General features: G+C 39.5%; 3 protein-coding genes across 10 annotated transcripts; 2 read left to right on the forward strand and 1 right to left on the reverse strand.

Moving 5' to 3' along the window:
• Positions 1 to 3900: 3900 nt before the first annotated feature.
• LOC135717512 (modifier of mdg4-like) lies at positions 3901 to 8949 on the forward strand. 3 transcript variants are annotated; one of them, XM_065239627.1, is made up of 5 exons: positions 3901 to 4447; positions 4514 to 4687; positions 4858 to 5086; positions 5151 to 5300; positions 5362 to 8949. In XM_065239627.1, exons 1-5 carry the CDS (start codon positions 4232 to 4234, stop codon positions 6015 to 6017), a joined length of 1425 nt encoding a protein of 474 aa, XP_065095699.1. In that variant the 5' UTR covers positions 3901 to 4231; the 3' UTR covers positions 6018 to 8949. The 3 variants fall into 3 exon arrangements, with proteins under 3 accessions (XP_065095699.1, XP_065095700.1, XP_065095702.1); XM_065239628.1 differs by having other exon boundaries at positions 5163 to 5300; XM_065239630.1 differs by having other exon boundaries at positions 4876 to 5086.
• An 11806-nt stretch (positions 8950 to 20755) lies between these two features.
• LOC135717513 (uncharacterized) lies at positions 20756 to 120528 on the forward strand. Of its 6 annotated transcripts, none has more exons than XM_065239632.1 (7): positions 20756 to 21152; positions 21293 to 21384; positions 23823 to 24206; positions 25781 to 26201; positions 26342 to 26433; positions 28010 to 28101; positions 41574 to 48919. In XM_065239632.1, the coding sequence occupies exon 7, from the start codon at positions 41582 to 41584 to the stop codon at positions 45467 to 45469; it is 3888 nt and encodes a 1295-aa protein (XP_065095704.1). In that variant the 5' UTR covers positions 20756 to 21152; positions 21293 to 21384; positions 23823 to 24206; positions 25781 to 26201; positions 26342 to 26433; positions 28010 to 28101; positions 41574 to 41581; the 3' UTR covers positions 45470 to 48919. The 6 variants fall into 6 exon arrangements, 4 of the variants coding, with proteins under 4 accessions (XP_065095704.1, XP_065095705.1, XP_065095703.1 ...); XM_065239633.1 differs by lacking the exons at positions 20756 to 21152; positions 21293 to 21384 and adding exons at positions 21407 to 21688; positions 23262 to 23682; XM_065239631.1 differs by lacking the exons at positions 20756 to 21152; positions 21293 to 21384 and adding an exon at positions 22733 to 23682.
• Positions 61925 to 63109, reverse strand: LOC135717521 (uncharacterized). Its single transcript, XM_065239652.1, has one exon. It carries the CDS (start codon positions 62639 to 62641, stop codon positions 61925 to 61927), a length of 717 nt encoding a protein of 238 aa, XP_065095724.1. The 5' UTR covers positions 62642 to 63109.
• Positions 120529 to 122564: the final 2036 nt, after the last annotated feature.

A 122564-nucleotide genomic window follows, 5' to 3' on the forward strand; every position in this document is an offset into this window, starting at 1 on the left:
ACGTGGTGTTAGCATCTCCTGATTTTCTCAATAAATTTTCCACTTTCAACCAATTTGGCGCTAGTATCGATAAATTTTCTGTTGAAAATTGCCACTTGGCGCTACTAGCACTTAGTGTCTAGTGTAATTTGTGCAACGCCAGCGCCATCATGTTTTCAAAGAGGGTTTTTAAGTGGGGAAGTCGCCGTTAGTGGCGCTTAAGTCGAATAGGAATCTTTACACAAGTTTTTAGAGAAATTTTGTTCGAGCCTCCATGTCTGTTCTCTGTGGTAGTATCTTGCAAAGAGCCTAGCTAGGCCAGGCATATACTAGTTTAAATTACCCGGAGAAACGAGTAGCTGCGCTTCAAAATTCAAAAGGGAAACCCGCAGCCACGTGACGTCACACGTCGATCTTTCAGATGACGACAATTCGAAAGCAATGGTGTGAATCGAAGAGGAAAGGAAGCAGTGTAGTAATCGAAAGGTGGCTTCGGCAGGACATATACCGTGCAACTCACCACAACAAGAACAATAGCAATCTCAATTAAACTACCAACGGTGACTATAGCAAACAGCCACATCCAAAATGATCGACGAAACCAATACTCGAAAACGTAAGCCAAAACGGTAATCAGGGCTCAGCGATTAGAGAGGTAAAACGAAGTGGGTTGATTCCAAATTAAAATTGTGTAATTCCATACGCCTAGCTTCGGTAGTACACTAATATAAATTTACCTTGACAGTAATGTGTGTTGCTTCCACTCTGCGTCGAAAGTGTGCCGACGGATGTTAACTGTCCTTAAGTCCTTAAGTTTTCTACTAACATAGCATCAACCAGATTTAAATAAAATGCTCCATTTGCAAAATAAAAGCATTTTAAGATTGCACTCGTATACCTCACCGTGTAAAATTTTGAAACCATCATCACTCTCATAGTTTTTCTATTCTCCACGAGTGCCAACTTTGATTTGCCAATTGCCACTTGTAATTAATTTTAGTTGGTGTATTAATCAGCAGATTAAATCGTTTTCCGTTTGATGATACACCGAGCAATCGGCCTATTTAATAGTTTTTCGTCGATGGATTTAGTCGGCCGACTTCATCTTCTGTTTAATCGGTAGATGATTTCAAACCGTAACATGTTTTCTGTAATTTATAAGTCTTATAGTAGCATTTTATTTAGGGACAATGCATTACAAAATAGTTTTATGCATTTTGTACAAGATTATTCCATTCTAAATAGAAATTTGCATGAAATTACATTGAAATTAATCAATTTTGAAAAAAATCTATGAAATTATCAAGGGCTGTCACAAACTTATCACCGTCGGTTAGTGCTTATTCCTGCCACCTGGCGCGCAGGAGTTTAAGTTGGATTTCTCAATAACAGCACAGAGAACAGACGTTCAAGTTCGGTCAGAAACTTGTGTAAAATAAGTGGGAACGTCGCCGTTACGTGGTGCTAGCATCTCCTGATTTTCTCTCTAAATTTTCCACTTTCAACCAATTTGGCGCTAGTATCGATAAATTTTCTATTGAAAATTGCCACTTGGCGCTACTAGCACTTAGTGTCTAGTGTAATTTATGCAACGCCAGCGCCATCATGTTGTCAAAAAGAGTTTTTAAGTGGGGAAGTCGCCGTTAGTGGCGCTTAAGTCGAATAGGAATCTTTACACAAGTTTTTAGAGAAACTTTGTTCCAGCCTCCATGTCTGTTCTCTGTGGAGTAAGTGAGAGAAAATTGTGACGTTGAGGTTATTTTAACCCAGCTGCTCGACTGAACGACAAGTAGCCTTTACTCATTGCTTAGAATATTATTATTCTCACTCTTGAGTGCGTTTAACTTATAGACCTAACCTATATTGGTGCAATGGGATGGATTTATTTGGAATTCCTTAAGGTAGTAACAAATTAGAAAGAGATTTGTGTTTTTTTTTTAATTAAAATTTAAACGAAATTCAATCTGCGATAGTTTGTAGTTTTCTGCTTGCGGCGGCTGCATTAAACAGAACTTCAGCAGGTGGGGGACCATGTAGCGTATTTCTTCGGTTGTTGTCACTTCGGATTCGGATCGGTGACCACTTAGTAGCTTTGCCACCGAAGCGGGGTCTACTTTGGCCGTAATATTCTCCATCTGTAATCTCTATCGTAAAAAGTGTATCGCTAAAACTCTCAAACTTGCCAAACTTTCAATAAACAACAAAAATTCTTTTCCTTTGAACTGATGGCTAACTCGCAATGCAAACTATTTTTGCAATCTTCTGACAGCTTAGAAAACGAGAATAATACGATTCTAAACATTAGTGAAATGTACTCAGTTTTGTGTATGTCTGGTTTACTCACGAGGTGAGCCAGAATAACCAGGCCAGTGACAAGGCCTATACCAACAGCAGCGTTTGACAGTAGGCAGCATGTCCCGGGCTCAAATCATTTATTTTGCTGTGCTGGGCCCGCTGTCACTGTATAACATGTTGCCTATGCGCCTGCCACTGGGCTGAGAATAACTCATCACGACGTGGAAATCCACAATTTTCCTCATCGTATTAACAACTGAGTACAAAAAACTCTCTCACTGAGTTACTGTTATTGGCCGTGTACACACGCTAAGATGCACATACCTCAAGAGTCGGTAAATAATACCCTCGTTGGCGTTTCACACCAAATTGGACTAATTAGCGCGTTTTCACTTATTAAATAGTGTGATAAAACTGCAAGTTTACGTCTAATCACAGAGAACAGACGTTCAAGCTCGGTCAGAAACTTGTGTAAAATAAGTGGGAACGTCGCCGTTACGTGGTGTTAGCATCTCCTGATTTTCTCAATAAATTTTCCACTTTCAACCAATTTGGCGCTAGTATCGATAAATTTTCTGTTGAAAATTGCCACTTGGCGCTACTAGCACTTAGTGTCTAGTGTAATTTGTGCAACGCCAGCGCCATCATGTTTTCAAAGAGGGTTTTTAAGTGGGGAAGTCGCCGTTAGTGGCACTTAAGTCGAATAGGAATCTTTACACAAGTTTTTAGAGAAATTTTGTTCGAGCCTCCATGTCTGTTCTCTGTGATTAATCTATAAGCTGCATACAGGTAGAGCTCCAATCACCCATAATTGCTAATTGTACCATTCTCCATTGGCCACTAGCGCCAAATTGGTCGAAAGTGGAAAATTTATAGAGAAAATCAGGAGATGCTAATACCACAGAGAACAGACATGGAGGCTCGAACAAAATTTCTCTGAAAACTTGTGTAAAGATTCCTATTCGACTTAAGCACCACTAAAGGCGACTTCCCCACTTAAAAACCCTCTTTGACAACATGATGGCGCTGGCGTTGCACAAATTACACTAGACACTAAGTGCTAGTAGCGCCAAGTGGCAATTTTCAACAGAAAATTTATCGATACTAGCGCCAAATTGGTCGAAAGTGGAAAATTTAGAGAGAAAATCAGGAGATGCTAACACCACGTAACGGCGACGTTCCCACTTATTTTACACAAGTTTCTGACCGAGCTTGAACGTCTGTTCTCTGTGCTAATACCACGTAACGGCGACGTTCCCACTTATTTTACACAAGTTTCTGATCGAACTTGGACGTCTGTTCTCTGTGCTTTACACAAGTTTCTGATCGAACTTGGACGTCTGTTCTCTGTGGTAGTGGTGAGATCAAAGCTGACAGCATACAGTGAGCTATTTTGTGCAAATTAAACATTTTTCGATTTTCTGCATTCAAAATAAATCACTGTACCTTTTTTCATGGCTAGCGACATCTGTTGCCAAAATCAACCATGCTGGAAAAATACATTACAAAATCAGACAAAACCATCGATTATCCCCTTGGAATCGGTTTGAACGCACTCGTTTCGACTCCCGCAAGCGCACCCCGCATTGAACGCACAGTTAATGACAGCTGTCATTAACAGTGCGTTCAATGATTGCTCCCTCGTCCCGAAAAGCTGCTGGCCATAATAGTTATTGTCATTTTTTACTGTGAAAAATATATAATTACCACTTTTAATGGTTTGCCATCTTTCGGAGCGAAAATGTTGGTTTTACTAGTAGCAGTAGCATAATTTCTGTGCCCGAAAATCGATCGTCGTCTATTGTGTGTGAAAATCTCGTGAGAAGGACATTTTGCGGTAGTGTAACATTTTGATCTCGGTGGTTTGTGTAAATCTTCGTCGTCGTAGTCGTCAAAACAGGCTTCGCTCGCTCGGGGTGGGAACAATCCGAGGTGCTGAACTGGCATCAGCAGCAAAATGTCGACGGGACTGGTGGACAAATCGTTCGCAAGTAACGATGAACTGTTCTACCTAAAGTGGAACAACTTCCAGAAGAATGTGAGTACCCAGTTCGAGAAGCTCCGGGAGGAGGACGATCTGGTGGACATTACGTTTGCCTGCGAGGGCAAGAAGCTGACCGCACACAAGCTGGTGCTGTTTGCTTGCAGTCCGTTTTTCAAGGAACTGCTAAAGGTAAGCATTTGCTGAGAGGATTTATTGTGAGACACGGGAATGATGATTGATGTTCGTATTTTGCAGAAAAACCCATCTCCGCATCCGGTATTCTTTATGAATGATGTGAAGTACGATGTGCTGAAGGCTATTCTGGAGTACATGTACCTGGGCGAGGTGCACATTACCAATGAAAATTTGAAGGATTTCATCAAAACTGCTGAGGGATTGCAGATTCGGGGTTTGAGCAAGGAGAATAATGTGAGTGGCATTCTTGGGTTCCTATGAAGTCAGATTTAATGGTAACAATTAGAATTAGGGCATCTTAATATATGTTTGAAGTGAAGCAAGGAAGGTGGTGACTAATCCCGGTTAAGTTAATATTAGTTGTCGTTGAAACCTTACCATATTCCATTCTCAACCAACATCAGGCCTTATCAAATACACAGGGTGACGTTGTGATGCCTCCCTCGAATCAGGTTCCCATGCGCAAGGAAGAGAAGGATCAATCAGTAGTGGAGAACGTCCATCTGCTGGACGAATTCTGTCGCAAGCGTCCGGAGTCGACCGGCGAGCTGGTTCAGACCACCGTAGGGTTGAACATCAAGCGGGTGAAAACCGTCGATACCCAGATTCCCTCGGTCAGCGGACAGGACAGTGGTAAGATGATCCCAACGTTCTATTGGCTGGGGGAGAACCAATTGAATTCAATATTAATTTTCAGTATCTAATGTAGAACCGAAAGTGGAAATGGTGGAGTATTTGGAAACGGAAGGCACCGATCACCAATCGCCGACCTACTGCAGCATGGATAATTTCACGGAAAAGAGCAATTCGCGGAATAACATTGCGCATATGAATCAGTTGAATGCCTGTAAGATCGAGGAATCTTGCCCTAGTTTCGATCCACTTTTTAAAACTTTGATCAATTTCAGCTGGCTTCACCCAGACCCAAACGCAACCGAGCAGTTCCGGACACCAGCAACAGCAACAGCAGCAGCAGCAACAACAACAACAACAGCACGTTCAACACGAGTACAAATCCGAAGAGGACAGCAGCTGGATGGACAAATCACTGGACAACATTTCCGTCAACTCCGAACAACCATCGGGCAAGTATAAAGGCAAATCCGGTGGCAGCCGTTCGAACCGTTCCTCCGAGGACAAAACAAATTGCTTGACGCCTCGCTGCTGTCCCGTTTGTTCCCGCCTATATTCGAATGTATCCAACCTGCGGCAGCACATGCGATTGATTCACAACCCAACCGCGGTCTGCTGTCCCATCTGCCAGAAGCACTTCAATTCGGAACTCTACCTAAAGCGACACTACTCGTCGATCCACTCGATCAACACCGGCAATCAATCCGACGGGGAACTGGCCGATCAGAAACCACCGACGTCGCAGCTGACCGGACAGCAAACGCAAACTCCTCAACAACAGCAGCAACAGACTACCCAGCAGCAGCAGCAACAGCAGCAAGCTCAGCAACAGCAACAAACCCAACAAGCACCGGCACCGGCTGCGACCAACACCTGGAATCCATATCACCATCACGATACGACGCAACTGGTGAATCCGTTCATCAAATAATCACTATTAGTCGGCGCTAGTGGTAAGTCACACGTGCAGGTACAACAACAACAACAGCAGCAGCAGCATAATAATCAGCAGCAACAGCAATGTCTTTCTCAGTTGGTCACAATCTGTTCGTTGGGCCAGTTTGCTGCCCAAAGCCAAAGTAGCGGTCCCAAGCAGTGAGTCGAAGAACATATTCAATAGGCAATCCGATGTCTATGTGCGGTTTAGTGTGTCCTTGTGGAGCTGCTAGAATCTGTCCAAGGTAGCAATATTTGTAGCTTGTGTAACGTGTCGGTCATTACATTGTTCGTTTGGAATTTCTTAACCGTTATGTGCGTCACGTCACATAACGGGTAATAATTTTATTTTTTGGGATTGTTCATGAGCTGTTCTGTGGATTTTTTTTAAAGGAAAATTTGCCTGTCTGGTGCAGGGCTGATACGTAGTGGTTAACCGATTTGAAATTATCCGGAGGTCCTTGCAGAAGGCCTTCAATATTTTCGTGTTATTTTCCTCTGAGAGTCCAGTCAAATACAATCAGAAATTCGCGCGTTCAAGTGAAAGTTTTCCTACCCACCTACCTAAGTGGCATCCACTGCTCGTTTTCGACTTCTGTCGACATGCTTGATTGAAGGTGAGTCGCCATGTGCCCTTGGGTATGCTTCTGCTGAGATGCCCCTGTCAGATTCCAATTCAACGTTTGCTTGCAGATTTCGTTTCCGCCCCATTCGTAGTGTTGCAGTGTTGCAACCACCTGGAATTATCAGGGAAGTTCAGTCGAGTGTCTGAATCTGTCTCAATTTTTTTAGTTTTTGCTGAATGATTCTATGTTTAAGACTCTTAAAGTTAACGGAGATGCGCAGAAGGACACTTTGACTATTTGGAGGAATATTTTCATAGCCCATAGCATATTTGGAAGCCCTTGTCACCGATTTTGAACACAGGAACGGGACGACTCAGATGGCGGCAGCGACAATCTGGATTACAGGGAAAACGGCGAAGCTCGACTGTGACGAGTGGATTATCACTCCGAGCACGATGCCTCTGGTAACATGTGTAACGGCAAACTTACAATGTTTGAAAAATCATAGCTTACCCATTTAGTGACGAGTTTCAAATCTATGGCACCATTTGCAACTACATACTTAGAAGATTTCTTTGGTATCAATAGATTTAAAATCGATCGATTAATTGCTGAGCATTGATTTTTCAAACATTGCCAATTTACCGTTGCATCCCTAATTACAAATGTGCGTTCCGTTGGTGGCGATGGACTATAAACGTGAGCAGGAAGGAAGGAAGACGTTTATCTCGGACGTCAGGTAAGTTTCAGTGAAGAAGTCAACAAGCTCTATGTCATTGCTCTTGAGCAAGCAAGCAGTCCAGTTGACTATTTTTATCACTGCATACATGGCCACTGATAATAACGCAGCGAGAGAGTAACTTTTTATCAGAGGTATGTAGTTAGTTCTAAAAACTGCAGTTTTTAGATTTTTCTCATGCAACTGAGTAGATGTGACTCTCTCTCTCTCTCTCTCTGAGTTATTCTCAGTGGCCGTGTTGGCCATATTCAATGACAAAATGTCATCGGCGAAGCCAAGAAGCTGAACGGACTTCCTGAAAATCGTACCACTCGTGTCTATCCCAGATCTTCGGATTACACCTTCCAAATCGATATTGAACAGCGGACATGACAGCCCATAACCTTGCCGTAGCCCTCTTCGCGATCTGTGCACCTTCCTCTCTTTAAACACCCCTATTCCGTATTCCGTTCGACACAGATATCCCATACATTTTTTTTTTAAAATTAGTTATCCGTTTCGAACGGAATGCAGCATTACGGGTGCACATTTTACTAACAACAACATCTGTGACATACTGACTTGAGTAAGCTATATGATGTTCCTGTTGTTGAATCGATCATCATCGATTGATTTAAATTGAGTCCAACTAACCGCAGCATTTTTGCCCCATATACATTGCTAAGCCAGTTAAAAGCGGATAGGTCCTACCACAAAAGCGTTTAAATGAAAGTTTTAACAATTGTTGAGTTCTCTACAGCAATCATCTTACTGCATATGAAATTTTTTGTACAAATAAAAGTAAAACGAACACGAAACTATGTTAAAACAAGAAACACACAAGGCAGAGCCAACACGATCGTATAAAATAAACTATAACAACACAACCGGACTCAAATTAAACTGAAACCCCAATATCGCAAGTTTTACTCGAAATCCAAATTCAAAAAAAAAAAAAAACCCTACCTAGATAATAAACCATGATTAAAGATATGAAACACAAAATGTATAATTGTACTTAGAGAAAAAGGATAAAGTTAATTCTTGTTCTCGTATCTAGGCCAAGAAGCGAATGGAGACGAACGGAAAACAAAACAAAAAAGTGTACAAAAGAAGAGAATTCGTGAAGAAAAGAGCCTACCGTTTTTTTTTTTAAACTTTAGTTAATAACTTCGTGGTGTGCCTGTTTCGTTTTGAAGAGTTATCGTTGTATACCCTAATTTAACCCCTAACAACCTTGGCGGAACGAGGAATCAAGGAAATGTTTACTTTCATTTAGGTAATTCTAAACGCATGTTTTGTGACAAATTAGCATTAAGGATCATTGAGAAAAATCTTCACTGTGCGTAGAGGTAAGGTAATTTGCTGATAAGCAGAGAAATAAACCGGTTAGGTAAATAGTGTTTAGGGAAAGATTCTCTGGAAGAAAGAGCAGTTAGTGTTTAAGAAATACATAAACAAAAAGATACCCTACGGTAGAAGATTCCCTCATCCTCAAGTAGGGAGAGCGAGAGAGAGAGAGAGAGAGAGAGAGAGGGTGGTGTGTAGTAGCATTATGGGCATCATGTCGTGCATGTAAATACAAGTTATATTGGACAAATTGATTGGAGAAGAAATAAAATAAAATAATGATTAAAATTAAACTTTGTGTGCCTTTTGTATTTTTTTAAGAATCTGATTTTTTTGAAAATAATTCTAGATAGAGCTGGAATAAGGGCCAATGTCGCAATGGGCTTGAACTGAGAAAAATGAATCTGAAATTTTGAACAAGAATAATGCTCAACTTTTTGGCTCAGCTCTGGTACTCTCTTCGGTCCCAAGCTAATCGATTCACCCCTCGAAACATAGGAAAATCCACTAACCCCTCATTTTATCTGTCATACTTTCATAGCGAATCAAAACAAAAATAGTGTAGTACTAGAATTTTGACTAGAATGGGGTACGTAATCGATTTGCTTGGGACCAATAGGCTAGTCAAGTAGTGAGCCAATTTAAAATCGTTAGTTTCGTATTGATTGTTGGTAATACGCCCGTTTGCTTTGACAAAAGCCATTTCGCCCCTATGTTTTCGCCCGCTCGTTTTTGATATGCACGGAAACAACTCAAAATTAAGTATTTTTCACTCATCTTGACACCTAAGTGCAACCAGTCAAAATTGAGTTATCTGCGAAGTATCCAATGTCAAGTATTTTGCGAAGACACCCTTTTGAGTAAAATGTAACTGTTTCAATAATACCAACAATCAATATGAAACTAACGATTTGAAATTGGCTCACTACTTGACTAGCCTATTGGTCCCAAACAAACGATTAACGTATCCCATTCTAGTTGGAATTCTAGTACTACACAATGTTTGTTTTGATTCTCTATAAAAGTTTGACAGATAAAATGAGGGGTTAGTGGATTTTCCTAAGTTTCGAGGGGTGAATCGATTAGCTTGGGACCGAAGATAGTACCAGAGCTGAGCCAAAAAGTTGAGCTCATTTCATCGGGACCTTCTGGTCTAGAGTTACCTTTATCGAAGACAACAAATCAAGAAGACTGGCAACTTTGCCAGAAGCCAAGCGACAAGTACAGCAACGCTGCGCTTGAGTGAAGGTGGAAGCAACGCATAGAAAAATGAGCAAATACACAAACCCTTCGTCTGAGGATGTAATCTTTGCTATCAAATTCGTTCTAAGCATTTCCCTTTGAGCGGCAGATGACGCGATTGTACCTGTCTCATAGCGTTCGTATGAGAAAATGGAAGAGATGCCAGTCTTCTTGATTTGTTGTCTTCGCCTCTATGATAATACCAACAATCAATACGAAACTAACGATTTTAAATTGGCTCACCACTTTAGTAGCCTATTGGTCCCAAGCAAACGATTAACGTACCCTATTCTAGTTGAAATTCTATTACTACACTATGTTTGTTTTGATTCGCTATGAAAGTTTGACAGATAACATCAGGGGTGTGTGGATTCATGCAGAACATGCAGGGGTGAGTGAAATAGCTTGGGACTGCTTGGGACCGTTGTTCTGGTACTGAGTGAGCCAAAAATAATAATGATTTTCTTCAGGACCCAGTGGTCTTAGAGTTACCTCTATGATTGCACCCTGCAGGGAAAGACGAAACAACTCAAAATCGACATTGAAAGTATTTAAAAATAAGTACTCCGCCAACACTACTGTTCTGGGTGAAATTTTGTTCTCATTGATGAGTACTTTTAACTTAAACTTGAAGTATAACCAGAACACTTACTTTTCGTTAATTTTACTCAAACAGTCTTGAGAGAGTTCTTATTTTTGAGGACTTCTTATCTCGATTTTTTGTTTTTTTGTTTTCCGCGCTACGAAAGTATCCAAAATCAAGTGTTGCGTTTGCACTTCATTTTGGATGAAAAATCGTAACGTGCGCCATGTTTATTTCTGCTTGTTCGTCGCTTGCTCCGCCAATTGATGATTCCGTCACAGACAAACAGACATAACACATTGAATATTTCTCACTGTAAAACATAGTCGCTAAAACATTACCACCATCTGTTAAGTATACTGTGGTGGGTAGTACTAACAATCAATACGAAACTAACGATTTTAAATTGGCTCACCACTTTAGTAGCCTATTGGTCCCAAGCAAACGATTAACGTACCCTATTCTAGTTGAAATTCTATTACTACACTATGTTTGTTTTGATTCGCTATGAAAGTTTGACAGATAACATCAGGGGTGTGTCATTCCTAGTTGAACACTCAGTCGGTTAACAACGTCCCGGTCTCAGTCGCGCGGCATCTAGTTTTTTTCGGTGTTTTTTTCCGCCCGAGCGGTTTTTTCACCCCCCCATTGGGTGCCCCAAGTGACCAGTGTGCAACAGAGGAAGTGGAATTCCATGGGCCGAGCCCCTTGGAGTTGCCATCCAGCTTTAATCCACCCCGGTAATCCATCCGGTCGTCAAGCCATTTTTTCATCATCGTGCCGACCCACCAACACCAATCATCACTATAGTCGCTATATTCATAGTCTGGCGGATAGAATCTCGGGAACCAATTGAGCTGTCAAATAACGGAACCAATCGAGCAAATCACAACCAATAACAGAAAAAGAGCACATCAGCTATTGCGAACAAAAATTCGGAAACTCTTTTCTCGTGACTCAAGACTCGCCTACGCAAACTAACACCATCTTTGGGTTGAGGAAAGTTTCCCCTATCCGATGATGCCGGTAATTTGTAATCGATTGGCGAGGAAGCATAATCAACGTTTTGTTTATTAAAGTGGATAGTACCTTTTCAATTGTTGGTCTAAAATATATTGAATTGGTTCCGCTTTTTGATTGCTCGAAATTCTATCCACCAGACTATGAATATAGCGACTATAATCATCACCACCAGCAGCAGCAAACGGACCATCTAGCTGCAACGGCTGATAGGTTGTTTACAACCGGCATAAGTATTAGACAATACATTTTGCAAGTCCATTGCCTCCCTATTGTAGTTTAATTTTGCCTCGTGGCGCGTGACTCTGTCTCTCACCCCTGGTAGGGGAGTATGGGTCATAGTGAGACAACTTTTTGCAAGTAGATATAAGTTTTTTTTTTTTTTGCTTCGATTTTTTTTTTTCTTTTTGATTTGTTCGTACGTCGGGCAAAAAATTTAATTACTAGTAATTAAAATTAATTAATTAGTGAAGGTTTTATTTTTTTTCCTTCTTAAGTGGTTGCGCACCGCTTTTGCGCAACACTTATGGCATCTTCCGATGCCTACGTTACGCGAACCAGATACTATGAACCGTCTTCGAAAGGACCATGGGTTGTCTTTTTTCGGCCCAAAAATAAACCTTTGAAAACTCTCGACATAACGAGAGATTTGCTGCGTAAGTATCCGGGAATCTTGGTACACAAAGAAAGATTCAACAAACTGCGTGTAGAAGCACCGACTTATGATGTGGCAAATAAAATTGCTGATCACGAGTTGTTTAGTGTTGAGTACAACATCTACATCCCTTCTCGAGATGTGGAGATAGAAGGCGTGGTCTCCGACGCGAGTCTGACTGTCGAGGACTTGAAACATGCCTCGGGAACTTTTAAAAACTCGACATTCGCTACCGCGCTAGTGAAGATACTGGATGTTAGGCAACTGCATTCAGCATCTTTGCTAGACGGTAAAAAAGTTTATAAACATTCAGACTCGTTCCGGGTGACTTTCGCAGGTTCAGTTCTCCCAAACTTTGTTAAAATTGATGGTGCTTTTTTTCCGGTGCGACTGTTTGTACAGAGGGTATATAATTGTACCAACTGCAAAAGGCTGGGACACTCGGCCAGCCATTGCGGCAACAAAACTCGTTGTGGCAAATGTGGTTAAAACCACAAAGAGGATTCTTGCCACAAAGAATCAGTAAAATGCGCTTACTGTGGCGAGAATCCTCACCCCTTGCAGGAGTGCCCGATGTACAAACAGCACTCCGATAAAGTGCAGCGTTCAATCTCTGGACGCTCCAAGCAGACATATGCTCAAATGTTGAAGGCTGCATCAGCCGTCCAAGATGCAAACCAATTTTCGGTTTTGTCAGTTGAAGAATCGGACTCTGACTCATCCGATGAAGGTGATTCTACGGTGGTACACGCACCTTCAAAAATTGACGGTTCCTCAAAAAGAAAATGCCCCTCCCCGAAAGTGCGCCGTAAGAAAACTAAAGTCACCTCCAGACGATTGCCAAATTCCCAGGGTAATGGGGATGAAAAAACAAAACCGAAGGCTCCTGCTGATCCAATCCCTGGATGCAGCAAGAATTCTCCGCCATTGCCCAACAAAGATAAAAAAAAATAAAAAAGCTGCTCCTCAAACTTCTCAAAAGAAATCCAAGTCCGAACGAGGTTTGCTAGCTTTTTCGGACATTGTGGAATTCATATTAAACATGTTCAACATACAAGACCCTCTAAGAAGCTTAGTTTCTGCCTTGCTTCCTACGTTAGAATCATATCTTAAGCAATTGACTGTTTCATGGCCCCTCCTTGCATCAATCATATCTTTCGATGGATAATTCGTCGAACGAGGTTGAAGATATGATCACGGTGCTACAGTGGAACTGCCGTAGTCTAGTGCCCAAACTAGACTCGTTCAAATTTTTACTTCACAATTCTGATTGTGATATATTTGCTCTCTGTGAAACATGGCTTTCTTCCGATAAAGAACTCAACTTCCACGATTTTAACATTATACGCCTGGATAGAGACGATTCTTATGGAGGAGTACTTTTAGGGATCAAAAAGTGCTACCCTTTCTACAAAATTTCCCTTCCTGCTCTATCAGGCGTCGAAATCGTTGCTTGCCAAATAAATGTGAAGAACAAAGATCTTTGCATAGCTTCAGTATACGTTCCACCAAGAACCTCCATTAGCCGTAGTCAACTCTGGAATCTAGTTTCGATTCTTCCATCCCCAGTATTAATTCTGGGTGATATGAACTCCCATGGTACTGGGTGGGGCGATCTATATGACGACAATAGAGCGGCTATTTTTTACGATTTATGTGACGATTTCAATTTGACTATTTTGAACACTGGTGAAGCGACACGTATAGCAAATCCTCCGGCTCGAGAAAGCCGACTCGACCTATCTTTGTGTTCAAGATCGCTATCATTGGATTGTCAGTGGAAGGTTATCAATGATCCCCATGGTAGCGATCATTTGCCAATCATCATTTCAATAAAGTGTGGCCCTCACTCTGCAGAACCATCTCGGGTTCCATTTGATCTTACAAGGAACATCGACTGGCAGAAATATGCAACGGCGGTGACAATCGGTGTCGAATCAATAGATGCGCTTCCACCATTGGAAGAATATCGATTCCTAGCCGATTTGATTTACAAAAGCTCACTGGAAGCACAAAAAAGAAAAGTTCCAAGTGCACCCTTTAAAAGGAGACCAGCCACACCTGGTTGGGACGAAGAATGCACAAAATTGTATGTAGAAAAATCTGATGCTTTCAAAGCTTTTCGTAGACACAAAACCTCCACTTACTTCGAGGAATATTCAAAGCTTGAGACAAAGCTGAAACAATTAATCAAAGCAAAAAAACGCGGTTATTGGCGCAATTTCGTCGAGGGACTCTCACGAGAAACCTCAATGAACACCTTGTGGAGGGTGGCTCGCAACATGCGTAACCGCTCATCTTTCAATGAGAGTGAAGAATACTCCAACCGATGGATATTCGATTTCGCTAAAAAGGTCTGTCCGGACTCAGTTCCAGCACAAAATATTCTTCGAGAAGCGTCTCCTAGTGGCGGCTCTCTGGATCAGGCATACCAAAAGTACCGCCTCATGACAGTATTCCAACGGCTGTCGCTTTCTTTTTCCTACGACAGCCTTGAGATTGAGCTATAAGCGACAGCCCACAGTGAGGCTGTTATACGACATGCAACGTTGCCGTCTTGTGCAGTATACGACAGCTCGTTCTTAGTCATGTATTTTGTTCGTTCGGCTATGACAGCCTCGGATGGTCATTCGTAACGTTCCTCGTACATACAACAAGCAGTCCGTCAAACTGCCGATTCGTTGCTGCTGTCTTTGAAATTTTGTTTGTATGTCGTAAGACTGCTACTACACTACCAGTGTGGCGCCGGAGCTCGTTCGGTTGCTATCACGTTCGTGCTGCCCATTGCAAAATTTTCATCCGATATTTTTTTAAAAACGCACGGTCTCCGGCGAAAAATATAGCCTACCCGACACCAACCTGACTTCCACCAAACCCCAACCCGATGTTGGCCCGACATTGACCCGACATAAACACATAATTGACCCGACATCGACCCGACATTTGGCCGACGTCGACCGTAAATTGACCTTACATTGATCCGACATCGGGCCGACATATCTGTTCGGGATCATTCTTCTGGGTATCTTCCATACTCTACTGCCGTATATCAATTGTATATAATGTCTCGTGACAGCCTTTTCGTGACAGCCACTTGGGTAAGCTGAGGGATGTCGTCGGTTTGTGAAGGCTGTTATGACGACAGAAACATTGAGAACCTGGTCATAAAGAAATGTATAAATACAGCCCATTCGGTTCACTACGTTCCAAGCACGATGATTTTAGCAAAGCGGGTATAGATGCGACTGTTCTTAATACAGCTTTCATTCGTTGGTGCGTGCGCTGTTGCCAATACACTTCGAATTCAGATATGAACGTACGGTAGCAAGCGGCAGTAAAGCACACAAAGCAACAGTCAATTCAGGTATAAACCAACTGTCGCGAGGAGGCTGTATTTTTTGGAAGCCTGCTCTGGATAGACCATTCTCAATGCTGGATTTCTCTATGGCTCTTCTTTCATCGAACAACTCCTCACCGGGAAGCGATATGATTAAATTCAATCTTCTGAAAAATCTCCCAGATATCGCTAAAAGACGCTTGCTAGATTTATTCAATTCCTTGCTAGAAAACAACATTGTACCGCCTGAATGGAGACAGGTCAAAGTAATAGCCATTAAAAAACCTGGCAAATCAGCGTCTGACCATAACTCATACCGTCCGATTGCTATGCTTTCGTGCATTAGGAAATTGTTGGAGAAAATGATCCTTCGGAGACTCGATCACTGGGTCGAATCAAATAACTTGCTATCAAATACACAGTTTGGGTTCCGCAAGAGCAAAGGAACAAACGATTGTCTAGCGCTGCTTTCCACAGATATTCAACTGGCCTTTGCACACAAGGAGCAATTGGCTTCAGTATTCTTGGACATTAAGGGGGCTTTTGATTCAGTTTCCATTGAAATTCTGTCAGACAATCTGCACAGATGTGGACTTTCTGGAATTTTAAATAATTTCTTGTACAATTTGTTGTCAGAAAAGCAAATGAACTTTTCTCTTGGACAACTGACAACTTCCAGAATTAGTTACATGGGCCTGCCCCAAGGCTCATGTCTCAGCCCTCTTCTTTATAACTTTTATGTCAAAGATATCGACAACTGTTTGGCAGAACAATGCACGCTAAGACAACTTGCAGATGACGGTGTGGTTTCCGTAAGAGGTCCACATGCCGTGGACTTGCAAGGACCATTGCAAAATTCCTTAGATAACTTGTCTTCTTGGGCTATGAATCTAGGGATCGAATTCTCGCCGCAGAAAACTGAACTGGTAGTGTTTACTCGAAAGCGGTACCCAGCCCAAATGCATCTTAATCTTTTGGACAGAAACATTACTCAATCATTGTCTTTCAAGTACCTTGGGGTCTGGTTTGATTCAAAGTGCACTTGGAATGCCCATATTACGTATTTGAAGCAAAAATTTCAGCAGAGGATCAACTTTCTCCGTTCAATTTGCGGCACATGGTGGGGTGCTCATCCGGGAGACCTCATAACGCTTTATAAAACAAGTATTCTCTCTGTTCTAGAGTACGGCTCTTTCTGCTTTCTCTCGGCAAGAAAAAGTCACCTAATAAAATTGGAACGAATTCAATATCGTTGTCTGCGTATTGCTCTAGGCTGTATGCACTCAACGCATAACATGAGTCTCGAGGTTCTGGCAGGAGTAACACCCCTCCAGAACCGTTTCTGGGAGCTCTCTCTCAGAATACTAATCAAATGCGGAGTGACGAACACACTTATAATTGCTAATTTTGAAGAAATTCTTGGGCTGAACACACAATCTCGATTTATGAGAATCTACCACCACTACATATCATCAGATATGTGTCTTCCTTGTTATACTCCAGACCGTGTTCACTTCACCAATCGCAGTTCCTCAATTGAATATGATCTGACCATGAAACAAGCAACTCATGGGATTCCCGATCAACTTCGACCTATTATTATCCCACGTATTTTTACTGAAAAGTACCAACAAGTCAATTGCATGAAAAGATATTTTACAGACGGGTCCCGTCTCAATGGATCCACTGGCTTCGGTGTCTTCAATGAAAACTCTAGCGCCTTCCGCAAACTTCAGGAACCTTGTTCCGTTTTTGTTGCTGAGCTGGCAGCAATCAACTTCGCATTGGGGATGATTTCCAACATGCCCGCAGACCATTACTTCATCTTCTCGGATAGTCTCAGTACGATTGAGGCTATTCGGTCGATGAAACAAGGTAGGCACTCATCTTATTTCCTTTCAAAGGTAAGGGAGCAGATGTGTGTGCTGGTCGAAAGATCATATATGATTACCTTTGTATGGGTCCCCTCACATTGCTCAATCCCAGGCAATGAGAAGGCGGACTCTCTCGCAAAGGTGGGCGCGCAGGAAGGCGAATTGTATGACAGGCAAATTTCACACGATGAATTTTACCATTTAGTGCGTCAGAGTACCTTTTCGAGTTGGCAAACCGATTGGGACACTGGAAATCTTGGACGGTGGTTACATTCAATTATTCCTAATGTTTCTTCGAGAGCGTGGTTTAAAGGCTTGGGCTTAAGTCGTGACTTCATTCGCGTGATGAGTAGACTTATGTCCAACCACTACTCGCTAGATGCTCATCTCAATAGAATAAACCTCGTGGACAGCAACATCTGTCGGTGTGGAAACGGTTACGATGACATCGAACACGCAGTTTGGCAATGTACGGATAATGAGGCCGCCAGAGAGCGACTTTTGAATACCCTCGAGGCCCAAGGAAGACAACCCTATGTTCCTATCAGAGACGTGTTGGCAACCCGTGATCTCTGCTATATGCAGTCCGTTTATGTTTTTCTTCAAATGTCTAGTATAAGAATTTAATTCCTTTTGTCTTTTGTCTCTCTTTATTAGTTTTTGTTTGTCTTGTCCCCCCGTCTCGATGAGTCTCATCGTCGCCCACTGGTCACCCACCATAGCCGGTCGAACTCCGGACGAAGCTAGAACAGCACTACCGTTCATACTGGCGACAACGCTCTGATGAGACAACGAAACCCTACCCCAAGCTCCTCCCCTGATCCTATCCTTCGAAAATGTACCCTTCTAACCTCGAGTAAGCCGCGAGTAATCGGCCCAACTCCTACTAGACATAGAATTAAGTGAATTTTGTTACACACAGTGAACAATGAATTATCGGCTCCGTAAAGCTAACGCGATTGAGCCTTCCAAATAAACGAACTAGATAAAAAAAAAAAAATCAGGGGTGTGTGGATTCATGCAGAACATGCAGGGGTAAGTGAAATAGCTTGGGACTGCTTGGGACCGTTGTTCTGGTACTGAGTGAGCCAAAAATAATAATGATTTTCTTCGGGACCCAGTGGTCTTAGAGTTATCTCTATGAGTTGAGCACGTTATTTCGGGACCTTCTAGTCTTAGAGTTACCTCTATGATACCACAGAGAACAGACGTTCAAGCTCGGTCAGAAACTTGTGTAAAATAAGTGGGAACGTCGCCGTTACGTGGTGTTAGCATCTCCTGATTTTCTCAATAAATTTTCCACTTTCGACCAATTTGGCGCTAGTATCGATAAATTTTCTGTTGAAAATTGCCACTTGGCGCTACTAGCACTTAGTGTCTAGTGTAATTTGTGCAACGCCAGCGCCATCATGTTTTCAAAGAGGGTTTTTAAGTGGGGAAGTCGCCGTTAGTGGCACTTAAGTCGAATAGGAATCTTTACACAAGTTTTTAGAGAAATTTTGTTCGAGCCTCCATGTCTGTTCTCTGTGATGATACTAAGGATCTGAACCATTTGGTGGAATTTTTAAACTTTTGGTTAAAATTTGACAGATGGAAAGTTATCGATTAACCGTGGCTCGAAAACCGGTCGATCGACAGCACGGGAATTTTCGAACATGTAAAATAACTTTCGAGTGTCACTTTTAACCACGAGTTAAATTTAACCACAGAGAAGAGACGTTCAAGTTCGGTCAGAAACTTGTGTAAAATAAGTGGAAACGTCGCCGTTACGTGGTGCTAGCATCTCCTGATTTTCTCTATAAATTTTCCACTTTCAACCAATTTGGCGCTAGTATCGATAAATTTTCTATTGAAAATTGCTACTTGGCGCTACTAGCACTTAGTGTCTAGCGTAATTTGTGCAACGCCAGCGCCATCAGGATGTCAAAGAGAGTTTTTAAGTGGGGAAGTCGCCGTTAGTGGCGCTTAAGTCGAATAGGAATCTTTACACAAGTTTTTAGAGAAACTTTGTTCCAGCCTCCATGTCTGTTATCTGTGATTTAACTCCGCAAATTGTACACAGCCTAAAGCCACAGAGAACAGACATGGAGGCTCGAACAAAATTTCTCTAAAAACTTGTGTAAAGATTCCTATTCGACTTAAGCGCTACTAACGGCGACTTCCCCACTTAAAAACTCTCTTTGACATCCTGATGGCGCTGGCGTTGCACAAATTACACTAGACACTAAGTGCTAGTAGCGCCAAGTGGCAATTTTCAACAGAAAATTTATTGATACTAGCGCCAAATTGGTCGAAAGTGAAAAATTTATTGAGAAAATCAGGAGATGCTAACACCACGTAACGGCGACGTTCCCACTTATTTTACACAAGTTTCTGACCGAGCTTGAACGTCTGTTCTCTGTGCTAAAGCCTAGTATACAGATCGAAGCGAAACGAAAATTGAAGCACGCGAAAAATCATGAAATTTCGCTAACGAAAAAGGTTGTGAAAAAATGTGGGTAAATAATACCCAGTATACAACCGTGAACTGATTCTTTAAATGGGTATTTATCACCCATTTTATGATTTAAAAATTCTCCCATTTTTTGACAGATGCATACATGGTTTGTAAATGGGTATTTTGTTTACCTATAGTCCTCTCCAGCCGGGTTGGTATTGGTGCGAGTTGCGTGTGTTAGTGAGATGAAATTTTTTGTTAGCTGTGAGAATTTTTTTGTTTGCTGTTAGAACTGTCATTCTAAAGTAACAATAAACAACAAAACGAAAACAAACCCTACGCTTGCACGGTAAAGGGCCACCCACATTCGATCCGTTTGCGTTGCGTTGACGTAAATTTGACAGTTAGACAATAGATTTAGCTGTCACTTTGCCGCAACGCGTTCGATCCGGATCTAATGTGCGTGGGCCTTAACAGTCAAGTACCCTTTTGTGAGTAAAGGTTAACCCATTTTTGATAAAGGTGGTTTTACCATAGAGGTAACTCTAAGACCACTGGGTCCCGAAGAAAATCATTATTATTTTTGGCTCACTCAGTACCAGAACAACGGTCCCAAGCAGTCCCAAGCTAATTAACTCACCCCTGCATGTTCTGCATGAATCAACACACCCCTGATGTTATCTGTCAAACTTTCATAGCGAATCAAAACAAACATAGTGTAGTAATAGAATTTCAACTAGAATAGGGTACGTTAATCGTTTGCTTGGGACCAATAGGCTACTAAAGTGGTGAGCCAATTTAAAATCGTTAGTTTCGTATTGATTGTTGGTTTTACTCATTAATGAGTAAATTATTTTAACAACAATGAGTTTCTGCTAACAGTTACTACTTAATTGGCATAATGAATTACTCATTAATTAGTGGTGCCACTCTTATTTACAATGGGTTCACTTTTACTCATAAATGGATGTTTGATTCTTACCGCGCACATGACAGTATAGGCTAGTGTGTGTAAAATTATGTTATTAGTGTAGTGTTCGTGACATCCTGCTTGGAGAACTCAATTAATGGGTTTTCGCGAAACACCGTGTAGGTAGAAGTTTGTGATGTTTGTGTTTGTTCTTTTTTTACGTGCACGCTTTTTCAGTGGGCGCGCTGCTGGCGACTTGCCAGCTGTATGTGCGATATTTGTGTTTTTCGACCAGTTCACATTCTTTCTCAGTCGAGCGTTGGGCCAAGGTGGTTCAGTTTTTTTTCGCTCTGTTAAAATTAATACAGTTAAAATATACACAGCAAAAAAAATATAATATCGATCAATGTAATTCAAGCTGATGTATGAAATAATGAGGTAATAGAAAAAAAGCTGATACATACAATATTACATCAATAGATGTAATTTTGTTCGCAAAATCGATGTACATCGTAAAATCGATTTACATTACACTACCGATGTATGTAATATTCAACAACTTTTTTTTTTCTCTGTAGTGCTCAATTTCAAAGTGCTTCAAGCAGCCGCCGTTCACAGCCACGTCACCATCATTAGCTCATCAAAATCGTCGTTGTGCGCCGAGATAAGGGTAGGTAGCAGTTTGTGTTTTTTTGTGTTTGTTCTTCTTTTATTTTACGTGGGGCTACGCCTTTTTTAACTTTACAAACGGTCAATGATATCAACCAAAATTTGAATTCAGGTTACTCGTAAATCGCAAAAAGTGCAGGAGCTCAGCGACGAGTAAATTTGCCTCTTGTTTTTTTCCAGGTTTTTCTAGGAAAAAAATCCCGTATATGAGAAAAGTAAGATTGGATTCTCTCAGTTTATCTTTACTACTAATAGACTGGGTAAAATTTTCGTCAATTTTCCTCATTTTCCGGCGAAATTTTGAGGTTTTAAAAAAAAATCTCATCGCTGAGCACCTACACTTGTTGCTATTTATAAGTAAATTGAACTCAAATTTGGGATGATCTCATTGACCGTATGGAGGTCACATTGCGAAATCGAAAATGACGCATGTAACAAAAATGGAGATGTTTTCAAACGCCAAACAACGTCGACCAAAAAGCGCCACGCCGAGTCCGCCAGGCGGTCAGTGGGCGCGCTGCTGGCGACTCGCCAGCTGTATGTGCGATATTTGCGTTTTTCAACCAGTTCACATTCTTTCTCATGCGTGCCGAGATAAGTGTAGGCAGAGTTGCAAAAAATCAAATTCATTTTGCTGACGCCGCAAGAAGTGAGTCAATACGGAATTCATTATGTATCTTTCCACGATTTCCACCCAATGAACGACAATGGCGCTAATGATTTTTGCTTTCACTCCTTATGCATTTGATATTTCACGCAATCTTTCCATATTATTTCGTATTTGGATTCAATGAGAATGAACCAGGAAATAATTCACGTTCATCTTGTCATGTCACAAGGACTGAAAAATTGATTCATTTCACTTAATATTTACGTAATGAATGTTCCAAGCATAGCAACGCGGCACCTAAAAAAACAATTTTGGTTGAACAAAATTAACGTTAACAACAATGAGTTTCTGCTAACAGTTACTACATAATTGGCATAATGAATTACTCATTAATTAGTGGTGCCGCTCTTATTTACAATGGGTTCACTTTTACTCATAAATGGATGTTTGATTCTTACCGCGCACATGACAGTATAGGCTAGTGTGTGTAAAATTATGTTATTAGTGTAGTGTTCGTGACATCCTGCTTGGAGAACTCAATTAATGGGTTTTCGCGAAACACCGTGTAGGTAGAAGTTTGTGATGTTTGTGTTTGTTCTTTTATTACGTGCACGCTTTTTCAAAACTACCCAAATTTGGGTAGAATCCACTCGGATCGGTCAAAACTGAACCTACCCAAAAATAGGTAAACTGTGTTGGGAGTGACAAGTTGACCAATTAACAACATTGACATGAATCCGATCGACGTTGTTCATTTGTCAACTTGTCACTCCCAACACAGTTTCCCATTTTCGGGTAGGTTCAGTTGTGACCGATTCGGGTGGATTGTACCCAAATTTGGGTAGTTTTGAAATAGCGTGTAGGCCTACGCCTTTTTTAATCTATATACACGGCCAATGAAATCAAACCAAATTTGAATTCAGTTTACTCATAAATCGCAAAAAGTGCAGGAAACCACCGATGAGTAAATTTGCCTCTTGTTTTTTCTTGGTTTTTCCAGGAAAAAAAAAATCCCGAATGTAAGAAAATTAAGATTGGATTCTCTCATGGTGGTAAGCTCCAACCGGTATTATCCTTGGATTAAATCCTCATCAAGAACGTCTGGCTGATTTTATGTTGACATCAGGTTTAGTCAACACGACTCTAAGCAAACATTTTGCGGGTCATCCAAACAGGAACGGTATTAAAAGTTAATCCGAGTTGGAGCTCACCGCCGTCAGTCTATTGGTACTACTCCAAAAACTGAGTATTTTTTGTCAATTTTTGAGGTTTTCCATAGGAGGAAAATCTACTCATCGCTGAGCTCCTGCACTTTTTGCGATTTATGAGTAAATTGAACTTAAATTTGGGATGATCTCATTGATCGTATGGAGGTCACATTGCGAAATCGAAAATGACGCATGTAACAAAAATGGAGAAGTTTTCAAACGCCAAATGTCAACCAAATAGCGCCACGCCGGTGATCCGTCCAGTCCACTGGGCGGTCAGTGGGCGCGCTGCTGGCGACTTGCCAGCTGTATGTGCGATATTTGTGTTTTTCAACCAGTTCACATTCTTTCTCAGTCGAGCGTTGGGCCAAGGTGGTTCAGTTTTTTTTCGCTCTGTTAAAATTAATACAGTTAAAATATACACAGCAAAAAAAATATAATATCGATCAATGTAATTCAAGCTGATGTATGAAATAATGAGGTAATAGAAAAAAAGCTGATACATACAATATTACATCAATAGATGTAATTTTGTTCGCAAAATCGATGTACATCGTAAAATCGATTTACATTACACTACCGATGTATGTAATATTCAACAACTTTTTTTTTTCTCTGTAGTGCTCAATTTCAAAGTGCTTCAAGCAGCCGCCGTTCACAGCCACGTCACCATCATTAGCTCATCAAAATCGTCGTTGTGCGCCGAGATAAGGGTAGGTAGCAGTTTGTGTTTTTTTGTGTTTGTTCTTCTTTTATTTTACGTGGGGCTACGCCTTTTTTAACTTTACAAACGGTCAATGATATCAACCAAAATTTGAATTCAGGTTACTCATAAATCGCAAAAAGTGCAGGAGCTCAGCAACGAGTAAATTTGCCTCTAGTTTTTTCCAGGTTTTTCTAGGAAAAAAATCCCGTATATGAGAAAAGTAAGATTGGATTCTCTCAGTTTATCGGTACTGGGTAAAATTTTCGTCAATTTTCCTCATTTTCCGGCGAAATTTTGAGGTTTTCAAAAAAAAATCTCATTGCTGAGCACCTACACTTGTTGCTATTTATAAGTAAATTGAACTCAAATTTGGGATGATCTCATTGACCGTATGGAGGTCACATTGCGAAATCGAAAATGACGCATGTAACAAAAATGGAGATGTTTTCAAACGCCAAACAACGTCGACCAAAAAGCGCCACGCCGAGTCCGCCAGGCGGTCAGTGGGCGCGCTGCTGGCGACTCGCCAGCTGTATGTGCGATATTTGCGTTTTTCAACCAGTTCACATTCTTTCTCATGCGTGCCGAGATAAGTGTAGGCAGAGTTGCAAAAAATCAAATTCATTTTGCTGACGCCGCAAGAAGTGAGTCAATACGGAATTCATTATGTATCTTTCCACGATTTCCACCCAATGAACGACAATGGCGCTAATGATTTTTGCTTTCACTCCTTATGCATTTGATATTTCACGCAATCTTTCCATATTATTTCGTATTTGGATTCAATGAGAATGAACCAGGAAATAATTCACGTTCATCTTGTCATGTCACAAGGACTGAAAAATTGATTCATTTCACTTAATATTTACGTAATGAATGTTCCAAGCATAGCAACGCGGCACCTAAAAAAACAATTTTGGTTGAACAAAATTAACGTTAACAACAATGAGTTTCTGCTAACAGTTACTACATAATTGGCATAATGAATTACTCATTAATTAGTGGTGCCGCTCTTATTTACAATGGGTTCACTTTTACTCATAAATGGATGTTTGATTCTTACCGCGCACATGACAGTATAGGCTAGTGTGTGTAAAATTATGTTATTAGTGTAGTGTTCGTGACATCCTGCTTGGAGAACTCAATTAATGGGTTTTCGCGAAACACCGTGTAGGTAGAAGTTTGTGATGTTTGTGTTTGTTCTTTTATTACGTGCACGCTTTTTCAAAACTACCCAAATTTGGGTAGAATCCACTCGGATCGGTCAAAACTGAACCTACCCAAAAATAGGTAAACTGTGTTGGGAGTGACAAGTTGACCAATTAACAACATTGACATGAATCCGATCGACGTTGTTCATTTGTCAACTTGTCACTCCCAACACAGTTTCCCATTTTCGGGTAGGTTCAGTTGTGACCGATTCGGGTGGATTGTACCCAAATTTGGGTAGTTTTGAAATAGCGTGTAGGCCTACGCCTTTTTTAATCTATATACACGGCCAATGAAATCAAACCAAATTTGAATTCAGTTTACTCATAAATCGCAAAAAGTGCAGGAAACCACCGATGAGTAAATTTGCCTCTTGTTTTTTCTTGGTTTTTCCAGGAAAAAAAAAATCCCGAATGTAAGAAAATTAAGATTGGATTCTCTCATGGTGGTAAGCTCCAACCGGTATTATCCTTGGATTAAATCCTCATCAAGAACGTCTGGCTGATTTTATGTTGACATCAGGTTTAGTCAACACGACTCTAAGCAAACATTTTGCGGGTCATCCAAACAGGAACGGTATTAAAAGTTAATCCGAGTTGGAGCTCACCGCCGTCAGTCTATTGGTACTACTCCAAAAACTGAGTATTTTTTGTCAATTTTTGAGGTTTTCCATAGGAGGAAAATCTACTCATCGCTGAGCTCCTGCACTTTTTGCGATTTATGAGTAAATTGAACTTAAATTTGGGATGATCTCATTGATCGTATGGAGGTCACATTGCGAAATCGAAAATGACGCATGTAACAAAAATGGAGAAGTTTTCAAACGCCAAATGTCAACCAAATAGCGCCACGCCGGTGATCCGTCCAGTCCACTGGGCGGTCAGTGGGCGCGCTGCTGGCGACTTGCCAGCTGTATGTGCGATATTTGTGTTTTTCAACCAGTTCACATTCTTTCTCAGTCGAGCGTTGGGCCAAGGTGGTTCAGTTTTTTTTCGCTCTGTTAAAATTAATACAGTTAAAATATACACAGCAAAAAAAATATAATATCGATCAATGTAATTCAAGCTGATGTATGAAATAATGAGGTAATAGAAAAAAAGCTGATACATACAATATTACATCAATAGATGTAATTTTGTTCGCAAAATCGATGTACATCGTAAAATCGATTTACATTACACTACCGATGTATGTAATATTCAACAACTTTTTTTTTTCTCTGTAGTGCTCAATTTCAAAGTGCTTCAAGCAGCCGCCGTTCACAGCCACGTCACCATCATTAGCTCATCAAAATCGTCGTTGTGCGCCGAGATAAGGGTAGGTAGCAGTTTGTGTTTTTTTTGTGTTTGTTCTTCTTTTATTTTACGTGGGGCTACGCCTTTTTTAACTTTACAAACGGTCAATGATATCAACCAAAATTTGAATTCAGGTTACTCGTAAATCGCAAAAAGTGCAGGAGCTCAGCGACGAGTAAATTTGCCTCTTGTTTTTTTCCAGGTTTTTCTAGGAAAAAAATCCCGTATATGAGAAAAGTAAGATTGGATTCTCTCAGTTTATCGGTACTACTGATAGACTGGGTAAAATTTTCGTCAATTTTCCTCATTTTCCGGCGAATTTTTGAGGTTTTCTAAAAAAAAATCTCATCGCTGAGCACCTACACTTGTTGCTATTTATAAGTAAATTGAACTCAAATTTGGGATGATCTCATTGACCGTATGGAGGTCACATTGCGAAATCGAAAATGACGCATGTAACAAAAATGGAGATGTTTTCAAACGCCAAACAACGTCGACCAAAAAGCGCCACGCCGAGTCCGCCAGGCGGTCAGTGGGCGCGCTGCTGGCGACTCGCTAGCTGTATGTGCGATATTTGCGTTTTTCAACCAGTTCACATTCTTTCTCATGCGTGCCGAGATAAATGTAGGCAGAGTTGCAAAAAATCAAATTCATTTTGCTGACGCCGCGAGAAGTGAGTCAATACGGAATTCATTATGCATCTTTCCACGATTTCCACCCAATGAACGACAATGACGCTAATGATTTTTGCTTTCACTCCTTATGCATTTGATATTTCACGCAATCTTTCCATATTATTTCGTATTTGGATTCAATGAGAATGAACCAGGAAATAATTCACGTTCATCTTGTCATGTCACAAGGACTGAAAAATTGATTCATTTCACTTAATATTTACGTAATGAATGTTCCAAGCATAGCAACGCGGCACCTCAAAAAACAATTTTGGTTGAACAAAATTAACGTTAACAACAATGAGTTTCTGCTAACAGTTACTACATAATTGGCATAATGAATTACTCATTAATTAGTGGTGCCGCTCTTATTTACAATGGGTTCACTTTTACTCATAAATGGATGTTTGATTCTTACCGCGCACATGACAGTATAGGCTAGTGTGTGTAAAATTATGTTATTAGTGTAGTGTTCGTGACATCCTGCTTGGAGAACTCAATTAATGGGTTTTCGCGAAACACCGTGTAGGTAGAAGTTTGTGATGTTTGTGTTTGTTCTTTTTTTACGTGCACGCTTTTTCAGTGGGCGCGCTGCTGGCGACTTGCCAGCTGTATGTGCGATATTTGTGTTTTTCGACCAGTTCACATTCTTTCTCAGTCGAGCGTTGGGCCAAGGTGGTTCAGTTTTTTTTTCGCTCTGTTAAAATTAATACAGTTAAAATATACACAGCAAAAAAATATAATATCAATCAATGTAATTCAAGCTGATGTATGAAATAATGAGGTAATAGCAAAAAGCTGATACATACAATATTACATCAATAGATGTAATTTTGTTCGCAAAATCGATGTACATAGTAAAATCGATTTACATTACACTACCGATGTATGTAATATTCAACAACTTTTTTTTTTTCTCTGTAGTGCTCAATTTCAAAGTGCTTCAAGCAGCCGCCGTTCACAGCCACGTCACCATCATTAGCTCATCAAAATCGTCGTTGTGCGCCGAGATAAGGGTAGGTAGCAGTTTATGTTTTTTTGTGTTTGTTCTTCTTTTATTTTACGTGGAGCTACGCCTTTTTTAACTTTACAAACGGCCAATGAAATCAACCAAAATTTGAATTCAGGTTACTCATAAATCGCAAAAAGTGCAGGAGCTCAGCAACGAGTAAATTTGCCTCTAGTTTTTTCCAGGTTTTTCTAGGAAAAAAATCCCGTATATGAGAAAAGTAAGATTGGATTCTCTCAGTTTATCGGTACTGGGTAAAATTTTCGTCAATTTTCCTCATTTTCCGGCGAAATTTTGAGGTTTTCAAAAAAAAATCTCATTGCTGAGCACCTACACTTGTTGCTATTTATAAGTAAATTGAACTCAAATTTGGGATGATCTCATTGACCTATGGAGGTCACATTGCGAAATCGAAAATGACGCATGTAACAAAAATGGAGATGTTTTCAAACGCCAAACAACGTCGACCAAAAAGCGCCACGCCGAGTCCGCCAGGCGGTCAGTGGGCGCGCTGCTGGCGACTCGCTAGCTGTATGTGCGATATTTGCGTTTTTCAACCAGTTCACATTCTTTCTCATGCGTGCCGAGATAAGTGTAGGCAGAGTTGCAAAAAATCAAATTCATTTTGCTGACGCCGCGAGAAGTGAGTCAATACGGAATTCATTATGCATCTTTCCACGATTTCCACCCAATGAACGACAATGGCGCTAATGATTTTTGCTTTCACTCCTTATGCATTTGATATTTCACGCAATCTTTCCATATTATTTCGTATTTGGATTCAATGAGAATGAACCAGGAAATAATTCACGTTCATCTTGTCATGTCACAAGGACTGAAAAATTGATTAATTTCACTTAATATTTACGTAATGAATGTTTCAAGCATAGCAACGCGGCACCTCAAAAAACAATTTTGGTTGAAAAACAAGTTGAACTATCTTGGTAGTATTATTTTTTATTTCCAAATAAAAGTGTGAAGGATGTACCGTCATTCTCATCGTTTATCTTTACTCAATCAGATGTACACAGGTATGGCCCTGTGAATTTGTCATCTCTATTACTCTCCCGCTGCTTTACAGAGCTGACGTCACACAACGGGAAAACGAAAGAGACGAAAAATTCACTAGACCATACTTCAAGCTGAACATTGCATTAGGTCCTAAGTAACATTGCTCGATTCTCTTCGTCGACTTTCTCTTTCGTTAATAACATGAGCACATAACCGTTTCTTGTTTTGTTTGTCGTATTAGATGCTAGATAAAAGCTTCTTTTATCGAACTGTGTGCTGAAAATACCGGGGAATGTCTTTACATGGCCGTGGGGATACAAAGAGAAAGTCGATGAAGAGAATCTGCCAATGTTTCTTAGGACCTAATGCAATGTTCAGCTTGACTTGTGTTGATACGATATAACAAAGCAAGCAGTGCAGTGGTGTTGACTAAGGCTGTGAACCATTTGCCGAGATAAATTTAACTCGTGGTTAAAAGTGACATTTCGAAAGTTATTTTCTATGTACGAAAATCCCCGTGCTGTCGATCGACCGGTTTTCGAGCCACGGTTGTCAAAATTTAACTTCTTGTCTGTCAGAAATAACCATGCTCGGATAGCAGGGTTAATCGATAACTTTTCATCTGTCAAATTTTAACCAAAAGTTAAAATAATCCACCAAATGGTTCAGAGCCTAAAGAGCCTAAATTTATACCTGGGAATATCTCTTTAGTGTTGACGTATGAGAAAGAGGAGAAAAAATAAAATAAAATCATAACCAACACATAGGGGACAATGGTACATAACGCACCCCCTGGGCAGAACGCACGAGCAGACTTTCATTTGTGTTTTTCGAGGTTTTGTTCGTAACTTATTTGTTGACTTATCAAGCAACACTTCTTGCTTAGCATCTGAACTCAAAATGCACCATGTTAAATCTTAGAATTGGATTAAAAATGCCAAGAAAAGCTCAAAATAAAATGAAAAATTGCGCTCTACCCTGGAATGCGTTATATACCATTATTCCTTACCAGTTTCTTTGCTGCGCTGCGCACGCTTCAAATTACTCCTTATGAAAAAAAAAATACTGTGCGCAAATGAATCTGATTTTTTTCTATATGTATCTTCCCTGAGTCCTAGATGAAATGAATGTTCTGCATATAGAGAATATAAATAAGAGGGAACTAAACCGACAATCGTGGATTAACAACAAGAGTTCACGCGTGTTGAATGAAAAAGATAACAACCTGTGTCAAGAATGAAAGAAAGAATGAATTTCAGTGAACATTTTTGCACTGATGTGTTACTTATAGTGATTTTCAAAATATAAGTTCAACATTTTTCAACTCTGAGTCGAGGGGGCGACTCTATCTATGATGTAGGGAAAATTGTGTTTTGCTGTGCTTTGCTGCGCACACGCTGAGTCGATTGAAAGAAGATTGATGACGATTCTGAAGATTCCCTGCAAAAATATTATGCGCGATGCAAGTAGATGCGAGAAATGAAAGATTTTTCGAAGATTGATTCGCTATCTCAACCGGCAATGATTGAACGTTCTTTTGTTGCACAGATTCTCAGTCATCCAATATCGTCAAGGTAATGCAAGCTATATATATAAATGATGAAATCAAAATCGAAACAAGTGACGAATTGTTCTCGAGTCACTCCGAGGTTCAGAAAAAATTATCCCAATTGGGGCCAATTGAAAGTTACGGGCCAAAAGAACCAAGTCCAAGATCCCCTAACCTCTGGTCAAGCCCTGGAGGCCGTCTGGGGTGAGCAACACACGCCTCTTTTGTCACTAGCTCACCTTATAATTCAAATTTCTCAGGGTCGGCCACTGACCTCGGGAGGAGTCAGAACAACCGATCACTTACCTTGCTGTGCCGAAATGAAATAACGACTGGACAATAAACCCTCATCTGCCAAACATGCTGGCTCTTTCGATCAAAAATATAGGTAATTGGAAAGTGTTTTTAAGTTTGAATTACATATATTAAAGCCTATTTCCTGATATTTTTTAACTCTTTATTTGTTCCAAATTCAAAATAAACTACATTTCATTTTAATCTAGGTGCTCCAGTTACTACAGTAACTTACCAGCCTTAATTGTTATGATATATATCTAAGTATTTTTACATTGTTCCTGTCTTGGCAATTCAGTATTTTAATATTTTAAACAGGTTTTTTAAACCTGCATGTCAGTATAACAATTGATATCTTAAAACTAAAAACTAAAAGTAAATCTTATCTAAGTATAAAGAGAATTAATCGTGGCAATTGAGGATTGCAACGATTTTTGCCTGAAATTATTAATTATTTTGTCGGACATTTGTTCTAAAGTCTCAACATTCGACATTCTATGCACTTCGGTAGTACTGTACCAGGGAAGCAACTTCAAAATCATCTTCAGAACTTTGTTCTGAATCCTTTGAAGTGCTTTTTTCCTGGTAGTGCAACAACAAGACCATATTGGCACAGCGTAAAGCATGGCCGGTCTAAAAACTTGTTTAAATATTAGAAGTTTATTCGTCAGGCAAAGTTTGGATTTCCTGTTTATAAGAGGATACAAACATTTTATATATTTGTTACATTTGGCTTGAATGCCCTCAATGTGATCTTTGGTCAAGCACTAATCCAAGATATTTCACTTGACAAGACCGAGAAATTGGAACTCCGTGAATACTGCTAGGTTTCAAAAACGAAGCTCTAGGCTTATGTGGAAATATTATAAGTTGAGTTTTGGAAGCGTTGGGAGAAATCTTCCATTTTTGTAAATAAGAAGAAAAAATACATTTTAAGTGTTTTTTATGTTACTTCATACGCGAAATTAGCGATTTTCAGAGTTGGTTGGAAATGCTAACATGAAGCTTTAGTGTGATAATTTATTAGCTAGAGAAAGATCTTTAGAAGAGGGTAGGTGGATAGTTCCGTTAGAGTATGGCAGTATGAAAATTGAATAGAAGTTGAAAATGAGCGAAGGGCCATTAATGCGACAGTTTTTAAAGAAAGACGCACATCTTTTGCTTAACCCGTACGATGTACGCGGAGACTTGAAGTATGTAGACTTGGAGACATACTCTGTAATAACAATCATCAAACAGAATATTACCATTGGAATTGCTTTGAGCATTATTCCATGAGCGGTGTTTTGCATTAAAATCACCAATAATGAAGAATTTAGACCTAAGACGGGTAAGTTTCTGGAGGTCACCCTTGAGAAAATTCTTTTGCTGGTCTACGCATTGGGATGGCAAATAGGCAGCTAAAAACGTAAGTTGTCCAAATTTTGTTTCAACAGAAACTCCCAAAGTTCCAAAAACTTTGGTTTCAAATGAAGAAAGAATTTTATGTTTGATTCGTCTATGAACAATGATGGCAACGCCACCACAGGGTCCATCAAGACGATCATTTCTATAAATGAAATAATTTGCGTCCTTCTTAACCTTATAGTCAGGTTTAAGAAACATTTGAGTTATAACGGCATTATGAACTCTCAAAAAGTTAAATAGCTCGTCTTCATTATCTTTAAGAGATCGAGCATTCCAATTTAAAAGATTTAATGCTTTAAAATCCATTACTGAAATTCAAAGTCATGACAATATTATTAGCAAATTTTACTCCAGTTTGAATAGCATTAAACATGGAGTTAGATTTAAGCATATCAGAAATCATGGCAATTAATTTTCAAATTCCATTTTATGGGCAGTAATGCTTCCTAAGTCAAAATTGTCAAAATTTCCGTTAGAATTTCGTTGGTTAGAATTTTGATTTCTGCTCGCTGCAATAGCAGCAGAGGTAGCTCCATTAACTCGCTGAACATTGTTAGCAGCGAGCCCAAGTAACAATCTGAATGCTTGGAAGATTTATTCTTATTTTATCATTGTTTTATCATAGCATCCCTTCCAGCCTGTGGTTGTATTACGGTTTTGTGTGCTTGTCATAAAATCAGGCCTTCAAGTCGTCTATAAAACTGTTTTATGACTACTAAATTAAAACTCAGACTTCATAGTTTTAACGGTAGCTGTAAGGTGGTTCTGCATCACTACTTATAACTGAAGAATAAAACCAAAACAAAACATACAATTATGTTTTATGGTACACTTTTTATGACCGATATAAAACTTGAAGCAGTCTTAGACCTTCATTAAAGCTTCATTACAACTATCATCTTTATCAGAGGCCTAAGATTCACCGATAAGAAATATACTGCTACAACAAAAAATACTCTGAAATTTTTTGTCATTATAAAAAACAAATCTATTCAGATACATGAAATGAAAACTCCTTCAGTGCTTCTGAACACGATGAAGATGAGACGATCAAAAATATGAAACTCCTGGAGGAACTACAGTTATACGATCCCTACATAAGGCACAGTACGGTGAAGGAGCTCTTAAAAATATTGAACAAGCGGCTTTCCGATACACTTCCGAAAGATCCACGAACCCTTCTTAAAGCAACGCAGACAGTTTCACTAAATCCGTTTGGAGATGGCCAGTATTGACATCACGGCTTTAAACCTTGTATTGAAAAAGCTTTTAGTGGATCCAATAAGCATTTCTTACATCTTGATTACAAGCGAAAATAGGAGGATCGCTTGGAATGTTGACTTTTTGACAGGTGGTCATGGTTTTTGTTTTGTTTTGATTCGCTGTACTGAATAAAACTAGCAAGCTAGTTATATAGCTTAAATATAACTTAACGCTCTCAATTTGGACTACGAAATGCTAAGATACAACCATTAGGTTTATGTTATGCTATAGAATTCCAATCTAGGAGAATATGTTATATTGAGGTATTTTTAAGGAATAGCATGTTATAACGAAAAAAATGTCGCCGTATGAACAAATTTCACACAGTATGAATAATTACGCTTTAATTGATAGGCAATAAAACACTTTCATACATCTATGTATAATTAAATAATATGTGACTGGTTATTGCTCAACAGTAGTAACAGTTTTGTACTAAATAGATAATCTTTGAATGACTCTTTAATGCATGGTGCTAATGCAGACAAATTAAAAATATCCCTATATTTTAGTATTCATATGGCGCACTAAATTTATGCTCCTATTTGGTATTGTTAAAGCAATGTGGTCGTCAGTGAAGGTTTTATAATTTGGTTATATCAACTGCTATAAAACTTAAATAAAACAAAAAATGTTGCTTGGGAGGGGAGTAGGTACAGATGAAAAATTTGAAGCAGGGGTGATATTTGTACCTACGGGTACGAATGTAGAATTAGTTTCTCGCTGACCGTTGTTAGCAGCAGAGGAATTTATACCTGTTCACCACAATTTGAACATTTAAATTTCTTAGGATCTTCCTTCACAGGACAGTCTTCCTTTGCGTGAGAGGAATCACCACAATTCATGCATTTAGCTGGCATGTAGCAATTTTTAGTTCCGTGACGCCATCCCTGGCACTTACGGCACTGGGTGAGGTTTTGGAAATGTCCTCCAGTCTTTCTGAAGTGTTCCCACTTCACTCGGACATGGAGTATAAGGCTAGCTTTTTCTAAGGCTTTAAGGTTGTTTAGTTCACTAGACTTGAAGTGAACTAAATAAAAATCATTAGAAATTCCGTTGCACGAATCGCCAGGACGGGATTTCATTTTCATTTTGATTATTTGGAGTGGCACAACTCCAAGTAATTTTGCCAGTTCATCTTTGATCTGATCCAGGAATTCACCACTGGGTAGTCCTTTCATGACAACCTTGAACACACGTTCAGTTTTGGTGTCGTGAGTAAAAAAATTATGCTGCTTCTCAGTAAGATACTTGAGAAGACATTTAAATCCATCCAAGGTTTCAGCCAATACACGGCATTCACCCCGACGTCCAATTTGTAGTGAAAACTTAACTTTCACGAAATTCAAAAGTTCCATGCGAAGAGCATGGAAATCGGAGGTGGTTATCACAATAGGAGCAATCTTTTCCTTCTTGGCATTAAGCCGGGAAAGTTTATTAGAATTTTTCTTGGATGATGGATCATTCTCATCATCCGTGAGCAAATCAAATTGATTACTCAAATTAATATCATCAGAAGGGGGATCAAGAGTTTGCCCCTTTCTTTTGCGTTTAGGCGCCATGGGGGCAGTAAATTTTTATCCAAATCGACTTCCAAGCTATAAGAATCTGAAGGATCGAAGAGGAATTTTCCAAATCGATATCCAAGAAGGATTACCTCGGCGGATCGTTAGCGGTAGATCGCAAGCTGAGGTGTTCGGGATGAAATTCACCTGCTGGCACGCTGGGAAACAGTGTACAGGATGGTGAAGTGAGTCGTGAGTCAAACGGTAATTTACTTGACTTCGTACCGTGTAGTGTGGTACAAAACGGACCTCACAATCGCGATCTTTTCCGTGTTCGGGCTATTGGTGTAATCACCGGATTACTCCTTAGGGTAATCTTATCACCAACTCACTATGCTGCTCCTCGGAGCTTCACCGTATCGATCGAACCTTTTAATGCGAGGGTTTTTATTAGCTTCTGGTTTGTTTCCTATGCCCGACTCGAGTGTCCATCGCTCCTTCGGTAATCTGCTATCCAAGCCTTCTATCTTCCATCTTTTTTCTTTTCTCACATCATCCTCTCCTTTTTCCTCCCGGATCCAGTGTTGATGTGACTTGCTTTTAGGCGGTGGCTCAATAATAAAACTATTTTTAAATTCATGTTAACAATGCTAGTTTTTTGACGTAGAACTACGTCTTTGTCGATTATACTGGGGTACAAATGAAAAAAATACATGTGGTGAAATAGTATTAGGTTTTGAACGCATTTGGAGATGAAATTAAAATCCAAGTACGCCAATCGATGGGATATTACTTAACGAATCTGCTGAAATAAATACTTTTCCAATTTTTAATCAAAAAGTTTTGAAAAATGCGCTAATGATAATTTTATCACTATTTTCAATAACTAAACGTTTTCCCCAAACCCAGTCATCATAAACGAATACCACTTGGTTGCACATCATTCTGCTTGAACCTGAAAAGATATAAAACAGCGCTGCTTTCCTGACTCTGCTCATTATTGATTCACTGCTTGACTATCAAGCTGTACAGTCCGGTTATCTTTTCGTTTGCTCTCTCGAGTAGTTCGGTGTTTTAAGTCGGTCGTGGTACCCGTCGAGAGTTTTCGCTTTGGCTAGCAACGTGTCGTCAGTTCTCGCCTCTCTTGTGGCAGTCGCTAAATCGGCGGTAGTGGAGCAACAATTGAATGCCTCCACTCACCCGTTGAAAAAACAAAAGGTGATGGGTCGCCAAAGTGTGGATGCCCCGAAAAGGCCTCGCAAGCAACCTGGTGGCAGCAACCACACGGAAAGGTTGATTCCGTTCTCGGCACTCCCCGAAGAAGCAGATGTAGATCCAGTCGATAAACGGGAAAAAGTGCCCCCACTGTTCACCTCGATCATGGAACTCGTGTTGCTCAGCGGAGTGAGAATGAGCTGGCTAAAAATCAAATCCATCCGCTGTTGAAGCTGTGCAGCACGGGGATCAAAATCTTGTGCTCGATGCTGGCGGACTACAACACTGTTGGCACTTTTCTTCAGCTGAACCGGTTTGAGTTCTACACTCACGACGTCCCTGGAAGCAAACCACTGAAAATGGTGATCCGTGGTCTTCCAAATCTCCCTGTTGCGGAGATTAAAGCGGAATTGGAGCTCCTTCATCTGCAGCCAATCAACATTTTTCTCATTGCGAGACGTGATGAAACCAGTGCATTCCGGGACCAGTTGTACCTGGTGCACTTCGATAAGGACTCCACCAGTGTGGGTGCTCTGCGGCAGATTCGCGCGCTGTTCAACATCGTGATTCAGTGGGAGCAGTATCGCCCTAGGCACCGTGACGTGACACAGTGCACTAATTGTCTGGTATTTGGGCACGGTACGAAGAATTGTCACATTAAGGTTCGTTGTGGCAAATGTGCTGGGGCTCACAATACTACCGCCTGCAAGAAGGAAGAAGAAGCTGAACCTAAATGCGTGAACTGTAATTCTAACCATCTGGGCAGCGATAGGAGTTGTCCCAAGCGAGCGGCCTTCATCCAGATCCGACAACAGGCTTCCACGAGGAACCAACCTGGTCGCTACCGCAATAATCGTGCTCCAATTGTCAACAAGGACACATTTCCTGTACTTCCGGCTCGTCGTATGGTCCCGAACCTAGCATCGCTTCCACTAAACCAACGCCCCCCCGTTGTGAATCCAACATCAGATCAAGTGGGTCCCAGCCACCGTTCAGTTCATCAACGCCTCACTGATGCTGCGGCCCAGCCGAGCTATGGCTCTACTGCCCCGGGATTATCGTACGCCCGTGCTGTGTCAGGTGAGTCAGAAGACAATTCTCCACTCACAAGCGACGAACTAGTGATCCTCGTGACTGAGGTGATCATAATCTTGCGCACCACCAAGACACTACCTGAACAGCTTTGTGCAGATATGACCCTCGTGCAAAAGTATGGACCGTGAAGCCATCAAAATAGCCAACTGGAACGCTTGCTCGCTCAAGAGCAAAATCATTGAGTTCGTTGATTTCCTCAATGAACGTAACATAGACATTGCCGTCATCACTAAAACCCACCTGAAATCGGAGGTAAATGTCTACCTTCCTGACTTTCGGCTTCTAAGACTTGATCGAACCAGCTCCGGGGGAGGAGGAGTGGCCATTGCTGTAAGGAGAAACATCTGCTGTCGGCTTCTGCCGAGTTTCCAACTGAAAATCATTGAAGCTTTAGGGGTTAGCAATTGTAAACCACATAGCAAATCAAAATAAAGAAGAATTTTACTACTACTGACTCTGCTCATTACCGCTTCGGACGGCGTGTCACTAGGTCTAATTCAGCGGCTTAAGGGGCATCACGGCGTGACCATGATCACCACAATGAGAATGAGACTTGGAAAATTATGTATGTAAAACCCCCTCCCCCCTAACAACAACCCTACCACCCCCCTTAACAACACTCTGAAAAGACAACTCTGTCTACGTAGTCAACGTAGTGAACAGCCCCTTATAAGTAAAAACATTTTTTAACACGCAGAGCCAAAATTTTCAAAAAAAAAATTGCTTATGTCTCCTCATACATTGGATGAATTACCAACAACTAACTGTAAAACATATCTGGTACCTCTATATATGCAATTAGATTAACATCCAAAGTCCATCCTTTTTTTCATATTTTGCACAAAAGAAACGTTCTGCCCCGCCCATTCATAATAATAAGTATAAAAGTCAAAAATGCATGACAAACATCAATTTTGCGTGGTTCTACGTCAAACTGCGGTCGTGCCTAGGACACAACCCTTTAATTTTTTTTATTATAATGAATAAACTACTCGCAGTTTTCAATGAGAACCAGCATAAGCTATTTACTAGGAAATGATGTCAATCAAATCTAGAAATTCAGTCAGATGAATTGTCTATTTCAAGTGGATCGGTAACAATATCCATTCTCGCACTCCAAGAGTCACGCCATCATCGTCCTTTTCGCCGCCAAACATTTATTAATCAAGCACTCTGAAATTAATCGACGGTTGGCATTATTACGGTTACAAATTACTCTTTAATTACATTTCATTTTCATATAGGTGCTCCAGCTACTAAAGTAACTTACCAGCCTTAATTGTTCTGATATATAGCTATGTGTGTTTACATTGTTCCTGCTTTGGCAATTCAGTATTTAAAACAGGTTTTCTAAACCTGCATGTCAGTATAACAATTGAAATCTTTAAACTGAAAGTTAAAACTAAAACTTATCTAAGGCTTGTACTCGAAAATAATGCACCATTTTTATCCGTGTGTAACTTTTTTATCCGTGGGTAAAAATGGATGAAAATCTGGGTATAGCTAGTTTGGAGTGAATTGTTTACATGTGCAAAATTTCATAACAATCGGTTCAGTGGTCGTCGAAACAAGAAGAAAATCGCTGGAGAATTTTGCGCGCCGTCATGGAAAATCCGACTGCGACCATGAGATGGATCGGAAGACAACTAGGAATCACCCATACAACTGTTTCTCGGGCGGTAAAATCGTTTAAGAAGTCCCAGACGACCGAGCGGTGGGCTGGAAGTGGATGAAAATCGAAGACAGCTGACCCTGTGAAGGCCCGGAAGGTGTTGGATTATTTCAAGCGTAATCCGAACCTTTCGATTCGCGACGCGGCTCTGAAGGCAAAGTGTTTCGCCTGGTTCGTTCAGCAAACCATGAAACGAGCTGGGCTTCGTGTATTCAAAGTCCGGAAGGCACCGAACCGGCGTGATCAACAAAACACGGCGGCCAAATCCCACGCAAGGAAGCTGTATCGAGAGTGGTTAACGAAACCGATGTGTGTGGTTATGGATGACGAAACCTACATCAAGACAGACGCAAAGAAGATACCGGGGCTGGAGTTCTACGTTGCCAAATCACGGTGTGATGTTCCGGAAGACATAAGGAAGAAGAAAGTGGACAAACTCGCCAAAAAATACTTGCTCTGGAAGGCCATATGCCAATGCGGTAAATTGAGTAAACCGTACATCACAATGGGTACCATCAACAGTGAAATTTACCGCACCGAGTGCCTCCAGAAGCGTCTGTTGCCCTTCCTGCGATCCCACGGAGACGAAACATTATTTTGGCCGGACCTGGCATCATGCCATTACGCGCGATCGACGTTGGATTGGTACAGAGACAATAACGTTGTTTTTGTACCAAAAACCTCCAACCCCCCCCAAATTCACCACAGATTCGTCCGGTGGAAAGATTTTGGGCCATAACGAAGGCCAAAGTTCGAAAATCGTCCAAGGTGTTTAAGAACGAGCTGGAGTTAAAGAAAGAATGGATGAAAATGACCAAAAAGGTCGGCTCCACCATTGCACAAAATGTAATGAGGGGTCTTAAGGGAAAGGTGCGGGCTTTCAGCGATGGAAAGGAAATTTAATAAATTAATTATGCCAAAGCATAATCCATGTGTCCATTAGTTCATTCCCTGAAAGTTTCAAGAAAATCCGACTTAAAATAAATTTTTGGCGAACACTTTTGTCTGGTGCATTTTTTTTCGAGTACAGGCCTTAATTGTAAAGGGAATTAATCATTGCAATTGAGGATTGACAATCAATTCTAGATTTTTCGGCAGTAGTGAACCATGAAGGCAACTTCAAAATCAAATTCAGAGCTTTAGTCTGAATCCTTTGAGGTGTTTTTGTCCTGGTCTAACTAAAAATCTGATTAAATATTAGAAGTTTTATAAGAGGATACAAACATTTTACATTTGGCTTGAATGCCCTCAAAGTGATCTTTGGTCAAGCACTAATCCAAGATATTTCACTTGACATGACCAAGAAATTAAATGGGAATATTATAAGCTGAGATTTGAAAGCATTGGGAAAAATCTTCCATTTTTGTAAAGAAGAAGAGAAAATATCTAAAATTGTAAGGATGTAGGTACAACAAAAAAGAGCTGTATTTGTTCACATCGACTGATACTGAGTGGTTGCGGTACAAGCATATATGGTCGATTATAGACAATTGTTGTGTATTAGAGAACGCTTGCGCAAAAAAAAAACTAGGGTGGGAAACGGATTCGAAACTCAAATTTCATCAGACAAATACATCCATAGAACATATAGGTCCACCGCTGTATAATTGGCAATGCACTCGTATACTGAATGGAAATTGTGGGTTCGAATCCCACCGGTGCCCTTAGATTTTTTTCGCAAATTTTCTCACACACACGTCTCTTACTGTTGATATGTGCTTACGTCTCAGTATGTTCAAACTTTCTTACAAACAGATAAATGGACTGCAAGTCGCTAAACCGTAAACCAAAAAATTAATTTCATAATATTGAGTGGAAAAATAAACTTTTTCATTCAAAGTGTTTTTATGTTACTTCAAACGCGAAGTTTGCGATTTTCAAAGTTTGTTGGAAATGCTATCGAACATGAAGCTTTAGTGTGATAATTTATTAGCTAGATAATGGTCTTTAGAAGAGGGTAGGTAGATAGTTCCGTTAGAGTACGGCAGTATGAAAATTGAATAGAAGTTGAAATGAGCGAAGGGCCATTAATGCGACAGTACAAAGTCAAACGCACACTCTTTGCCTAGCCCGTACGAAGTACGCGGAGATTTGAAGTATGTCTTCAAATCTACAGGCAAAAAGTGTGCGATTGCCTTTGCTTATTAATGTCTGCGGCTGTGGAATATCCAAAGGCCCTTCGCTCATTTTCAACTTCTATTCAATTTCCATATTGCCGTACTCTAACGGAACTCTCTACCTACTCTCTTCTAAAGACCATTCTCTAGCTAATCAATTATCACACTAAAGCTTCATGTTAGATAGCATTTCCAACCAACTCTGAAACTTTTTCATGCCAAACACTGTCGAATGCTTTTCCTGTGTCTAGAAGAGCAACTCCAGTTGAGCAGCCTTCAGATTTGTTTGAATCAATAGACATGAATTGCTAATGATAAATGTTACTAATAGATTGTGCTTTTTTATTTTAGGGAAAATAATGGAGCCCACCAAGGAAACAGTTGTCAGTCACCGCTATGCATGGGGTGGCAATACTGGCAATCATGGCAACAAATACGAAGAAGATTTAGCATTTGCGCTGTTTGAGCGAGCATCTTTGCAGAAATCTGAATTCAAACTGGCCTCAGAAATGAAGGACGCTGGAAAATTCGATGATGTGGTCATAATTTTCGAAGAACCGAAGGAAGTGTGGTTGTTCCAAGCCAAACACAAAGACAACTCAGATGGTACAAACAAAATATCGTTCGACAATTTGTTTCCGAAGACGTGTAAAGGTAATAATGATTTTGCTATTATCAAGTACATACAGTCGTATTTAGACGTTATTCAAAAAGATGAGTTCAAGAAGTTGGAGATGCGATTTTTTATCTTAACCAATAAATCATTAGACGATAGTAATAGTCAGCTTAAAGAGTTGGTGGACATCGAGGACTGTGAACAAGGTGAAGTGAACCCAATAATGAAGTTTGCTGAATCGAACGATTGCTACAAAAGATTCAGACCAAAAAAGGATAAAATTGAAGATTTACTGAAGTTGATGAACACCGAACTAAATGCCATTAAGGATGCGATCATTGAACTCTTCGAAAAAGGAAATGTTTCGGACATACTAATCAGCTACAAAACACCGTTGCAGAAGATCCTGGAAGTTTCAGATAAAAAATATCTAAAGCTCTCCAAGGACCGTCTCACCCATGAATGGTTGCATAATGAGCTACTAAAGGATATTGATGAGAAATTAATAGCAGAAAATCCAGCGATTAAAAATTTTATGAATGGTAAATCTAGGAACACCCAACTACCAACGTATTTAAATGAAGAAAGCGTGAACGAGTTCTTTCAGCATCTAACTTTCTGTGTAAACCAACCAAGTGATCTTATACAAACCATCGAGAATGATCTTCGCTCATGGATGAGAGATTGGATTCCACCGGACGATCTTGGAAAAGCACAATTAAAACTGCCTTTCTTTAAATTTAATGAATGTTTTAAAAATTGGATCAATTCTAATAGTTACAAGGATACAAAAAACAATAAGCCAGAAAAGAGTTACTTATCTTATAAAGAGGGACGTTCTTGTGTCGAAGAAATAACGAGGGAACTGAGTCGTAATCTATCACAACGTAAATATATTGGAAGCTCATACATAGAAAGAAAATTAATTGATAAAAATCGTATTGTTAGCGACCATGATTTCATCAAACGATTAATAGTCAACCCAGCAGAAAACAAATTTTCTCTCTTCATCGGAGAGCCTGGTATGGGAAAAACAACTATCCTCCAACACATTGCCTTCGAAGTTCAAAAGAAGTCCGATATTGATGTGTTCTTGATATATTTGAATAACTTAAAGGAAGTGCTCAAATCAGGCTGTGAAAATTTAGAAGCGGTTTTCGAAATTTCAGAAATAAGCCGGAAAATATTGAGAAACAATCTAGAAAGCAACGCAAATCGAACTATAATCCTGTTTGATGGGTTCGATGAGATCACTTTTCATAACGAGGCAATCGCCGTATTTAGGCAATTATTGTCAAAGGAGAATATTCGAGTGATTGTAAGTGGTAGATATCATGTCAAAGATATTCTTGAAAAAGAATTTAAATCAGGGGCAATCAGATTGATTCCATTTGAAAACGATGAACAAATTATGGTTTTGAAAAATTCATGGAAAGCTTCCGATGATTCAGAGGAATTTGAAATTTATTCAACTCAATTGCTCGAAAAATTCTACTCGGACATAAAAAGCTATCAATCTGAATTCTTTGGTATTCCACTTTTAATTCGATTGTTGGCGGAAGTATATTCTGATGATTTCCAACAATATTTAAAAACTGTTCCGGATAAACGTGCACCAGATATTTTCCCGAAAGAAAAATTTAATGTTGTCTCATTGTTTAAAAAGTTTGTAGAATTTTCGTTTCAAATCAAATGGAAGAAGAAAAGAGACCAAGATGCTTACCGAAATATCGACATGTCAAGTGATGACGAAGAGCGCCGGCAGTTCAAATACTTTAATATTGAGCATCAAATTGCTGCTTGGCACGAGATTTTTGTGGATAAACATAAGAAAATAATCGCATCGGGTGAATATGAAACACTTTACGAAGAACTCCAAACCCGAATCAAACAGGGAAACGAGCACTCTCCTCTATTTAATATTTCCAAAGGCGAGCTTAGATTCGTACACCGATCCTATGCCGAATTTTTCGTTGCAACGTATATATATGGTCATATCCAAAAATGCAAAGCAATTTTGTACGAAACACTTTATAATCATGAAACAGTTCGAAGATTTTTCTTTATGCTAACTGAAGAACAGTTTTCAAAACAATCAGAGCAAATGATTGCTCTGAGCAATATTTGTAAAAAAAAACCTGAAGTTGCATTCTGGGCATGTGAAACAAATGTTGTAAAAGTAGTAAAGAGGCTACTACAAAAGAATGCTTACAAAACTAAAACACTCAAAAAATATGGATCGTTATTGCACACTGCGACGCGTGCTGGTCATTATGAGATGGTTTTACTTCTACTTGATTATGGCATGGATGCGAATTTGATGGCCGTGGTTAAAGCATTTGAGTATAGTGAAGGCTTCAATAAAAGTCCGCTGCACGAGGCTAGTGAGATGGGTCATCTAGAAATTGCTAAACTTCTCCTCGATCGATCTGCCAAGGTGGATCTTCAGGATGAAGATAATAAAACACCTCTCCACTATGCAAGTGAAATGGGTCATCTAGAAATTGTTAAACTTCTCATCGATCGATCTGCCAAGGTGGATCTTCAGGATGAAGATAATAAAACACCTCTCCACTATGCAAGTGAAAGTGGGCATCTAGAAATTGTTAAACTTCTCCTCGATCGATCTGCCAAGGTGGATCTTCAGGATGAAGATAATAAAACACCTCTCCACTATGCAAGTGAAAGTGGGCATCTAGAAATTGTTAAACTTCTCCTCGATCGATCTGCCAAGGTGGATCTTCAGGATGAAGATAATAAAACACCTCTCCACTATGCAAGTGAAAGTGGGCATCTAGAAATTGTTAAACTTCTCCTCGATCGATCTGCCAAGGTGGATCTTCGGGATAGATTTAATAGAACACCTCTCCACTATGCAACTGAAAGGGAGCATCTAGAAATTGTTAAACTTCTCCTCGAGCGATCTGCCACGGTGGATCTTCAGGATGAATTTGATGATAAAACACCTCTCCACTATGCAAGTGAAAGTGGGCATCTAGAAATTTTTAAACTTCTCCTCGATCGATCTGCCAAGGTGGATCTTCAGGATGAATTTAATAGAACACCTCTCCACTATGCAACTGAAAGGGAGCATCTAGAAATTGTTAAACTTCTCCTCGAGCGATCTGCCACGGTGGATCTTCAGGATGAATTTGATGATAAAACACCTCTCCACTATGCAAGTGAAAGTGGGCATCTAGAAATTTTTAAACTTCTCCTCGATCGATCTGCCAAGGTGGATTTTCCGGATATGTTTAATAAAACACCTCTCCACTATGCAAGTGAAAGGAAGCATCTAGAAATTGTTAAACTTCTTCTCGAGCGATCTGCCAACGTGGATCTTCAGGATGACTTTGATAATAAAACACCTCTCCACTATGCAAGTGAAAGTGGGCATCTAGAAATTTTTAAACTTCTCCTCGATCGATCTGCCAAGGTGGATTTTCCGGATATGTTTAATAAAACACCTCTCCACTATGCAAGTAAAAATGGGCATCTAGAAATTGTTAAACTTCTCCTCGATCGATCTGCCAAGGCGGATCTTCGGGATAAATATAATAATACACCTCTCTACTATGCAAGTCAAATGGGGCATCTAGAAATTGTTAAACTTTATCAGAATGACGAATAAAGAAAACCTCTCAACTGTGAAAGTGGCTGTTGGTCGCCACAATATATTCAAAGTAAATAACGATGGTATTGAACGGGAGCATTTAGAAATAGCAAAACTTCTCCCCAATCAACTTCCAAAATAGATGCACAAGATTCATCCGGATCGACACCCCTTCACTACGCAGCTCAAGACAACGCCAATAATCTCTTGAGTATAAAAAACCGTATAAAATTCGCATAAAACCGTGAAAAGTTTTTCTGTTCGCACGAATTTAAAATTCAATTTCATGGTGATTCGATAAAGAAGTTCAAAAATGGCTGTATTGTAAGGGCATGCGGTATATCGAGTTATACCGTGTATTTCGCTTCGAATCGGAATTTAACGGAATTTTTGTTTTCATGTTTCGTTTCGTTTAAATCAGAAAATTTCTAGTTCATAAATTTCCATGTTATAGGAATTTCGTTTGAATACAGTTAAATAAAAGAAAAACAAATTGATCAAACTCATATTTCACCTTTTAAAAATAACCAACGAACAAACAACACTAGTCACGAACCTATCCAAGAAAAACGACCTTTAGAGGTCTTCAGGGCCTGATTAGACTACCGCATGAGTAGGATCCACACGTACTCTCAGCCCGTCAACGAGAAGCATTCGCGAGGTATCTTGAAAGCTCTAATCAATACCCACATTCAGCTCAGCTCGCCAACGAGAAGCATTCGGAAGGTTCTCGGAAGCTCGGAAGGTTCTCTCGGTAGACGAGTTTTGGAGCAGACAGAAGCCACTCCCAACCAGCCAACAACAAGCATGCCTTTCAAAAAGTGGAGTCCATTCACTACCCTTGCTCTGTTATAACTGGAATAACTGCACATCGAAATATCCAATTTGAAACTAATCCAATATTTTCATTGAACTAAAATTTAAACTGTATGCAAAAGCTGCCGCCAGGCAGGCAAATTCTAAAATACTTTGCTATATATACGGATGAAGAGAAAAATGGTGGGGTTGTGGAAGAGAACGAAATTACATTTTTCCGCTCGGATACGCTCTCAACATCACGCGTGATATTGGAACAAAATATCATGCTTGATAATGATTTCACAAGCTCCTTTACAACGTGCAAAAAATCAAGCTGAAAGTTGACTCGACACTAAAATGATGCCGTTGCACATCGTTTTCTTAGAAAGAGAAAGTATAGTTTGCTATCTCTTTTCACTCTTCACCGACGTTATGGAAGCTTCGGTTGCGTTCGGGTGTAAAGCAATAATCATGAAACTCAATCTCTTCACAGATTTACAGCTGGTGAGTTTTGTTAGCTTCACGGCGAATGAGAACGACCTTCATTTGAGTTTAGTTCACTCATAATCGCCAAAAGTGCAGGAACTCAGCGATGAGTAAATTTGTCTCATGGTTTCCTGTGGAAAACCTAAAAAATCCGTCGGAAAATGAGGAAATTGACGAAAATTTTATTCAGTCACGAAATAGTACCAATAGACTGAGTGAATCCAATCTTTACTTTTCTCAAATTCGGGAATTTTTCCCTTAAAAATCCTGGAAAAACCTGGGAAAACATGAGACAAATTTTACTCATCGCTGAGTTCCTGCACTTTTGGCAATTATGAGTTGACTAAACTCAAATGTAGGTCGTTCTCATTCGTCGTGTTGATATTCCGAGCGTGCAAAATCAACCGCAGATGTTTGCTTGTTGATTTTAGTCTACGAAAATCAAGCGTAATCTTGGGCATTGGTGATTTTTTTTTCATTTTCTCAACACTGGCTCCGTGCATCACTAGCACCTTGAGGTTTTGCAATACCTCTGAAATCCATGCTATCGCCACTCACCCATTTTGTTCAAAGCGTTATTTATGTGACCCGGTGATGATTCATCAGATACAACTATGTAATACCCACGTACAAAATTTGGACACGAGCGATTCGTTCATTTCACCGATAAATCTAATGTTCTAAAACTAGATTAAAATATCATTCATCATAACAAACAGTTCCGGGCCGAATAGTAAAAGAAAATAACGATTTTGCGTCACCTAAAATCACGTCCGATTGAGTCCAAATATCGCACAGCGTCTTTTTTTTTCGAGGTAATAAACATTTCCCCTACACATTCATTGGCACCCTAATGAAGATATACATTTTTACGCCCATGTAGTCATTAGGGTGAATTTTGAAACGTGAAAGATTGAAATTATTTTTTCTTGGAAATGTAACTTTGTGATTTTTTCAGGACCTTTATCTGAGAATGGATATTGAATTTTAAAATTGTGAATGTTTCGCAATTTGTCAAAAATATCAAAATTCTAATCTGTTTTTAGATCTCACCCTAATAATTATAAATTAGAATTCTAAACTAAATTCTGATTTCACGATCACAGGCTAGGATATTTTCCTAAATTTGAGTACTCAGAAAAATTTTATGATCAAGAGCGTAGACAATATTTGAAGAACTGGGACTAGGAATAAGCGGGACAAAATACAAACGACACCTAAAGAATGCACATCTTGCACTTAAAATGTCCAAAAAACCTTGGTCAGGAGTAATTAGCTTTGAAAATGAGCACTAGACAAGTGGATAGTAGTAATAGAAAATATATGTTTCACTGGCAAAACTGCGAAAATAAGCAACAGTAAAATGAAAAGTTGCAACAGAAAATTCAAAAATAGCAAAGATCCAAAAAACATGAATGATCCATGAATAGTTGATGAATTTCCAATTAAAACTCTAGCAGTAGCAATGAAAAACTAAAAAATAAGCATCAAAAAAATTAAAAATTGTGCAATGGAACACCTTCAAAATTTTCCAATAAAAAAGTCAATTTTTTTACATGTGTTTTTAAATTTATTATTGGTCGCTTTTTAATGTTAAAGTGCTGCGATGCCTCTCGACGGTTAATGTCCTCAGAATTAGAGATGGCTGATATTTACTCGATTTATGGAGCGCACAGCGAACGATTAGTAAGTATTCGACTAATTTTTAAGCTAACATAAGATCAGCCGGGTTTTTGTGAAGGTAGAATTATGATCGCGAGCATCAAAGATAAAAATAAAATCAGAACGTGTCATCAATCTGCAGGAGAGAAGTTGATTAAACAACATTACAATCAGAAAAGATTTCGTTTGTTCCGAAAGAAAATCCATAAATTCTATTTCAGCAGACTGGGAAGGCCCAAACTGGGTTATTCATGGGCATAGCAGGGGTCGAGTGAATGCACTCATTTTCACATTCTTGTAATTTTACGAACTTAAAAGTTTATCAAATTCCCGGTAACTTATGCGTTTAACACTCCGAACACGATGCCTTCGAAAGCCACAAGTGTGCATTGACACAGCTTAGCCATTTCTAGATGAATCCCAAAAAAATGTGGTTCCACTAGATCTCCTAGGATTTGAAGGTAATTTTGATTGCAAAATATTGAAAATAGGGTCGTCTACTTTTTTACGTAGGACTACGTCTGTGATTTCTATATGGGGGTACAATTTGTGAAAACCGAAAATGGAACATGTAACGAAATTATGAAAGATTTTGAACATTAATAACTTAGCTTCCCTCGGACCAATTTCAATAGGTTTATCGCCAATCGAGCATAAATATTTCTACGCATCTTCCGACTGTTGATTTTCAACAAGAAACTATGGAAAAGTGGTAAACATTGTGTAAAAGTTTCGAAATAACTAATAAATCTACCATTTACGTACCAGAGAGTCGTTAGTAGACGAAACAAGTCGAAGTGGCATTCGCCTCCAATATTCGGGCGTGTGCGAATAGGGAGGATGCAATTGCATAACATTTTGCACACTCATCGCCATATTCAGAACCACACAAAATACTCTCCAGAGTTGTAATCTTGTAACCAAACTTGGAAGTAGAGGTGCAAGTGATTTTGATCGATTCTCTTCATCGACTTTCTGTTTTGTTAATTACTCGACGGCAAACATATTCATTAATACGATTGTTGTTCTTGAGTAACACTTGCTGGTTGCAATTCTGCTGTTCGATATTTTTGAAGGACCACCAAAATACATGAAAATACTGAAGTAATGAATGCTTAAATAAAACAGCAAAAAAGGGTTATCTTCCATTTGATTGCACTTAAATAATTTTGGTATCCATGACAGATACGTATTTCGACTACAATGTGCAATCTTCATCAGTGTCATTCCCGCTAAAGACTTGGTTTTTGGTATTTTACATGAAATTATACTATTTTCTAGGGATGCCTAAAAGTCCAATTATTCGATTAATGATCGAGGTCTACCCCAGAGTCGACGACCTCTGCCGGGTTCTCTGCTGAATATAAACTTTGTTTGTCGTCCTTCTGGCATCCACACTACATGCCCAGCACACCATAGACTGCCGTGTTTATAAGCTTCACTATATCCGTACCGCTATACACTTGTTACAACTCGTGATTCATGCGACGCCGCCAGATGCCATTTTCTTGCTTACCGCCGAGTATTGTTCGCAGCACCTTACGATCAAAGACATCAAATGCTCTCCGGACAGTCTCATTTAACGTCCACGATTCATGGCCTTAGAGGGGCACCGGAAGTATCAGCGTCTTTAGTTTTCGTTTGCAAGCTACGGGACTTCAGCTGGTGGCTAACATCATTATCGCATGTCACTGGTATTCCAAGATACACCAATTCTTCCACTACCTCAAATTGTTAACCATCCAATAACATTTCTCTTCCAAAACCACTATTGCTGTCTACCGGTTATCATGTACTTCGTTTTGGTAGAACTTATCGTGAGCCCAATCCTCGCCGTCTCCCACTTAAAAAGCCACAAAGGCCTCTTCCACTACTCTACGGTCAATTCCGATGATATCGATGTCGTTCGCAAAGGCGTGTGATGATGGTACCGTTCCTCTGCACACTCTTCAAGAGCAATGTTGAATAGTAAGTTTGAAATGCTTCAATCCATTAAGGTCACGAATGAGGTCGAAATCTCATCTGCAACCCGCATACTTGATTTCGATCCATCCAGTGTTGCGCGAATCAGTCTAATCAGTTTCGCCGGAAAGCCATTTTCTAGCATAATCTGCCAAAGATCGTGTTGTTGCAAGTTGTACTCCCGAAATTTGTCAAGGATATGACGCAGGGTAAACATTTGATCCGTCGTTGATCGGCCCTCACGAAAACAAGCGGTCTCAATCTGTTAAACAAAACGCGGGACAGTATTTTAGACGCCGAATTCAGAAGAGTTATTCCTCGATAATTGGTGCACTCTAGTCTGTGCCCTTTTTTGAATAATGGGCCAATGAGACCATCCAACCAGCTAGCAGGCAGTTCTTAGTCCTCCCATATCTTCATTAGAATACGGTGCATTGCTTGATCCAGCTGCTCACTTCCGTGTCCACCATTGTTTTATCTGTCAGAAAATTCCTTTCAAGGTCGCGTAGAACCTTCGCATATCGTACTGCTTCATACTTTCTTGCGCCTCAGCAATCACGCGTTCTTCGTATTGCCTTTTCTTTCTGCGGTGGGTTCGTTTCTCAGCTGCCCTTGCTACCTTGTACCGCTCTCTGTTCAGCCGGGTACCAGACACTAACATCCGGCTTCTGGCAACGATCTTCTCATCCGTCAACCTCTGGCACTCCTGCTCAAACCATCCATTACGTGGTCGTCTTTGAGCTGTACCTATCACTTCTTGTGCTGTTGTGTTCACCACTCCGTGGATTGCGTTTCACAGATTGTTGAGGTCCTCGTTCACGTTGATTTTGCTAATCCGCTCATCAAGCTTCTGGCGATACTTTGCAGCAACACCTTCTGCTGACAAGCAATCGATATTGAAACGCATCGATCTCCGGTTCGTTGAAATCGTAACGGTCGACAGACGCGCACGAATTTTGCAGACTACAAGATAATGATCTGAGTCAATGTTAGGCTTCCTGAAAGTTCTCACATCGATAACATCTGAGAAGTGGTGCCGACCATCCACCAACATGTGGTCAATCTGAGTGCAAGTTTTGCCATTTGGATGTCTCCAGGTGTGCTTTCGGATATTCTTGCGTGCAAAGTAGGTGCTACAGATGGCCATACCTCTAGCAGCAGCGAATTAATTAGTTTCAGGCCGTTATCATTGGTTACTGTATGTAAGCTCTCTGTACCAATGATTGGACGAAAGAAATCTTCCCTCCCAACCTGCGCATTTGCATCTCCGATTACACATTACCGACATCCCGGGATCGACATCAACGGGAAATGAATGTAATGTCGGCCTAAATGCCCCCAATTTGGGCCCATACATAAATTCAGCAATTGACTACATTTTCAATAGCGATCAAAAATATCCATTAATACCGTCCCAATGACGCGTTCATCTAGATAAAATTGATAAGTAGCAGATTTTTAGCGTTGGGCCCAATCTTAGATCCATAGGCCAACTTTAGAGCCATTTCCCCTAGTACTAATTTATTTGAACAGGCATAGAGAAGAACCATAACGTGAAACAGGATCATAACTTCTCCGAAAAAAGTGTTAAGCGTCTTTCTGCTAGAGGCTAAAATTTACCAACTTGTTGAGAGAAGGAGTTTAATGAGAAAAATTAAAAGGGGGAGGAGCTTTAGCTGGGTGGACACTGATGTACTGCGGCCTTTCAACCTGTCGCAGACACCTGTCCAGCAGCAGACGGGCCGAACCGAAGAATATGGGATTGTCCGGTCCGATTTGCTGATCCAGCTGCCTACACGTCAGTATCATCTTCCAAAGGCTTAAAGCCTGTACTACCATCCACCAAGATTTTCCAAAAGAGTTAAATTTCTGAACATGTCTCAACTCAAATTCATATCAAAAGGTTCCTTTCCGGGCAATCATAGTCATTAGACTGATGCAAAATTTGACTTTTTCGCTCCACAGTGCTTAAATGGTTTCAAATCGGGTCGTGATTAGCCCCCAAAAGTTACAACTCATTTGGTTAGAAACAGACTTCGCACAAACCATTTGAAGTTTACGTGTAAATTACTATGGGAAATCTCAACTTTTTGTTCATTGCCTTCTAGTCTTTTTCCATATTCTCAGCTACAACTTTGCTGAAAATCGTTTCTATGTAAAACGAGACAGGAAATAGTTATTAATTATTTAAGAGATTTGTAGACTTATGACATGATCAAGCAGCTGCTCTGTAGGCAACACTGTATTTTGCAGTGTGGACATAGTAGCCATAATTTTTGTGTCCTATTCAACGCCCCAGAAACACCAATGTTGCCTGCTGAGCAGTTGATTGAGCATGATAATAAGACATCAGTGTATTGAACCATTAATAACTTTCGATCCTTGCATTTAATCAAAAAGTGGTCTTCAGCAAAGTTGTAGAAGCAAAGTTGAAGGCTTTTGAAGTAGACCGATATGGTGAATTATCAGATAGACATGAACAAAAATCTTGGTTTTACCATAGCAATCCCGTACAAACTTCAAATGGTTTGTGCCATCTCAGTTTCTCACCAAATGGGTTCAAATTTTGAGAGGTTAGTCAGGATCCGATTTGGAATCGTTTAAGTATTGTGGAGCGAAAATTTCAAATTTTGCATCACTCTAATAGTCATACTAAAGAGTAAAAACAGAGAGAACCTCGCTCAAATTCCTATTCCTGCACAAAACACAAAATCCTGCTGCAGTTAGCAAATAACAGTTATTATATAAGACCACGTAGTCCTCACCCAACCGGTGGATGTAAGATTCGCTTACAATTATGTGGGATTCATCATCAGAGGATGTAAGTGGAGACCGCATGAACCGAGGATGCAATATACCTTGCTGCGGTCCAATGCAAGAAAATTGGAGACCGAAAAATGTGGAGTGTATTAGTGAGTGAAATTAATTATGTCGAAAAAAATAGGAAGAAGGTTGCCGACTGGACTCGAACAATGAACGTTGCGATTTTCAAACCTGTGCTTTCTCCACTGCTCTCACCATGCTTCTGAATATGGATATCTTAAAAGCAAACAACAGCGCTTATTTCCTCTCACACTTGACTTCGTATGCTTTTTCTGATGGAGAGATTCGAGGCAAGTGTGTGCGTCGTTCTACCATGTTATGCATAAAAATCAAGGCAAATGCTTGCTTATGTGAAAGCACAGACAGAACACGAAATAAAAAAGGCAAAAAACTATTACATCGCCTGCAAGGTCAACTTCTAACATTCACTGCGATGTACATGAACGGAGGATGATAGGAAATGGAACTAACATTCATTGTAATAAATTTTGGGTTTGCGTGTACATCGCATACAACCCCGTAGGGCTGTCCCTTGTAGTTTTTTTAAGTGAAAAGAGTTGCTACACGTTTTTTTTTTAAAAAGGTGTGTCTATAGGTTTTCCAAACGGCTTAAGATTTATAAGTTTGATTAATGAGCATAAATGTTCATAACTAGCCAGAATACAGCCATGGTTCCTATATATGGATCATGGACACAACGGAACGGTCTTCTGGAAGAGTGGTCAATCCACGAAACTGATTTTTTCTTTATCCATTATCCATTATCCATTGGATATTATCCCTATCCCTATCCGGATGATATTTAAAATGGATAACATCCGAGTTAAAATTATCCGGATAGAATTCGTGGATAGTGGATAGGGATAATATTTAAAATGGCAAATCTGAAGAATGTTTCTTCTAAGATAGGCTTCAACACTAACATAACGTGGAGGAGCGCCAACAAAGAAAGTTAAATAGATCACGTTTTAAGCCCACAAGTAACAACATTCAAAATAAGGTTTATATGAGCTAGGACTCACATTAAAACCGGTCATAAAATGATCATTGTTGGACTTATACTAGAAAAAAAATACTTATAAAGATCACAAGACTAAAAACATCAACAGAAACAAAAATCAAGATGAGCTGCGAAAGATAGCATCAAAAACGGGGTTACAAAAAATATATATTTACAATGATATAAAATTAAATTAAATTTAAATTCAAATGTACAGAATTACAGTCCCCTCGAGCACGTTGGTAGCGAGTAGCGAAAAGCTAAAAAAAAATCATAACGTTCATATGGGGTTACATTCAACTCAGTCTTGTAAACAGTCGACATTTTCGATAGCGTTCACTAAGGGCCGTTATGTCAAAGTTATGATTCATTCAATACTATGAACGCGACCATGATTTCGTTTACCCGTCTACAGCTGTCATGCGCAAAAAAAGTTTTTGCTTCCAACACGAGAATGAATCGAATGTTTTTGTTTCGTCTCTTTCCTTCGAACGTATACAAAAGAGCAATGAAAGAAAACTGGAGAAGTAGACCATCATTTTCTCTCTCCCTATCGCTGTCAGTACTGTCGATTGAGTTGCGTTCATTTGAATTTGTTTACAATACTTTGAATGTCGTTTGATAGAAGTTTCATAGCCAAAGTGTTATTAAAAAACTGAATTCTCGCGTCACTTTTCATAACGTCCAATCTACATTGATCGATTCTCTTCATCGACTCTCTCTTTCGTAAATAACTCGGCTGCAGGCATATTTCGGGCTGATTTTGCTACATATTATTTTAAAAGAAAGTATTATCAAGCATGTTGGACGATGAGAATAGCTTAGAATGTTTTTGGAAGCGAGTTATTAACGAAAGAGAAAGTCGATGAAGAGAATCGATCAATGTAGATAGGACCTTATGAAAAGTGACGCAAGAATTTAATCGATTTGTCACGTTGGAAAAGTGGTAACAGGTATGTTTTGTTGATTTAGTCCATCACAACGCATTGCAGTTATGTTTTGTTTCTACTTCTAGGAAAATAATGTGGATTTAAAATCACTTGCCGATTCGCACGCGTAATGTTTTTTGACATCGGTTCTGGGGAGTGAAACGACAACAATAAGGTCAACAACGACGAGCAGCAGCCGCGGGGGGAGGAAAATAATATCGCCGACAGTACGGTCAAACAACAGCACAAAACAGCTGGAGCGATCGTCAACAACACCCTTTAGAGCCTGATCCAGGCGTCCACAGTAGGAGCGTACGCGACGGCCCTCTGCCAGAAGGAAGGTCACCAGCTGGAATTTAAAAAATGAACTGGAAATGAAGAAGAGAATCACCTTCCCGACATCAATCTGGCATTTTCGCTGAAAGACGACGGTGTTAAACGGTAGAGTATCGAGGCCCGACGACGAAAGTGAAGATTGCCAACAAAGGCTACGCAAGTTGCTCGAGGCACAGCTGACCACCGCTTTACGATTGACGATGACGTCTACCTGGGAATAATCGTTTCGCACTTTACCGGGAAGTACGGTAGTGGTGAGTGTGTTTGTTATAATGTCAAGTGTTTTGATAGATTGTAATTATATTTCCTTTTACGTAGAACATCGGAAGCTGTACTTTCCGATAGCGTTCCGCTTCGAAAGGAGTCTCTGGCTGTACACCGACACCATTCAGGCCATTCCTAGCCGAACTACCAAAGTACGGTCTAATGCCGTTCAATTTGCGCAAATTTAAGGAGGAAGCCAAGGCCAAGATGGGAATGCATAACCAACAAAATGGTCGAGCCGTTCCAAGTAGTATGTGAGTTAGTTAGTTAAGTGTCCTGAGCGCCATCCCTGGCGCAAAGGGCCAACGTGAAAGATCTCCATCCTGGGCGATTGTTTGCTTTCGCCTTGACCTGGGCCCAGGTCAAATTCCGGTCGACTTGCTTAATCTCCTTGTTTAGGCTTCACCGCCATGAGCCCCTGGGTCTGCCTCTGCTGCGATGTCCGGCTGGATTCCAATCCAGCGCTTGTTGCAGATTTCATTTCCGCTCTTCCGTAGAGTGTGGCCAACCCACCTCCACTTACGTTCCCGAATTTCTGTCGATATCGGCTTCTGGTGACACCGTCGATGGAGCTCGGCATTCGAAATCCAGTTGTGAGGCCACCAAGCACGAATTATATACCGCAGGCATCGGTTGATGAACACCTGCAGCTTCTGTGTGATCTCCGCTGATACGCACCATGTTTCGCTAGCGTACAGCAGTACAGATTTCACGTTAGAGTTGAAAATTCGGATCTTCGTGCGGAGACTAATCTGATTTGACTTCCAGATGTTTCGTAAACTCGCAAAAGCAGCCCTTGCCTTCTTGATCCGTGCACCTATGTCACTCTTGGTTCCGCCGTCCGACGCTATCTGGCTGCCAAGATATTGGAAACTTTCAACCTTCTCCACTTCCTGACCAGCTACCGTAAAATTGGATGGATTTCCCGTGTTGATATCCAACGATTTAGTCTTGCTGACGTTGATGTTGAGACCTGCCGCTGAGGAGCGTTCGGCGAGATCGTCGAGCTTACTCTGCATGTCAGAACGCCGTTGTGATACTAAAGCAACGTCATCCGCCAAATCTAGGTCGTTTAGATGCTCCATTGTAATAGGCTGCCAGAGCAACCCACGGTTCGGCACACGGTCGATCGCACCAACCATTATCTCGTCGATTACGATGAGGAACAGTAGCGGTGATAGAATACATCCTTGCCTCACTCCAGCGACTACCCGAATAGGGTCAGATAGGGCTCCGTTGTGCAGCACCCTGCACGTGAAAGCCTCATACTGAGCTTCGATGAGGTTGACGATTTTATCCGGAACTCCCTTGCGCCTTAGGGCGCCCCACAGGTTTTCGTGGTTGAGTCGGTCGAAAGCTTTTTCGTAGTCAATGAAAACCAAGTAAAGGGACTCTTGGAATTCGTTGACCTGCTCCAAGATTATGCGGAGCGAGACAATATGGTCCACACAGGATCTTCCAGCACGGAATCCCGCCTGCTGCCGTCGGAGAGTCACGTCGATCTTCTCCTGTATCCGGTTGAGGATAACTTTGCATAGAACTTTGAGAACACAACACAGTAACATAATGCCACGCCAGTTATCGCATACAGTTGGGTCCCCCTTTTTTGGGACCTTCACTAAGACGCCCTGCATCCAGTCAGCCGGAAAAGTCGCGGTGTCCCAGATATTGCAGAATAGTTGATGCAACATTTGTGCAGATAGCATGGGGTCAGCTTTGAGCATCTCTGCTGATATGCGATCGACCCCGGGAGCCTTGTTGGATTTCATGGTTCGGATAGCAGCTTCGATCTCCGGTAGGGATGGCGCCTCAGAATTGACGCGAGTGATGCGTCGCACTCTTGGCGGTTCATGCCGAGATGTTGATGGCTGGTTGACCGACGAAACTTGTAGAAGCTGTTCGAAGTGTTCAAACCAGCGTTTCAGCTGATCAGTGGGGTCGGTGAGCAACTGACCAGTCGCGTCCTTCACTGGCATCCTAGGATTCATCCTTGCTCCACTCAGGCGTCGTGAGATATCGTAGAGGAGACGGATATCGCCTGTTGCTGCGGCTTTCTCACCTTCATCGGCTAGGGAGTCCACCCACGCTCGCTTATCCCGCCTACACGAGCGCTTCACTTCCTTCTCGAGAGCCGAATACAGTTGGCGGGCCTGGTTCTTCGCTCCTCTGGTTCTCGCCCGCTCTATCGCGGCTTTTGCATTTCTCCGCTCCTCTATCTTCCTCCAGGTGTCATCCGTGATCCACTCCTTTCTCTGAGCGCGCAGCTCGCCCAGGTTGTTTTCACTCGTTTCAGTAAAGGCATCCTTGATCGCCGTCCATTGCTCTTCTACGCTGCCACCATCAGGAATATCCGCAGCTCTGGTCTCCAGTTCCTCGACGAATGACCTTTTTACTGCTGGATCTTCCAATCGGCGTGTGTTGAATCGCCGTCCGAGCCGCTCCTCCCGCCGCTGGACCCGCGCGATACGAAGGCGGATCTCTCCAACGAGGAGATGGTGGTCAGACGCGATGTCGGCACTGCGTTTATTCCGAACGTCAAGAAGGCTCCTTCTCCATTTTCGGCTGATGCAGATGTGGTCGATTTGATTTTCGGTATGTCCATCACGGGAAACCCACGTGACTTTGTGCACTGGTCGATGGGGGAAGAGCGAACCCCCGATCACCATGTCGTTATTGCCACAAAACTCTGCCAACAACTCACCGTTTTCGCTCATTTCGCCAAGACCATGGCGCCCCATGACACGCTCATAATCCGTGTTGTCGGAGCCGATCTTCGCATTGAAGTCGCCGATGTAGATCTTGATGTCACCTCTCGGAATTTTATCCACGACTGCATTCAGTTGACTGTAAAAGTTCTCTTTGTCCTGTAACTCGGCAGCATCGGTTGGCGCATAACATTGGATTATGGTTAGGTTACGAACCCGCGTTCTGAATCTGGCAACGATTATCCTCTCATTGATAGGTTCCCACTTGATGAGCGCCGCATTTGCTTGGGCGCTAAGCAGGAAACCAACTCCACGGTGGCGGGGAGCGTTTTCACCTCGAATACCAGAATAGAGTAGTACCTGTCCCGACGGCAGCTTGTGTTCTCCAAAGTTTGGCCAACGGACTTCGCTTAGTCCCAGGATTTCGAGCTTCATGCGTCGAGCCTCGCTGGCGAGTTGTGCCAGCTTCCCCTGTTGGGCTAGCGTTAGTACATTCCATGTTCCAATTCTTGTCCGTTGTTTTGCGCTAAAAGTCGTTGCCGTAATATCAGTCCGTGATCTTTCTCTATTGGTTTCTGTAACAGTTGTAAAGTTTCGGGGACAGTAGGTAGTTAGCCTAAGGTCTCCTATCCGCCGTGATGGGGCTGCCATCTTGGGTATAGCTTTCGGGGATAAGCATTTCTTGTTTCAGCCGCTGGATGCCAGGCAGACGCTGTTTGAGCCGCACCTCCATGGTGGACAGACGCTCAGTTATTGTGTAGATGGGGCTGCCATCTTAGATTTAGCTGACACAATACAGCATTTCTTATTCAGCCGCTGGATGCCAGTCAGACGCTGTTTGAGCCGCACCTCCATGGTGAACAGACGCTCAGGCCGTGTAGGCCGAACCCGCTAGTAGTATGTGAAACACAACGAAATTGAGCGAAATGACCTACTTCGAAGGCGAACATAGATCTGGTGCTAACGGACACCAAGAAGTCGGATGTGACTAAGGAAGCTGCTGCCGCTGTCGTCACCACCACCCCACCCCCATAAACACCACCAAGGATATTAGTGATGCTGCTGCTGCTCCTACTGTATCTGCCGATGGATCTCCCCCAGCAGCACTCAAGGACAAGAGAAGAAGAAGAAGGTCTTTGTCGCTGGTGAGGCCAGCAAGGAAAATGCTGCTAAGGCAAAATAGAGGTTGTACTGTAAGGTGTTCCGTTATTTCCACGGCAGTGTTCAGAAACGTTTGTGTTCATTGTTTTTAACACATGCATAGGTACCAATGTTTGGATTTTTTCGTGTCTCCTCACCTGCACTCGTTCGGAATATGGTTGAACCGGCAGTTTTTAAATAAAAGCATAGTTGATAAAACCTGAAATATCTATTTGTTTTAGCCAAGATATAATACTGCTATCCCCCCGTTTACGCGGTGGGTGGTACCGCCCACCCCCCACTTTCTCGGCGGTCCTTAAATCAATTGAGCCGATTTTCTGTATACAACTAGATTATGGCGGACATTAATCAGAAAAAGCGGTGAGTGAGCAGTACCACCCACCGCGTAAACGGGGGAATAGCAGTAGACTGCAAATTGGTTGAGTTTATTTGTATTTTTTTTCTCTGCGTGTACGGTAGCACATTTCTACCCGAACAATCCATAATGTCCTAAGCAAGATTGATTTGTTCTTTTCGTCTATTTTCCCTTGCATTAATAACTAAGGCTCAGTTAGTGAGCAATAAAATATCCTCTTGTCATGTTTCTCGTGTCAAATGCAAGATAATAGCTTGTTATATTGAACTGTGTGGGAAATATCAATGGAAATAAAAGAAAAGGTATTCAAATATGACGAAATGCTCAGAATCAATCTTAAAGCTCTTCGTCAAGCCAATTGTACAAGTTAGGAACTATTTTCTCAAACAGTTCCTTGTTGAGCTTAACCAATAGGATATTTTCAAGGTTTGCTTCAGCGATTTTTGTTCGCTTGTCCGAAAGAACCAGTGCAAGAGCACTGAACGCGCGTTCCACGGACACCTGGTTTGAAGGTACCGTCAACAGCAGAGTTGCAACTTCGTATAGCTCGGGATGACTGAATTTTCGTGAAACCCAATATTTCCATACATCAAATGAGTAGAGTTGATGAGGCTCGAGATCAAGTGCTTTTAGCTGTCTCAGAAACGTGTCTGATGTTTGAATTCTTCTTGAGCCCGACTCAGGAAGCATTCCTCCAAACATCTGTGTCAAAAAGGCATCCAGCTCACTGTGCTGATCTTGATCTGATCCTGTTGCAGAGGTTGATGGTGACTGAGTTGGTTGGTCTACGCTGTGTGGTTTCATTCGCTTGATTCGCTCCCATGTTGCAATGATGAATTTCTGAACAATAGGATAAGAAAATACAGAACAAATGGAGGTTCAACATTCATTGAGTGACAAAAGCAATGGACTTACTCGAACTTCCTCTTTTTCTTCAGATGTGAACAGTGTAGAATTCAGGTAATTAAATCGTGGATCGATGAGAAGCGCGGACTTGAAAATCATATTGTCCTTCAACTGTTTGAGACGTTGGGTCAGTGAAGCCGTCAATGGTTCTACAAATCGGTTAGATTGAATTTTACTGACATCCATCACGGTTCTTATCCATGTCAAGTAAAAATCGTTCAGGGAAGTATGGTTGGATTGCATGTTCTTGGTTGCCAAGAAAACTGGTCTGAAAGCTGCAACATATTCCTTAATGAATGTCCACTGTTCTGTAAGATCTGAAATTTAAAATGGTAAGTGATAAATCTATGTACAACTTTTTATCAGTTTTTAACGTGTTTCACTAACCCAGCTCAGGATACTGCGATCCTAAGTCTCTGAAGAAATCCTCATGCTTTTCGAAATGCTCCAACATCGTGAAGATTCCTCCCCACCTGGTCCTAGCATAAAGGGGTGGGAGCGATTGGTTGTGCAGATCGAACACCGGTTTATAAGCTATCTTGCGGCAATTTTTTGTGACTGTAGTACATTGACGGATGTCAGCATCACATGCCTTGATAACATCGGTGACTGCTAGCTGCATTGTGTGCACAGCACACCTCACAAGCGTTATACGATTGAAAAATTCTTCTTCAATCGCTTCGGTCCAGTCTAGTCCAGGTAGCTCTTGTGATGGGTCATCTTCGTCGTCTTCAGTGGAGAGGATCATAACCTGCAAATATGACTGCAACTGCTTTACAGCTGCAATCATATTTGCACCGTTGTCGCATGTGATAGAAAATATCTGCTCAAGTGAAATGCCGTATCCTGCGAGTATTTCTTCGATTTTCGACCTTAGAAATTTGGCAGTGTGCCTCTCATTAAGTTCAATCATCCCTGAAGAAGAAATGAAATTATTTTGAGTATAAATCTATGATTTACATGTACGGCGAATCACGGGATATCCCATTCCATGCATTAAACTTTTTACGAAAAAGCTGTACTTGGAATAGTCTCTCCTTAATTATAAAGATGCAATCCGCCCTGTTTCAACTTGATAAGATGCTGTCACTTACCGACGGTCAGAATCACTACCTGCTGCTGCTCTGGGTCAAAAAATTGGATGTTGACACCCAGGATGTGTCGTCCATGTCGAGAAGCACTGTCGATTTTTAGACATATAAGCTTTCCGTTCACCAGACTTCTAATCGCGGATCGGATCTTTGTGGCAGCAACTGTTAGATGTCTGAGAACGTTAGGGCGATTCATGCACATATTTAGTGCTTCACCAATGGGTTTCAAGAGCAGTTGAAACCCTTCCCATTCGACACAGTGCAGGGGAACGTGATGGACGGTCACCAGTTTCAATATTGCTTCGACAAATGTTTGCCTGTCGATGGCAATCATTTTTTTTGATGCCTTCTTTCTCTTGGATGGTACTTCCGCCTCATCTTTAAGTAGTCCACGTGATTTGGCCAGAATGGTGTGTTCTGTACGAAGATGTCGGATAAAATTTCCGGCATCAAATTTTTCAGCTTTCTGTCGGTATTTGCAACTGTTGGCAGCATCGATGGCACACAATACAAATCCGTCTTCCGTGGAAATGCAGCCTTCCGCTAGGATCTCTCTGTATTTCTTTTTTTCGATCGATGATGCTGATACGTCCATTGCGATTGAAAAGTTTAGGATCTGTTTTAAAATCTTAACTTGAAACAGTAAAAATTGGTCGACAACAACACTAAGAACTTTTTCACGACTGTAGAATAGCAAAACAACGATAACCATAGAAAACGTAGACGTGTTCTTTTCTTACAACGTTGAACGAAGACGATGTGTGGTACTAAGAGTTGAGGAAGACGGAAAATAATCGACTTTTTCGTCCTCGCGGTTTCTTATGCAGCAACAGACGTGACGTCACATCTGCTGCTTCATAAGAACACCGTGAGAATGAAAGAGTCGACTAGTTTCCTTCCTCCTCACCTGTAGATAACCCACATTGGAACGAAGACGCTATAGAGTGAATTAGAAAGAGATAATGAAACTGCAAAATAAATGAACACGTGGACAGCTACGGTGAACGCAGTCGGTGTTTACAAAAAATGATGAATATCAAATGAATAAGATAGAGAAGTGTCGTGATGTCAAAATACATTTTTTGGCAAGCCTGTCGAACGAACATGCTTGTTACGAATGGCTTGACAAAAAGAGCATGATAATAGAGAATAAAGCGTCGGTGAACGTGACCGTTTACAAGACTGATTACAGTCCCCTCGAGCACGTTGGTAGCGAGTAGCGAAAAGCTAAAAAAAAATCATAACGTTCATATGGGGTTACATTCAACTCAGTTGAATGTAACGCCATATGAACGTTATGATTTTTTGAATGATTCAACCAATAACAACCGAACACGTCCTCGCGGTAGAATATACAATAGAACCCAAAAGGGGTTTAGGAAAATAAATTCATAGAATCGTGCTCAGTCCGGTTTGATCATATGAACGTAGTGAATTTTCAATTGTCAGAAATTAAAGGCAAGAAATAATTGTGAACAATTAAATGCCAATAAACGAAGGTCGCCGGTTGGGGCATAACCTGGATTGCCACCGGTAGCCACCACCCTTGAAAGCCGGAGAGTACCGTCAGGGAACGGTCAGGTCGTAAGCCCGTAATTTCCATACGACAGCCGTGAGAGAAGGATTGTTACATCCCCGGAAGCACACCATCGGTACGGAAAATTGCGGTCCCTGAACTCCACCATTCGATCCGTCATACATATCCAGGGACGTCACGATTGCAACCCGTACTTCCCTTCTCGAAAACGTCCTTATACACCGCAGAGAATATTAGCGGTCGAGAAACCGGTCACCGGCTGTATTGATTCGACCGTCAAGCACCGCCCGCTGCACAGCATAAAGCACGCGGGGTGGAGAGTTCATCGCATTGATGCTTTTCAACATTCTTCATCGCCTCGTCGCATCGTACTGGTACGCAACACATACACCTCCGGAGTCATCGAGTGTCACCAACCAGCCAGCTACGGTTCATCAGCAGCCGGAAAATCCCATTCATTCAGGTGATGTACTAGTTTACAACACAATAAACCCAGAGGATTCCAATCCAATTGGAATAGACTTGTTAGGCTGAGTAGTATAACCGTAGGCGAATGTATTGTGCGTCTTGACTAGACTGATCGAGAATATATGCTATAAAATTTTAAACTTTGTTGGGCTGTCGTATTACTCGTATTTAATGATTTCAGTTAGAATTCTGGACTAGTTAGTTGGATATTTGGTTGCACGTGTTCTAGGTGTTCGGAAGTCACATCGCGGCTTTGCGACAGCAAGGTTCGTTTTTGTTGAACTTCCACGCTTGTTACATTGGCGCCCAACCAACGGGTCTTGCCGGAACTTGTATATATTTTTGGAACGTTTGTTTGCAGCTTTAAGCTCAGACTCTAGTTCGGATTTAAGATTTAAGATAAGTTTATCTTTATTGCAATTTGGCGTATAAGTGGATCGATTAAGGAATGTGAGTTTTGGATCGCTTTCTATTTTCACATAGTTACATAGTTTAAGAAAATTGGTTTGAATTCATCGGGTTCATTTGATTATTTCTCTTCAAGGTTTTTTTCCGTGTTGGGTATATTCATCACTGCGACCATATTCCCCGTTTTTATATTGCTTTATCAGTTATGTCGTATCACTATTTTGTGAAGCGACCGACATAGATTGACCAAAAGCATTTTCCCAGCCAGGTATTACATTTCGAATGAAATGTACTACTTTACTGGGACATGCATTCCAAATATCAAAGGGTTCTGCCAGCCCCTTATCCACAAAAATACGCCTTTTAATGAAGATTACTGCACAAGAGCATAGCAGGTGTTCAGAGTCTTCCTTTTCCATACCACAGAATCGACACATATCCTCTTGAAGTTTTCCTATTAGCTTCAAATGATATTTACATGGACAATGTCCTGTTATCAAACCAGTATAGACACTGAGATCTTTTTTTGATAATTCAAGAATTTTACTTGTCATTGAAATGTTCGGAATTATGAACCGTTTCGACTGCCTAGCAATGGAAGTGTTGTTCCAATTGGTCTCCACTTTCATTTTTTTCCATTTTAAGAGAACAAGTAGAAACTCCACAGAATGGTTCTGGTCCTATGAATTGCTGAGATGATCCTAGCCTGACTAACGTATCGGCTTTTTCATTCCCTTCAATTCCACAATGGCCAGGAACCCAATATAAGTTTACTTGGTTTTGACAGGCCAATTTCTGAAGTGACATTACACATTCCCATACAAGTTTGGAATTGCATGTTGCTGATTTTAAAGCATTTAATTCTGCTTGACTATCAGACATAATGCAGTTATTCGAATGTTTATAATTTCTGCGCAAGCATATTACAGAGCATTCAAGAATTGCTTGAATTTCTGCTTGGAACACGGTTGGCCAGTGACCCATGCATATTGAGAAATCAATCCCTGGACCAGTTACCTAACAAACAATCGTCTATGAGCGGTTCCATATCATTAAAGCAACGAGTAATTTTCATCTTTTTTGATTTGCATGAAACCTTGCATACAAGTTTTTGGGGAAGAAAAACGCCGTTTTGCATACTTGGTTCGCCATTTTGAATCTAGCCTTACTTATGAGAAGGGCCTATGAAAAATGCGCATGATATCTTCAAAAAATTGTATCTCGGAAACGGTTTGTCCGATTGGTTTGGTGTCTTGGGCGAAATTTTAGACAATTGTTGGTGTTATATGGAAAAAATATGCACGGTAAAAAAAAAGTTTGGTATTTGTGTTTTGAATTAAAATATAAATTTTCCCTTTAAAGTGACATGTCAATAATTTTTTTATTATCCTTATGTTATAGCTGATTGAAAATGCTATCTAGTGCACAGTAGGTTGTTCTGGAGAAAAATAGGTTACGATGAAAAAAATTGTTTTTTTAAAAAATACAATTTTCAAAAAAGCTATTAAGAAAAGTCAAAAAAGTTTGTCACCCTAATTTTATGAAAGTGCATCAAATTTGCAAACAAAAAGTACTTCGGTAACATTTTTCTAAGATGCACCGTTTAGAAGATATTACTGATTTAATATTGTTTTTTTTTTTTTGATAACTTAATAAGTTTTGGCCCTTTTCGGATGTACTCCGTGTTTTTTCAGTTTCAAAAGTATTTTTTTCGGAAAGATTGGAAAATTTTGAGTTAAAAAGACACTGACAGCTTAAAGATTCGAGTGAAATTCTCTGCCTTAAAAGTATTTTGAAAAACAAGTTACAAAATCCCACTATCAGGAACAATGATTTCTTCAAGTGATTTTTGGTGCGTTGTGCTGAAAATGTGCATTCAACTCTTGCATATCGCCTAACAGCTTATTTTTCAGGGATGGTGATTGTGCGCAATAAAAAATAACATTATATGTTGGATATCATCAGTTTATTTTTATTCCTGTATTTTTATAAAATTCCAGAGCTTGAACCTTGAGATGAATCAAATACATTATCTCTTTCCTTTCTTGCATCTGATGCCATATTTCTACTGGTTTTAAATTCGTCTACAATTTTTTGTACTGACCATGATTTTGGCAACAATGATAAAATTGATAGTTTTTCTTGCCTTGTGGCTGAATTTAAAAATTTAATTTTCATATTTTCTATGACTTCATCAAACTCGTTTGCTTTTTCTGTTTTAGCGTCTAATTTAAAAAGATTTCTTCGTACACCTTCGACGATTTCAGCGCACTTTTTTTCAGGATAGTGAACATTTTTAACCTTACCGAAATCTATAGGCGAAACACGAATAGCTGCTATTCCTCGGTTGAATATTTCGACGTCTACAGGCATCGTGAAGTCTTCATTTGATTTAATTGTGCTTAGCGTTGACTCTGATGGTATCGTGACCAAACTTTCATAGCTTTGCGAATCAGGTACATCAGGTATGGTCTGAACAGTTGGCATCCTAATAAAAAAATTATTGACATGTCACTTTAAAGGGAAAATTTATATTTTAGTTCAAAACACAAATACCAAACTTTTTTTTTACCGTGCATATTTTCTCCATATAACACCAACAATTGTCTAAAACTTCGCCCAAGACACCAAACCAATCGGACAAACCGTTTCCGAGATACAATTTTTTGAAGATATCATGTGCATTTTTCATAGGCCCTTTTCATAAGTAAGGCTAGATTCAAAATGGCGAACCAAGTATGCAAAACGGCGTTTTTCTTCCCCAAAAACTTGTATGCAAGGTTTCATGCAAATCAAAAAATACAAAAAATAAAAACTGGAAAAATTTCCCACTTGTTCGTGGAACCGCTCATTTGCAAGCTGTCGGTAACCGTTTCATCCGACCACTTCTTCACTTTCAGAACTTCACCGGACAATAACTTCATTTGATCAGAACGGAAAATTTTCCGCTCAGCTCTTTTATTCTCTGTCGTCTGCTTTACCACAAGTTGTTCAAACTTTTTCTTCCAGCGCATAGCGAGTCTTGACATAATTAAGAAAATTCATACATTAATACAGCGTATATTTTGGAAAATAGGGTGATGGGTTTAGGGTTCATAGGGATCTTATTCCAGTCAAGAAAAAGACCGAGGGCGAAATTGCAATCTTTTTTTGAATATCATCGCAATGTTAACTTCCGAATATTTCCGATTAATATTTTTGAAATGTAGCTACTGGAAATATTATTTCTCGTGCTCTAGGGAAAAGGGGAAAAGAGCTCAACAAACTTTTTAAAAATTCGTCGCCAATCTCGAGATACGAACTAAAATAATGTATGATTACGCATTAGGAACTACGCAGAACATGGAGAGGTCACGGTACATTAAAGTCTCACTTACACCTCTTTCCTTTTAACCCGCTGGTATTTATTTTACGCTACTGTCACTCTGGCTACGCGCATATCTAAATCTATTCACTCGGGCAGATTATTGAAGCAGGAAATCCTCAACTTAAACTTTGGATCTCACAGCAGCAAAAACAACATCGTCTCTGTCTTTGCCCTCGATACTTTCTTAAGAAAAGCCTAAGAAAGAAAAGCTTTCCCTCATTTTTTATGTAATAAACAGCACTACTGGAAAGTATCACTTATTTTACCTATTCAACCTGGAGACTTGTCCTCTCAGCCGCAGGATTTCACCGCAGAGATGTTTTCCTTGTTCTTCCTTACTGTCCTCGACGCTTGATGAACAAGTTGTACTCAGCTGATTACCGGTGTCCTCAGATGCTTTCGCTTCGTTGTTATCGTTCTCAACAGTTTCCATGCGCTCCACCGACTCAGCAGTTAATCCAGGAACCTCCACTGGAATTTTAGAGATACGATCCGCATTAAGTTTTCCGTCCGGAAAATGAGCCTGTACAAAACAAGATTTAAGTATTGATTTGAAAACTAGTGCAATGTTCTACTTACGCTGCAAATTCTAGTGCTGGATTTAACAACAAAATATTTGATGTCCTTTTCGTTATCTACGCACAAACGAATCCACGTCCGCCTGATATCCTGGTCTTTTTAAAACCGAAAAAACTGGAGTTCCGGGTAGAATAATTTGCTACGACCACAATGTTTCACAAAGCACCGTATTTTATTTTACTTTTCCACCAACAAAAAGTAACAATACTTTTAGAATTTGTACGCAAACGATGAAAAAAAAAACCTCGAGAAAAGCAGAAGAGAGCAAAAAGCAAAAGCACTGTATGACATTTCTCATTGACAGATGCCTGTGACGACTCGTTTTCAACAGGGACCATATTTGTTCAAAAACTTTGTTTAGAGCTTATTGGTATCATAAAAAAAAACCCTTTTTATACAGTTTTTATGAACTTGCTATTTAAAAAAATCAAGAAATTTTAGTTTAACTTCGTCTTTGAAAAAGTTCACTTTCCACGCATTAGCTATTCATCATGGCTCATTTTCTCGGAAATCATTGACCCGATTTTGAATTTTTTAACGTCAAACTATAGGTATTGTGGTCCCATTGAAAGCTATCGAATATTTTTGGAATCGGTCAACTGGTTCCGGAGATATGGCCAGAACCAGTTCCAGGGTATATGGACCATGGACCTAAATTTGACATGGAAGGAATAAAACCTATCATGCGACAGAATATCAGAACTTAATTCCGGTTTTATAGTTTTTTTTTTCTCCTATGAGTTTTTTCTCGGAAATAAGTTTCAGTTAGCAATTTTTAGTTTGTTAACATTTTATTTCAAGTTAATTTACACACATAAGGTGTATGAGAAGTGCTTAAGGTAAATTCATATTAACAGATTCTTTCGGTGCTTTCGTGGTAGTTCGGAAATCGGTGGTTACCCTTTCAGCCAACCTGACGATGGGATTCCTCCTTTAAATTTACGCCCAACTAGTGACGCAAGGTCTTTAGCAGCTTCCAAGATCTTTTTGGTCGTCTTGGGACTGCCAGAAGCAGCGCACATACAAACCCAATCCCCTAGCTGGTTCTCCAAATCAACACTCAACACTATTTCCCTTCCATATTTCTTGCCGTGGCTTCCCTTAATTTTTGCGTGTATCTTTTCTGTGCCTGATACGTGGTAAATTTATTTCTTACTATAATAACAGCCTCTTGAAGATTTCCGACTGTATAACTATTTTCTTTAGCCATTTTTTCAATCGAAGCAACTGATCACTCGGCCAAAACGAAATCGAATTTCAAATCAGCTGCGCATGAAGGATGTAGACAAACCGAAGCGCACCTAGCGGCCGTCTTCGGAAACACATAGGTCCAACCATCATCATGCGTAGGTCCAACCATGATCACATTTATCTATTCGAATTTCGTCAATTATTCAAACATTTTAGTGAAACCAGTGATTTTATTTTTTTTTTATTTTATTATTTATTATATATTAAATTTAGTGACGTACTAACGTGTTGTTTACACTTTAAAGTAGTATTTTACTGCATGAAAATAAAAATAAACGTAAAAAATATTCTTTTTTGTATGTTTGAAAGTAAGGCATGATGACGAGCTAATGCGTGGAAAGTGAACTGTTTTGAAAACACATTGAAACTCAATTGTTTTGAAGTTTTTTTTTTCAATAAAACACCCATGCAAATTGAAGAAAAAGAGTTTTTATGATAGTAAAGTGATCTTTGAAAATAAAAAATTAGCGAAGATTGACTAAACCTGCGATTGAAAATATAGGTCCAACCTTCATCAGTTTTTGGATAGGTCCAACCAGAATCAATTACCCTACGCAATTCTATCCTCCCTATTCGCACGCGCGCGAGGATTGGAGGCGAATGCCATTTCGACTTGTTTTGTCTACTACTACTCTCTGACGACTGTGCTGGGGAAGCAGCATATGCATGTAGGTAATTGGTGGATTTGTTAGTTAATTCGACGCTTTTGGACAATGCTGGACATTTACCAGTTTTCAACATTCGGAAGCGTAGCCATATTTCTGATCGATTGGTGATAAAATTATTGAAATTGGACCAGGGTCAGCTGAGTTATTAACGTTCAAAATCTTTCTTAATTTGTTACTAAGTTCCATTTTCGGTTCCGTTCTGTTGCAATATAGCAAGCCTCATTGAGTATCCTTGCGTGCAGGTAAGAAGTATCACGTTCGATGGTCACGCGGTAGCACCCGCGTTCCATGAACGTGCACTGAAGAAATTGTAGCTCAAGCTTAACGCCGTTTATGTTTCGTGAAGACTGATATCAGCCTTGGGCGAAGCTGTTGCTAATGCTTGCTGCTGATATCAATTGATAAGCTTATCTGGTCTGTCTAATAAAAAAAAATTTGGTTTTTCAACTAGTTACATTCATTCTAAGTCGAGCGTTGGGCCAAACTAGTTGAATTTTTTGTTCGAGCAATCCATTTAGTGTTTAAAAGTGATAAAGTGCGTGTAAGTGTTTCAACAAGCCGTTCACAGCCACGTCACCATCCTAAGCTTACCAAGATCGTCGTCACCACCATCCACACGCTGTATACTAGCGTGCCAAGATAAGTGAAGGTAGGCATTTTGCGATTTTTGTGTTTGTTCTTCTCTTTTTTTACGTTGGGCTACGCCTTTTTTTACTATACTACACGGCCAATGAAATCACCCCAAATTTGAATTCAGTTTACTGATAAATCGCAAATTTTTTTTTGTGCATAGCTCAAATAGTGAAAATAGTAAAAAAATAAAAAAATAAATGGTGGTTAACGTAGACTACGTTAAGCTGTGTAGTGAAATTCTCGTGCATTTTCTAGATATCGATTTGAAATACAGTAGAAGTAACCTATGTTTTCGGTCCTATGTACATATTTTGGATTTCCTACTGAGTAGAACTTGGTGAAATTCAGGACCTCATAAAAATGCGAATACATATTCTATTACATTTGGTTCCTAAATTGCAATCAGATATGAGTAAGGCTTTCTTGAGGTGATTCATTGAAGCGTCCAACAATGACCGTCATGAGGGCTGATATTCCCTATCACTTCAAGATTTCTAGGACATAAATCTTGGACGGTTGTGACATCACTCATGAAATTGAAACTCCTTGTATACTGGACTGCAACAAACGTGAAGTTCCAGTTTCTTTGTTGTAAGTTTTGTGAGAGCTGATATCTGTACTCTTGAAATTTTTATGTGGTAATGAGATTGATTAGAAATAAGGTTTCATCAGAGAACTTCAAAAAATAAAATGAAAATAAATGCAGACACAAAAACACACAATTTTGCACCAATGTTATGCAACATTTCATAGTTAATCGGGATGATCTCAATTAGCCATGAATCCCTCCAATAATTTCTTGGTACACCTTTTATCTACCGATTAATCAAATAAAAAAAATACTAAGGCTGTGTTCCATTTGGAAAATTTTCACCTAGATTTGACACTTCGAAAATAAATTAAGATGTTTAAAAATTCCTCTGTTGTAGATCGGCCGATTTTCGAGAAAGCGTCTGTCAAAATTGATTCCTTGTCTGTCAGAAATAAGTCTGCTGGAATAGTAGTTTGAATTGTTGCACAGGGTGGGGCAAGGTGGAGCAATCGCCCCCCCCCCCCCCCCTTTATAAATTAGATTTTTATTTCCACATTTACAAAATAATAATATAAAATAACTTGATTTCTTGATAACTTGGTTTGAAGGTAGAATAACTTTATTTCATAATATAATGGCATATTGTGTCAACTCCTTTGAGATAGTGCCTGAAAATTGCACCACAAAGGTGCATGTAGGGACAATACCTGAATGAACTTTTTTGGTCAAAAAATTTCTGGTTTAATTTTTTTTTTCACGGTTGTTCATGGAGGGTTAAAAGAAGAGGGTAAATTTAAGGTTGAAAAAATTCACCTTCGTGGTGGTAAATCAATGAAAAAGTTTTTTTTAATTGAATATTTCTGGTGTAAAAATATCATCAAGGTGGTGCATGGAAGGACTAATCAAAATAAATAACTCTGGTGGAAAAATTGAATCACGCTAAAAATTTGGAGGTGCACATTTAACTGAAAATTTCTGGTGGAAAGTTCGCAACACTGTGGTGAATGTAGAAGCAAGGTTTATTAATTTTTCTGGTGTTAATTTGCATCGTTCTGATGAATGCAAGCTTCATTGAAAATTTATGATGGCGCATGAAGAGGCAAAGCCTGAAAATTGCACCACAAAGGTGCATGGTGAAACAAACTTCACTTACAATTTTTGGTGCACCGTTCTGGTGAATGGAGGAGCATGCTTTATTGAAAATCTCTGGTGCAAAATTTGCATCGCTATGATAAATGAAATGAACAGAAAACTTCTGGTGGAAAACTTGCACTGGTCTGGTAAATGAAGATAAAAGCTTTATTTAAAATTAAGCCATATTGAAAATTTCTGGTGACAAATCTGCACCGTTCTGGTGAACGGATGGGCAAGCTTTACGGAAATTTTTTGGTCTTAAATTTGCATCCTTCTGCTGAATAGAGAAAAAAAAATAATAATTTCTGGTGTAAAACGTGCACTATTCTGATGATTGGAGGGAAGTTGCTGTACTGAAAATTTATGATGAATAGGCGCAAGCTTTATTTGGTGAAAAACCTGCAACATTCTGATGATAGGACATATTGAAAATTTCTGGTGGAAAATGATAAAAGAAATCTGCACCAATCAGAATATTGGAGAAGCAATTCTTATTGAACATTAACGGTGCAAAATTTGCATCGTTCTGGTCAATTGAAATTTTCAGTGTAAAATTACCTGGGGGCAAGTTTGTATTGAAAATTTCTGGTTTAAAATTTGAAACAATCTGCTGCATGGAAGAACAAGCTGAATTGAACATTTCTGGTAGAAAAACTACAACGTTTTGGTGAATGGACGGACAACTTAAACTTGGCTTCCGAGAAGAACCTCAAGGGTATTGAATTCTGAGGACAGTTCCAAAAGAAAATATTTCTGGGTATGATTCCATGAAAATTCTGCTAATAATTTCCTGCAGATAGTTCCAAGATTATTTCGAGAGAATCAAATTTTGAATGAAATTCCAGGTAGATGTAGAGGAAAATTTAAAGGGAATTCCGAGGATAATTTCAAGCTCATTCTGGGAAGAATTTTTGGAAAATACAGAGTAAATTCTTCTGAAACTTGAAGGGAATTTCAACTCCAAGGTGTTCTGAGAAAAAAAAAAAGTTCTAAAATATTCCGAGAAGAACCTCAAGGATATTGAATTCTTAGAGCAGTTCCAAAATATTTCTGGGGAGAGTTCGAAGAAAATTCTGTGGATAATTTTCAGTGCAACCTGCAAATAGTTCCAAGATAGTTTCGAAAATAATACCGAGAAAATCAAATTTTGAGTAAATTTCCAAAGGGGATTTTAAGCAAAATTGTAAGCGTTTTCACTCATGTTTTTGCAAAAACATCTTTGCTTATAAGATTAATTACGATTGACACTGAAACATTTGCGATAACACGTAAAATGAGCAATTTTAGGGGTGTATGACGAAGAAAAGCTGAGATACGACGGACTAGCGCAGAGCCCTATCTAATGTCTGAAATTTAGAGATCTATAATTCCCTAAATCTTAAGATTTCTGTTTTAGAAACTGCGATTTTTTAACTTTATTATTGAGATTTTTAGCCAAGTTTATCTCAAGGTGAAATTGCGAAATTGCTTCTAACAATTTTACGGATTTCCAGTTTATTTAAATTTTCCGCAAATTGTCAACGATCAAGGATCTTATTTAGCGGAATTTTGATTACAACATGATTTCAAAATCATATGATTAAAATATTTCAAAAACAACGCTGGTTTAATAACTCTTATTATTAAAAAGAGTGACTGCTGAAGTTCATAGAAACTCCCTAAGCTTCCCTTAAGCGTTAAGGTCTTTCCTGAAGGGTTCATTGAAGTATGTATTGCCTGAATTTCATGGAACTTTTTTTTAAAGATCTTAGGACTTTGAAGTTCGGAGTTTTTTGAAATTCATAGGAATTTCTTTAATATCGTAGAAGTACCACGAAGTTCGTAGAAATTCTCAGAAGTTCGTAAGACTTCCTTCAAGTTCAAAGAACTTTCTCGAAGATCTGAGGACTTCCCTGAAGTTTAAAGGACTTAACTGAATATATGAGGACTCTAAATTTGGAGAGCTCCCATGAATTTTGTAGGACTACCTGTAGTTCAATCGACTTCTTGGAAGTTCTAGGAACTTTTTTGAGTTTGGAGAACTATGTTAAGTTCAGAGGACTTCCCAAGAGTATTGAAGACTTCTCTGAAGCTCGGAAAAAATCCATAACTGTAATAGGATTATCCTTAGGTTTAGGCCTAAATATCTTCTACATATTAAATCTGTAGAAAATTCTGTTAAATTCGTAGTTATTCCCCAAAGATTAAAGGACTTTCCTGAAGTTCGTAAGACTTTCTCGAATTTTGTAGAACTTGCATGCAGTTCGAAGGCCTTATCTGAAGTTTTTAGAAATAGAACTTTTTTATTGAACATGTTGAACAGGTACTTCAAAGTAGTTACGCGTCGGCACTGCTTAAGTCTGCTTTCAATTAAGCACAAATCATATTAAATTAAATTAAAAATAAATACACAATATATTGACTAAATTCTCAGGGTAAATTTTGTTCATCAATGTTTAGTTGTGTGAAAGATTTAACTTGAACAAAATGGTTAGTTTTGACCTGATTATAACAAGAAACTTTGACATACATAAAATTTAAAACCTTTTTAAATTATACAAACAAGATTATTTTCCTGGTGGACTTATGAAATTCCTGGGTTTTTCTCGGTTTTTCCTGGTGAAAATAAACTCCCGACTTTTTCCCGGTTTTCCTGGTTTTCCTGGTTCACTTGCCACCCTATCTGAAGGAATTTCTGAATGAATTTCAAAAGAGCTCTTAGGAGAGTTCAAAAAAAAATCTGAGAAGAACCTCAAGCATACTGAATTCTGAGGACAGTTCCAAAGCATTTCTGGAGAGTATTCCAAGAAAATTCTTTGAATAATTTCTAGTGAATCCTGCAGATAGTCCCAAGCTAATTCCGAAAAGAATACCGAGAAAATTAAATTTTGTTCAAAATTCCAAAGGGATTTTGAGGAAAATTTCAAGGGAGTACCGATAATTTCTAGCTCATTCCGGGAATAATTTCTAGAAAATACTGAGGTAATTCTTCTGAAACTCTAAGGGAATTTCAGTTCCAAGGTGTTCTGAGTAAAAGTCAAGAAGAAATCTAAAAATAATTCCAGAGGACTTCTGCGAAAAAAAAGAGCTCATAGAGTTCATAAAATTTCGAAAAGAACCTCAAGGAATTCTGAGGATTGACTTTTTTGCAACTGTACAAAGTTTAAAGACAACTTTTGGATTCCGTAATTGAGAAGTGAGTATTAATTTGCCATTTAACCTTGGTCTATTGTTGTCTTACTAAGACTTCATCTTAGAATCTTCTCTGTAAATTTCAAGACCAAATAAAAGATAATAACTCAATAATGTCAAGTCCTACAAAAATTTTGCCCAAAAATGATTTGTAGATAAATAAATGAGCTTGCATATTATTGCTACACTGAAGAATTTTTTTTTAAATTTAAAATAACGATTTCTTGAAATTAAATTTTTTTTTAAATCGGAATTTTTTTCTACAGATAGGCAGACCATTTATCTATAACTCGCTCATACATCTCAAGATCGGCACTTTTAAAGAAAAAATGTTGTCTAACAAAAACTTTTTCGTGTTCACACTGACTAAAATCAATTATTTGTTTTTTAGTGTAGACATGAAAAATATTGAAATGTTGAGACTCATGTGAAACCTACCACTCAACCGGATTTTACTCAACAAGCTCCAAATGAAAGGTACACAAATAAAGATATTGAAGACATATTCAATCCTAATGTGAATGATATAGAATATTTAATTTTAATGTTATGTTTAATTGGCAGAGTATGAAAAAATGGTGTTCTTATTTCATAAATTTTTATTTGATCTTACTTAGAGAATAACTTATGCATATTATTTCTTATCCTTGTCAAACAAAGTAATTTTTTTTTTGATGCTCCGTTGAATTAGAATATTTTTGAGCTGCAATTTGACTATCGGCAATAGGCTGAAAACTGTAAAAGTTTTGTGTACCAGATATCGTCTTAACGTGGTGAAACAAATCTTCTAGTTCTTCTGACATTTTTTCGTATTGCTCAGTAGATATAAAACAGAAATTCAATTTTGTGATGCTTTTCTCTGCCCAGTCGTAGAGCTCTCGTGGGGTTGTTATAGTATTTCCGCTCTTTTTGCCATTCGTTTTAAAGTTCCACCAATAGCATCACAGGGACCAGCTGCTCCATCTGACATAAATACAATTTTGGAGAAATCTATTGATAGTTTCAAGAATTCTATCAGTTTTGAAATGAACAATTGAACTGCTATTGTATCATGGACCAATACCTCTGATATTATTATAAAACTAACGTTTTCTATTTTACTGTTTACTTGTTGGTGGTTCATACCCACTTGTGGATGGTTGTGGATCGCACAGATCCGAGCGCGGTTTTTTTGGATCTATATCTATTGTGCTGAACCAATGCACGGCATGACTCACAAATGCGCATCTGTACATTCAGTTGGTGAGTATATCCCATAGATTGCATTTTTTGAATTAATGCTGGTGTTTAGTAACGTAAATTTGTCGTTCCCACCCTGAAAAAAAATCATAGAGTTTATTCAGTGCGAACACGAAAAAGTTTTTGTTGAATAACTTTTTCCGTTAAAAGTGCCCATCTTGGGTTTTATCAACGAGTTGTAGATAAATGATGTGTCTATCTTTAAAAAAAGTTTCAGATTAAAAAAAATAATGTTTTTGAGAAATCTTATTTTTAAGTTTTAAAAATTATTTTTTTCAGTGTAGAAAAAAGACTTTATTTTTTTTATATTTTTTCACAAAAGCTCATTTATTTCATTTTTGTAGGACTTGACATTATTGAGTTATAATTTTTTGAAGAAAATGATGACAAAAAAATTCCGCCCTTTCCAAATGTTGGTCTAGATTTTTTTTAAAGAAAATAAGTATGCAAAGTTGCTTAAGTAGACGAAATCTATACACTTAAAAAGTTTCATTGACATCTGAGAGGATGCTGCCAACCATTTGTCGAGTTAGCGTGAAATTCGTCAACATGTTGAATGTTCGGCATCATTTCCTGTCATCCCGACTGGCGGTACTTTGAGACAAGGTCAATCCTTCGCACAAGTCGTAAATCCGTTAACATTTCTATACTCGCTGGTCAAAATAACTTTTGTGCGATTTTGTTTCATATTGTACATATTGTTTAAGCCTTTGCAATGCCAATGCCAATTAGAACTACAATTTTCGCTGAAAATTACCAAATTCAACGTACTCGTAATGTACTGTTGCGGAACATTGCGAAAACCTTCCGAGGAAAACCAATGGCAGATGAGACGAGCGATTGTGGCCACCACGAGCAGTTGGCGATTGTCATCAGGCTTATTGATAGTGATGGGCTGTCTGAGAGCAGTTTGCATTGAAGAAGATGATCCACCACCGGAGAAAAAATAGATAAAATTAGCTAAATTGAACAGTAGGGAAACAGTGGTGGGTGGACAGCACCATCCACCACGCACTTTGGAGTACTCCCTATCCCCAGAATAAATGCACCATAGAAGAAAAAAGAAAAACAAGATTCCCGTGCACGCTAGTGAATGTAAACAGAAAATCGATGAATTCGAACATTACAAGTAGGCCCTTTTGAACGCTCACTGTCGAATTTCAGAACCTAGCATGCTAAGAGATAAGCATTGCAAGTCCCTCCTACTTGAAGAATTATGCAATCGAACGGCTTGCTATGCCTCGCCCCCATCAGCAAAAAAACTGGAGTTGTATAAACCGTTCTATAGCATAATTGTCCAAGTAGGAGCTTAGCTAGTCCAGCTAATCTAAAACCATAAATAGAGGTACCGTCTGAGAATTTCAGTGCTTGGTACAGAAAACTGTAATCTCTGTAGGAATTAGGGTGGCCAGATTATTTTTTTCATTATCGGTAGCTTCTCAAAACTTTTATCGGTAGTTATCGGTAGGCTGTCTTAAGAAGGCGTTCCCGATACTTGTAGATAGAGCTGGAATTAGGGCGTAACAGCTTTTGTTAACAATGACTTGTATCGATTATTTCTCGAAATTTAAGGCACGCCCACGCAAACCAACATAACCAACGGGAAGGGGAAGAAAACAGTAATAAAATTATCTCTGTTTAGTTGTACATTTTTTATGAAAAATTGAAAAAGCGTTTATTGTAACAGCTTACGAGAGTTATTTCCTATCGCTGGGTGTATTTGGATTTTAATTTCATCTATAAATGACAAAGTTATAAGCGTTCAAAGCCTTACACCTTTTCGTGATGGTCGCAATTTTAGATTTTTGATTTACCCCCAGTACCTTCCCGTAAGACGTAAAAATCAGGCAAAGCAAACTATGAAATATTCCCTATCAGCATACCTGCTTTTCTGCTCATATCAAGGTTTATCCAAAGATGAATACTAAGATGAAACTGTCGGAAGAAAAACTTTCTATTTTAGTGTCTTCTTTCACGGTCCCTTTCATCCGATGAATACCCCCCGTATTCAAGGTAATTTTGTGGTTTTGCTGCCCCCTCGGAAGAGATGAAATTTTGCGCTCATTTTTATCAAAACAATCACACCAAAATCAGAGGTGTCCTATTTTTTACCTACTCGATTAACAACTAATCGATTATTTTTTTGTTCGCTGTGCTGCCATTTTTTAACCAATGGGAGTGCAGCACATGTTTGAAACGATCGGTGATGATCCTCTGGAGATGTTAATGCTTATATCGGCACGATATAACCGATTACAAATATTTTACTTTTCGGTTCGTTAATCGATTAATCGGTTAATCGATTATTCGAATGAAAATCGGTCATCCCTAGATGCATGTGAAACGTCATTTCAAATATAAGGACCGTACATAAATAATGATACAATTTGAAAGGGACCGGGGATCAAAAATTATTATTAGTCCCGTAACGTGGGTAGATCACCTTTTTGTGGCACGTTACGGGATGTAAGATCTACCACTGATTCCTAGTCCTGACTACTTCAAACTAGGGAAACAGGATTTTTCAGTAACCCAAGTGCAGGGTTTCGGTTCATCGGAATTTTAATATATAAATACACGCGTCCGTTCCGGTTCGTGGATCGACAAAAACTATTTTATTTCTGCTTCAAGGTTTCTTAATACAAAGGTATGTTCAGCGGTAGTAGCAATATATCTACTTGGTTCAGGTATAATATCTTCAAGATTAATACAAGTATAGGTAATTATGCTATGATCGACACTACATTCCTCATTTTCTACAAGCTAAACAAGGTTATTAACTGTATAATCTTTTAAGTATGATGGATGTTTCAATTCCCTTTTTGGACGAGATTTAAATTCACTTCTTGTGTTTGGTGAGTTGTTCCGCAGAAGATTACGATGGCTAACCATATCCATTCTTGATCGGTTTGATTCATCCTCCCCTAATGGTGCATCGTCGGTGTTTGGAGGTGTGCACTCCAATGGATCGTTTTGGTCTTCTGAGTTTAAGGTTTCCGAGTCAATTGTGGCATCGTTACGATCTGAAACGAGCTTTTTAAGATGTGATACATTACGGTGAATTATCCTCCCACTTTCCTTTGACTTCAAAATCACATCTGAGCCAGTACGAGAAACAACAATGTATTCTTCAGGATCAAATGTTGTTGACAGTTTGTTTTCTTTATGCACACTTTTTGTTACTACTATGTCACCTTTCTCCAGATCATTTGGCTTTGCCCTGCGTCGGTTGTCTGTATATTCTGCTCCTTTCACCTTCTGTACATGGTCACGATCTTGGATCTCCTCGAGAGTTTTTGAACCTTTCATTAGCAATCCTGGTAGCTTGTCTTTAAGTTTTCTCCCAAACATAAGGATGGATGGAGCACCGCCGGTTGTAGAATGTGGTGTGGAATTATGCATCAGAACAAATGTTCTGAGATCCCACTGCCAATCGGATCCCGACGTTTCTTGGCTGATCTTTAATCTCTTCCCAATGGAACGGTTTATTCTTTCCACTTCCCCATTGGCTTGAGGCCAGTAGGGTATTGTTTTCCTGTGTTCGATGCCAAACTGCTTGCAAAAATCTTGAAGCTCGATACTGATGAATTGGGGTCCATTATCAGATTTTATGGATTCCGGCATGCCAAACCGACAAAAAGTTTCGTGTAATGCCTTCACAGTGAGACTTGCCGTAATTTGCCGCATGATGATCACTTCCGTGAAACGACTGTAATAGTCTACAATGACAAGTAGATTATGCCCGGATGGTAGTGGACCAACAAAATCGATTGCTAGATCTGCCCATGCTTTGTCTGGCAGTTTCGTTCGAATCAGTGGTTCTGGCGGGTTTGGTAATGAAACCAGAGTACAATTTTTACACCTCTTAACGTATAGCTCCACCTCCATGTCCATGTGAGGCCACCACACCTTTTGTCGAAGCCTCCTTTTCATAACAACTATACCCGGATGCGCTTCATGGGCAATGTCTAGAATTCGTGGTCTTAATTTTACCGGAATGACTAATCTGTCACCTCTCAACAGAAGGTTTTCAACTCGACAAAGTTCCGATGCAAACGGTTTGAAATCTCTGGCGACATCGTTCCATATCCCAGTTTCCAAACATTGCAGTACGTTTTGGAGAACATCGTCTTTCAAAGATTCTCCTTCAACCTCCTGTACTGATACGGCATACGGAATTCCAGTAAGTGCTAGTTGTAGAATGCAGGCTTCATCGGATGTGCTAAAAGTCACTGGTTTGGAAACCGACAATCTAGAGAGTGCATCAGCCAAATTGTTCGCTCCAGGTTCGTAGATCACCTCGAAATTGTATGTCTGCAAACGCAAAACCCAACGTTCAATTCGGGCACAGGGTTTAGATCTTTCTTTGAACAAGAAAAGCAGTGGTTTACAGTCGGTTATCAATTTGAATCGTTTGCCCAGCAGATACAACTGAAATTTATCAGCCGCCCACACCAAAGAAAGTGCCTTCTTTTCTGTTTGAAAATATTTTTGTTCAATTACTGTTAAAGCTTTGCTTGCAAACGATATAATCCTTCTGTGTCCATCGGAACCTTGCTGCAACAAAACAGCTCCCAATCCAGTTGGACTAGCATCGGCTATAACTATACACAGATCCTTAGGATCGTAATAGCCGAGAAAATCAGATTCAATTACCGCTTTCTTGATTTCTTCGAATGCATGTGAATGCTGCGGTCCCCAGACAAATCTTTCGCCTATACGAAGTAAGTTCCGAAGTGACTCTGTTTTGTCTGCCAAAGAAAGTATAAACCGCCCCACATATGTTATTAAGCCCAGAGAGCTACGCAGTTCGGAAGCGTTCCGAGGTGCTCTGAATCTTTCAATAGCAGCAATCCTACTTTCTGTTGGTCGAATACCGGAACTAGACAACTCGTGACCTACAAATTCTATCCGAGAGGCATTGAATACACATTTCTCATCATTCAACAATATTCCGTACTGTTGTACGCGAGATAGAAGTTCTTTTAATCTGTCAGCATGTTCCTGTTGAGTTTGCCCTGTGACCATTATATCGTCCAAATAGACAACCACTCCATCCAAACCAGCAACGATGGATTCCATTACCTTTTGGAACAATTCCGGAGCGCAGCTAATCCCAAACATTAGCCTAGGAAGGGAGCGGAAAAAAGCAGGGCTAACGGACAACTTAAAAGAATCTCTTGCGGATGATGAGGAAACGGCCAAAAAAGTGTTGACATTTCTTGAGGAAGTACAGCTTTTAAACACAATCTGAGAGAGGTTAAAATCAAAAACAAAACTGTAATTAAACATCCAGTTTTAAAGGACCCGAATGACAACTGTTGAAAGGTCCAAAAAAAAAAAAAAAAAAAAAAAAAAAAAAAAAAAAAAAAAAAAAACATTAGCCTTTTGCATCTAAATAGAGAGAAACAAAACATTCCCATACTATAGAATATACAATTACTCGGGCTACAATTTTTTTTACCTGTACAATCCCTGTTTAGTTATGAAAGTTGTGATGTCTCTTGAACGCTTGGAAATCTCAACCTGATGATACGCCTCACGTATGTCCAGTTTTGAGAACCGGACTGCTCCATTGATACCACCAAAAAGTTCTTCAATTTATTGGTAACGGATGCGTCTCCCTTATGATCGCCTGATTAGCTCTGCGTATGTCGACACAGAGGCGGATCTCCCCATTGTCCTTCAAAACAGGAACAATGGGAGACACCCACGCAGACGGATGATGAACACGTTCGATTATGTCCTGGTCGAGAAGATATTGGAGCTTCGCTGCAACTTTATCTTCTAAGGCAAACGGTGCTCGTCTGTACGGTTGCTGAACTGGTTTGATGTTAGGATCCACAGGAATTTCTACGAGTACCCCTTTGATTTTGGGAAATTCCGTCGGTATCTCTTGCAGTGATCCAACATTATATCCAATCTTAAGCACATTCAGCTTTTTAGCTGTTTCGTCACCGAGGAGGCTCTGCATTCCATTTTCAGTTATGTAGAATGTTGCTTTCACCTTGTTGTCGGCTGCCTCAATCACTGCTACAAACTTTCCAATCATGTTCAGCGGGTTCGTTGAGCCATAGGCTTTCAATGTGCCATCAACCTTAGGGCTAAATTCCAATTTAGCTCTGCACCTTTGCAACATTTCCCAAGTACGAAGATCGATTATATTTGCCGCTGCTCTAGAATCAATTGTCATGACGGTTTCAATACCTCCCACCTTAAAACGGAACACATTTTCTCCCATAACGAAACAAATATCTTGATCTTTCCCCGACACGTCTTGATAGGTATGTTGCGTTTCGGTGGATTCATTTACTGTTTTAATGCGTTTTGCTGGAGTTAAATCTTGAAGAGAATGCTCGTTTATCCTTTTCGTGCACCACTTGGCAAAATGACCACCTGTCCGACATTTAAGACATTGGGCATCTCGAGCGATACAAGCTGGACTGCCTTTGCAATGTCCACGACGACCGCACGCAAAACAAATTCTATTGTCGGCGTTATGCTGATAACTTCCAGCAGGTCCAGAAAATGTTTGGTTTCGAAGAATACCCCAATCACATTTTGCTTCTTCTTTGAATCGTGGTTGATCATAGGAGCTTTGTCGCCGGAATTGCGCTTGAGGATTGAATCGTGGATTGAACCAGCGTTCTGTATTAGGTTGGTATGAAGCTCTCAAAAGCTGCGAAGGCTGTTGATGCACCTTATTCGCGATCGACGACGCTCTGACTTCACCTTCTTTTTGAACCAGTTCCTTACATTGTTGTTCAACGTCTTCAATGGTCTTTCCGATAGCTACCACTTCACCTAGAGACCGGTCTTTCTCCAGAATTTTTTTTACGGAGTGCCGAGGAGAGACACTTTTCTGCAATTTGATCAATAATCATGCTTTCCATAACCACGCTTCCTTCCTGGTCAAAGTCACACCGACTTGCTTGTACCCGTAGCTTCACCACGAAGTCTCCAAAACGTTCTCCTGGTTGCTGTGAAATTTGCCGAAAAACATGTCTCTCGTATGTGCGTCGTCGACATGGCTGGAAATGTAAATTCAACTGCTTTACAGCCACATCGTAGAATGGTGGGTCGGGAGTTACATGAGGGACGTCATTAACTCCAGGCAAATTGTCAAAAATGTCCTGTAGATCTGGTCCACCGAGGTGCAGCAGTTGGTTCCGTTTCTCGCGTTGGTCCACTGGCAGCTAAATAGTACTCCAAGCTGCGCTTCCATTTACGCCATTCTGTAGCCAACTGATATTGGTCTACCTTGGTGTCAAATTGCTTGACTGGTCCAAACGCCTCCATCTCTATGAAAAGAATATTAACATAAGCCACTTTGCCCAAAATACCATTAATTTTTTAATTTTAGTTTGTCTTCGGAAGTGCATTATTCGTTGAATCATTAGGATTTTTATTTAAACAAAAAAACCGCAGCCCCAAAACATATAAAACAAAAGCAATTATCTCTCTGTTTTAATGGTGATCACTGTAATATGGATTAAGTATGTTTATGGTACATAATATACATTTTTGTCAGATAATATTTCCCTTTCGTTATACCTAAACCATTTGGATATTCTGTTTTTTTTTTTTTTTTTGATTCATCAGTAGGCACGAACTACGAACCCTTTAAGTTTATAGAAAAAAAAAATTAAGATTGTAACCGTCTTGATCATTTGTGGTTCAAAATAATAACATACCAGTTTCGCAACATGTATTCAATGTACCAGTGTCTAGCCATAACTAGAGTGGGAATTGAACCCATGACCTCATACCTATCCAGATACTATACGTTATGGGTCCACATTCAATCTAAATCTTATTATTGTGATTTAATTCTTCCAATGTGAATCCATTTTGCTTAACTCATTTCACACAATTTGACATTTGAGTCGATATTTCGTTCACCCGTTGTCCCATTTAGCCAAGGTATTTTGTGTTATACTTATTTCCAGGTGAATCCAGAACTCGACTCATTTCACCTTTACTGTCATAAACTTCTTTTTTTTTACCGAGAATCCGGTTCTCAACTCTTGACTGTTCATGACTCCAAACTTCATTCTTAGTTTTACTTCACACAAAATGTAGTAATATAACACTAGTTTACAGCATTTTTGAACTCGGTAAGGTGATGATCATTTCCAATGCAAAATCCTACGCTGAATTCAATGCCGTGGTCAGAAAAAAATAAAGTAGAGCCATTTTTGAGATATACAAAAATTTTGAATTTTGAATTTAGGACAAAAGTACGATTACTAAAATGTCAATATCTTTTGAACTAGTGCACTAATTTTAAATCTTTTTTTATGAAAATAAAGCTAAATAAATTTGCTACCGTTCACTCGAATGTTATGTCTTAATTAAAAATTTAATTTCGAAGTCATTTAAAAATTTACAGCATTTTTTTTTTATTTTTCCTGCGAATTTTCCATTAAAATCTTGTTTTAATCAACATTTTTAATGGGATGAAAAGATTCAAAAAATCATTCCATAATTTATTCTTAAAGTCCATTCAAAACCGGAGAAAATGAGCCTTTAATGGATGAAATCGGTTGGAAATTGTCGAAGTTATGAGCATTTTTGTAAAACACTTAAAAATGTTGCTGTAATACAACAGCTTTAGAGTTCCTTTTCTAGGTGTCGTTGTAAGCATCCAAATCGCATGTAAAGTTTTCATATGAGATTCTTTTCTCTACATATCAATTTGATTAAGGCATATCAGGATTTAAAACCGAGTTGATACAAAAGAAATTTATTTAGGTTTTATTAAAAATGATTGAGAATCGAATGACTTTGTCTTCGATGTTTTGAACTTGTTTCTCGAATCAGAAACCAACAATAGTCACCCATCATTGCTTCATCCCAAAACCCTTGGTAACGACGTTCCATCATCTTCATTTGTTGGTGAAAACGTTCGCCGTGCTCATCACTCTCGTCACCAAGATTTTCCGGGAAAAAATCCATGTGAGAATGTAGCAAATGTATCTTCAAAGACATATTCACACCTGTGTTCAGTGAAATAAAAGGATTTGAAATTAATTATATGTAACAAACACAATATTTTTGATTTATACCTATTTTCTCAAAATTTTTGAGCAATTCATCGACGGCTTCCTCATAATCTGGGCTTCTGAAATTTCCTAAAAAGGTTGTGACAACACGCTGGAACGATTTCCACGCTTCTTCCTCATTTGGTGTCAAAACTGTATTGAATGCGGAATCATTGAGCAGTTTTTTGATCTGTGGGCCAACAAATACACCTTCCTTTATCTTTGCGTCAGATAAATTTGGAAATACTGATTTCAAGTACTGGAATGCCGGCCCTTATTTTTGCAACGCTTTGACGAAATTTTTGAATAGCCCAAGTTTTATATGTAGTGGTGGAAGTATTATGCGTTCTTTTACCACAAGAGGATCATTTTTAACGTTGTCTTTACCAATTGTGAAATTATCCCGTTTTGGCCAATCTTTTCGGACGTAGTGTTCCTTACGAGCTCGACTGTCCCATTTACACAAAAAACACATATATTTTGTGTATCCCTGTTGCAATCCAATCAACATGGCAACCACTTTAAGATTTTAAGATCGGAACAAATTTTCCAATTGTGTTGATTGTAATTTATCAAATTGAGCAATAGAGCCATAGATTCATACGTTTCCTTCATATTGACGGCATGAGCTAATGGAATAGAAGGTTTCTCATTCCCTTGATGCAGTAAAACGGCTTTCAAGCTCAACTTGCTGCTATCGATGAATAAACGCCATTCAGCTGGATCATATGGCTCACCAAACTCTTCAAACAAGCCGTTTACGTCATGGCAAAAACATGCCTTGTCCTTTGTAGAATAATATTTGTCAAATTTCTTGTGACGATTCCTGTGACAAGAAATTTTGACCTCCTTGCTCAGCATGTTGTGTTCTTTCAAGCGTGATGCCAGCAATTCGGATTTCTCCTTCGATAAGTCGAGATCTCGCACCAAATCATTAAATTCGGATTGTGTAAACAGTTTTTGGGTTTCTTTCCAATTCCACCTCGAAGTCTTCCTCGCATTCCTCCTTGAATTCCTCCTCACTTTTTGTAACGGTCGATTCAACAGAGGGCGCTCGTTTCCGCTTTGGATAAACAGGATACGGGACCGAACTTGAATGTGGAACAGGTTTTGTCATAGAAGCCACTTGTGGATACTCAACTGTTTTGTGACGTCCTTGTTGCTTAACTTTTGTCAAGCAGAAATAACAATCCGTTGCATGACAAAACGGTCGACGCCATATGGTGGGCATGTCAAAGGACAAATAGCGACTGACAGATAACAAATAAGTGAGTTAGTAAGTAAGACATTAACACTTATCAAAAATAGATGAAGTAAGATAATGTCGATCAGGAAAGAACAAAGCACTACCATGCTGTACATAAATTGTTTATATCAAAGTTATTCAAAAAATCAATTTACCTTGCGCCTGACATCCACCTAGCCAAGCACGTTTTGCACGAACTACATAATACTTTTGGAATCCACGGTTCGTCAAAGTCTCCAGGATCAATTTTAAAATAAAGCCTGTATGCAGTTTGCAACGAAGCAGTGAAATTGACCGATTTTGTAAATATATAGTTGCCACACGCGTAACAAAACTTTTGAGGATCATTTTTACACTTGAATTCACGTTTTGTCGTATACATCGTTAAGCAATGTTAAAGAAAGAAAGCTGTCAAATTGAGTTGGTTGCGTTAGGTTCTCGCCGAGCGGTCTCACAAACACTAGCGTAAATTATATTGTTGAAAATATCCCATTTAATTTTGCGCGACAGCTGGTAGTGTTAGTGAAATGCACCGTATGCGTACACGTCCGCAGAAAGGCTTACTGGAAGTGGTGCATGAACCTAGGAGCGAGACAACAGCCAATCTTGGAACATTCAATTTCCATGATTTTACAAAAAATTTCGTAACTTCGACAATTTCCAACCGATTTCATCCATTAAAGGCTCATTTTCCCCAATTTTTAATGGACTTTAAGAATAAATTATGGAATGATTTTTTGAATCTTTTTATCCCATTAAAAATGTTGATTAAAACAAGATGTTAAAGGAAAATTCGCAGGAAAAAAAAAAAAAAATGCTGTAAATTTTTAAATGACTTCAAAATTAAATTTTTAATTAAGACATAATATCCGAGTGACGATAGCAAATTTATTTCGCTTCACTTTCATAAGAAAAGATTTAAAATTGGTGCACTAGTTCCAAAGATATTGACATTTTAGTAATCGTACTTTTGTCCAAATTTCAAAAAATCAAAATTTTTGTATATCTCAAAAATGGCTCTACTTTCATTTTTTCTGACCACGGCATTGAATTCAGCATAGGATTTTGCATTAGAAACGTTGGTCAACCACTAAAGTTCACACTTTTTATGTTGTTTTGTAAACTAGTGTAATCAATCCAAAACTTTCGCCCGTTGTCCCATTAACTCAATGTAATTTTGCAGTACTATTATTTCCAGGTGAATCCAGAACTCGGCTCATTACACCTTACTCTCGCAAGCTTTTCAACTGAGAATCCGGCTCTCGGCCCTTGACTCATTATGAACCAAAACCTCTTTCTTGGTTTCACTTTACACGAATCAATCAAAAACTTACCATTTCACCCTCAATACAATTTCCATTTTTACCACGGCATAAATAAAGAAAATTAATGGACTTACCCTGTCATCCGGCTTAATGTGCTTTGGCCAATAATAGAAATATCTACCGTTTCCCTATTTACAGTGCTTCTTCCGCTCATTGCACCATTTTACATTCAATAGAAAATCTTATTGGATATACCCGCTGCACATTTACTTACTTTATCATTTAACCATTTTTCGTTTTTTTTTTCTCTTCAACTCTGTAGCAACATCAAAAAAATTCTCCATACACATACACATACACCAGCATTTTCCGCTCAAACTAGGAATGGGCGATGTCGATGCGATTTTTACAGAATCGATTTTTTTGCCTCGAAAAATCGATTTTTTTCATCCGATCTTTTTCTGTTCGATGTTTGACAGAATCGATTTTTCAAAGTTGATATCGATTTTTTACTCATTTCTCGATGAACATTTCAAATGGTCCTATCTGCTTTGATCGATTCTCTTCATCGACTTTCTCTTTTCATAACCACTGCTATGCAAACAGATTTCGCGCTAATTCTACCACATAGTTTGATAAAGGAGGTTCTTATCTAGCGTCCAAAACGTCAAATACAACAGGGAAAGGTTTTGCAGCTGAGTTATTAACGAAAGAGAAAGTCGATGAAGAGATAGGACCATTTGAAATGTTCATCGAGATTTAAACTTTTTTATAAAGCCTTTAAAAATATAAAACGCCTAAATTACCAAAGGAGAAAATAAAATCGCCGAACTCTTTTTATGTTGTTGTTGATTATGTTGAATCAAATGTTATCATTGAATTCTTGAAAAAAAAAAGATAAACAAAATGGTATTTCACTATCCCAAAAATATGTTTTTATTGAAAATCATGCGATTTTAATTTCATCGTCCTCAAATTTTGCTAAACACTCTTTCAATCTTGGGCTTTATTTATTTATTACTTTTTATGTTGTGTGTACTTTGGACCCATTCTTTCTAATTCATCCAGCTGATTTTGTTTGCAAAAAAAAACACGCACTCCTTGATGCAAAAAAAACATTGGAAAGGTGAGTTTTAATACCTACACACTAAGATTATTTAACAGATTTCTGTAAAATTTTACAAATTTCTTTAAAAATTCATCAACAGCTGAACGTTCGGTTAACAATTTTACAGTTTTCCTGTAATTATTTACAGATATCTGTGAAAAATTCACAGATAATTGTGAAACATTACAGGAAATCTGCGAAACTGTTTACTGAACGTTCAGCTGTTGAGATTTCGGTAAAATTTTACAAATTTCTTTAAAAATTTCTAAGTGTGTACAGAAGATTTTGAAAGCTCATATATACACGCTTATTCTGGTCAACTCAAAATTGAGTCGAATGTACTCATCTCAGCGGCAAGTATGGCTACTCAAAATTGAGTAGTCTTATGTTGACTCACTTTTGAGTAAACTACGTTGTCACGTAGACTGAGTCAAATCCACTCGCCGGTATTTTCAGTTGCAGGGAGAGTTTTTGTTTTGTTTTTATTAAAGGAAATGGAACTTGCCTGCTCCTGATTCATTCTACCGGAGCAAAAAACGGTCCAACACCGTTTCCCTAAGCAATTCGTACTTACCTGAAGGCATTTCAGCCGGTTTTGAGTAACATTTTCTATGAGGTTTCCTCCGACATGACTGGCATTTTTTTCAAGTCCAGGATTTTGCTGACTGAGTGGCTTTTACTCAGTTTGACATTTCTCGTTTACTCAATTTTTGACAACTCGATACATCGGACGAAAGTGAGTACGATCGACTCACCTGGTGAGTAAGCAGAAGTTAGAGTGTAGAGTTGAAGTTGTATAACACACTTAGAAAAAATCATGTAAATTTAGGTGCTCTGAGCCTGACATATACGAGCGTCAATTTTGACATAAAATTGTGTCATAATAGACGTAAAATTCAACTCAACAAAACGTATTTTTCGTCGAGTAACGAACTTTTCTATCTCGGAGCATTTAATTTTACGTTACATGTTTGTTTACGTCTCATATTTTATGTCAAAGATGGATTCCGTCACATGTAAAATTAGGTATTTCTAACTGTGAAGCTAAATATTCGCAATATTATTAATAATTCGGTTTCAATATTTAAATCGAGGGGGACGACTCTATCTACGATGTAGGAAATATTGTGATTTACTGTGGCTAGCTGTGCGTACGCTGAGTAGATAGAAAGAAGATTTATCACGATTTGGGAGATTTCCTGCAAAAAGATGATGCGCGATGCAAGTAGATGCGAGATATGAAAAAAGATTTTTAGAAGATTGATTAGCTAGTGTGAGATTTTTCGAGCATCTAGAATTGAGATTTAGATGTGTCTCCCCCCACGATTAAAATAGAGTGCAATTGCTTTTGTGAATTGGTTGTATACAAATAAATGCTCACACACATACACTAAAACAACAGGAAGAGGAATATTTCGTCTAATAGAAGATTATAAAGCATAATTCAAATATTTAAGAAAAAAATCGATTTTACTCGAATCGATTTTTGTTCTTTCGATATTTTAGAGGATCGATTTTATAGTCAGTTTTCGAATCGATTCGACAACATCGATTTTTTGTTTCAAAACGCCCATTCCTAGCAAACACATTTTAATTTCAAGCACCAAACCATGGAATTTTTACCACAAGAGCATCCAGCCATACTCTATAGCTTTGTTCTTACTTTCACTATTCCAATTTAACTCGTTTTCATCAATACTAGTTTGAATCTTCATTCTGCATAGCTTGTGCGTGAACTAACACAACCATCCCAGTGAAAGTGGCAACCATCACAGACCCACGTATAATATACTTCAGTACCCTTTTGATTTTAGGTTCCTCCTTTTTTTTACATCTCGTTCCCTTTCTGTTGCCTCTCTGATCCCAAATTTCATGAACGATGACGCCATGTTATTTATTCTCAAGGGTATCACATTTCTAAATGATGTAACAGTTTTGCGCTTCTGCTTCCATATCTAAGAGCCTTTTATCTTCAATAATTTACCCATGGCTTCTCCGAATGGCGTACTTTATTTACATGCTGGTCGCTTTTCACCGTTACAAGCCATAGCATCCATATTTCACAATCAACTTCCGATGTTTTCATTACTCATTAAAATATTTTACGACTCCATTTTGTTTTTTGCAATCACATCGCTCAACAATTTTGCTCAGATTTTCACTAAAACGACCATTATTTCTCTGTTTTCATTATTTTAACAATTCAAAAAAAAACATAGAACAAAGCACTTTGAAGGCAAGTATTTACAACAATTCCTTTTCTATTTCACTTACCGCAGCTCACTCAATTAAACTGTGTAACTTTGAAATTTATCCAATTACTAAATTTGAAAAAATTTCAATAATGTTCACTTCGGTAATCGCTGTTTTCAACTTTAACGACTTGAATGTAAACGAAATTTTCCTAGTCGCCACTGTAGGGTTTCGGTTCATCGGAATTTTAATATATAAATACACGCGTCCGTTCCGGTTCCTTGGATCGACAAAAACTATTTTATTTCTGCTTCAAGGTTTCTTAATACAAAGGTATGTTCAGCGGTAGAAGCAATGTATCTATTTGGTTCAGGTATAATATCTTCAAGATTAATACAAGTATAGGTAATTATGCTATGATCGACACTACACCAAGGAACACATCTTAGTCCTTGCTATTTTTTATGCCTTGTTGATAGTGACAAGACTCGGCTTTGCCCACCGATGATGATCTTGAAACAAGGAAAAAATGAGCTAGTTAGTCTTTATCTATGTGATTCCTAATCTTCCATTCGTTGTTCCCTAGTTTGAAGGGATTAAGTCTAGGGTTCTGATGCATGGTCATTATCGGTGTCATTCCTTAATTTTGTTGCTAAGGAATCCAATTTTGACTGACAGAGAGGTGCGTACCGATTTTTATACATTATCTTATTGAGCTTCGTTTTCTGAGCACAAGGATATTTTTATCGATCCCGTAAACATTCATTTAGATTTTTAAATCAAGATTTAAATTTTTGACCATTGACACTAAATCTATTCGTTGACAGCTCGCTCGCACCAAGGAGCTATAAGATGGTGATTTTTGCTAATGTAATTGTACTTATGTAAAATAGTTCCAGTGTACCAAAATTGATGAAAGTTTGGATTTCGGTTCCATTTTTAATGCAGATAACGAATATGTATTTACCTCAATACTCCTAAACAACCAAAATTAAAGTGCCCTCTTTCACGGTGTCTTTCATCCAATTAATACCCCCCCGTATGCAAGGTAATTTTGTGGTTTTGCTGCCCCCTCGGTTGAGATGAAATTTGGCGCACCTTTTTATCAAAACAATCACACCAAAATCAGAGATGTCCTATGTTTTAGTTACTCGATCAACAACTAATCGATTGTTTTTTTTCACTGCGCTGTCATTTTTCCACCAATGAGAGTTCAGCACATGTTTGAAACGATGGGTGATGATCTTCTGGAGAAATTAATGCTTGTATCGGCATGATATAACCGATTACAAATATTTTACTTTTCGCTTCGTTAATCGATTAATCGATTTTTCGATGAATGTGAACCGTTATTCCAAATATAAGGACCGTACATAAATGATGATACAATTTGAAAGGGACCGGGGCTAATCACAAATTATGTCCCCACGGTAACTGAAATAAACAAGAGTTCTCACCGGTTGGTATCACGTTCGATGTGCAGAATGCACCTGAGTTCGAACGGTAGCACGCGCATTCCATGAACGTGCACTGAAAAAATTAACCACTTCATTCGAGCAGTTAAAATGACGTTTACTACCACTCGAACTTTGAAATAAAACATTATTTTGAGATTTTTTCTTCTAGTTGGTCCAGTTTTGTGAAATCGCTGGTAGAATGTTACGCCGAAACTGCTTGACAAAATGGTCAATTGTAGCTCAAGCTCAACGCCGTCTATGTTTCGTGAAGACTGTTATCGAACTTGGGCGAAGCTGCTGATATCAATTGATAAGCTTATCTGGCCTGTCTAATAAAAAAAAAATTGGGTTTTTCAACTAGTTACATTCATTCTAAGTCGAGCGTTGGGCCAAGCTAGTTGAATTTTTTGTTCGAGCAATGCATTTAGTGTTTAAAAGTGATCAAGTGTGTGTTAGTGTTTCAACAAGCCGTTCACAGCCACGTCACCATCCTAAGCTTACCAAGATCGTCGTCACCACCATCCACACGCTGTATACTAGCGTGCCGAGATAAGTGAAGGTAGGCATTTTGCGATTTTTGTGTTTGTTCTTTTTTTTACGTCGGGCTACGCCTTTTTTTTTACTAAACTGCACGGGCAATGAAAACAACCCAAATTTGAATTCAGTTTACTGATAAATCGCAAAATTTTATGGTGTTTAGTTCAAATAGTGAAAATAGTTAAACAATTAAAAAATTGAACGAATGGATGGGTCAACCAAACTGGGGGAATATAACATCGATGTTTATTTTTGTGAAAAGAAAAATATCCTTAAACGATTCATCACTTACTTCTCTTATCACCGCACACTGCACTGGGCATAATAACACGCATGTAAAATAATTATCTACTGTCTACTTATCTTTTTATAATTTTCAGTACAATAAGAGTCGAATTTTGGCAACACGTGCCCAATATCTTTAATTTGCTTGTGCTCTGCAATTAAAAACCTCAAACCATACACAGCAAAAAATAAGTAATATTACATGACAAGTAAACCAAAACCATTTTAAAATTACATCGCTTAAAGGGGTTACGCCTACCTGCAAGACCGAAAAAAAGCGAAAGTTTGGATTTTTTTTTCTTGAAAACAACGCAACATATTGAAAATCGGTTTTCTGCCGTTTATTGAACACACATTAAATGGTACATTTATCAGTCAAACTTTGCCAGCGAAACTCTCCACTTTTCTTTTCTGGAGTATTTATTATCTATACACTGAAAATTAAAAAAAAAAACTGCCGTACGTTCGTCCCGAAACGCACCCTAGGCATCCACCCTTCGCGGTGGTCAATTTCCTTCCTGTAAATTAACACAAGCTTCAGCGGCTCTTCCAGCGCGCTAAATAGCCAACATTGCTAGTGGGATGCTTGAAACTGCCTTACGTTCGTCCCGAAACGCACCTTAGGCACGCATTTCTTACGATAGTTAGTTTTCGTCAACCTGATTTTTTTCACACGTAGCTGTAGCTGTTTCAGTCAGCAAATGCGCTTACTCACGGTAGAATATAACCTCACTTTTAATTTTCCCCGCTGAGTGATTACCGCTTGGGCTTGGAAGTTTAATTTTTTTTTCAGATTCAGACTAGATTAGGTATAAATCAATCCGTTTATTCGTTAGAATTGTGATTCTGGCAGGATCGCCAATGTGGGTCCTTAAGATTCTCACCGGTAATCACCCAGCATATGGAAATGTGGGATTGCTCATAGCACACACGTCTTACCTCCAGTAAAGTCAGCAGTCGTCACTGATAATCGAGCTCAACTCTGACCGAATGTCTACACTAATCTCCAAGAACAGCAGGGATGTACTGACGCAGAGTTGAGTACATATTAGGATGTACAATAAACTAAAGGTGGATACCTCTATCCCACAATATGGACCGTACATAAATAATGATACAATTTGAAAAGGACCGGGGCTAATCACAAATTGTGTCCCCACGGTAACTGAAATAAACACGAGTGCTCACGAGTACATTTTTACAATTGTGTTTCTAAATTTCACATAAAATATAGATAAAAGTGATATTTTTTTATGGATCATACACAATTTTTTAATGATTTTCTCCGATGTTTTATGGATCATCCAACGTTTTCCAATATTTTATGGATCGTTTTATCAATTCTTAAGGTGCATACTTAAGGCTACCGATTCAGTGTGCAATTTCACTGATTCTGATCAATCACGGAGTAGCAACCATTGATATGTGCAGTCCGTCTAAGCTAAGCTAAGCTATACCGAAAAGCTACTTTCAATAATCCACCACATTCAAAGGTTTCTCGATCAATTCCTACTACAAAAACATTTCATCAACATCGTAAAACAGGAAAATTTTAAAATGCACCATATTTTCGACGCGGTTGTACTGCATCCTATTTGACGTGATATTAATTTTCATTTTTGCTCTGCAGGATCATTGACGAACGACCCTTCGTAGGATCTTCATCTCGGGGATTCACCCAGTACTGTGAAAGTAAATTAATAACAGGTAAGTCGCAATTTCAAAAAATATGCACATCGAGAGCTTCACCAGGATGAAACAATAGAATTTAGAAATGATCGGTCTGACAAAAACCCTATATAAGGGCGACATTGTATTACATAAGAAAGAGAACTTCGTGAGGACGAATTATTAGAATTTCAAAAATATCAATGATTTGGCAATGGTCCTCTGGAAGGGATATATTACTGAAATAAGAACGTCAAGAACATCATGAGGATGAAGCATAAGAATTTTAAGATCTCATGTAGGTGATATTCCAAATATTTGCATATCGTGAACTTCATAAGAACGAAGGATTAGAATTGCAAAATAATCAACGAGGTGGCAATGACCCTCTGTAAGTGTAATATCCCTGAACTTGAGAATGTCGACTCGACATTTTCGAGTACTTCATAAGTAACCATGTTCATAAATTATCATCGTATATTATTCACATATTGAGAACTGCAAGAGGACAAAGTATTCAAATTTTAAAATTATCAACGAGGTGGCATCAGGGCACTGCGCACTGTATTTGGACACTGCCAAACAGTGGTCCAGAAGTGTGCAAAGACGGGCAAACGTCATTATCTCGTGAATCTTGCATTTTTGACTAGTGTTGTCTTTGGGAAAGTTTCTGGATATTAAACGCCTTTTCTATTGACATTGACAGATCAACTATTGATTCCCAATCAAACATTAATTTTGACGTAGGACTACGTCTGTGTTTTCTATATGGGGGTACACTTTGTGAAAACCAAAAATGGAACATGCAACAAAATTATGAAAGATTTGGAACGTTAATTACTCAGCTGCCCCTGGAGCAATTTCAATAATTTTACCACGGATGGATCAGAAATATTTATATGCATCTGTTGAATTCAAGACTTTACCATTTATGCTATGATAATTAAAATTATCACCGATTGCCTGCGAAAAGCGATTTTCCTAACACAGATTTCAAAGTTGAATTCCATCCGGTCTCCCCAAACGATGTTTATTCAATCACCGCGTGGTGAGTGGTGGTGTTCTCCAGTACACAACGAAAGGCTCCCCGCAAGCAGCTAGCTATCAAGGCTGGCCTCAACCGCTGATCGGATTCATTTCCAATCACCGCGTGTGGTGGTGTCCGGTTGTCGGCATCATCATCAGCAGCAGCAGCAGTGCTATTGACACGTGGCGTTGAACATTGTTCTCCAGTACACAACGAAAGGCTGCCTGCAAGCAGCGAGCTGCACCCCACACGAGCATCCATAGAAGGAGGAAGAAGTCGCACCGCTACTGATCGGAATCAGTAGCGCTTCGTGAGTCGCTGTGGGCCATCTATGTCAAGCGCGTCATACTATAGAGTATGAACAATTTCTGTTGCAATATAGCAAGCCTCAATGTTCACACTTGCGTGCAGGTAAGAAGTATCACGTTCGATGGTCACGACGCTATGACTGAAGGCACTTTTTTTGCAACATTCATGTACCTCAGATTTTTCTTCACAGGATGTTAGTATTGATCCCAACAATCAAATCTATAATGGTTTTAAAATATTTCATCTTGGGTTTTTTGAGAAAAAGTGTTTTGAAGTTTAAAAAGCCGATTATACCGATATACGCCCTCATTATGGACTGTTGACCATACAAAACTATTATGAATTGAAAAAATGCACTTAAATACGGCTCAAAAGTTGAATGAATTAATCCAAATGGCATTAAAGAAGTTCTCTTGGACTCCTAAGTAAGATCCATATTAATTATGTCGACTTTGGGCAAAATCAATTAATATTCGTTGGTAGCACAACATCATGTTTGATTTCTCTTCCCTCATAAGAGTAAAAGAGAAAGAAACTAGCAGGACAATCCAAGACAGACACGTAATCATAATAGGCATTTATTTTTTAGTGTATTTTTTTTTTATAGATGTAACGTTTCCACAAAAATTCCTGGAAAAATAAAAAAAAATAATAAGAAAATAAAAAGCTCGCTTGTTGTGCTTCGAAAAAGCGACTACGTAAAAAAAATCAAGCCACAGTAGCGACGATCGTTGGAAGATTTTTACCGGAGTTCAATAAAGGAGATAGTATGTATCCGAAAGTTTTGTTTTCGATACTCAGAAGGTGGCGAAGGTGGAATTTGCCACCAAAACATCCTGAAGGGGTGGAAAATTCGCTTGAATTTTTAAAAATAAATAGAGATGTTTTACTCAATGGTGAGATCAAAAATAAATTCTGGCAACCATGACGAATTTGTTTGAAAATCGTTTAACCGATAATGCCAATAATACAAGAATGAAACTCACATGAGGTTAGCTACTCTTCCCCAATGAGTTACTACAGATTTGCTAGAACTTAATTGCAGTTCCCATATTTTGTTTAAGGAAACTTTCAGGAAGGCTCAGCGACTTTCTAGGAAACTCTGAGAACTATAGGGAACTGTATTGAATTTTAGGAAAGTTCTGAACACTTTAAAAAAGTTCCTCCAAAAGAAGCAGAGAAATTAAACAACTTTCAGAGAAGTTCATTGAACTTTAGAGAAATTCTACAAACTTCAGAAAAAATCTTCAAACTTTAAAGATGTGATTCGACCTTCTGAGCAGTTCTTTAAACTTCAGAAACATTTTTGGATACTTCAGGGATGTTTTGTGAGCTTTAGGGGTTCAATGTCCTCCTGGTAGGTTCTACGAACCTCAAAAGATTTCTGTGAACTATAATAATTACATAAATTTCAATGGTGCTCTGCAAAAATTTCTTTAAACGTGAGAAATTTTTTGATGAAAATTAAATAACATTAGGAAAGTACTGTAGACTTTATGAAATATCTGAGAATTTCAGAAAAAAATGCCAAACTCAGAGACGTTCAAATAACATCAGGAAAGTCTGAAAAATTTCATCGAAATTCAACAAAATCAAGGAAAAACTTATGAACAGGGATTTGAATTTAAATGTAACTTCTATAAGCTGTCTCATCGGGTCATTGGTGGAACAACTCCCACTTAATGTCTTACAAAACAGGTACGATAGAGAAAATTTCTTGCGATATCTCTTTCTTTTTTATGCTTCCCTTATGAAATGTGATCAAGGGTATAAGCACGGGATGAAGGTTGTAAAAATGAAAGTTCGTCACCTAAAAAATAACGTGAGTTTGGCTCACACATGTTACATTGCCGTTTACCGGTATAAAAAGGGAGCAGTTTATGAAAATTGAGGTTCACAAATATCCAGAAAGATGTTAACACGAAATTCAAACAAAACTCGACATTCAAAGTTGTGCGGGTGTGTGGATATTTGTAAGAAAAAAACACCACAGAGAAAAAAAAGAAATTCATAAAAATTTGCAAATTAAATTATAATTAAATGGAAATTATCAGACGTGACCTCCATTTATGCTTTTAGATTAGCTATGTAAGTCTATCCTACTTGGGAAATTATGCTATAGAACGGTTTATAAAATCCCGGATGTTTTGTTGATGGGGGCGGGGCATAGCAAGCCGTTCAATTGCATAATTCTCCAAGTAGGAGGGACTTACAATGTTATTCTCTTAGCATAAATAGAGGTACCGTCGAGTTTTTTTTTTGCAGTGCTAGGTACTGAAATTCGACAGTGAGCGTAGCAATGTTCTCTTCATTGGTTTTCTCTTTACATTGCTATAGCTAAGCGAAACAATTCAAGCTGAACGTTGCATTATGTCCTAAATAACATTGACCGATTCTCTTCGTCGACTTTCTCCTTGTATCCCCTCGGCCATGTAAATACATTCCCAGGTATTTTCAGCCAGGGGGCCTCATAGCCTAGTCAGTAAAGGCACGGTATTACCAAGCTGGAGGTGGCGGGTTCGATTCCCGGTGCTTGCTTGTGCTTGCCACACAATATACAAATTCATGCATTGGTATTGGCATCGAAAGTTCTCAATTAATAACTGTGGAAGTGCATTCAGAACACTAAGTTAAGAGCACGCAATAAGCTAATATGCACTAAGCAATAAGCTTGAAATGCGAATAAGAAGAAGAAGAAGGTTTTTTTTTTCAGAACACAGATCGATAAAAGAAGCTTTTATCTAGCATCTAATACGACAAACACAACAAGAAAGTTACTAACGAAAGAGTCGACGAAGAGAATCCATCAATGTTATACTTAGGACATCATGCAGTGTTTTAAGTTTGAATTACATATATTAAAGCCTATTTCCTGATTTTTTTAACTCTTTATTTGTTCCAAATTCAAAATAAACTACATTTCATTTTAACCTAGGTGCTTCAGTTACTACAGTAACTTACCAGCCTTAATTGTTATGATATATATATCTAAGTATTTTTACATTGTTCCTGTCTTGGCAATTCAGTATTTTAATATTTTAAACAGGTTTTTTAAACCTGCATGTCAGTATAACAATTGATATCTTAAAACTAAAAACTAAAAGTAAATCTTATCTAAGTATAAAGAGAATTCGTTGCAATCCTCAATTTTTGCCTTAAATTATTAATTATTTTGTCGGACATTTGTTCTAAAGTCTCAACATTCGACATTCTATGCACTTCGGTAGTACTGTACCAGGGAGGCAACTTCAAAATCAGCTTCAGAACTTTGTTCTGAATCCTTTGAAGTGCTTTTTTCCTGGTAGTGCAACAACAAGACCATATTGGCACAGCGTAAAGCATGGCCGGTCTAAAAACTTGTTTAAATATTAGAAGTTTATTCGTCAGGCAAAGTTTGGATTTCCTGTTTATAAGAGGATACAAACATTTTATATATTTGTTGCATTTGGCTCGAATGCCCTCAATGTGATCTTTGGTCAAGCACTAATCCAAGATATTTCACTTGACATGACCAGGAAATTGGAATTCCGTTCATAGTGACTATGTGACTACTACTAGGTTTCAAAAACGAAGCTCTAGGCTTATGTGGAAATATTATAAGTTGAGTTTTGGAAGCGTTGGGAGAAATCTTCCATTTTTGTAAATAAGAAGAAAAAATACATTTAAAGTGTTTTTTATGTTACTTCATACGCGAAGTTAGCGATTTTCAGAGTTGGTTGGAAATGCTAACATGAAGCTTTAGTGTGATAATTTATTAGCTAGAGAAAGATATTTAGAAGAGGGTAGGTGGATAGTTCCGTTAGAGTAGGGCAGTATGAAAATTGAATAGAAGTTGAAAATGAGCGAAGGGCCATTAATGCGACAGTTTTTAAAGAAAGACGCACATCTTTTGCTTAACCCGTACGATGTACGCGGAGACTTGAAGTATGTAGACTTGGAGACATACTCTGTAATAACAATCATCAAACAGAATATCACCATTGGAATTGCTTTGAGCATTATTCCATGAGCGGTGTTTTGCATTAAAATCACCAATAATGAATAATTTAGACCTATGACGGGTAAGTTTCTGGAGGTCACCCTTGAGAAAATTCTTCTGCTGGCCTACGCATTGGAATGACAAATAGGCAGCTAAAAACGTAAGTTGTCCAAATTTTTTTTCAACAGAAACTCTCAAAGTTTCAAAAACTTTGGTTTCAAATGAAGAAAGAATTTTATGTTTGATTCGTCCATGAAAAATGATGGCAACGCCACGACAGGGTCCATCAAGACGATCATTTCTATAAATGAAATAATTTGCGTCCCTCTTAGCCTTATGGTCAGGCTTAAGGAACGTTTCAGTTATAACAGCAATATGCACGTTATGAACTCTCAAATAGTTAAATAGCTCAAACAGAATATCACCATTGGAATTGCTTTGAGCATTATTCCATGAGCGGTGTTTTGCATTAAAATCACCAATAATGAATAATTTAGACCTATGACGGGTAAGTTTCTGGAGGTCACCCTTGAGAAAATTCTTCTGCTGGCCTACGCATTGGAATGACAAATAGGCAGCTAAAAACGTAAGTTGTCCAAATTTTTTTTCAACAGAAACTCTCAAAGTTTCAAAAACTTTGGTTTCAAATGAAGAAAGAATTTTATGTTTGATTCGTCCATGAAAAATGATGGCAACGCCACGACAGGGTCCATCAAGACGATCATTTCTATAAATGAAATAATTTGCGTCCCTCTTAGCCTTATGGTCAGGCTTAAGGAACGTTTCAGTTATAACAGCAATATGCACGTTATGAACTCTCAAATAGTTAAATAGCTCGTCTTCATTATCTTTAAGAGATCGAGCATTCCAATTTAAAATATTTAATGCTTTAAAATCCATTACTGAATTTCAAAGTCATGACAATATCATTAGCAAATTTTACTCCAGTTTGAATAGCATCAAACATGGAGTTAGATTTAAGCATATCAGAAATCCTGCCTAAGTCAAAATTGTGAAAATTTTCGTTAGAATTATGTTGGTTAGTATTTTGATTTCTGCTCGCTGCAATAGCAGCAGAGGTAGTTCCATTAACTCGCTGAACATTGTTAGCAGCGAGGGGAGTAGGTACAGATGAAAAATTTGAAGCAGGGGTGATAAGTGTACCTACGGGTACGAATGTAGAATTTGTTTCTCGCTGACCGTTGTTAGCAGCAGAGGAATTTGTACCTGTACGAAAACGTTGAGCGTTTCCTACCTGTCAGTTAGAACGAGATTGTAGGATCGCTTTGCGAGTCTTACATTCCCAAAAATTGGATTTGTGGTTTTCACCACAATTTGAACATTTGACAGTCGTCCTTTGCGTGAGAAGAATCACCACAATTCATGCATTTAGCTGGCATGTAGCAATTTTTAGTTCCGTGACCCCATCCCTGGCACTTACGGCACTGGGTGAGGTTTTGTAAATGTCCTCCAGTCTTCCTGAAGTGTTCCCACTTCACTCGGACATGAAGCATAAGGCTAGCTTTTTCTAAGGCCTTAAGGTTGTTTAGTTCACTAGACTTGAAATGAACTAAATAAAAATCATTAGAAATTCCGTTGCGCGAATCGCCAGGACGGGATTTCATTTTCATTTTGATTATTTGGAGTGGCACAACTCCAAGTAATTTTACCAGTTCATCTTTGATCTGATCCAGGAATTCACCACTGGGTAGTCCTTTCATGACAACCTTGAACACACGTTCAGTTTTGGTGTCGTAAGTAAAAAAATTATGCTGCTTCTCAGTAAGATACTTGAGAAGACATTTAAATCCGTTCAAGGTTTCAGCCAATACACGGCATTCACCCCGACGTCCAATTTGTAGTGAAAACTTAACTTTCACGAAATTCAAAAGTCCCATGCGAAGAGCATGGAAATCGGAGGTGGTTATCACAATAGGAGCAATCTTTTCCTTCTTGGCATTAAGCCGGGAAAGTTTATTAGAATTTTTCTTGGATGATGGATCATTCTCATCATCAAATCAAATTGATTACTCAAATTAATTTCATCAGAAGGGGGATCAAGAGTTTGCCCCTTTCTTTTGCGTTTAGGCGCCATAGCGGCAGTCAATTTTTATCCAAATCGACTTCCAAGCAGATTACTATAAGAATCTGAAGGATCGAAGAGGAATTTTCCAAATCGATATCCAAGAAAGATTACCTCGGTAGGGTCCAAACAAGGATCGAAGAGGAATAAGAGTTGAACAAGGTAGAAAATTTTCACAGGTTGAGATCTGAAAAGTGCTATTTAAATTTGTTGTAGCTTTAGGTAGTAGTAACACTTCCTTCAGCAAAAAGCAAATAGCAAGAGAGCACGATGCGGACTGAGCCTATTTCCTGATGTACTGAAGTACTGGGAATTGGAAGGAGGGATGACACGTACCTTTCTGCTTGGTGGTGGTGGTTTCGCCAAAATTACCGAATGGTGCTGCCGGTCTCGAGGGGTGAACAAACGACGGCAACGTCAGTGGAGATGTGTGCCGTATCCTAGTGGCCTCTGCCACGTGGGTTCCACATACAGGGGAGTCGGTTGAATCAGCCTTGCGGATCGTTAGCGGATCGCAAGCTGAGGTGTTCGGGATGCAATTCACCAGCTGGCACGCTGGGAAACAGGATGGTGAAGTGAGTCGTGAGTCAAACGGTAATTTACTTGACTTCGTACCGTGTAGTGTGGTACAAAACGGACCTCACAATCGCGATCTTTTCCGTGTTCGGGCAATTGGTGTTATCACCGGATTACTCCTTAGGGTAATCTTATCACCAACTCACTATGCTGCTCCTCGGAGCTTTACCGTATCGATCGAACCTTTTAATGCGAGGGTTTTAATTAGCTTCTGGTTTGTTTCCTAGTCCCGACTCGAGTGTCCATCGCTCCCTCGGTAATCTGCTATCCAAGCCCTCCATCTTCCATCCTTTTTCTTTTCTCACATCATCCTCTCCTTTTTCCTCCCGGATCCAGTGTTGATGTGATTTGCTTTTAGGCGGTGGCTCAATAATAAAACTATTTTTAAATTCATGTTAACAATGCTAGTTTTTTTACGTAGAACTACGTCTTTGTCGATTATACTGGGGTACAAATAAAAAAATATATGTGGTGAAATAGTGTTAGGTTTTGAACGCATTTGGAGATGAAATTAAAATCCAAATACGCCAATCGATGGGATATTACTTAACGAATCTGCTGAAATAAATACTTTTCCAATTTTTAATCAAAAAAACTTTTGAAAAATGCGCAAATGATAATTTTATCACTGTTTTCATTTTCATTTTCATTTTGCAGCGTTTGGTGGGGCAATGGGAGCGCAAGTCAATCCAAAGTCGAGGATAAAGGAAGGGTAATGGCCGAATAGTCTATGCGGACAACTTGAACGCCATGGGAAAAAGAAGGGATTGAAGAGGTCGGTTATTGGGGGGTTTTAAGGAAATGACACCTAGTACTAGATTTGTGCTGCAAAATGTAATGTAACCCTAAATCCACCTCGCACTGATTCATCCTTTCACATATATACCAAATTGATATTTTAAAGCAACCATCAAAATAAACAGATGATATATGAAAAGGTTAGTTGCCTCCCTAAGCGGACCCCCGAATCATAACTCCTTTTTCAATCTACTTAATGTCATTAGGCTGTCTAAATTTTCGTTTGATGATTATGATATCTCATTTACCTAATTTAATAAATAATTGAAATCTCTAATCCACCCAAGCTTTATTAAGCTATCCAAAATTTAACGTGTTTCAAGTTGTTTTTGACTTTGACCTATACTTATTATATATCAGTTCGTCCCAGGTGACCTTCAAGTGACTAAAATGCTTCACTTTGAAGTTAGTTTCCTAGCTGATTTTTAACTTACATATGGTATATGCTCCAACTACACTCACACGTTTCCACTATGTCGCACCACAAAAATACGTATGGGTATGTCTCAATACTTAGAAGCACGCCACAGTGGAAATCCCGAGCCACAGTTCAAACACTTTTTTTTTCCTTGATTTGTTTTCCGTGCTGAGCACCAATGCTACCGAAGCCAGGAAGGCAGCTCCCACACCTGGACCCTACCTATTGACCTATCAATTCATGGACCGGGGAACAACGGCTGTACTTCCCTTCCGAAGGAAGACATGATCAGAGATGTTATGCCTCAGAACATCCCGACAGCGCCGACTGGGATTGAACCCAGGCCTGCTGGGGTGAGAGGTAATCACGCTTACCACTACACCACCGGTGCCGCTAGTTCAAACACTTATCCCAAATCAAAATGAAGCACATTTAAGATTAGTTACAATACCATGTACACAAATGGTGTTTAACATTGTTCCCTGAGTAATACTTCAATGAAAACAACAATGAAAGCCCGTCACGCAAGTAGAAGGAGCACCGTTGGGCACCCTCTAAAATACCTCAATAGTACAACTCCCGTACAAACCCATCTGTGTAAAAAATAAATAAAATAAGATTGATTTGTCAGAGTGAAACCAGTCAGTATCGCACCCAACGTCAGTGCCTATACGTAAGCGTACTACAACGCGGCTTTCAAACAAAGGAGTAACAAATGTGATACTATCACTTCAGGCTAGAACTTTGGTTCTCTCATGCAATGGTTCATCAGAGAGGGGAAGCTCAGTAATCCTCATCGCATGCTCATGACGCTATTCTGTCACGGCATGAGCCAACGATGCCGGACCTAAACCAACCATCTCCAACGCTCCACTATGAAGCATAATATTAGGCCCGCCCACGTCCAGGTTAAAAACTAGCCAAGGGGAGGGCTTCATAATAACCCGGAGCGGTTCAATTGTATATCCTACTACACAAAAATAAGATTAAATACAATTAGATTGGTTTAAACCGATATTCTTGAAATACTTGACGTTTTGAATGAAACATTGTCAGTTCCAGACTTCGTGTTGTTAGTTTTCTTGGAGGTCTTGTGCTTAATGCTTGATTTTTCTTTCGCTACGTATTTCTAAGAATTGACTCTATAAATAGATAAAAAAAAAAACACAAACACAATGCTTCCCGCCCACAAGCTGTAAACCGAGTGCAGAATCTTTGTGATGATACTTTCCAAACGTGCATATCGATAGAAATAAATCCAATTCAATAAAGGATTGATTTCCACTAAAATATCAAATGCTGTGCAAAATCATTTATTATTAGTACAGAGCAATAAACAGAGCACGGTGATGATTAATCTGTTAATATGCTTTTATAAGCGGGTTCAAATGCACTTTTGGTAAGCATCAACACTGATCTGGCAACACTAGTGTGCATCTTTCCAATGTGGTAAAGATCCAGATCAGCCCTGAGACCTGGTAGCCTAATTAAACTACCTCAAGGTTTTGCCAAAGCCCAGGGAATTTTATCACTATTTTCAATAACTAAACGTTTTCCCCAAACCCAGTCATCATAAACGAATACCACTTGGTTGCACATCATTCTGCTTGAACCTGAAAAGATATAAAACAGCGCTGCTTTCCTGGCTCTGCTCACGAGTTCCTGTGAGGGACGCCAGTTTCAGAGGACTGGAGATCAAGCGATGAAACGTGAAATGGCCGATCTGAACAAGGAGATTGCTTCCAGAATGGTCTCACTCCGGAACGAAAGTTTCGGGCGGCTTGTCCAGAATCTGGACGACCGCTCCAGACCATTCTGGAAAGTTGCCAAGGTCTTAAAGACGCACCCTAAACCCATTCCGCCACTAAAAGATGAAAATGATGACGATCGGCTCATAATCACCCCTCAGGAGAAAGCAAATGCGATTGGTGAGCATATTGCCAAATCGCATTTGCTTGGCTCCAACATCCAAAGTCCGCTCGAAGTTCGGGTTGAGCAATGCGTACTCAACCTTGATTCCTCTCCTTGTGCCATCCCTCCGGAGGATAGAATCACAGTTGAACAGATTTGCTCAGCGCTGAAATGCACCAAAAACATGAAGGCCCCCGGGTTTGACGGAATATTCAACCTAGTGTTGAAAAATCTCAGCATGAAGGTTCACTCTCTGCTGGCTGCTGTCTTCAACAGATGCTTGGAACTGCACTACTTTCCAAGCATCTGGAAGACAGCGAAAATCATACCTATCCGCAAACCCGGGAAGGACCCAACGCTAGCTTCAAGCTACAGACCAATCAGCCTCCTTTCAGCGCTGAGCAAATTGTTCGAGAAACTCATTCTCAATCGTTTGCTCAAGTTTGTCGAGGAAAATAACATTCTCCTTCCGGAACAGTTTGGGTTCAGAAAGGGGCACTCCACCAATCACCAGCTAGTGCGGGTGATGAATAACATCCGAAGTAACAAAGCTGTATCCAAGTCCACAGCCATGGCATTGTTAGACGTTGAGAAAGCGTTTGATAATGTCTGGCACAATGGGCTTGTATACAAGCTTTGTAACTTCAACTTTCCATTACATCTGGTTAAAATCACCCGTAGCTACCTCCAGCAAAGGTCGTTTAAGGTATCGTTGTGTGGTGGATACGGCCCTGCGCAAGCAATGCGCAGACGGACGATAAAATGTATGTAAACAAAAAGATCAGCATAAACGCGATCACGCCACTCGGGCAGCGAACGCAGTTTGTGCTGATCCAGCAGAAAGGGTCACGTCCGCCACCGCTAGGTAGGTTAAGTTAGCATAAGAGAGAAGTAATAAGATGATTCTTAGTTCTGACACGGAGGCGAGCAGTTGAGTTGATTTTATCATACCGAAAGCCAAGTGGCTAATACTAACAGACAGAGGAACAACTTTTCATGGCGATCCTGCCAGGAGCTCTAAGGAACAGTAGATGAGTGCTGCAAATTGTGTGCCGTTAATTGAACGCTACCGCCGCCGCGACGAAAAGTGATAATTAATGACGAACACAAAGTGTGTTTGATCGAGTTCGAACAGCGAGTGCACTGCGATGCGATGCGGCAGAAAACCAACCGGTCGCGAAAAGAAAGTTTCTGTGATTAACAGGCCAATAAACTACAATTACAACAGCCAAGCCTGATAGATGGTCGTTAAATTAGTGAAAACAGTGGAAAAAATTTAGTAATCAAACGAAACCGCGAGTGACAATATGGGTTGGTTCAGTGCGGACGAAATCGTCGCCGCACCAGCCGCCGCGAGTGGGGGACAGCCACAGCCCCAGTGTGGACATCATACAACCCAAACAGTGGCTCTGTGTGCCATGGCGGTCTTTGCCGCTGGCTATTTGATTTTCAAAGGAGTAGCGAAGATCAACCGCCACAACACTGAGCGCGTTGCCGAGAGGGCGGCACGCCGTGTGAATGCGCAAGTTTAAGGTTTGAAGACGGACTCCTCTCAATAAGTAAATTGACAAAACTTTGACCGATATTCAAGTGCAAGGAAAAATATTTGAAGCCACTGCTGGGAAATCTTACGAAGTGCTATTGGAAGTGCGGCTAAAGTCCAGTGGAAGCTGAAATTTACAATAAACCACCACCCCACGAGTGCGCATGGAAGAAAAAAAAAAGGCGAACCGTAAAAGACAAAGTGAACAAAAATTAAAAAAAAAAAAAAAAAAAACATTGAACATGTGGACAGTACCGATTTCTTTATAGTTGCTCAAGCGATAGAGCAATTTGAACGCGAAAAAAAAAAAAAAGTTTTGGGAACGAATTTCCCGTAGAGACAAAAAACTATCTGTGGAAGTGATGGCCGCGAAGCGTGCAATCTTTGAAGCGGTATACAACCTGGCAGCAGGAGCTGCCCTGAGGATAAGGTCGGCAGGCCTCATCGAGGACTTAAACTGGGCCTACAACGGCCTCAAGATGACCATAGATGCTGTGAAGCCCTAAGTGAGTCGCCGTGCTGTAACGACGAGAACGTAGTCGTCATCGTCGTCGTTGCCGGTTTGCAGAACAAAAAAGGGAAGCGATAGTAAGTGCCTGATAAAATGAACTGATATCGGAAAACATAATCATATAATCAAGTTGCATAACACTAGTAACAAGTAAGGTGTGTTCTAGAACCTTTTCCAATATTCAATGTTTACAAGAAGAGAAAAAAAAAAATAATCTCAATGCATTCAAGTGTAAATCTAATAGAGTTCTACTAATAGGACTCCCCGTATCATACCGAAAGCCAAGTGGCTAATACTAACAGACAGAGGAACAACTTTTCAGTTGAATGGTTGTCTTTCAGACACGTTTTCCATCCCTGCAGGAGTCCCGCAAGGCAGTCTGCTGGGCCCCTTGCTCTACAGCATTTACACTTCCGACATTCCTCCCCTTGGAGACGGTTGCGTGTTTTTCCTGTTCGCAGATGATACCGCAATAGCCGTCAAAGGAAGGATGCCTCACGAAATAACGAACAAACTTCAACGATGCCTTAACGCCTTTGCTGATTATGCCACCACGTGGAAAATCAAAATCAATGCTTCCAAAACACAAACAATCATGTTCCTCCATCGACAATCACCCAAACTAAAACCGGCTCCCTCTTGTACTGTAATCATGGATGGCACAAGGGTTGAGTGGTCCGCCGAAGTAACCTATCTCGGGATGTTGTTCGATGAAAAGCTCCTCTTCCGTTCGCATGTAGAGAAAACTGTAGTCAAGTGTTCTACCTTGGTTAGGTGTCTGTATCCGCTGATTTGCCGCAGATCCCGCCTCTCAAGGGTGAACAAACTGGCCGTCTACAAGCAAATCATAGCACCTGCGATCCTCTACGCAGCTCCGGTGTGGGAATCATGTGCACAGACTCACAGGAACAAAATTCAGGTCGCTCAGAATAGAGTGCTGAGGATGGTTCTTGATCGTCCTTTCGACACTAGAATAACAAATTTACATGAAGAGGCAGGCATTGCCAAAATAGATTCCAAAATTAACGAAATTAAGACTAAATTTGCACAAAAATGTAATTTATCAGAACATGCTTTAGTAGTTGTAGGTTAGTTGTAGTTGTAAATAGTAGTTATAAGTAGTCTCATTTTTCCAATTCAAATCAAACCAATCCCACCAAGGTGGTCATACTTTAAAATAGGCCTGATAGGACTAGGAACTGTAAATAATAATTAAAATCTCAAATGTACTAAAGTTGAAAAGACGCATCTGTGTCACTTAACAAATTCATACATGTAAACCACACAATCACAAGAAATAAAGATCATTTAAATGGCAAAAAAAAAAAAAAAAAAAAAAAAAAAAAAAATGGCTCTGCTCATTATTGATTCACTGCTTGACTATCAAGCTGTACAGTCCGGTTATCTTTTCGTTTGCTCTCTCGAGTAGTTCAGTGTTTTAAGTCGGTCGTGGTACCCGTCGAGAGTTTTCGCTTTGGCTAGCAACGTGTCGTCAGTTCTCGCCTCTCTTGTGGCAGTCGCTAAATCGGCGGTAGTGGAGCAACAATTGAATACCTCCACTCACCCGTTGAAAAAACAAAAGGTGATGGGTCGCCAAAGTGTGGATGCCCCGAAAAGGCCTGGCAAGCAAGCTGGTGGCAGCAACCACACGGAAAGGTTGATTCCGTTCTCGGCACTCCCCGAAGAAGCAGATGTAGATCCAGTCGATAAACGGGAAAAAGTGCCCCCACTGTTCACCTCGATCATGGAACTCGTGTTGCTCAGCTGAGTGAGAATGAGCTGGCTAAAAATCAAATCCATCCGCTGTTCAAGCTGTGCAGCACCGGGGATCAAAATCTTGTGCTCGATGCTGGCGGACTACAACACTGTTGGCACTTTTCTTCAGCTGAACCGGTTTGAGTTCTACACTCACGACGTCCCTGGAAGCAAACCACTGAAAATGGTGATCCGTGGTCTTCCAAATCTCCCTGTTGCGGAGATTAAAGCGGAATTGGAGTACCTTCATCTGCAGCCAATCAAAATTTTTCTCATTGCGAGACGTGATGAAACCAGTGCATTCCGGGACCAGTTGTACCTGGTGCACTTCGATAAGGACTCCACCAGTGTGGCTGCTCTGCGGCAGATTCGCGCGATGTTAAACATCGTGATTCAGTGGGAGCAGTATCGCCCTCGGCACCGTGACGTGACACAGTGCACTAATTGTCTGGCATTTGGGCACGGTACGAAGAATTGTCACATTAAGGTTCGTTGTGGCAAATGTGCTGGGGCTCACAATACTACCGCCTGCAAGAAGGATGAAGAAGCTGAACCTAAATGCGTGAACTGTAATTCTAACCATCTGGGCAGCGATAGGAGTTGTCCCAAGCGAGCGGCCTTCATCCAGATCCGACAACAGGCTTCCACGAGGAACCAACCTGGTCGCTACCGCAATAATCGTGCTCCAATTGTCAACAAGGACACATTTCCTGTACTTCCGGCTCGTCGTATGGTCCCGAACCTAGCATCGCTTCCACTAAACCAACGCCCGCCCGTTGTGAATCCAACATCAGATCAAGTGGGTCCCAGCCACCGTTCAGTTCATCAACGCCTCACTGATGCTGCGGCCCAGCCGAGCTATGGCTCTACTGCCCCGGGATTATCGTACGCCCGTGCTGTGTCAGGTGAGTCAGAAGACAATTCTCCACTCACAAGCGACGAACTAGTGATCCTCGTGACTGAGGTGATCATAATCTTGCGCACCACCAAGACACTACCTGAACAGCTTTGTGCAGATATGACCCTCGTGCAAAAGTATGGACCGTGAAGCCATCAAAATAGCCAACTGGAACGCTTGCTCGCTTAAGAGCAAAATCATTGAGTTCGTTGATTTCCTCAATGAACGTACATAACATAGACATTGCCGTCATCACTAAAACCCACATGAAATCGGAGGTAAACGTCTACCTTCCTGACTTTCGGCTTCTAAGACTTGATCGAACCAGCTCCGGGGGAGGAGGAGTGGCCATTGCTGTAAGGAGAAACATCTGCTGTCGGCTTCTTCCGAGTTTCCAGCTGAAAATCATTGAAGCTTTAGGGGTAGAAGTCTCCTGTCGACCCTATCACCACCATTGCGACCTACTGCCCCAAGCAAGTCACCATCAGGGACGGGTCGGCAGCAGACCTACGGAGCCCAGGCCAGAGAACAACACGTGCCAGTATCCAGACAGGTGAAAAATACTCTGAACCTTGATAGAATTACCAGTGATCTCATCAGACTCCGTAACTCCATCCGAAGGCAATACCAGCGTTCTGGTTTACGTGTCTTGAAGACCCATTGCAATCGTCTTACAAAAACCATCCAAGTCAGGATGGTGGACCTCAGAAATCAAGATTTTGCTAACAAGATCCGCTCTCTCCCAGATTGTGCAAAGCCCTTCTGGAAACTAACGAAAATCCTTAAAAATAAGCCAAGACCCATTCCACCACTGACCCCACTGGATCGTCCCGGCGACCCAGTGGTTCATCTGATAACTCCTGAAGAGAAGGCTGCCGCGATAGGTCAACACTTCGTCAGCTCCGATAATCTCGGACAAAACATCGTCAGCCCTCATGAATCTAAGGTTGCTGAAAATGCAACCAATCTTCATCAGATTCCTAACATTTTTCCAGAGGAATCCGAGATTACGGCTGACGAACTGTTGGCCTATATCAAATCATCTAAAAACATGAAGGCCCCAGGTTCCGACAACATCCTGAATCTCGAACTCAAACACTTGAGTTCCAGATTCTACAACCATCTGGCACTGATTTTTAATCAATGCCTCAGACTTGGCAACTTCCCCTCGTGTTGGAAGTCAGCTAAAGTCATACCCATCCGGAAACCTGGGAAGGATCCGTCCTCTCCTTCAAGTTATCGACCAATCAGCCTTCTCTCAGGGTTATCACCGGCTCCTAACTTCTGCCGATGAAACAACTTGTTACTCGAGGTGTTTGGTTTTCGGAAAGGTCGTTCGACCGTCCACCAGCTGACTCGAGTAACAAACATTCTCAGACGGAACAAGTCTGTTTCGAAAACATCTGCCATGGCGTTATTGGACGTTGAAAAAGCGTTCGACAATGTCTGGCATGATGGCTTGGTGTTCAAATTGCAGCAGTACGGTCTTCCAATCTTCCTAGTGAAGATAATAAACAACTATCTATCAGACAGGACGTTCCGAGTCTCTCTGAATGGCATCACATTGGATGCTTTCAACATCGGTGCCGGGGTTCCACAAGGAAGCATCCTTGGCCCCATCCTATTCAACCTGTTCACCTCCGATATGCCGGCTCTCCCTGATGGTGGATCGTTGTCTACGTTCGCATATGACACATCCATCGTCTACAAGGGTAGGGTCATCGGAGCTCTGACTGCCAAACTTCAGAGAGGCCTGGACGTCCTGTCTGAAGATTTAAACAGCTGGAAGATCCGTATCCTTTCCACACTCTAAATATCCCAGACTTGTTCCGTCGGAGAATAACAAGATCTGCCTGAACGGCACAGTGGTGGAATGGTCGAAAGAGGTAGTCTACCTCGGCTTAACACTAGACAGCAAGCTGATTTTCAGGGAGCACGTTGATAAAACCGAAACCAAGTGTAACAGCACTGTATTCACTCATCAACAGGAGGTCTACTCTATCCCTGAAAAATAAGCTTGCTCTGTCTATAAACAAATCATCTTTCCCGTAATAGAATACGGGATACCAATCTGGGAGAGTTGTGCCAAATGCCATCACCTTAAACTCCAAACGATCCAGAACAAGATCCTTAGGATGGTCCTAAACAGTCCCCCGCGGACTAGAAATTCTGAGATCCACCTCCTGGCTGGAAATCAGACATTAGAAGAACGGAGAGTATTCATCCTGGAAAGGTTCAGAGATTGCTGTAGGCGATCCGATCAACAGATCGTCAGGGATCTGGCGCGTTAGGTTAAGTTAGGTTAAGTAGGTAGAATAATAAATTAATACATTCAAACAACATACTTCACAAGAAGAAAATTGAAAAACATTACACAGTAAAAAACAACATGTACAACACAAAATCAAAAAGTCCACCAAAGCTGAAGAGCCCTTCTGACTAACCCCTGTATTAGCAATTGTAAACCACATAACAAATCAAAATAAAGAAGAATTTTACTACTACTGACTCTGCTCATTACCGCTTCGGACGGTGTGTCACTAGGTCCAATTCAGCGGCTTAAGGGGCATCACGGCGTGACCATGATCACCACAATGAGGAATGAGACTTGGAAAATTATGCATGTAAAACCCCCTCCCCCTAACAACAACCCTACCACCCCCCTTAACAACAATCTGAAAAGACAACGTAGTGAACAGCCCCTTATAAGTAAAAACATTTTTTCACACGCAGAGCCAAAATTTTCAAAAAAAAAATTGCTTATGTCTCCTCATACATTCGATGAATTACTAACAACTAACTGTAAAACATATCTGGTACCTCTATATATGTAATTAGATTAACATCCAAAGTCCATCCTTTTTTCATATTTTGCACAAAAGAAACGTTCTGCCCCGCCCATTCATAATAATAAGTATAAAAGTCAAAAATGCATGACAAACATCAATTTTGCGTGGTTCTACGTCAAACTGCGGTCGTGCCTAGGACACAACCCTTTAATTTTTTTTATTATAATGAATAAACTACTCGCAGTTTTCAATGAGAACCAGCATAAGCTATTTACTAGGAAATGATGTCAATCAAATCTAGAAATTCAGTCAGATGAATTGTCTAGTTCAAGTGGATCGGTAACAATATCCATTCTCGCACTCCAAGAGTCACGCCATCATCGTCCTTATCGCCGCCAAACATTTATTAATCAAGCACTCTGAAATTAATCGACGGTTGGCATTATTACGGTTACAAATTACTCTTTAATTACATATCATTTTCATATAGGTGCTCCAGCTGCTAAAGTAACTTACCAGCCTTAATTGTTCTGATATATAGCTATGTGTGTTTACATTGTTCCTGCTTTGGCAATTCAGTGTTTTAAACAGGTTTTCTAAACCTGCATGTCAGTATAACAATTGAAATCTTAAAACTGAAAGCCCAAACTAAAAGTTATCTAAGGCTTGTACTCGAAAATAATGCACCATTTTTATCCGTGTGTAACTTTTTTATCCGTGGGTAAAAATTTGATGAAAATATGGGTATAACTAGTTTGGAGTGAATTGTTTACATGTGCAAAATTTCATAACAATCGGTTCAGTGGTTATTGAGATGTCATCGAAACAAGAAGAAAATCGCCGGAGAATTTTGCGCGCCTTCATGGAAAATCCGACTGCGACCATGAGATGGATCGGAAGACAACTAGGAATCACCCATACAACTGTTTCTCGGGTGGTAAAATCGTTTAAGAAGTCCCAGACGACCGATCGGCGGGCTGGAAGTGGAAGAAAATCGAAGACAGCTAAAACCCTGTGAAGGCCCGGAAGGTGTTGGATTATTTCAAGCGTAATCCGAACCTTTCGATTCGCGACGCGGCTCTAAAGGCAAAGTGTTTCGCCTGGTTCGTTCAGCAAACCATGAAACGAGCTGGGCTTCGTGTATTCAAAGTCCGGAAGGCACCGAACCGGCGTGATCAACAAAACACGGCGGCCAAATCCCACGCAAGGAAGCCGTATCGAGAGTGGTTAACGAAAGCGATGTGTGTGGTTATGGATGACGAAACCTACATCAAGGCAGACGCAAAGCAGATACCGGGGCTGGAGTTCTACGTTGCCAAATCACGGTGTGATGTTCCGGAAGACATAAGGAAGAAGAAAGTGGACAAACAATGCGGTAAATTGAGTAAACCGTACATCACAATGGGTACCATCAACAGTGAAATTTACCGCACCGAGTGCCTCCAGAAGCGTCTGTTGCCCTTCCTGCGGTCCCATGGAGACGAGACATTATTTTGGCCGGACCTGGCATCATGCCATTACGCGCGATCGACGTTGGATTGGTACAGAGACAATAACGTTGTTTTTGTACCAAAAACCTCCAACCCCCCCAAATTCACCACAGATTCGTCCGGTGGAAAGATTTTGGGCCATAATGAAGGCCAAAGTTCGAAAATCGTCCAAGGTGCTTAAGAACGAGCTGGAGTTAAAGAAATAATGGATGAAAATGACCAAAAAGGTCGGCTCCACCATTGCACAAAATGTAATGAGGGGTTTTAAGGGAAAGGTGCGGGCTTTCAGCGATGGAAAGGAAATTTAATAAATTAATTATGCCAAAACATTATCCATGTGTCTATTAGTTCATTCCCTGAAAGTTTCAAGAAAATCCGACTTAAAATAAATTTTTGGCGAACATTTTTGTCTGGTGCATTTTTTTCGAGTACAGGCCTTAATTGTAAAGGGAATTAATCATTGCAATTGAGGATTGACAATCAATTCTAGATTTTTCGGCAGTAGTGAACCATGAAGGCAACTTCAAAATCAAATTCAGAGCTTTAGTCTGAATCCTTTGAGGTGTTTTTGGCATGGTCTAACTAAAAATCTGATTAAATATTAGAAGTTCATTCTTCGGGCAGAGTTTTGATTTCCGGTGTTTATAATGCCCTGTGATCTTTGGTCAAGCACTAATCCAAGATATTTCATTTGACATGACCAAGAAATTAAATGGGAATATTATAAGCTGAGTTTTGAAAGCGTTGGGAAAAATCTTCCATTTTTGTAAAGAAGAAGAGAAAATATCTAAACTTGTAAGGATGTAGGTACAACAAAAAAGAGCTGTGTTCACATCGACTGATACTGAGTGGTTGCGGTACAAGCACATATCGTCGATAATAGACAATTGTTGTGTATTAGAGAACGCTTGCGCAAAAAAAAAAAACTAGGGTGGGAAACGGATTCGAAACTCAAATTTCATCAGACAAATACATCCATAGACCATATAGGTCCACCGTTGTATAATTGGCAATGCATCCGTGTACTGAATGGGAATTGTGGGTTCGAATCCCACCGGTGCCCTTAGATTTTTTCGCAAATTTTCTCACACACACGTCTCTTACCGTTGACATGTGCTTACGTCTCAGTATGTTCAAACTTTCTTACAAACAATTAAATTGGCTGCAAGTCGCTAAACCGTAAACCAAAAAATTAATTGCATAATATTGAGTGGAAAAATAAACTTTTTCATTCAAAGTGTTTTTATGTCACTTCAAACGCGAAGTTTGCGATGTTCAGAGTTGGTTGGAAATGCTATCTAACATGAAACTTTAGTGTGATAATTTATTAGCTAGATAATGGTCTTTAGAAGAGGGTAGGTAGATAGTTCCGTTAGAGTACGGCAGTATGAAAATTGAATAGAAGTTGAAATGAGCGAAGGGCCATTAATGCGACAGTACAAAGTCAAACGCACACTCTTTGCCTAGCCCGTACGAAGTACGCGGAGATTTGAAGTATGTCTTCAAATCTTTGCTCATTAATGTCTGCGGCTGTGGAATAGCCAAAGGCCCTTCGCTCACTTTCAACTTCTATTCAATTTTTATACTGCCGTACTCTAACGGAACTATCTACCTACTCTCTTCTAAAGACCATTCTCTAGCTAATCAATTATCACACTAAAGCTTCATGTTAGATAGCATTTCCAACCAACTCTGAAACTTTTTCATGCCAAACACTGTCGAATGCTTTTCCTGTGTCTAGAAGAGCAACTCCAGTTGAGCAGCCTTCAGATTTGTTTGAATCAATAGACATGAAATACTAATGATAAATGTTACTAATAGATTGTGCTTTTATTTTTAGGGAAAATAATGGAGCCCACCAAGGATGTCAGTCGCCGCTATGCATGGGGTGGCAATACTGGCAATCATGGCAACAAATACGAAGAAGATTTAGCATTTGCGCTATTTGAGCGAGCATCTTTGCAGAAATCTGGATTCAAACTGGCCTCAGAAATGAAGGACGCTGGAAAATTCGATGATGTGGTCATAATTTTCGAAGAACCGAAGGAAGTGTGGTTGTTCCAAGCCAAACACAAAGACAACTCAGATGGTACAAACAAAATATCGTTCGACAATTTGTTTCCGAAGACGTGTAAAGGTAATAATGATTTTGCTATTATCAAGTACATACAGTCGTATTTAGACGTTATTCAAAAAGATGAGTTCAAGGAGTTGAAGATGCGATTTTTTATCTTAACCAATAAATCATTAGACGATAGTAATAGTCAGCTTAAAGAGTTGGTGGACATCGAGGACTGTGAACAAGGTGAAGTGAATCCAATAATGAAGTTTGCTGAATCGAACGATTGCTACAAAAGATTTAGACCAAAAAAGGATAAAATTGAAGATTTACTGAAGTTGATGAACACCGAACTAAATGCCATTAGGGATGCGATCATTGAACTCTTCGAAAAAGGAAATGTTTCGGACATACTAATCAGCTACAAAACACCGTTGCAGAAGATCCTGGAAGTTTCAGATAAAAAATATCTAAAGCTCTCCAAGGACCGTCTCACCCATGAATGGTTGCATAATGAGCTACTAAAGGATATTGATGAGAAATTAATAGCAGAAAATCCAGCGATTAAAAAATTTATGAATGGTGATTCTAGGAAAAACACCCAACTACCAACGTATTTAAATGAAGAAAGCTTGAACGAGTTCTTTGAGCATCTAACTTTCTGTGTAAACCAACCAAGTGATCTTATAAAAACCATCGAGAATGATCTTCGCTCATGGATGAGAGATTGGATTCCACCGGACGATCTTGGAAAAGCACAATTAAAACTGCCTTTCTTTAAATTTAATGAATGTTTTAAAAATTGGATCAATTCTAATAGTAACAAGGATACAAAAAACAATAAGCCAGAAAAGAGTTACTTATCTTATAAAGAGGGACGTTCTTGTGTCGAAGAAATAACGAGGGAACTGAGTCGTAATTTATCACAACGTAAATATATTGGAAGCTCGTACATAGAAAGAAAATTAATTGATGACAATCTTATTGTTAGCGACCATGATTTCATCAAACGATTAATAGTCGACCCAGCAGAAAACAAATTTTCTCTCTTCATCGGAGAGCCTGGTATGGGAAAAACAACTATCCTCCAACACATTGCCTTCGAAGTTCAAAAGAAATCCGATATTGATGTGTTCTTGATATATTTGAATAACTTAAAGGAAGAGCTCAAATCAGGCTGTGAAAACTTAGAAGCGGTTTTCAAAATTCTGCAATCGACTCTTTCAGAAACAAGCCGGAAAATATTGAGAAACAATCTAGAAAGCAACGCAAATCGAACTATAATCCTGTTTGATGGGTTCGATGAGATCACTTTTCATAACGAGGCAATCGCCGTATTTAGGCAATTATTGTCAAAGAAGCATATTCGAGTGATTGTAAGTGGTAGATATCATGTCAAAGATATTCTTGAAAAAGAACTTGAAGCACGGGCAATCAGATTGATTCCATTTGAAAACGATGAACAAATTATGGTTTTGAAAAACTCATGGAAAGCTTCCGATGATTCAAGGGAATTTAAAATTTATTCAACTCAATTGCTCGAAAAATTCTACTCGGACATAAATAGCTATCACTCTGAATTCTTTGGTATTCCACTTTTAATTCGATTGTTGGCGGAAGTATATTCTGATGATTTCCAACAATATTTAAAAACTGTTCCGGATAAACGTGCACCAGATATTTTCCCGAAAGAAAAATTTAATGTTGTCTCATTGTTTAAAAAGTTTGTAGAATTTTCGTTTCAAATCAAATGGAAGAAAAAAAGAGACCAAGATGCTTACCGAAATATCGACATGTCAAGTGATGACGAAGAGTGCCGTCAGTTGAAATACTTTACTATTGAGCATCAAATAGCTGCTTGGCAAGAGATTTCTATTTTTCATCTTGAGAAAATAATCGCATCGGGTGAACATGAAACACTTTACAACCAACTCCAAACCCGAATCAAACAGGGAAACGAGCACTCTCCTCTAATTAATATTTCCAAAGGCAAGCTTAGATTCGTACACCGATCCTATGCCGAATTTTTCGTTGCAGCGTATCTATATGATCATATCCAAAAATGCGAAGCAATTTTGTACGAAACACTTTATGATCATAGAACAGTTCGAAGATTTTTCTTTATGCTAACTGAAGAACAGTTTTCAGAAGAATCAGAGCAAATGATGGCTCTGTGCGATATTTGTAAAGAAAACCCTGAGGTTGCATTCTGGGCATGTGAAGCAAATGTTGTAAAAGTAGTAAAGAGGCTACTACAAAGGAATGATTACAAAACTAAAACATACAAAGAATATGGATCGTTATTGCACACTGCGTCGCGTGCTGGTCATTATGAAATGGTTTTATTTCTACTTGATTATGGCATAGATGTGAATTTGATGGCCGTGGTTAAAACATTTAAGTATCGTAAAGGCTTCAATGAAAGTCCGCTGCACGAGGCTATTGACTTGGGTCATCTAGAAATTGCTAAACTTCTCCTCGAGCGATCTGCCAAGGTGGATCTTCAGGATATGTTTAATAGAACACCTCTCCACTATGCAAGTGAAAGTGGGCATCTAGAAATTGCTAAACTTCTCCTCGATCGATCTGCCAAGGTGGATCATCAGGATATGTTTAATAGAACACCTCTCCACTATGCAAGTGAAAGTGGGCATCTAGAAATTTTTAAACTTCTCATCGATCGATCTGCCAAGGTGGATCTTCCGGATATAAATTATAAAACACCTCTCCACTATGCAAGTAGATGGAGGCATCTAGAAATTGTTAAACTTCTCCTCGATCGATCTGCCAAGGTGGATCTTCGGGATAAATATAATAAAACACCTCTCCACTATGCAAGTGAAAGGGGACATCTAGAAATTGTTAAACTTCTCCTCGATCGATCTGCCAACGTGGATCATCAGGATATATATGATAATAAAACACCTCTCCACTATGCAAGTGTAAGGGGTCATCTAGAAATTGTTAAACTTCTCCTCGATCGATCTGCCAACGTGGATCTTCAGGCTAAATATAATAAATTACCTCTTCACTATGCAAGTGAATGGGGACATCTAGAAATTGTTAAACTTCTCCTCGATCGATCTGCCAAGGTGGATCATCAGGATGAAGATAATAAAACACCTCTCCACTATGCAAGTGATAGGGGGCATCTAGAAATTGTTAAACTTCTCCTCGATCGATCTGCCACCGTGGATCATCAGGATAAATATAATAGAACACCTCTCCACTATGCAACTTGTAGGGGGCATCTAGAAATTGTTAAACTTCTCTTTGATCGATCTGCCAAGGTGGATCATCAGGATAAATATAATAGAACACCTCTCCACTATGCAACTGGTAGGGGGCATCTAGAAATTGTTAAACTTCTCCTCGAGCGATCTGCCAAGGTGGATCATCAGGATGAAGATAATAAAACACCTCTCCACTATGCAAGTGAATGGGGGCATCTAGAAATTGTTAAACTTCTCCTCGATCGATCTGCCAACGTTCATTGTGGATCATCTGGATAAAAATAATAAAACAGCTCTCCACTATACACATGTGTAGGTGCAGGTGAAAATGGGCATCTAGAAATGGTTAATCTTTATCAGAATGACGAATAAAGAAAACCTCTCAACTGTGAAAGTGGCTGTTGGTCGCCACAATATATTCATGATTTTTATGAACTGCATTGGAGCATGGTAAATCACGATGGTATTTTTTTATAATTACTTTATTTGTACAGGCTCAATCGAATAAACTTTACAGAGCCGAGTTATTCTTTGCGTTATACATTATTACTGTCTTAAATTTAAAGTTAAAGGAACTGGACCGAGTACTCGCGGTTGTCTCGAGGTTAGTGGAGATTTACAATTTTTTGGATGGGAAAAGGGAAGAAGGAGGTTTGAAATGTGGTTTACGATACAACTATTTAATTAATCCTAAAGCATGAAATTATTTCTATTCATCTTGAAAACAAACATTGAAAAAAAACCCACACGTACAAAATACAAACTAAACACAAGGTTAATCAAACTTACAATCTAAGGTTAATATCCTTAAAGTAAACATATATGAGTTTCATAAACTCCAGATCGCGTCTAGCCAAAATATCCCGAACTGGAACATTAGGTTGTCTACCTCGAGCCCGAAGGGAATCGTAAAAATGTGATCTGACTCCACGATACTCCACACAAGACCAAAGGATGTGATCAGCGTCCTGGTAACCTTGTCCACATTCACAGAGATTGCTGTCTCCCAACCCCACACGGAACAAGTGAGCGTTTAGACAATAGTGATTGGACATGAGACGAGACATCACGCGTATGAAGTCTCGACTCAAGTCCAACCCTTTGAACCATGCAAACTTCGACACCTTAGGGATAATTGAATGTAGCCATCGTCCCAAGCTCCCTTCACTCCATTTATGTTGCCAGCTAACGAGCGACTGCTGACGATAAATAGAGAAAAATTCACTATAGGCGATCTGTCGATCATAAATGTCGCCTTCCATAGCGCCCACCCTCGCAAGTGAATCCGCCTTCTCATTGCCCAAAATTGAGCAATGCGAAGGGACCCACGCGAAGGTGATGATGAAAGAGCGCACGGATAAAGTACTAAGCAGTTCTCGTATTTTCAAGAGAAAATACGAGAAGTGCTTTACCGGCCTAATGGAACGGATAGCCTCGACAGAACTGAGACTATCCGTAAAAATAAA

This window comes from Ochlerotatus camptorhynchus, unplaced genomic scaffold, assembly GCF_037179485.1.
Source record: "Ochlerotatus camptorhynchus isolate MF236.1 unplaced genomic scaffold, CSIRO-AGI_Acam_v1.1 ptg000060l, whole genome shotgun sequence".
Taxonomy (NCBI): Eukaryota; Metazoa; Arthropoda; class Insecta; order Diptera; family Culicidae; genus Ochlerotatus; species Ochlerotatus camptorhynchus.

What these genes read in the sequence shown, in the direction of transcription:
- LOC135717521 (XM_065239652.1), bottom strand. Translation starts at nt 62,641, where the DNA reads ATGGTTATCGTTGTTTTGCTATTCTACAGTCGTGAAAAAGTTCTTAGT.
- LOC135717512 (XM_065239627.1), top strand. Translation starts at nt 4,232, where the DNA reads ATGTCGACGGGACTGGTGGACAAATCGTTCGCAAGTAACGATGAACTG. An exon ending in GTTTGAGCAAGGAGAATAAT is followed by an intron (nt 4,688 to 4,857) that starts GTGAGTGGCATT and finishes AACCAACATCAG; the next exon opens with GCCTTATCAAATACACAGGG. An exon ending in GGTCAGCGGACAGGACAGTG is followed by an intron (nt 5,087 to 5,150) that starts GTAAGATGATCC and finishes ATTAATTTTCAG; the next exon opens with TATCTAATGTAGAACCGAAA.
- LOC135717513 (XM_065239632.1), top strand. Translation starts at nt 41,582, where the DNA reads ATGGAGCCCACCAAGGAAACAGTTGTCAGTCACCGCTATGCATGGGGT.